This window comes from Corella eumyota, chromosome 1 (genome assembly GCF_963082875.1).
Source record: "Corella eumyota chromosome 1, kaCorEumy4.1, whole genome shotgun sequence".
Classification (NCBI taxonomy): domain Eukaryota; kingdom Metazoa; phylum Chordata; class Ascidiacea; order Phlebobranchia; family Corellidae; genus Corella; species Corella eumyota.
The window spans coordinates 20,330,511-20,470,727 of NC_137490.1; the positions used below are offsets into that span (position 1 = coordinate 20,330,511).

The 140,217-nt window shown below is 29.4% G+C and overlaps 19 protein-coding genes and 1 long non-coding RNA gene across 27 annotated transcripts; 10 read left to right on the plus strand and 10 right to left on the minus strand.

The window, feature by feature from the left end:
• The first annotated feature begins 5,480 nt into the window (after window positions 1–5,480).
• Window positions 5,481–12,763, plus strand: LOC145743090 (P-selectin-like). Its single transcript, XM_082560977.1, has 18 exons — window positions 5,481–5,683; window positions 5,817–5,902; window positions 6,155–6,250; window positions 6,777–6,891; window positions 7,853–7,963; window positions 8,188–8,280; window positions 8,537–8,674; window positions 8,812–8,938; window positions 9,104–9,216; window positions 9,423–9,599; window positions 9,851–10,051; window positions 10,294–10,488; window positions 10,647–10,838; window positions 11,190–11,375; window positions 11,472–11,583; window positions 11,756–11,913; window positions 12,080–12,243; window positions 12,463–12,763. Exons 1-18 carry the CDS (start codon window positions 5,629–5,631, stop codon window positions 12,634–12,636), a joined length of 2,493 nt encoding a protein of 830 aa, XP_082417103.1. The 5' UTR covers window positions 5,481–5,628; the 3' UTR covers window positions 12,637–12,763.
• A 3,047-nt stretch (window positions 12,764–15,810) lies between these two features.
• On the plus strand, window positions 15,811–20,108 carry LOC145743099 (matrilin-1-like). Of its 2 annotated transcripts, none has more exons than XM_082560990.1 (11): window positions 15,811–15,901; window positions 16,061–16,146; window positions 16,410–16,505; window positions 17,061–17,175; window positions 18,040–18,150; window positions 18,370–18,462; window positions 18,554–18,739; window positions 18,888–18,999; window positions 19,167–19,360; window positions 19,532–19,695; window positions 19,914–20,108. In XM_082560990.1, the coding sequence occupies exons 1-11, from the start codon at window positions 15,847–15,849 to the stop codon at window positions 20,085–20,087; spliced, it is 1,386 nt and encodes a 461-aa protein (XP_082417116.1). In that variant the 5' UTR covers window positions 15,811–15,846; the 3' UTR covers window positions 20,088–20,108. The 2 variants fall into 2 exon arrangements, with proteins under 2 accessions (XP_082417116.1, XP_082417125.1); XM_082560999.1 differs by having other exon boundaries at window positions 19,167–19,324.
• A 1,462-nt stretch (window positions 20,109–21,570) lies between these two features.
• On the plus strand, window positions 21,571–26,715 carry LOC145746243 (uncharacterized). The gene is made up of 9 exons (XM_082564480.1): window positions 21,571–21,762; window positions 21,995–22,192; window positions 22,352–22,594; window positions 22,958–23,127; window positions 23,338–23,466; window positions 23,603–23,754; window positions 24,042–24,178; window positions 24,338–25,287; window positions 25,938–26,715. Exons 1-9 carry the CDS (start codon window positions 21,603–21,605, stop codon window positions 26,043–26,045), a joined length of 2,247 nt encoding a protein of 748 aa, XP_082420606.1. The 5' UTR covers window positions 21,571–21,602; the 3' UTR covers window positions 26,046–26,715.
• LOC145746250 (ER membrane protein complex subunit 8/9 homolog) lies at window positions 26,590–27,907 on the minus strand. Its single transcript, XM_082564492.1, has 2 exons — window positions 27,789–27,907; window positions 26,590–27,698 (listed from the first exon to the last, which is right to left on the minus strand). Exon 2 carries the CDS (start codon window positions 27,547–27,549, stop codon window positions 26,950–26,952), a length of 600 nt encoding a protein of 199 aa, XP_082420618.1. The 5' UTR covers window positions 27,550–27,698; window positions 27,789–27,907; the 3' UTR covers window positions 26,590–26,949.
• A 978-nt stretch (window positions 27,908–28,885) lies between these two features.
• LOC145763710 (STAM-binding protein-like) lies at window positions 28,886–34,061 on the plus strand. The gene is made up of 11 exons (XM_082575217.1): window positions 28,886–29,048; window positions 29,280–29,344; window positions 29,469–29,637; window positions 29,734–29,909; window positions 30,057–30,187; window positions 30,303–30,408; window positions 30,706–30,844; window positions 31,569–31,706; window positions 32,052–32,165; window positions 32,555–32,656; window positions 33,214–34,061. The coding sequence occupies exons 1-11, from the start codon at window positions 28,920–28,922 to the stop codon at window positions 33,277–33,279; spliced, it is 1,335 nt and encodes a 444-aa protein (XP_082431343.1). The 5' UTR covers window positions 28,886–28,919; the 3' UTR covers window positions 33,280–34,061.
• LOC145763711 (adenosine kinase-like) lies at window positions 33,530–37,972 on the minus strand. 2 transcript variants are annotated; one of them, XM_082575218.1, is made up of 10 exons: window positions 36,811–37,000; window positions 36,411–36,485; window positions 36,044–36,176; window positions 35,545–35,714; window positions 35,146–35,251; window positions 34,975–35,065; window positions 34,647–34,726; window positions 34,367–34,517; window positions 33,966–34,055; window positions 33,530–33,890 (listed from the first exon to the last, which is right to left on the minus strand). In XM_082575218.1, the coding sequence occupies exons 1-10, from the start codon at window positions 36,990–36,992 to the stop codon at window positions 33,763–33,765; spliced, it is 1,206 nt and encodes a 401-aa protein (XP_082431344.1). In that variant the 5' UTR covers window positions 36,993–37,000; the 3' UTR covers window positions 33,530–33,762. The 2 variants fall into 2 exon arrangements, with proteins under 2 accessions (XP_082431344.1, XP_082431345.1); XM_082575219.1 differs by lacking the exon at window positions 36,811–37,000 and adding an exon at window positions 37,812–37,972 and having other exon boundaries at window positions 33,533–33,890.
• A 1,276-nt stretch (window positions 37,973–39,248) lies between these two features.
• On the plus strand, window positions 39,249–42,499 carry LOC145741914 (spermine synthase-like). Its single transcript, XM_082559604.1, has 11 exons — window positions 39,249–39,300; window positions 39,368–39,497; window positions 39,635–39,725; window positions 39,857–39,918; window positions 39,991–40,166; window positions 40,484–40,588; window positions 40,963–41,105; window positions 41,512–41,640; window positions 41,711–41,821; window positions 42,233–42,345; window positions 42,418–42,499. The coding sequence occupies exons 1-11, from the start codon at window positions 39,249–39,251 to the stop codon at window positions 42,452–42,454; spliced, it is 1,149 nt and encodes a 382-aa protein (XP_082415730.1). The 3' UTR covers window positions 42,455–42,499.
• A 335-nt stretch (window positions 42,500–42,834) lies between these two features.
• LOC145763920 (RCC1 and BTB domain-containing protein 1-like) lies at window positions 42,835–52,083 on the minus strand. Of its 3 annotated transcripts, none has more exons than XM_082575479.1 (13): window positions 51,967–52,083; window positions 47,312–47,514; window positions 46,728–46,878; window positions 46,322–46,518; window positions 45,899–45,991; window positions 45,562–45,702; window positions 45,071–45,193; window positions 44,833–44,916; window positions 44,583–44,684; window positions 44,180–44,331; window positions 43,612–43,763; window positions 43,408–43,538; window positions 42,835–43,225 (listed from the first exon to the last, which is right to left on the minus strand). In XM_082575479.1, exons 2-13 carry the CDS (start codon window positions 47,420–47,422, stop codon window positions 43,085–43,087), a joined length of 1,578 nt encoding a protein of 525 aa, XP_082431605.1. In that variant the 5' UTR covers window positions 47,423–47,514; window positions 51,967–52,083; the 3' UTR covers window positions 42,835–43,084. The 3 variants fall into 3 exon arrangements, with proteins under 3 accessions (XP_082431605.1, XP_082431606.1, XP_082431604.1); XM_082575480.1 differs by lacking the exon at window positions 51,967–52,083 and adding an exon at window positions 49,420–49,525; XM_082575478.1 differs by lacking the exon at window positions 51,967–52,083 and having other exon boundaries at window positions 47,312–47,553.
• Window positions 48,057–50,203, plus strand: LOC145763925 (uracil phosphoribosyltransferase homolog). Its single transcript, XM_082575486.1, has 5 exons — window positions 48,057–48,319; window positions 48,604–48,779; window positions 48,995–49,156; window positions 49,428–49,526; window positions 49,820–50,203. The coding sequence occupies exons 1-5, from the start codon at window positions 48,132–48,134 to the stop codon at window positions 49,924–49,926; spliced, it is 732 nt and encodes a 243-aa protein (XP_082431612.1). The 5' UTR covers window positions 48,057–48,131; the 3' UTR covers window positions 49,927–50,203.
• Window positions 50,693–53,765, plus strand: LOC145763922 (mitochondrial import inner membrane translocase subunit TIM50-like). 2 transcript variants are annotated; one of them, XM_082575481.1, is made up of 10 exons: window positions 50,693–51,368; window positions 51,450–51,481; window positions 51,601–51,622; window positions 51,765–51,823; window positions 51,983–52,102; window positions 52,389–52,496; window positions 52,629–52,775; window positions 52,919–53,075; window positions 53,225–53,316; window positions 53,466–53,765. In XM_082575481.1, the coding sequence occupies exons 1-10, from the start codon at window positions 50,747–50,749 to the stop codon at window positions 53,556–53,558; spliced, it is 1,452 nt and encodes a 483-aa protein (XP_082431607.1). In that variant the 5' UTR covers window positions 50,693–50,746; the 3' UTR covers window positions 53,559–53,765. The 2 variants fall into 2 exon arrangements, with proteins under 2 accessions (XP_082431607.1, XP_082431608.1); XM_082575482.1 differs by having other exon boundaries at window positions 52,629–52,728; window positions 52,917–53,075.
• On the minus strand, window positions 52,926–55,175 carry LOC145763923 (glucoside xylosyltransferase 2-like). The gene is made up of 2 exons (XM_082575483.1): window positions 54,961–55,175; window positions 52,926–54,881 (listed from the first exon to the last, which is right to left on the minus strand). The coding sequence occupies exons 1-2, from the start codon at window positions 55,147–55,149 to the stop codon at window positions 53,886–53,888; spliced, it is 1,185 nt and encodes a 394-aa protein (XP_082431609.1). The 5' UTR covers window positions 55,150–55,175; the 3' UTR covers window positions 52,926–53,885.
• A 981-nt stretch (window positions 55,176–56,156) lies between these two features.
• On the plus strand, window positions 56,157–57,027 carry LOC145763924 (surfeit locus protein 1-like). The gene has a single exon (XM_082575485.1). The coding sequence runs from the start codon at window positions 56,171–56,173 to the stop codon at window positions 56,993–56,995; it is 825 nt and encodes a 274-aa protein (XP_082431611.1). The 5' UTR covers window positions 56,157–56,170; the 3' UTR covers window positions 56,996–57,027.
• A 143-nt stretch (window positions 57,028–57,170) lies between these two features.
• LOC145761777 (mitochondrial chaperone BCS1-like) lies at window positions 57,171–58,539 on the minus strand. The gene has a single exon (XM_082574606.1). It carries the CDS (start codon window positions 58,523–58,525, stop codon window positions 57,260–57,262), a length of 1,266 nt encoding a protein of 421 aa, XP_082430732.1. The 5' UTR covers window positions 58,526–58,539; the 3' UTR covers window positions 57,171–57,259.
• A 970-nt stretch (window positions 58,540–59,509) lies between these two features.
• On the minus strand, window positions 59,510–64,262 carry LOC145741920 (polyunsaturated fatty acid 5-lipoxygenase-like). Its single transcript, XM_082559618.1, has 13 exons — window positions 64,203–64,262; window positions 63,252–63,432; window positions 62,924–63,052; window positions 62,458–62,688; window positions 62,215–62,311; window positions 61,984–62,140; window positions 61,370–61,609; window positions 61,016–61,205; window positions 60,465–60,580; window positions 60,269–60,388; window positions 60,036–60,170; window positions 59,782–59,880; window positions 59,510–59,689 (listed from the first exon to the last, which is right to left on the minus strand). Exons 1-13 carry the CDS (start codon window positions 64,260–64,262, stop codon window positions 59,510–59,512), a joined length of 1,935 nt encoding a protein of 644 aa, XP_082415744.1.
• A 742-nt stretch (window positions 64,263–65,004) lies between these two features.
• LOC145741929 (glutamyl aminopeptidase-like) lies at window positions 65,005–75,665 on the minus strand. Its single transcript, XM_082559629.1, has 23 exons — window positions 75,615–75,665; window positions 75,327–75,420; window positions 75,045–75,173; window positions 74,069–74,199; window positions 73,351–73,534; window positions 73,008–73,104; window positions 72,605–72,746; window positions 72,177–72,311; window positions 71,685–71,811; window positions 71,214–71,368; window positions 70,612–70,725; window positions 70,332–70,466; window positions 69,776–69,907; window positions 69,597–69,707; window positions 69,257–69,416; window positions 68,775–68,955; window positions 68,315–68,462; window positions 67,725–67,801; window positions 67,403–67,510; window positions 66,778–66,945; window positions 65,886–66,026; window positions 65,596–65,677; window positions 65,005–65,154 (listed from the first exon to the last, which is right to left on the minus strand). The coding sequence occupies exons 1-23, from the start codon at window positions 75,663–75,665 to the stop codon at window positions 65,005–65,007; spliced, it is 2,952 nt and encodes a 983-aa protein (XP_082415755.1).
• A 3,997-nt stretch (window positions 75,666–79,662) lies between these two features.
• On the plus strand, window positions 79,663–85,509 carry LOC145741938 (uncharacterized). The gene is made up of 2 exons (XM_082559640.1): window positions 79,663–81,089; window positions 81,438–85,509. Exons 1-2 carry the CDS (start codon window positions 79,663–79,665, stop codon window positions 85,507–85,509), a joined length of 5,499 nt encoding a protein of 1,832 aa, XP_082415766.1.
• Window positions 85,510–86,764: 1,255 nt separating this feature from the next.
• On the minus strand, window positions 86,765–88,645 carry LOC145763558 (uncharacterized). Its single transcript, XM_082575027.1, has 4 exons — window positions 88,532–88,645; window positions 87,813–87,879; window positions 87,577–87,696; window positions 86,765–87,408 (listed from the first exon to the last, which is right to left on the minus strand). The coding sequence occupies exons 1-4, from the start codon at window positions 88,562–88,564 to the stop codon at window positions 86,891–86,893; spliced, it is 738 nt and encodes a 245-aa protein (XP_082431153.1). The 5' UTR covers window positions 88,565–88,645; the 3' UTR covers window positions 86,765–86,890.
• Window positions 88,646–89,336: 691 nt separating this feature from the next.
• Window positions 89,337–91,818, minus strand: LOC145762477 (uncharacterized). 2 transcript variants are annotated; one of them, XM_082574654.1, is made up of 5 exons: window positions 91,674–91,818; window positions 91,464–91,482; window positions 91,138–91,263; window positions 90,952–91,026; window positions 89,337–90,567 (listed from the first exon to the last, which is right to left on the minus strand). In XM_082574654.1, the coding sequence occupies exons 1-5, from the start codon at window positions 91,704–91,706 to the stop codon at window positions 90,044–90,046; spliced, it is 777 nt and encodes a 258-aa protein (XP_082430780.1). In that variant the 5' UTR covers window positions 91,707–91,818; the 3' UTR covers window positions 89,337–90,043. The 2 variants fall into 2 exon arrangements, with proteins under 2 accessions (XP_082430780.1, XP_082430779.1); XM_082574653.1 differs by having other exon boundaries at window positions 90,949–91,026.
• Window positions 91,819–109,110: 17,292 nt separating this feature from the next.
• LOC145763545 (uncharacterized) lies at window positions 109,111–110,751 on the minus strand. The gene is made up of 4 exons (XM_082575014.1): window positions 110,629–110,751; window positions 110,187–110,253; window positions 109,958–110,077; window positions 109,111–109,797 (listed from the first exon to the last, which is right to left on the minus strand). The coding sequence occupies exons 1-4, from the start codon at window positions 110,659–110,661 to the stop codon at window positions 109,274–109,276; spliced, it is 744 nt and encodes a 247-aa protein (XP_082431140.1). The 5' UTR covers window positions 110,662–110,751; the 3' UTR covers window positions 109,111–109,273.
• An 8,045-nt stretch (window positions 110,752–118,796) lies between these two features.
• On the plus strand, window positions 118,797–119,999 carry LOC145763467 (uncharacterized). 2 transcript variants are annotated; one of them, XR_014288424.1, is made up of 2 exons: window positions 118,797–119,352; window positions 119,421–119,999. It is a non-coding gene; the product is annotated as an uncharacterized LOC145763467 (long non-coding RNA). The 2 variants fall into 2 exon arrangements; XR_014288423.1 differs by having other exon boundaries at window positions 118,797–119,348.
• Window positions 120,000–140,217: the final 20,218 nt, after the last annotated feature.

Here is a 140,217-nt window from a genome sequence, read left to right on the forward strand (position 1 = left end):
TTTAAATTAATAAAAATTAACTGAATACCTATAAAATATTTTCCTAAATAACAAATCTATATTTAACTTCTTTAAATATGTAATCATTCTAACTTAATTTTTAAAAACATGCCTCTAAAACAAAAATTACTAATATTTATAATAGTTATTAAAATTAATAATTAATAAATATACGTTATTAATATTTATAACAATTTCTTTAACCATATTAATTATCAGTTTTAAGTGTACTATATTTGATGTCATTAAAAATTACTTTAGTTACTTGAATATTACCTTATATCAATAAAATGTTGCAATGTACTCTAAATAAGTGAAAGCTTTAGATATCAGAATTATTAAACAAAATAATAATTTTTTAAAATGTAAAAAATGGCTTTACACGCGGTTTTCACGTGACCAAGCTTATGTAAATAACTATGACGTCAAAAAATATAATATCGGGTTCAGATAAAAACTTACCTTTGTTAAACAACAGCTCAATGTAAACTAAATCACGTTTTAGACACCATTATCCATAAACTTCTTTAACTTTTCTTTATCTTACTTCGTTATAGTTTTATTTGCCCTAATCAGTTGATAGTATCCATTTTGCTACAAAGTATATTAAATACAGTTCCATCAACTTTTTTCAATATTAAAGTTATACGTTTTAGCTTATTTATAAATTTAAGGTTCATTATAAAAACCCTATAAAAATCATATATTATTAATTTTCTAGCCTATCCTTGCAATTTACAAAACCTACAACATGTATTATATTTAAAACTTCCGTTAACTTTGTGAACAAAGATTTCTTTATATAAAACTCCTATGTATCCTGGACAACGATTACTTTTAAATGAACAAGTGTCCGAATTGAGCCTTTTTCTTACAACACTTTGATGATTGAGGCAAGATACGCAAGCGTCCATTTGCCTTAAAACCAAAAATATGTAAACAACACCGAATTTAACTTTATTGAAACTGATAATGTTTATTAGAGTACAAAAAAGCGTAAAATGACATTTTTTGTTGTTATGGTAAAATTAAAATATTTTTTATAATTTATTTAGAAATAATAAATACTATATTTTGAACGTTTATTACAATATTCGTTAAAAGTATATCAAGTTTCAAATCTTTTAAAACTAATATGTTAAAAAAAAAATTATAAATTTTAATGAATATATTTAAGCAAAACTTTGTAAAGCCGGACTTAAGAGCAAATAATGTTGGATAAGGTCGGCTCGAACATAAAACCTTTTGGCTCGTAGTGCGGTGTGATTGTAAACCTTAACGCTCTATCCCCACCACGCGGAACTAAATTATAAATTATATTTCTACTTTTGCCAATTTTTAACAAAATACAAATTTTGTAAATTAAATACAAAAAAACATTTTTTAGTCCAGTAGTGTGGTATACTGGTCATAGCAGCAGACTACAAGCCATAAAATAAACAAAAAAAATGGCAAAAATTATTTAATAATTGTAGTGCACAACATATCATCAAAGCATGCGGTTGAAAAACGTTTTTGAATCAAGCCGCACAAGCCAATGCCGCACTATTCGCCTTAGAGCTAGGCTTTTACGAATGGCTCGAACACATAACAATATCACACCCCTCCCAATTATAATACAAAAAAGTCTCCCCTTAAAATGATTTAAAAAAATAAACAATTTCAAGTTTGATGCAATACTATTCCTACTCATCGGGATTCGGCGTTAACCGATAGCTTCCTTCACCTAATTGTAAGCACAAACTTACCCAACAAAAAAACAAAAATGTTGCCCTAATATAAAAAAAGCAGGTTAGTAAAGCTTACGGTCGGAAATTGTTTAGCTAAAGTCACATCAAGGCCATTTTACCTGCCCTTCACCCAGGATTTTACAATAACGTCACCCAAATCTAATTTCTACATTGTTTAAATACCTCATAATTTTAAAGGTCACATGGAAAACAATTTGGCTGGTGGTAAAAAAATGTGTTATTCAACTACATACATGGTTAATTGGTGCTCAAGTTTGACCTTTTTGGCTTGCTAAAGTTTGACCTAATTAGTGCTTAAGTTCCAAAAATACAATGCCTATTTAAAAGTTTTAATTAAACGCAAAATTTTTATTTCACTTACCATTTAACTTTCGACATTTGACATAAAGTCATGTCGTTTTCTTTTAATTATACTCATGTAACAAGATAGTTAAAGATGTGACATTAACGTGATAATTAGGTTAAAATTATTCGAATATTTTACAGATTAAGATTTTATTAACTATATTGTTTTTTACAAATTTTTAACAAAACCGAAAGCTCTTAATAGACGTGTATACAACCTTACCATTAAGGTTAACCGTATATATGTTTAAACCTTTACTACTATTTTGTTATAAGAAATATAAAATAAACATGAAATTTAGAAAGAAAACATTTGTAGGGTCGTATTGCAGACGCTTGTTTACACAATTCAATGCTTACGTTTAAAGTCGGTTTAATTTCGTGTTTATATAAACTACATCGCGTTTTGAAGCGGTATAATCGATGACTTAAACAATTTACACGTAGACATGTAAATGTGCCCTTGACAACGATTAGAGGTCAATTCTAATTGCAAAAAATAAACAACGCAAATACTGTCATATGCATGCCTTAAGCCCAGGATATAAATATAATCGGTGTTAAGCAACGTTACGTTGCATAAAAGGGCCAAAAAATAATATGCTATATAATATAGTCCTTAAATATGTATTTTTGATTTAATTAATATTTTAAAATAAAGACTTTTAATTACTGATTATTTCTTGATAAATTGCAGCTTTAATTATAGCTTGTAAATTTTAAATTAAAGGTTATTAGTATTTATCATTATATCATGTATGCATTGCCAAACATTTATTATATCCCAAATATGTAAATCGTGATAGATTCTTATTTATTAAACTAATAACTTCGTTTTTATTATAAATTATTTCATTAACCTATACCCATAATACAAAACGTGATAGAATAATAATTTTATTACAGACAAATACGGATTTTCATTATTTAATTAAATCACTTATTAATTCGGGTATTTTTGGCAACAATTTTACCAAACAGCAACTAAATATGAAAGTAGCTAAACTAAATATAAGCTTAGTTACTAATCTTAAGTTAACTATATCCTTAAGGCCATATATTATGGGTTACGCCCAAGAAAAAAATACGTTATTGGACACATTTATAAATTCAAATCACTTTAATTACAGAAATGTACAAAGTTAAATTTATTCAATTATATTATTTTTAGTTGTTCTATTTCGATAAGTATATTAATACAATTTTCTTTAATTCTGTTGGTGTAATTTATTTAAACGCCGTATGTATTAACTAAAATTTTAAATAAAAATATTAAAATCTTATAATTTGGAAAGTTAAAAAAATGGTTTTATAAATATTCTTAATTAAGTTTTAAAAATTGAACTACAGTTTCATAAACAGCATAATTCTGTTTTAAACAAAGAAATATATCGTTTAGATAATTTTTTAATAAGTGTCTTAAAAAACGGTGTGCTTTTTTATACAGTACATCTAACTGTATTCGTAAAAATGAGACGGTTTGCGAGATTTGTATTGTAAATATGATTTGATTTATTTCAATGCATTAACACTGCAGTTTTTTCCCACGTTTTACCATTAACTTATTACAAAACAACGTTCATTAAATAAGGATTAAAAAATAAATTAACGCTAGAATGTCCAAATATTTGGTTAAAAAAACTAGCCTTAGCACGGATTAGTAGATTTTCATAATGATAACAATGTTGCTGTAAATAAGAAAATAATTTTCGTGTATAAATTTTAATTAAGTAATTGATTTAAGAGTGGTACCTACTAGAGTACTGGTACCTAGGTATACCCAGAACCTAATATTTTGTTTAATTTGTGTCTGTAAATATAAAAGCGAGCCTACAAACTGGTCAAACATGATTTTTTCGTTAAAATAATTTTTAATTGCATAAATAAAAATGCAATGTCTATTGATTATGAAAATAAAACAAAATAATTAATTACTCGACCTTTAATGTTTCTATAATAAACTTTTGGCACAAGTTTGTTGTATAATTAAGGAAAAATTAGGTAATTAATATAAAGAACAATGATATATGTCTGTAAAGTGTTTAATAGTTACTCAGAAAAGGTTAAAAAATTTAACATTTTTTGACATATAAGTCTGATTCGAAACGAAATTAAAAAAACATGTTGTCGTAACGTGCCTTAACATATCGTTTACTAATAAACGTTTTTTTATTAATAAAATTATATCTAAATCATGGCTATTGTAGCGTTAATGTAATATATTTAAAAACGTTTTTAAGCATAAAGATCGCGCGGAAAATTTTACGTTTTTTGCTTTTAAAACTTTTCATTAAGTTTGTCATGAAATTTAGTTTCTGTGAAATAGAAATAAAAATTATTTACCTGGCATGAAATAATTTTAAAAATTTAAATAGCTTTTAACCATTCATCGACAAGTTAATATTAAGACAACAAAATATACTTAATCAAATGTTAAACCGATTAACCTTTTAAAATGCACTTAAACGAACTTAATCATTTTAACAAAAATATTTTAAGGTATTGAAATTTAATTTATTAAAAATAATTAGTTGACGCAAATCGTAAGTTTGGGAAATAAACGATTAATTTTTTTCACCGGTAAAAAAATGGTTTCGCAAAAAATTCTGACCATTAATTTTTATTTTAATCTTGGTAACCAATTAGTCTTTATTCGATGTTTGTTGTCTGAAAACAACTGCTAACGTCAGTCTACGTAAATCTGGTTACACAAATTTAAAATTAGAATTACACCAATTGATTATATCTAAAATGTGATCTAAATACGTAATTCATCTCCAAATGCGTAAAATGTGGTCAGCTTACATAAAAGATTGGTTATTCACCTGTTTGTTGCTATCTTTACCATTGTTTTAAACTAAAAACGAACGACAAAATATTGTATTAATATAGATCAAAACTGAGAAATTTTAATCTTTTAAATTGAGTAACAATTTAAAATTACATAAAAATTATTACTCACAAAATAACGACTAGACTATTCATTGTCATAGTGTTAGTGTCGTGAACATATGAATGATTTTCCACTTATTTTAGGACAATTAAGAAGAAAAACTGATATAAATAAATCGAATATTTACAATTTTAATACAACAGGATTAAATAATTTGAAATGACCTTATTTTGAAAGACATATTCGTGTAATTATCATTGTTATACTTTACGTGTTTGAAACATAGGTTAAAAACAATATTCGCATGTTTAGAGTTAGATAAATATTTACAAGTCAAATTGGTGCTACGTTATGATTTAACATAAGTCTTTAACACGTGGTTTCGGGGCGGGCAGTGTTAAGTCGATCCAAATACCCGAGCAATTATTTTACCAGGTCACATGACACGCCTTTTTTAAATCGTCAGTTCGTTTTTGATTGGTCAATTTTTTTTTCTTTTTTTCTTAGTTTTTAGACATTGTTTTTGATTGGAAGACGTGGCAAGAGTATTGGGTATATAAGACCGGTCATTTAGGCTATTTAGACATATCAGGTTTTTTGAACCTTTACTACTTTAATAGCTAAGTTGGAAACTCAAGAATGAAGTTCGCATTTGCTTTACTGGTTTTGGTGTCGTTGGGTTTATCAAGCGAAGGTAAATACTTTTTTTTCTTTAAATATTCGAATAGCAAAAAGATATGTTTTTTTTTAATTATTACAATAAATTTTAATTTTATTTTTAGACAAAAAAATTTTAACTAATATTTTTTATTATTTTTTTTTGATAGCTCTAAGATGTTGGACTTGCGAAAACCAAAGATCAAACGACGATTGTCTAGCTAACGGTGAAGTTCGACAATGCCAAGAAAATGAGGTATTTCCTTTATAATTTTAATTTTAAATCAAACCAAAATTTAAAAAAAAATATGTATAAATGTATAATAATTAATTGTAAGATAGGGCATTGCCAGTTTTAATTATTACAATTAAATATAAGTTAGTAAAAGAGTAACAAAAAAGAAATACTAAAAAAAAAAAACAATTTATTTTAATTCATGATTTCTTGATTTCCCTGTATCCTGAAGTTTAATAAGAAAGGTTGTAATAAACTTTCACAATATTACAGCAAGCTTGCCACAACGAAGTAAGAACTGACAACATTGGAATGCGAATCACCAAAAGATGTAAACAAGCACTTGCCTGCGAGAACAACTTTATTCAGGTAATTTTTAAATTTTTTTTTTTTTTTTTTTAAATTTTTTTCACCAATTACCATTTTTTGAATAATTTTCAAGTATTTTTCGTTTTTAAAATCAGCTGGTATTCCAAAAAGAAATATAGCTGCTATTTCGCGGTTTAAACGTCTTAACCACATGATACTATAACCTTCTATAGCGGTTATGTTTGTTTATAATTTAACCGATTCTTGATTATCCGATATCACCGCAACGTAAACAAATAGCAGAATTCGAAAGCTCACAACTTGGATACCTTTAAAATTTAAATTTGCTGTTTTTAGACGCATAATAAAACCCTAGGTTGTATTTTAATAAATCGTATATCATATTAGGTCTTTTAATCGTAATTTTTAAGTTTATTATTACTATTAAACGTAAAATAAATCACATATTAATACCTAAAATATTTGATAAATAATCTGGTGACGAAACTTCGCATGGTCAATGACTACGAAAATTAATGTTTTTAGCCAAATTTTAAAATAGACTTTTAAAACTACATTTTTATAGAACCCAAGAGCGGCCTGGTTTCCAACCCAATGTAACCCCAAAGTGCCACACACAGTTTGCCGATGCTGCTGCAACTTTGATGAATGTAATCGACCATCCCTCTTCTGCTTGGACAGTAAGTTTACATTAATTACATGCTAACCTACGCTTATAAAAAGCCCTGTGGGTTTTTAAATGTTTGCAAAGCCACTGGAGCTATGTTAGATCCCATGGTTAAGCACCATGTTTAAAAATAACCCTTAAAACTTAGGGTAAGTGATTGTTAAAAAAATTAGTAAAATATAGCCCGATAAAAGAAGTACATTTTTTTATTTGTACGTCATTGCCCTTGTTTAGTAATTTACGTTTCACTAGGTTTTGTGCATGTTTTAGGCATGTTAAACGCGGTGTAAAAAGCCTTAATATTGTAAATTAATCCTTAAAGTGTTGTACCCAGCCGTTAAACCAAAAAAATTTGTAACATTTGTCAAAACAGTTGACCTGTTGGTCTGGTTTCAAACGTTACAATTTAAGTCGTTAGGTTAAGCACGTACATGTAAATTATAACACATTTCATTTCCTATAATTAGGCTTTAACATGCCGGGCACATAAGATGGATTAAATATTTTAGCGCAATTAAGGTTTTGCTTTTCATTTCACGGAAATACGCCCGCGCAAAGAACTGTAAGGTGTGTCTGAAATTAACACTTATACCGCTTACATTAACATCTCATTATAACGCTTTATTTCCATATATAAATTAATTCTGCTGGGTCGTGACAGACTGTGTAGGCGAGCAAGTAATTAACGAACTCAATTTTGAAATTTGTTTTTAATGGGCCATATTAGGATCGTTAGCCTAAGTTAACTTTTAACTGTTGGTACGGGCAAGTTAAACCCATTTTGAACTAATAATAACCAATCCAGTACAAAATTAACTTGTTGACTAATTTTTAACTAGTCCTTGTACCTTTAATGGCAATTTTATCTACAGATTCGGTTATAAACTTATTTAGTCAGATTTTGGCTAACCTAGCCTTAGTATATCTAAATTTTCAAAATTAAAACTTTTACTTGAAACTTTATTTTGTTTTAGATATTCCAGATTGCGAACCAATAGGTATCCCAGCGAACGGAGGACGAGATTGTGATTTCGACCGAGTTTTCACTGAGCCTGGGAGCGTTTGCACTTTCCGATGTAACGCAGGTAAATACTTGCACAATTTTTTGTCGATTGGACTTACAGTTTTTTGATGTTGTTTGCTGTAGATAATAGTGAATATCTAGTGACTTTAGGCACACATTAACCTGTTATTAAAGTCGTTATTGATATTAAATAACCATCTCAAACGATTTTTTACACTTGTTTAATAGCGTTTAATGCTTATGCCTTTTATATGTTCTGTAACAAAAGTTTTCATTTTTTTAAAGGTTATGAACTTGTCGGGTCACCTGTAAGCACGTGCGTTTTATCTGAGGACAACAGCACAGCAGCTTTCAGCAACCCAGTCCCAACTTGCAGACGTAAGTTTAATCTAACTAACAAAATGAAACAGGCTTTATTATACCAGGTTTAAAATTTAATATAAAAATCAAAATAGATTCGGTATTTTAATATCATTTAGGCTTTAACAAAGTCTTTTTAAGTAGGGTAACATATAGCATAACATGGTTATACGCACATTTATAAGTGCCATTATCTTAACATATTGCCCTTTAAAGCAATTTAAAAGGTATTAAGTAAAATACTATCGTTTAATTTTTCTTATGATTTTAACAGCAACAACTTGCGATCCTCGCCAACGAAACCCAGTTAACGGCCGAGTTGATTGCTCAAACGGAAACATAATTGGAAGCCAATGTGAATTTACTTGTGGTCCTGGATTTTTCTTAAGAGGAGCCGATGTAGTCACTTGCAGTAAGTAAAGGGTTTCAACTTTTTAAATATCCCTATGTGGGACTATATGTTTAAAGAAGCGTTGTTTTTAGGCAAAAAACACATTTTTGCTAGCAAACATACACATAAAAATTAAAATAATTTATTTTAATTTTTAGCTGAAGATAGACTGTGGTCAGCAGCGCCACCAACCTGTGTTCGAATTCGATGCCCACCACCACACGTTGCGCCAGCTAACGGTGATGTCGATTGCTCCAACTCGAATTTCCTTAGCAGCCGATGCTCGTAAGTTAATACAATTTATCACCCCTTTTTAAGTTTAGAAATCGCAATGGTATTAAACAAACGCAATATAAATAAAAATACTTAGGCCATCACATATCGTTAACTTTTTAAATAACAACTGCCTTTAGAAATAGTTTATTTTTCAAAGCACCTTTGTAATTTTAGATTCACTTGTGATGTTGGTTTTAACTTGGTTGGATCACCATTGTCAGTCTGTAATGATGATAACGATGGCGACGCACAAGGAGAATGGACTACCCCAGCACCAACTTGCCAACGTAAGTTTTATTAAAACATTAACCTAATCTTTAAAGTAAATCCAAATCTTTAGACCATTAAAAGACATGTAAGCTTGTAGTCGTATTTTATAGGTATTTACGTATAGCAAACCTCAACTAAGTCTTTTTTAAGAGCCTCTCATCATAATTCATTCCACAGCACTAGACAAAAAACTCTTAACATTCACATATTTATTCTTCTATAGGAGTCACTTGCCCTGAACGAGTCGGACCACTTGATGGAGATGTCATCTGCACAGACGGAGTTTTCTTTGCCAGTGTTTGCACTTACACTTGCGACACAGGATTCGGTCTTGTTGGATCTATTCGATCTCGATGCCGAGCTGATGGAACTTGGTCTACCGATGTACCAACTTGTCAACGTTAGTAAAGTCATATTAATATTTAATTAGACTTAAGAATAACCAAAGACTTCTCCTGTTAATTATTTATGCCTTTTATACTGTTTTTTTATCATTTAAAATATGAAACTAATTATTAATGCCTGTTGAAACATAAAACCGTTTGAAATTGAATAAAATAGCTTTGATTGTTTGCAAAAACTAAGCTAAAGCTTTGTTTAAATGGTAATATAATAAAATATTAATTAAAATGTTTTTTATTTTTTTATCAGGAATCACATGTCTACCAGTCTTGGGTGATCCTGAATTCGGTGTAGTTTCCTGTACTGACGACAACTTTTACCAAAGTAATTGCGATTATATTTGTGACGCTGGATTCGCTCTTGTTGGGTCTGATAGATTGACTTGTGATGATGACTTCAACGGAGACCTATTGGGATTCTGGGTTAACTTTCCACCTCCAGTTTGCCAAAGTAAGTTGTCTGAACACAAATAATTATTCCTTTTATGTTGTTTTAAAGTTGGTTCTTCAAATTGTTACTAAATAGCAAAAATTTGCCTTTGAAATAGTAAAAGTGTAAAAAAAAACTTCTACAAGTGTTTAAATTTTTTACTGTATTATTTCTCATAAATTTAAAAAGGTGACTTAATTGCTTGGCTATTTTGTATTAAATAAAATTCCATTTTGGCTTCTTCTAACATTTTGTCGTCACAGGAATTCGATGCTTGCCCGACTACACTAGCTTCACCAACGGAAACGTGGTATGCACAGACTCTAACTTCGTCAGCAGCGATTGTTCTTTCAGTTGTACAAACCGATATTTCTTGGCTGGTGCTGAGACACTCACCTGTCTTCAAAACGGAAATGATGTCATCGGAGTGTGGAGCCAACCCGCTCCAGTCTGTGAACGTAAGTTAAAGCAACATCAAGTTTGTTTCATTGGACATTGTAGTTTAGTTAACGCCTTGAAACCTTAAATTACACAAAAAAATCACCTTTAGTCAAGCCCACAACTTCTACATTTTATTTTAGCATAATAAATAACCAATTCTATCATAAATTTACAGTTAAGATGTGTGACGACCCACCGCCAGCACCTGAAAACGGATTCCTGGTATGCACTGACGGTAATTTACTCGGATCTCAATGCGAATACGGATGTGTAGATTTCCACACCAGAACTGGACCACTTTACAGCAACTGTATTGAGTTGGGCGATGGTACCTTGTTGTGGGATAACCCAGCTCCAGTTTGTATTCGTAAGTGAAACAAAAGCCTTCTAATAACTTATTGAAGTTAAGGCCACATGCTAAAGTCGAGTTTATGGGACAATATATATGTCCAATTTTAGAGGCCTTGGGACTATGTACATGTTCATATAAGTTTAAAGTTGCGACGATATTACGACAAATAAAAAGCAACATGTAGAGCAGGCTATCGACTATTCCCAATTAACCTTTTAATTAACAACCAAATTAACCTATACCAATGCGCAAAAATATTCACAAAATACGAACAATAAATATTTTTTAATCCTGTGTAGAAATTAACAACAAATTAATTAACAATTAAAAAAACAGTTCCAAAGTTAACGACAACTCTTTTTACAGCTAACGAATGTGACATGCAAGGCCCACTTGAGCACGGACAAATCACTTGCTCAGACGGAAACTTTGCCACCTCAGAATGTGTATTTGAATGTCTCGATGAAGGGTATTCTCTTTTCCCCCCAGAAATCACTGACAACGTTTGTCTTAACGACACAACCTGGACCTTGCCAGAACCTTGTTGTACAAGTAAGAAACTAATTTTAATTTAATTTAAGTAGTAAAAAAATTTAAGCAAATATCCAAAAAACACAAATCTAATAATTATGTTTATTATTTCTATAGGACCATGTCCCCCATTTGCCGAGTTTGATGCCGTTTTTATTCTTGATTCTTCATCTTCTGTGGGACAAGAGAATTGGGACACCATGAAAGAATTCGTGAGAATCATCTTGTCGTAAGTTAAACTTTTACAACCTCAAGCTTACTGATACAAAGCATAAGATATATTTGCATTACCATACATAGAAAATATAGAAATGAAAGTATTTAAAAGTTGATTTTTATATAAAGCGTGATATAGGCGGCTATTTGCAGTGTCTAATTGAATATTTGTTTTTTTATTACAGGAGCTTCAACCTTGGAAACGATCTCGCTCGATTAGCTGTGTTCAGATACAACGGAGAAGTTGATACCGCTACCCAGATTCTGTTAGACGAATTCCCTAATTCAGGCGACATGGATGCTCTTCTTGCAGCATTTGATGCAATCCCATATGATGGATCAGGTACAAACACAAATGTTTTATTTATTCACAATCTAGTATACACTAATGCAGTAATGTACAAACTGGCTTAAATTGATTATTTATACCTGAAAAAATGCTTGGGTAAATTTGAGACAAAATTATGTAAATTTTGCCCAATTTTTTATTAAGATTTATTTTATTACAGGAACAAGAACTGGCCAGGCACTTGAGCATGCCCTTAATGTTGTTCTGAGACCAGAAAATGGTAACAGACCTGATGTCGATGACGTTGTTTTGGTGATTACTGATGGTCGATCTCAAGATGAAGTCGATGTTATATCTGAAGAATTGAGAGCTGCTGGAGTCATTGTAAGTCTAATTTGCTAACTTTTTTAGTTTTTGATGCCCCAAACGGCAAAATACTAAATAGGATTTACCATAATATTGCATTACAATATACCTTTATTTTTTATTAAGAAAGAGTCTGCTAATAGCGTGTTTAAGCTATCCATAAATGTCGGTATAAGAGCGCATAGTGTGGAAATTAGTTTGGCTGACCAGTATATTTATTTCCAACTTTTTTTACAGACCTACGCTCTTGGAATTGTACCACCAAGCGGCCAACTCGACCCTGCCCAGTTGCTTCAAATAGCTGGTGATGAACAAAACCTCATTATTGCTGAAGATGGTTTCAGTAACCTTGATGAAGAATTCTCAGCAACTCTCAGCTCCCAGATTTGCGGAGAACCTTGTGATACTTAAACCAACAACTTTTTTATTCTTATAGATAAATTTGTTTTAAGCGCTTAACCTTGACTGCCAAAACCGAATAGTGTGTTTAAATGTATTTTTGTCGATTATTATATATTATGTTTATATGTAACATGTGTTGTTAAAAATATAACGAATATAATGGGAATTTAAAAGTCTTTTTGATATATAATCCGATTAGGCAGCAGTAAGTATAAGTAACCATAAAAGTATTGACGTTTGGTATATCAGTATTTTCTATTCTTTTAGGTTAAACAAAAGACTGGCTTAAAGGCCCACTTAAAGTTGCTTGTCTTTTTTTAGTATGTCCTGTCTGCTTATGTTTTTTTATTTTAAATGTTTTTATGTGTTACGAGAACAAGTGACAGCGGAAATAAATGCAATGAAATTGAATATAATTAACATACAACCAAAATCTCAATTACGTGGTAACTAACTGACAAGCTGACTAAAAAATAGAATAACAGTCTGACTGTCTGACATACCACAAGCAGTTAGAATTCAGAATCTAACAATTTAATCGCTTTGACTGTATTACCCTTTTTATTTACTTAAATTTTACTTAGCACACATTAACACTGCATAAAATCTTACTCACCATTGTTTTATTTAGGCTTTTTAAGAGTAGGTTAAAAATATATTAGGAAAAGATGTTGTATGGGTCAGGAGAGTATGCTGGCCAGAGAGGTAACCAGACACTTCGGCCTCCGGACACTTCGGCCAAAATTTTTTTTTCAAAACAGCGGGGATTTTGCATTTTAATTACCGCGAGAAATTTTATTTTCGCGTAGTTTTATACAGTTTTTTAGACAGTATTTGAAACAAACTAAGCAGTAAATTAATATTTTTTTTTAATAATAATGTGCAAGAACATGTAATCTTTCTTTTGGCGTGTCAAATTTTTTAATTTTACAAACTAAAACCTATAAAAAACTAAAATTAAAAGCGCGCGCTTTTAGGTGACACAAAACGATGCATAATTATATCTCGTATTTTGCCAAATAGTGCCGCCTTTTCAAACAATATTTGAAGAAAATAGTGTGTTAATTTTTTATTTTTTAAACTGAGAATTATGCATAAATATGTTATCTTTCTTTTCCTGTGTCAATTTTTTAATTTTACAAACTAAAACCTATAAAAAACTAATTTTGAAAGCGCGCGCTTTTAGGTGACACAAGACGATGCATTATGATATCACGTGTTTTGCGAACTAGGGCCGTCTTTCTAAACAATATTTGAAGAAAATAGATCATTAATTAATCATTTTTTACACTGAGAAATGTGCATAAATATGTTATTAGTTATTGCCCGTGTTAATGTATATAAATTTATATACTAAAACACAAAGAATAAAACGTTTAAAGAGTTGCCAGAAGATTTGTCCTGCAAAAAAACGGCGGGAAGTCGGCGATGAAATTCCGGTGTATAAAGTCAGCGTAGGACCATATTTTACCGATATTCAAAATAAAATTTTGCATAAAGTACAGTATATATAAAAGTTTTTATTAGTTGTTACGTTAATGACATATGTTAGTTTTTAGAATATTATTTTTTTTTTAATTTTTGTTTCAAAAACCTTTTTTTAAAACCAACTAAAGACGGGTGTTTTTGGCCTGCAAAATTTTACGACTAATCGCTTTCGGCCTGCAAAATTTTTCTTTAAACTTTTATATATACTGTACTTTATGCAAAATTTTATTTTAAATATCGGTAAAATATGGTCCTACGCTGACTTTATACACGGAAATTTCATCGCCGACTTCCCGCCGTTTTTTTGCAGGACAAATCTTCTGGCAACTCTTTAAACGTTTTATTCTTTGTGTTTTAGTATATAAATTTATATACATTAACACGGGCAATAACTAATAACATATTTATGCACATTTCTCAGTGTAAAAAATGATTAATTAATGATCTATTTTCTTCAAATATTGTTTGAAAAGGCGGCACTATTTGGCAAAATACGAGATATAATAATGCATCGTTTTGTGTCACCTAAAAGCGCGCGCTTTTAATTTTAGTTTTTTATAGGTTTTAGTTTGTAAAATTAAAAAATTTGACACGCCAAAAGAAAGATTACATGTTTTTGCACATTATTATTAAAAAAAAATATTAATTTACTGCTTATTTTGTTTCAAATACTGTCTCAAAAACTGTATAAAACTACGCGAAAATAAAATTTCTCGCGGTAATTAAAATGCAAAATCCCCGCTGTTTTGAAAAAAAAATTTTGGCCGAAGTGTCCGGGGGCCGAAGTGTCTGGCATTCGGCCAGAGAAACTTTTCATCATCACCGGTTTCTCGAGTAAGACCCAAAGCAACTGGGATCGCTGATAAGCACAGAGGGGTGGGAATGTATTCTTGCTTAATTCAACCACAAATATCAAGTTTTGGCCGAACAAGTAAGATTATTTGATTTGAAAATAGTAAAAATTTAAGTGCTCGGGGTTCAAATGTGAAGGGTCCAAGTGCAAGGGGTTTAAGTGTGAGGGGTTTAAGTGTAAGGGGTTCAAATCTAAGGGATTCAAATGTAAAGGGTTCAAGTGTAAGGGGTTCAAGTGTAAGGGGTTCAAATGTAAGGGGTTCAAATGTAAGGGGTTCAAATGTAAGGGGTTCATATGTAAGCGGTTCAAGTGTGAGGGGTTGAAGTGCACGGGGTTCAAATATGAAGGGTTTAAGTTTAAGGGGTTCAAGTGTAAGGGGTTTAGATAAATGGGGTTCAAATGTCTGGCCACCCAAAATAACGACTAGACTATTCATTCATTATTAAAGTGTGTGTCGTGGACATATGAATGATTTTCCACTTATTTTAGGACAATTAAGAAGAAAAACTGATATAAATAAATCGAATATTTACAATTTTAATATAACAGAAAAAAAAATTAATATGACCTAATTTTTAAAAGACATTTTCGTGTAATTATCATTGTTATATTCTACGTGTTTAAAACACAGGTTAAAAACAATATTCGCATGTTTAGAGTTAAGTAAATATTTATAAGTCAAATTGGTGCTACTTTAGGTGTTTACATAAGTCTTTAACACGTGGTTTTGTGGCGGGCAGTGTTAAGTCGATCCAAATGTTTTTGATTGGAAGACGTGGCAAGAAAATTCGGTATATAAGACTGGTCATTTAGGCTATTTAGACATATCAGGTTTTTTGAACCTTTTCTACTTTAATAGCTAAGTTGGAAACTCAAGAATGAAGTTCGCATTTGCTTTACTAGTTTTGGTGTCGTTGGGTTTATCAGGCGAAGGTAACAATTTTTTTTTTAAATTGGAGTAGCAAAAATTTATGTTTTTTAAAATTATTTTTATATGGTTGGTTTTAATAAAAATTATTACGATAAATTTTGATTTTGTTGTTAGACAAAAAAAATGTTAATTATTTTTTTATTATTTTATTTTTTTAATAGCTCTAAGATGTTGGACTTGCGAGAACCAAAGATCAAACGACGACTGTTTAGCTAACGGTGAAGTTCGACAATGCCAAGAAAACGAGGTATTTTCTTCAATTTAATATAATTTGAATTTTAAATCAAACCAAAATTTAAAAAAAAATATATATATAGATGCAAAATAATTCATTGTAAGATAGGGCATTGCCAGTTTAAATTATTACAATTAAATATAAGTTAGTAAAAGAGTAACAAAAAATAAATACTAAAAAAAACAAACAATTTATTTTAATTCATGATTTCTTGATTTCCCTGTATCCTGAAGTTTAATAAGAAAAGTTGTAAATAAACTTTAACGATATTACAGCAAGCTTGCCACAACGAAGTAAGAACTGACAACATTGGGATCCGAATTACTAAGAGATGTAAACAAGCACTTGCCTGCGAGAACAACTTTATTCAGGTAACTTTTAAAATTATTTTAAAAAATAAAAATTCAAATTGTTTTCACCAATTACCATTTTTTTAATAATATTTCAAACATTTTTTCGTTTTAAAATCAGCTGGTATTCTTAAAAGAAATATAGCTGCTATTTCGCGGTTTAAACATTTTAACCACATGATACTATAACCTTCTATAGCGGTTATGTTTGTTTATAATTTAACCGATTCTTGATTATCCGATATCACCAGAACGTAAACAAATAACAAAATTTGAAAGATTACAATTTAAATACCTTTAATTTTTAAAGATTTTTAGACGCATCATTTTTAAGATACAATAAAACCCTATGTTGTATTTTAATAAATCGTATATCATATTAGGTATTTTAATCGTAATTTTTAAGTTTATTATTAGTATTAAACGTAAAATAAATCACATATTAATACCTAAAATATTTAATGAATAATCTAGTGACGAAACTTCGCATGGTCAATGACTACGAAAATTAATGTTTTTAGCCAAATTTTTAAATAGACTTTAAGAAGATAAACTTTCAAAACTACATTTTTATAGAACCCAAGAGCGGCCTGGTTTCCAACCCAATGTAACCCCAAAGTGCCACACACAGTTTGCCGATGCTGCTGCAACTTTGATGAATGTAATCGACAATCCCTCTTCTGCTTGGACAGTAAGTTTACATTTATTACACGCTAACCTACGCCTTATACAAAGCCCTGTGGGTTTTTAAATGTTTGCAAAGCCGCTAGAGCTATGTTAGACCCCATGGTAAAGCACCATGTTTAAAAATAACCTTCATTTTTAGGGGTGAGCGGGTGTTTAAAAAATTAGTAAAATATTCCCCGATTTTAGATGTACATTTTTTTATTTGTACGCCATTGCCCTTGAAAAAAGCCGATGTAAAAAGCCTTAATATTGTACGCGATGTGAAAAGCCTTAATATTGTAAATTAATCCTTAAAGTGTTTTTTTTACCCAGCCGTTAAACCAAAAAAATTTGTAACATTTGTCCAAACAGTTGACCTGTTGGTCTGGATTAGACGTTACAATTTAAGTCGTTAGGTTAAGCACGTATGTGTAAATTATAACACATTTCATCTCCCATAATTAGGCTTTAACATGCCGGGTACATAAGATTTGAGTGCAATTAAGGTTTTACTTTTCATTAAAGGAAATACGCCCGCGCAAAGATTTGTAAGGTGTGAAATTAACACTTACGTACTGTGTAGGCAAGCAAGTAATTAATAAACTTAATTTCGAAACTTGTTTTTAATGGACCATATTAGGATCGTTTGCCTAAGTTTATTTTAAAATGTTGGTACGGGCAAGTTTAACCTATTTTGAACTAATAATAACCGATCCAGTGCAAAATTAACTTATTAATTAATTTTTAACTAGGGCTTATACCTTCAATAACAATTTACTTTATAGATTAGGTAATGAACTTATACAGTCCTTGGCTAACCTAGCCTTAGTAAATCTAAATTTGGTTAAATTTTAATTAAAACTTTTAACTAAAACTTTATTTGTTTTAGATATTCCAGATTGCGAACCAATAGGTATCCCAGAGAACGGAGGACGAGATTGTGATTTTGACCGAGTTTTCAACGAGCCTGGGAGCGTTTGCACTTTCCGATGTAACGCAGGTAAATACTTGTACAATTTTTTGTCCATTGGACTTACAGTTTTTTGATGTTATTTGCTGTAAATGATAATAAATATCTAGTGACTTTGAATACACACTAAGCTGTTATTAAAGTCGTTATTAATATTAAATAACCATTTCAAACGGATCTTTTACACTTGTTTAGTTGCGTTTAATGCCTTTTATATGTTCTGTAACAGAAGTTTTCACTTTTTTAAAGGTTATGAACTTGTCGGGTCACCGGTAAGTACTTGCGTTTTGTCTGAGGATAACAGCACAGCAGCTTTCAGCAACCCAGTCCCAACTTGCAGACGTAAGTTTAACCTAACTAACTAAATTAAAACAGGATTTATTCTGCCAGGTTTATAATTAATTTTTAACAACAAAAAAATGTTTTTTTACAGGCAACGAATGCGACATGCAAGGTCCCCTTGAGCACGGACAAATCACCTGCTCAAACGGAAACCTTGCCACCTCAGAATGTGTATTCCAATGTATCGATGAAGGTTATTCTCTTTATCCCCCAGGAATTACTGAAAATGTTTGTCTTAACGACACAACCTGGACCCTGCCAGAACCTTGTTGTACAAGTAAGTAAACTTGCTATAAATGATTTTTTTAAGTATTTAGGTAGTGTAAAATCTTAGCGAGCATCAAAATAAACATGTATAACATTGAATAGTTTATTCTATGTTTTGAATTTAACAAATTCAACAATTATGTTTGTTATTTCTATAGGACCATGTCCCCCATTTGCCGAGTTTGATGCCGTTTTTATTCTTGATTCTTCCTCTTCTGTCGGACAAGGGAATTGGGTCACCATGAAAAGATTCGTGAGGACTATCTTGTCGTAAGTTAAACTTTAATTTCTTAGACTAACTTCTACAAAGCTTACGATATTTTGCAATACCTTACATAGAAAATATAGCAAAAAAAGGATTAAAGAGTTTATTTTTATATATGGCATTTGATTAAGCGGCTATTTGTGTTTATTCCAATTTCTGTTTATTATTACAGGAGCTTCAACCTTGGAGACAATCTCGCCCGATTAGCTGTGTTCAGATATAACGGAGAAATTGATACCGCTACCCAGATTCTGTTGGACGAATTCCCTAATCCAGGCGACATGGGAAAACTTCTTGAAAAATTTGATGAAATCCCATATAATGGAGAAGGTACAAACATAAAAGGGGGATTTATTAGGCAATCTGGTATATGCTAAGTAGAAAATATAACATTTAATGCTATTCAAAATGACTGATTGTAGGCCTAATGTACAAACTGGTTGCATTGATTGCTGTACCTTGAAAAATGCTTGATTATAATTTGAGGCAAAACATGTAAATTTTGCTTAAGTTTATAGAGATTTAATTTTATTATAGACACAAATACTGGTCAAGCACTCGAGCATGCCCTAAATGTTGTTCTGAGACCAGAAAATGGTAACAGACCTGATGTCGATGACGTTGTTTTGGTGATCACTGATGGTCGATCTCAAGATGAAGTCGATGTTATATCTGAAGAATTAAGAGCTGCTGGTGTCATTGTAAGTCTAATTTGCTAACTTTTTTAGTTTTTGATGCCCCAAAGGGCAAAATACTAAATAGGATTTACCATAATATTGCATTACAATATACTCTTATTCTTTATTAAGAAAGAGTCTGCTAATGGCGTGTTTAAGTTATCCATAAATGTCGGTATAAGAGCGCATAGTGTGGAAATTAGTTCGGCTGACCGGTATACTTATTTTCCCCTTTTTTACAGACCTACGCTCTTGGAATTGTACCACCAAGCGGCCAACTCAACCGTACCCAGTTGCTTCAAATAGCCGGAGATGAACAAAACCTCATTATTGCTGAAGACGGTTTTAGTAACCTCGATGAAGAATTCTCAGCAATTCTCAGCTCCCGGATTTGTGGAGAACCTTGTGATACTTAAACCAACAACTATTTTAATCTTATAGACAAATTTGTTTTAAGCGCTTAACCTTGACTGCCAAAACCGAATAGTGTGTTTTGTATTTCTGTCGATTATTGAATATTATGTTTATATGTAACATGTGTTGTTAAAAATATACCGATTATAATGGGAATTTAAAAGTGTTTTTAATATATAATCCGATTAGGCAGAATAGATAAGCATTAAAACTATACTATTATAACAATCGATGGTAAACTAAAGATTGTATAAAATTATACATTTATCAAGTTAGTTTAAAACCAAATTAGATTTTTTTTTTAAATAAAAAACAAAAATTAAAAAAGTGTTTACCGTAGTAAATAACATTCTGTGTTTTGTTACCGTGGAAACTTGAAGCTTTGTTAAAATTGTTCCGTTGGCGTTTTTTTAACTTTTTAATGGCATCATGTCGTGTTTATTTAATATTAAATCGCGCTAAGCGGTAGGTATAAGTAAGCATAAAAGTATAGACGTTTGTTAATCAGTATTTTTGTACTTTAAAATGATCCGGTATAAACAAAAGACTGGCTTAGAAGCAACTTAGATTTGTATGTCTTTTAGTGTTTAGTATACGTCCAATGTGGGTTGTATTAAAACCAGACACCCGACACTTGTTAGACACCTTTTCAGACACCTCTAAAATTCACTTTATCGTTGTTATTTTTTAATAAAAATGATTTTTCTGACTTTAGGACTATTGTTTCAGCTTGCTTCAACAATTTTTTTTTGTTTTAAAGTGTTGAAATTTGGGGCAAACTTTTTAAAATTTAGGGGTGCCGGAATTTGCGGCAATTTCATCCTCATCAGACACCTCTAAAAACCAACTAAATAAACATATATTTTAACAATAACTTCTAAAATAACATAAGAATGCTTAAATTAACTTGCCCCAGTCGTTTTTATTAAAAAATAATGGTTATAAAATGGTTTTTAAAGGTGTCTGAAATTGGCAATAACGACCATAGTTAAAATTTCTTCATCCTCAGACACCTCCAAAAACCAATTAAACAGTTATAAATTTTAATAAAAACTGCCTTAACAACATGAGAACGCTTAAACTAACTTGCCCCAGTCGTTTTTATTGAAAAATAATGGTTATAAAATGGTTTTTAAAGGTGTCTGGAAAAGTGTCGGGTGTCTGGTTTTAGTACATCCCGCCCAATGTCCTGTCTGTTTTTGTTTGTTTTTTTTTAAATGTTTTATTGTGTTACGAAGCAAAGTGACAGTAGAAATAAATGTACTGAAATTAAATATAATTTAATAATAACAAAAATCTCAATTACATGGTAACTAAAGAATAGAATAACAGTCTGACTGTCTGACGTACCGCAAGGAGTTAGAATTCTGACAATCTGACAATTTAACCGCCTCGACAGTCTAACCCTTTTTATATTCCCCTCTTTTACCTAGCACACAATAACATTGCATAAAATCTTACTCAACATTATTTCACTTAGGCTTTTCAAGAGCAGGTTAAAAATATATTAAGACAATATGTTGTATGGGTCAGGAGAATACGATGGTCAGAGAAACTTTTCATCATCACCGGTTCCTCGAGTAAGACCCGAAGCAACTGGGATTGCCGATAAACACAGAGGGGTGGGCATGTATTCTTGTCTCAATCAACCACAAATATCAAGTTTTGGCCGAACAAGTAAGAATATTTGATTTAAAAATAGTTGAAAAATACCAGAACATAATTCAAAAATTTTAACCTTATGCTTTATAATAACTTTGTTGCTTCAGTTAATAAATATCTGGTTTATAATTGCACCTTACCCTGGACCTTTAAACAACAGCTTTACTTTTTTCTATGTCCAATATTTACATTTTAACTAAAGGTAGGAAATATAATTCAAATCATAATCTAACTTTATTCATTGCAGATCAAACAGCAAACACAGAAATAAGACAAGTCAAAAAGAAGTCCCCAATATTGGTCGATCCAATTTATAATGATGGAAAATATTCAAATAGGAGCGCAAGACCAGTGCCGAGGGTTCGACCCGAAGCGGAAGAAGTTGCGGAAAAATCAAAGGGATGCATGGGAATGTTGTTCTCCAACTATGGAAAACCTGATCCATGTAAACAAAATTTTCTTTTAAGCATTGTTTAAATAAAATGCCAGTATTCTATACTACTTAAAATATGCTAATTGTTGTTTAATTTGTGTAAAATACTTTTAATTGGTATAGGATTTTGTCTACAATATTACATTTAAAAAAACAATGTGTAATGTTTAGATGCCTATGCAAATTCAAGAGACGAAAATATAAACCCCAAAGATGGCCCACTCCGCCAAGCCGGCGTCAGGAGTCCAATCTTGGTTGACCCTGTGTATCAACCTGGAAATTACTCTGGGAGGACTCCTCGGCCTGCTCCTAGAGTCCGGCCTGAGGCGGAGGAGATTGCAAATAGGTCGAAGGGAGTGGTTGGAAATTTATTTGTAACTCCTGAGAGGAGATATAATGAAATACCAAAACAAAGTAAATATTTTGACTTAAATTTTTTGTTTTTTTATTCGTTATTACTTTTAATTTTCAATAAATTCAATCAAGTCCCTCAAGAAAGGTTGTGTGCATTGTTTAAATGGATGCGTTTGTAACTGTACCCCTGTTTACTATACAGTTAAGTTTGGCAATTTCTGTACTTTTGACATGCATTAAACACATTGTACACAGCCTTCTAAAGGGATCCATTTAATACAGTATAAAAATAAAAAAAATCATCTATGTCATTTTATAAAGCTTGCCATTAAGTTAATAAAAACTTTAAAAAATGTAATTAACAATAATTGGAGCTACTAGATATGTTTTGCTTATTTTAAAATAATTAAATCCTTTATATAGAAAAGCCGGAAACAAATCACACGGCTGAAAATGTAAAAAGAATGAGAAAAATACAACGAGAATCAAAGGCAAGAGAACGAGAAAAAAATACAAGAAACACTCCTGTTAAGGCTCTATGGAAGTCAACACAATACGACAGTGTACAATCAAGAGTAAAAGATTATATGCAGGTCAAACTTTTTGTCAAAGTAGCACAAATTACTTGATTTTTGGTGCAATACCCATACCTTTAACGTGTTTGTAATCTGAAGTTTTATCAAAAAAAAATAAATGGCAAAACTTATTTTAAATTGTATGTCAATAAGACTTTGTAGGTCATGTCTTTTTTACAATTTTAAATACTATTATCGAGTCTAAATTATGATGTTTGATTGAATCAGGATCCCCCAAAAGCCCCAAGAGATCAACCAGAGAGGCCTCACTCAGCACCAGCTCGATCGAATCGAGTGACGGAAGAAAATAAAAATGAAACCGTGTTTCAACCAAAAAAATCAATGACACCTAGACAGGTGAACTAGTTTTAAAGACAAATATAAAACAAAACTTAAGCTTGAATAATTCCAATTTAACTTTTATATTATGGACATTGAATTTAGGTTTGCGTACAATATACACAAATTAATTTGAACTGCTTGATTTTGTTAGCCCAAGAACTTTATTGCACGAAATGCAAAAGTAGCAAGATCTTACGAGCTGGGAAGATCAAAATCACAAATGGCAGTGGAGGATGCAAATTCAAGATACCAGGAAGGTCTAAAGAAATATCAAATGAACATTAGAGGAAAAACACCGTCATAGTAAGAAAGTTTTTATATTGTTCAATAGTGTAGTACAGTAGGGGCATTGGACTACAAGCCAAAATGCTTCGGGTTTAAGTTGCACCATTGCCACACTATTCGTCCCTAAGTCCAGTGTTTACGGATAACTCCAAAATCATGTCACAACTGCACACTCTACCCCCAAAAAAATATAAAACCTATCACCCGAAGGTGATATGATAAAAAAATACTAATAAAAAAACATTTTCTAAACTAGCACGGGATCAATGTGACTAATTTCTTTAAAATTTCGTTTTTTTATTTAGTTTACAATCAAGACAAAAACAGTGGGACCGTGATGAGAGAACGCGAATAAGAAATATGCCGGATCCAACAGTACCTGAAGGTCACACCGTTCTTCCCGATCAGGAAAGAAGGGAAACCTTAAATACTTTGCAAACAAGTAAGTGCCTATTAAACTCCATAAAATAACAAGCATTTTGATGTTTAAAGGGTGATTTTATGTGGTTTTATGGATTTGGCAACAAGAATGGTGTATTTGTATGTGCTTTTGTACCTTTTTTTGCAATTTTGGACTTGCTTTAATTCTAACAAATTATAGGTTTAAGCCTGACCAGACTTGATAAGGTCATATTTAAGCAAACTGCATTAGAACAGCATGCCGGCTTACCTTTAACACCAAGCTCACACTACTACAATAAAAACATCTCTACATACCAAATTAATCGGGAAAAAATAAACTCAAACAAACTTCAAAAACTAAAGGAATCGTATCGACCATATAACGAAATGTACTATAACGATGATGACTATTATGATAGAGAACTTGAAGTACCACAAGAAGAGTTCTATGATAAAGAAGAACCAATTCAAACATCTTATATTTACCCACATCCACCTCAAAGGCAGAATTTCCATGTATCAGAAGAAATCACTACAACCAAGTATAACTCTTACTATGAAAAAGTTAATGATCCAATATCATCAAGTGACAGAGAATATTACAAGGTAAATCAACCTTTGGAGTCCTATTATAATAACCATGAAAACATGCAAGCAGAAAGCAATGATTACCCTATCATAAACATTCATGCGAATGACGGTAGCCCAGTATATGTTTATGCTCCTGGCAATGTGACCAACATTAAAAATCTGAGTATGCAACCAAAAAACAATTATAATGATGAATATATTTACAGTTCTGAGGCCAACAATCAACCAAATGATAGATACATACAACTATATGAGGACAATCAAAGTTTAAGAAAGCCTGACAAAGTAGATAGGTATACTGACACCAATTTTAGAGAAGATGATTACGAAAAAAAATCACCGTACAAATACAACTTTCAACCGCATCGTCCATATGAAGAAAAAACAAATGAAGAAAGCGAATTGTTTCCAAACAAAAGTGTGAGATTTCAAAGCCCTGTTGAAAAACAAAGTTTGGCACCCCAACATTTCGACAGAGAGACAAATCTAACCCCACAGCTGGGCCAAAATAAAATGAAGACAAGTTATCGCGATGCATTTGAAACTAACCAGACTGAGGTTTGAACAAAGAGGGTCAAGGAAAAAATAAAACTGTGCTGAAACGATTTGTTTTAATATTTTTTACATTCATCTTTAAGTGAGGTTTTGAGAAAAAAATCCAAATATTTTTTGTAATTAATATTTGTCAAATCGTTTTGGTACATTTTAGTTTTCTCCAAAGCCTTGCTTGAGCATGAAATGTAGAAAGAATGTAAAATAATGACAATACATCTGCATGCAGATATCCAGATTAAACAACAAAGATATTTTCGGGATCAAAATAACAATCGTCTATCTTTAATAAATGCACAATAGTAAAATACTGAATGTAATATTGCTATTAAATATTCTAAAATTAAATATTAACTAACCCACTAAATTATTAATTTTGGTTAATGCATGTTAGTGTTACCAAATATAAAATTTATTTTATATTGAAAAAGATATTTTTTTGTGATTTTCTTTTCATTTTTAAGTCAACAATTCATAATCAATCTATAACCCAATTAAGGTACAGTCTCCAATTATTAGATATCACTCTGAGTGTACAGAATTTTAGTAACCTAGTAAAAAAATTCCTTTAACAGTTTTATTTCTTTTCTATTTCATAACTGTAGTTAGAACACTGAAATTGCACAAATATTAACTAAATACTCCAATGTTTTTAGGCCAAAATGAATTACTGGAACAACACCGCCTCCTCCCAGTACGCTCAGCCGACTCTCTGGGAGTACGAAACAGGAAGAACGATCTCGAACGGAGGATCATGGAGGTAGACGAAGCAATCAAAGTTTTCTCCCGAAATCGAGTCTTTGTGAAAGTTGATGAATGAGAAAAAATTATAAAAAGGAATTTTTATCAGATTCAAGTTTATTAGCAGTAGTCATCTTACAAGATAATAATTGGTAAAGAGGTGAATGACAAAAAAAGACTTTAAAGTATTTTTCATTGTATATATGTTTAAACATTTTTTTAATTAGTAATTTTTTTTTGTACCAAATTGTTAAAGCGTCAATATTGTATTTTTATCCTCAACTTATAGTAACATGGCATTTTAAAAATAGTCAAATTATACCCGCACTGTGTTAGTTACAAATTGTTGTGTAGTTTTGTGTATTGAAAAAAAAAAATAATTTTATTTTAGCTGTTTTTATGTACTGTTAGTTTTAGTTGTATAAACTGCAATTTTTTTATTTATATCATAAATAAAACAAATTTTTGAATAAACTTGACTACGGTTAACCACAATATACGGTTAACCACAACTATTTAAATCATTTTTTCATATATGCAGTGTATTCACTGATGTAGTGTCTTATTTTATTGGAATTATAGAAAATTAAGCACAAAAGTATTGTCATTATAGTATTCTGTTTTGTATTTAAATAATAAATTAAAACATGCAATGAAAAATTATTGTTGAGCAAATAAAAAATCTTGATATTATCAAAATGATTTTCTTACTTATCTGATATTTGGTTTCATTTTTAAATTATTTTAAACAAAATTTATGGCCTTTAAAATTAAAAATCTATCAACAAAGTAAATTTGAAAGTTTCTTAAAAACTACGTATATACAATGTATGTGTTAAACATTGCATTATGTTAAAGAAAAGGCATATCATTTTGCCATAAACATTTTTTAAATTATTTTTTAATAAGGTTGAATAAAAATGAGTATCATTTCATTACGATTAATTTGTTAATAGGGTGATTAAGCCAGTGAAGAGAAATGTCATCTAAGTGATTGTCAAAATCGATCAGGTCCCTGTACACTTTACGGTCTAACAAATGCTGAAGCGTCCCAGAACTATCCTCCTCGAACTCAATAGTCCCTTTATGTTCCACCCATTTTCCATCAGAAGATCCCTTTTCATAAAAATGAAGGGATTCCCTTAACGGGACGTTAAGATTATCTAAAATCACCAATCGACTATCTCCAAAATTTTCTTGTAATTTATCGGCTATTTTTGACGCAAAATTAAAAGGCTCAACCGAGGCTTTCAAATATTCTGAAGCCTCGTAATACCCCGCTACATACAGTTGATTAGAATCACAATGTGAATCAACATGAGTTAGGGCTATCTCTAGCATGGGAGTAAGATAAAGGCATTGATGAAATAATGGTATTGCATCAACTATTGTCATTGTTTTGTCTTCTTTGAATCGTTGTTTGCATCCTAACAGCAAACCATTTACTGCACAATGTGGATATTTGGCTAAGTGAAGCTGGACTTTACTAAAAGCCCGACTTGAAACTTCAATTTTTTTGCAAGACATGTTAAGAGCTTATAATAATTTATCTAGGTAAGTATAAGTATAGTAATAAATATATATTAAATATTCTGTAGAATGTAGATCAATTTTCGGGACCTAAATTTGATGTTTTTTTTTACAGCTAGATCAACTAAGACTGTAAGACGATCTTTCTAAAAAAATTAAAAATATTAGCTGAATTTTAAATGAAAAACAGAGTTAAACACAAAATTTTATGTTTTCTTGTTATTGTATTTACTTACCGAACTTTAAAAATATTAAAAAGTATTCCGTTTAGACTTGAAATCTCGTAAAATAACGTTTAGAATCTTAATTAATGTTTTTGAATCTATTTTAACAACTTTCGAAATTTTAAGTCAAGACTCGGGATTTAAACTTTTACACCACTAGAAGGAAATTTAAAAAAATATTAATAAAATTTAAAAACTTTCTTTTTTTATTCCAGAAATTATATATTTTTTAAATTTTTTTTTAAAAAAATATTTGATTCCACATTATTTATAGAAAGCTATTAATTTATTTATTTTAACTTACAACTAACAATACGGTCTGACGATGGTGTTAAAGTCGATTTCAACCAATGAACATGTGGCTCAAAATGTTAGAAAGAAAATAAAAATTTTAAAAAAAAAAACGCTTAAAACATTTAAATAATTCATTTATATAAAGAACTAATTTAAAAATTTGATTTGGTATTTACACAGATTTCACAAAATCGTGGTCAATTATTTCAGTGATTCTGCAACATGCTTGATTGATAATTTCAAGATTACATGCATTTTAACAACATTTAAAACCTCTAAATTAGACCTACATTTTGCCTATACCAAAACAAATTAATCTATACTAATAAAAAGTTTTGTAATATGTTAATACCTTAATGTAATAAAAAGTACTTTAAACACACAACAAGCCGTAAATTTTGAATTGTTTTACAAGAAAAAGCAAAAACTCAAAAAATACCAACATTAAAAAACTAAAAAATGTTTTTTTAAACTAAAAACTAATTAAACATTTTAAATATTTATTATCATTCAAAAAATTATTTGCGGAAACATCTAACATACAAGTCCTCGAACAGGGAACTCCCCTGAATCACCTGATTATTATTTATACCCTACGTCATAATCACGTGACACGAAATTTCGTGTTATTGTTTTAGATGGGTGTTTGCCTTACATAGCAAAAGCATAAATAATTTATCTACTGTGTTGAAATGCTCGACGTTTACAAACAGACTAATAACCTGCTAACAGACTGTTTAAGCTATATTAGTATACAGCAAGCAGACTTGCCAAAAATTAATTATAAACTAATATAAAAGCGTAATAAACTTATATTTAAACTTTAAGTTAGAAATAATTAAACAAAAAATGACTGCAGCAGTACTCGAACCCAACGAACGACTTCGTATTTTGTTTGCAAAGGGTGAACAAGTTGACGTCAACAAAAATATTCCGATAAGAAGATATTACAGATCATGCCAAGAATTAATAAGAATGGTAAATACAGTTTTTTATATCCTAAACCTTAATGTGAAAATGGTTACATTACAGCCTATACACAGAGTAAAATTTATAACCCCAATCCTATTCCGAGCTCAGCTAAAGTTTGTACCATTTCTGCTACCCTACTTAACAACATTAAAGCAGTGGGAATTAAACCATTGACTTTATGCTGTGGAGCTTTGTATATTAAATTTAAATATTAAAAACTAATATATTGTTTTACAGGCTAATGTTTATTTTGAAGAAAGGAATTATGAAAATTCGTATGTACTGTATGCTAAATTCTTAATGTAAGTTTGTATTGCAATTTATTCCTAATCCTTAAACATAACAAAAAGCAAGCAATGTGTAAGATTATTCATTTGTATATCAAAGCTGCTGTTGCTAATTTCTCTAATATTTCTTTTTTTGCAGATTGTCCCTGGAAAAATTACAAACACATCCTGAATTTAGCACTGTTACAGTTGAGCAAAAACGAGCGAATAAAAAAGCTTTGAAACAAGCCTTCGAACGAGCTGAAAAACTTAAACCAGTATTAAGAAAAAAATATGAAGAATCCTATAAAATATATCAAGATGAACAAGTAGGTTTTAATAACTATTTATTTTCTTACCTAATGATTACAGCATACAACTTTGTCCACAAAAGTAATACTACAATTTCTAATATTTGTTTAAAGGCAAGATTATTGAAAATTGCAAAAGAGAATGAAGAAAAAAGGAAGAAAGAAGAAGAGAGAAAACTTCGAGAAAGAGAAGATGCAAAGAAGAGAATGGAAACGGAACAATTTGAAGCATTCTTAGCTGAGCAAAAAAGAAAAGATTTGGAGAAAGAAAGACTAGAAATAGAAGCAGAGTAAGTCTAACTGTAAAAATTTGCAGTATATATATGTAATGGTTTATAATAAGTAGACTATAAATATCAGCCACCAAAGGGCAGTGTTTTATTCTAACTACCATAAGAGTAGCATATAATGATGTTCCTATTTTTTTCGTCTTTTAGGTTTGGAGAAAAACTTGTAATAGACAACAATGGGCCCCTGCTACCCCCTGATTTTGCCCCACCCCCTAATATTCCACCCAGCTCCCCAAATCAATCAGTCACCCCAACAGTACCCCCTATAAGTATGCCAGGTAAACATATTTTTAAATTAATAGCCTATAGAAAATAACAAATGCCATATTTTTAACAATACTAAAAAAAGAAAAACAGTTATATATTAACTAGTAAAATATTAATTTTATTTAGCTAAACCTGCATTTGACCGAAACTTAAAACCAATCAATCTGACTGATACTTATGAACCTCCATCAAAACCAGAGCAAAATAGTAAAGACACTATTGCATTTGCTGCGTAAGTATTGCTAACTCAACTGAAAAATGATCTACATATAAGGTGTTATATAAAAATCATAACTAAAGGTAACTTGTTATAACTAATATGTAACTGAACAATATATACATATTTATGCCCAAGTTAGAGGCCTGCAAAATAAATAAAACTGCCAGTTGTGGTGCATGGGTAAATCATTGCTGACAAATATTAGTTAAGAGTTTTTTTTTGCAATCATATTAGGACAATAAATACCTCACCGTAGGTGGGGCTATTGACTAGTTCAACTAATATAAAAAATGCTACTTTTATATTTAGTTCCCTTACCCAATCTAAAAATCAATATGGTTTGCGAACAATTTTATCACCAGTTGATCTTCCTTCAAAATTTATGAAAATAGTTCATGGAAATACTTCAAATAATATTGAAACCTGTGGAGTTTTGTTTGGAAAATTGGTGAGAAAAAATATTTTTTTAAACTTTTTTGATTTACTTTCCGATTGTCGGTACCATGTTATAAAGTACCTCCTTTGATGTTTTTTTTTTTTTGTATATATATCTTTATCCTCGATGTGGGAAAGTCGAATGCACGACTTAAACATAGAGTAACATCAGTTACTCCGACCCAGTCTCGAGTTGCCTGTGGCAGTTTGGAATATTATAGAGACTATAATTGTCCGGTAATTATGCTGCTGATTAAGTGCTGGCTCAGCAGGAGTTCATACCATTTATAACACCTTACTCAAGGGCACTACAGCATGAAATCAGTGGGGATTGACCTCATGTGTGGTGTAGCAAGAGTTCTTACCACTACACCACGCTGCCGGTACTACACCACGCTGCCGGTACTACACCACGCTGCCGGTACTACACCACGCTGCCAAAAATAATGTTCTATTGTTTTCACTTAGTAATTTCCCTAAGCATTATGTGTTCATTCTTTAATAATCATATTCAAAAAGTTTTTAGTCAGTGTAAACATGCCATTGGGTAATCATAAATTGCATAATCAACCCAATATAAATTAAAGTGAATAGCCAATGAAACCAACCTTATGTTTAAAATACCCTTCAACTATAATATTGGGTCTATATAGCTCTTGCTATGAATAGACTGTCAAAGTAGTTATTAAACATCAAGGATAAATGAATATTAAAAATGAGTTACAAATTGTTCACAGGCAAATGAAGTGTTTGTGATCACCCATGTATTGTTACCTCATCAGAGTGGTTCATCTGATAGTTGTACAACCACGAGAGAGGAAGATATGTGGGAGTTTCAGGATGTTTATGATGGGATTTGTCTGGGTTGGATCCATGTAAGATAAAATATTCTATGTCAAATTAACCCTGAACAACTAGGCTTAAAATAACTAACTTAATAACACCTTTTACTTGTTTAATTATTTTAATAAAACAATCTAGCGAAGATTAAACTATTATAGGGCAGGTTAAAATGACTAAATACCAAGATAAAAACCTCAAACTTTAAGTTATAAAAAAATAAATTTCTCGCTGTAAATGCAATATAGTCTGCTAAATAAATTCATATTACTAAGCTTAAGTGAATAACATTAAATATAATTCTGATTAAACCAACTGATCTATGTTCTACTAACATAAATAACTTCAGAAATTTTTTTTAAACACCTTGTTTTTTAAAGACACATCCTTCTCAAACTGCATTTTTATCGAGTGTAGATCTGCATTGTCACTATCCTTACCAATGTTTAATGCCTGAATCTGTTGCGATTGTTTGCTCGGGAAAATATGACGAGGTAAATAAATAATTATTTTTCAATCTCTAATATACTGAACCGACAGGGTGGTGTAGTGGTAAGAACACTTGCTACACCACCATGAGGTCGTGGGTTCAATCCCCACTGATCTTATGCTGTAGCGCCCATGAGTAAGGCGCTATAAACGGTACGAACTCCTGCTAAGCCATCACTCAATCAGCAGTATAATTATCGGGCAATTATAATCTAAAATATCCCAAACTGCCACAGGCAACTCGAGACTGGGTCGGAGTAACTAATGTTACTCTATGTTTAAGTCGCGCATTCGACTTTCCCACATTGAGGATAAAGATATATACAAAAAAAAACATATATACAACAAATGTTTTTCATTCTTGTTTAAATTAACAACTTTTTATAACTTTTAGATTGGTTATTTTATGTTAACTCCACATCATGGGATGGATGTGATCGGAAAATGTAGAAAGCCGGGATTTCATCCACATCAGAAGAACCCACCTTTATTCGAAGTAAGTTTTATTTAAATTTATATTTATTTTTTTAAATTGTAAACATTCGGTTAAAAGGCGAATTGTTTGGCATTGGAGCGGTCCCTTTGAGCTCTTTGCCATGGCAAGTATACTGCTTATATACAAATTTATAATATATTTTTATAAATATTGTCCAATTAATGTAACTTCAAAAAAAAACTATCAATTGTGGTGCCCGGCAAATTTTTGTTGCAACCCCATTTTGACAAGTTATTTAATTGTAACCAGCCGAATTAGTAAAATGCAGTCCACCAAAACACGACAGGTTACAAATATGTAATTTAAACAATATAAGGTCTGGTGACCAAGCCAAAAAAAAAAGTTAAAATATTTGGTAACTGTGTCACTTTTTAAATCTTGAAATATTTTTTGTAAGTTTACCCACCTCATCACTTCATTATTCACTGTACTGTCAATGATGCATAAAAAATTAATAAAAAAGGTAGTTTTTAGGATGATGTGTACTAAAAAGTGTAAGTGCCTTAAGTCTGAAGGTATTATGAGTAAAACTAAACCAAATTTTCTTAAACTTTTAGTCATGTGATCATGTGAAAACAACCACAGCTGGATCTGTTGAAATTATCGATTGGAGAAGAAAATAAATTTAAACCAATCAGAAAGTTGTTGTTGTGCATGTTATGTCAGCATTTATGTATTCAAGATTGGGTTAAAAGTCAAAAATAACCCCAAAATCAATAACCTTTTTCAAGTTTTAGTTTTAAAATAAATTGTAAAAATCCTACTCAGCAATATCTTAAAACTAAATAAATACACATTACAAACACCAAGTGCTTGCTTAAATGGCTTATCCACAAAAGTTAAACAACAGATAATATTACGCAACTCTCTCAATATTTGCAACTGCTGCACTTTTTCTCATAAATTTATTTTACATTTCCTATACAATTGCAATGATATTTCACGTAAACCCGATTTAACGAATAAAATTTTAATTTAAAGAACAAAATATTTTGTGTTTTTCTTACTTAAAATATAAGTCTTGTTTTGCATAGAATTTCTCTTTAAAATCCAATTATTTTGCTTTTTCTTGTGGACTGAATATTGCGTTTATATAAAACTTATATTTATTTTTTGTATAAACATTCTTTGGGAAATGTACAACCCGATCTTTGTATAATAAGATTAGCGGCCCAATGGCCTCCATCAACACATTCTTCAGTGGGTTTATTTTGCACCAATTGAGAAAGGAAACCTAAAAATACCAGATGACATTAATTTTAAACTAAAAAAATAAAATTTTTGTTTTCTTATAAATAAGTTAACTTGCCTCCAACAAAAGCATCTCCAGCACCATTAGTATCAACAATTTGTGAAGTTTCCAAAGGTGTTACTGAGTAAAACTTAACATCATGGGGTCCTGCAAAAAAACATGTCACAAAAAAGTTTTAAAAAAATTGCATGTGGTAAAATAAATTTAGAACAACCAAAATGGGGTTTAATTTCTTTATTAATTGGTGCAAAATAAAGCCACAGAAGAAAGCGTTAACAGAGGTCACTAGGCCCCAAATTTTATGATTATAGCAATTTATATTTTAAGTATATAATAAACATAACATTTAAATATTAACAAAAAGGCAATAAATTTACTTTAAAATCTTAACTTTATAAGTAATTATAAAAACGTTTACATTAGCACATAAAAAATTTAAGCAGTAGAAAAATAGTTACCATTAGCAATACATGTGGGTCCACTGCCCTGTGTAATAACCACCATACGAGGTCTTGTGCTGTTGATTTTAGGTAAACCTGCAATCTTTTTTGCTATTTCATCAATCTCTTTCGTTTCAAATTTTTGGCACTCAGAAAAAGTTGCAGCTTCCTAAAAAACACCAAAATTTTTTCATATTTGCAAATTATTTAGTTTTAAAAAAAAGGTATACTTACTTGACAAAGTTTGTAAAAAAATCAGAAGACTTTCTAAAATATTTTACAGCTAATTCACACTTACAGTTTCGTTTCCGAATATGATGTCACAATATGGCATTATTTCCATCAAGGGTTTCATGAAAAATTGGGATATAAAAGGAGCTTCAAAAGTAAACAAAAATGTTAAGAAATTTAAGACGAAGAATAAATTAAAGTCCTGTATGTAACTTGGTCATGAACGCTTAGTTAATCATTAATATATTATAGAAATGATTTTTTTTATACAAAAGTAATATATAAACACACTAAATAATTATTAAAAACCATCAAAATTCAAAAATTGAAAAAATAAGTTTTATTAATATATGTTTTTTAACATTTCGTTTTTTTTGACATTTTGTTATTATTACCTGATAAATTAACAGCTAAACATTTTCCAGCTTGGGCAGCATGTCTTGCTATTTCTTGAGCACTTTCAGCAGAGGCAGTTAGAAAAAATCCCTAAAAAATAAAAGTTTGTTAGTTAAATCAAGCAAAACTTATTTAACTAAAAACACATTGTAGCATTAAAGTATACTCACAGCGATATATAAGTATTCTGCTTGTTTGACTAAATTCCAGTTTTCCTCCATTTTTAAATGATCCAATTTATATTCATTTGCTGCAGCTAAGTTGGCACACATTGACCTGTTAACAATAAATTTTTAATCTTGCTAAATATATAAAAACGTACATATGTATGAACAATGCCCAATGTCTTTAATTAAAGAAAAAACTACAGTTTATAATAGGTAAGTGAACATTTATTATGACTTTATTACAATCAATGTAAGGGCAGCTAGCCCCATGGTTTAAAAATGCAGTTTGTAGGGCAAGAGCTTAACTAATTTTATAATTAAATAATCTTTTATATAACAAATTTTTTATTATGGCATTTGTGTGTGGCATTTCAAACACACACAAAAACTTTATGTTTTCACCTGTTTAAGCCACAGACAAGTACAGCACACAGTCCAGTTGGTTCCTTAGTTTGTTTATAATAAGAAGTCCTTACTCCGATCTCCTCTGTTTTCTCTTGTAAGATTTTCCCGTACTTATCCTCACCAATACATCCCATAAATGTTGTTGCTTGTGGCTCACCTAGCATCCACTTAATATATAAAGACAATTAGTTACATACATACGCAACCGGTTGCAAGTAAGACCTAACATTTCCCGACACAAATATTGTATATAACTGCTTTATTACTATAACATAAAAGCAATATGCATTGTGTTTTAGTTCAATTATTTTTTGTACCATTTATTCTTTATTTAAAAGGGCCAATTTCACTGCTTAAACATAGGGTAATATTTGCTATCCTGACCCAGAATTGACCCATGGCACAAAGCAACAAAACATGTGTTCTAACCACTACAACATGCTACTTGTATTAGTATATACATTTATAAAAATTGATAGAAATAAGTATCATTTACCTGAGCAACTTTGATGGAGTTTTGAGTAGAACCTCCTGGGATGTAATCAACCGAAAACATATCGACCATTTCATCGTACATTGGTAAATGCTTCTCTTCGGCTAATATTGCGTCGTTCTCTTTCATTCCATATCTTTAAAATGAAAATAAGTCATTTATGGATGGTAAAACAGGATCATGCTTTGTTTTTTTTTAATAAGTAATTACATAACAAATGATAAATATTGAGCTGAAGTATATACAATTACGGCTAAGATTTAATATAAATTTGTAAGTTTAACATGGTAATTTATTTGTATTTAGAGTTTTTAAAACGTTTTTTTATATGACATTAAGTTTTAAATATGCTACAAAACCTTTTACATACTTTTCCAAATATCCTTTTCCACAGTTTGTACTAATATCTAAAAGAGGGTTTCCAATTCCAAATAAAATTCCTTTTCTAAAAAGAAATAAAGATGTTAGTAACTCCCATAGAATCTTTACATTTTTTTAACAATTTTTAAAGCATTAAATTACACATCAGTAAACAAGGCGCCAGTAAATTGTTTGTTTAAGTGTTGTTTAATATAACTATTTTTGTTTATTATAACTATAGAGATTTCTTTTAAATTTTGTGGGTCAAAAGTATTATTTTTTTAAGGTAAAAAAATACCGTTTTTTCATGAATTTTTTAAGGTCTAAAGTCTTATTATTTAGAGTCAAAAAAAGATCATTTTAAAGTTTGGTTAGTTTAAAATTTTTTATGTTTGTTGCAAATTTCTTACAAATTAATTTCTTTGGGTTTTTTATTATCAATTATTTCTTCTTCCGAACTATCATCACTTCCAAATAAAAAATCACTGTCATCACTACTACTACTCCTTTCTTCATCAGAGGTAAAATTATTTATTTCTTCTTCGTTACAAGATTCTAATTCCTCTTCAGATGAACTTACTATTGAGCCCATTTTTTATGTTATTTATTTATTGCTGTTTTTTAAAAAGTCATTTACAAATGAAAGGAAATGTTTTATGCAAAATAAAAGTAATATCAGTAAGTTTTTATCTAAAAGACCTATTCAATCTGCATTTCAAATTCTAATAATTTTAGTCCAATTTAAGCTAAAAATTTTAACACAACTTTCTTTGTACAGCTTTCTATAATTGGTACACTTAATTTTTAGTTCACAACCACCTTTTTTACTAATTATTACCCCTTTATTTTTTCTTTAAGTTTAATTTTAATATTAAAATAAAACTAACACTGACTGCTTAAATATATCACACGTTATTAATAAAGGCTCTCAATTTTTTGTTCTTTGACTAAATTGCCACTAAGAAATTAGAAATGTCCTGAGGCTATATATCAACTCAGGACTTAACTTTTTTCACCTTTGTCAAACCAGTTGCACTAGGACTGATCAGTTTATGGTTCGCAATATACAACAACATGTGTTTGAAATAAGTGTGTTAAAATAAATGCAAAGTTTATTAATGAAAATATTTAACATTATTGGTAGTTATTTTTAAAAAAAATGCCTATAACTTTTAAATTTAACTTAGTTGTTACCAAAAATACCAGTTTTTGCAAAATTACCTGTTTTTTATATAGCCTATAGAATATTAAAATTTTAATTTCTTTTAAATATTTATCTATGTTTATTGGCTTGTTTAATAATAAAAGAGTACAAGTAATTGTATATACAATTTTAGAAGTATATATATAATATATATATAAAAAAAAAATTGTTGTCTTATAAATTGTAATAAAAAAACAAATAACTTACTTTACAGTTGACATGATGATGTTGATTCAGTAAATTTACCCAAGTGCACAATAAAATAACCAATTTTATTAAATTTCTGCAATTCAAAAGCGTTTGTTTTAAAAATTTCACACTAATAGTTAAACAATAAACAAAATGATTCTTTATATCAAGTTTTAAGTGTATTTAAATTTTAAAAAGCATGTTTAGTTTGGCTTGAAGTTGTTTTAACAATAGCCCCATATTTCAAATATGTTTGTTTATCCCCAATATAAAGCAGACTTCACAGGTTTAACATTGTGAAACATTTGTTGCCCTGACCCAGAGCCAGTTTTCAGTTAATTTTTTTAGCAAAAAAGCAGTGGGAGTTGATCACAGGACCACGGTATGTCTTCTGATGAGTGATGACCACTATACTACGCGCCGAAACTGGGGTTAAGACAACTTTTCGTACAGACGTAATTAACTAAAACTTTTTATATAATAAAAACTAATAACAAAATTTTTTTAAACTATCTTAAGTTTATGTCTTACTTAACCATACAACAAAGAATTAAATAAAACAGCTTGCCTACATTTTGCAACGGGCTAAAAAGACTTAGGTCATTACATAACCCAACTACATAAACGCACGTGCTAACCACTCGAATTGTACATAACACATGAGGACTTTATCTCTCTCGAATTTCAATTTTATACTTCGTTCTTTTTTCTTTTTTTAATGTGCATGATTAATTGTGACCCTCTCGTCTAAAATATAAATTTAATTTTGCTCTGATTTCTATGTAAAATTGTTAAGTACAAAATATAAATATTATTAAGAAACAAAGATAGTTGATGTTCATTAAAAAGATCAGCAACATAATAAAATATCTAAAAAATAAAAATGTATTTAATGTAATTAGATAAATTCTATAAAAAGATCCCCGCAAGAAAAGTATCACTGAAAATTAGCACAACTAACATTTTTGTATTAGATCAAATTAATAAAAACGTAAAGCCAATTGTTATCTTATTTTAACAAGTTTTTATACTATGTTTCTTAAAATGACACCTTTTTACTATATTTTTTTGGTTAACATAAACTGAAAAAGAATTAACAAGATTTAAATAAAAGTTATTTGCAAATTAAATAAAAAATTGCAAAAAGGTAGAACTTTTAAATTTCGCGCAAACGCAGTATCTGTAAATATGATTAATTGCCGACCACGATTACTAACGTTATATCATCCTTCCTTCCGCGCACATATACAGCAGTTCGTTAAGCAAGGATTAATTTTGTGTTTATCATTGTTTAAGTGATGATACATATGCTGGCAATGTTTAAAAAGTGTAAGACTTTTTAAAATATTAAAAAATAAGTGTTTGAAAGAGGCCATTAATATAAAAGATTTAAAGAAGTTTAAAATATATTATAAATATCAAATAAGAGTATAGTTAAGTTTAACAAAATAAAAAATGTGCACATTCACAACCTTGTTTGAAATTAAACTAAAAGAAAGCACCACTGGTAAGTTAACTTAACAACTAAATTTTTTTTTAAATTAACAAACAGTATTATTTCTTTTTAAATATAGACCAACCTAAATTAGAAGTTGCTGCAGTTACAAAATGTTTGTCTGAGTTTAATTTTATCTTCCCAACTTTAAAAGGTTCTATCAAATTTCCGTTTATAGAACTTTATAAAAACATCTTACAACCTTCAAGGTAAGTTTTTAAACAATTGTAAATTAAAGGCATGTATAGTTTCCTCTATAACTCTAACGTTAATTTCCTTTAAAATTCAAGTGACATTGCGCTTATGTATATAGACATATGCTTATTATATTCATGTTTTTTTTCAGAGCAATTCTTCTATCGTGCTATCGAAATAACTTAATTACTTTAGACTTGAATGAATTTACAGATTTTGAAAACGAAGGACAACATCGAAAAGTAAAAATAAGAAAAACTGATAATTTGTAATTTATAAAGAATTTTACTGAAACTATTTTGCATTATATTATGTCAGAAGGTATTTTTTTAAATTTTTGAGATGTTAAGCAAGTTTTTTTCATTTTTTACAGTTTGCCCAAGAACTTCAAGACAAGTTAAAGAAATACCTTCCAAACAGTAAACACATAAAAAGGTAAAATACAATCATATAATCTCAACTTGAACGCATTTCATAATATATACTTAAATTCCTTACTTTTTTAAGAATTTCGCCAATTAAACGAGGTAGAAAAATTTGGAATTATTCGGAATATAGTGACGGTCGATTATGCGAAGAATCGTACACTGAAATATTATTTGATCAACAAAGTAAATATCAACAAGTAACGATTGCAAGATGTGAAGATTACGGCAATACCTTGATATTAGACGATCTAGAAAGTAAGCAACAAGTATTTCATTTAACAAAATCTTTGGTATTTAAATTTGCTAGATAATAGCATATGCTATATCAAATTAAATTTTAATCGTATTGATAAGATATTATTTTAAAACTACATAAACATAGCAAACGAAAACATATGAGTCAATATAGTGATACTATCAACAAAAAACATTATGACTTTATTATTTCTGCTGACTATTTTATATGATATAATAAAAAAGCACAAGTTAATTACGTTGAAATTATTGCATTTTGTGCTATATTAAGACAACTAGTAATTTTTTTTAATTAATTTGATATTTTTACTTCATAGACTTATCCGAAGGCGAAAATTCATACACTGTAGCTTTATGTGGTTTAGATGAAAAGATTGAATATAAAGGGAAAACTATTTTAATATTAGGGGGCGGGGATGGAGGTAATCTATATTTAAAACAACAAGTTAAAATTGGGTCTTTAAAATATTTATACAAAACTTTACCAAACAAACAAACTCTGTTTTCATACCTTAACATATACGAACCCTGTATACTAATACCAGTATTACTTATTTTAAAACATAAAGTTCTTAAAGGTATTTAGTAACTTCTCTTAAGGCAAAATAGCGTACCTAAAACGGCTATTTATAGTTCATACTAATTAAACATATGCACGGCATAGTAAAATATAAAATACTACATTAAAACAGAGTAACGTATCGGACATACTTAATATTTTCGAGAATAAACCTAAAAACCAAGTCTCTGTAACTGTTTACTAATTCTCCGGCCTAATTAATAAAAATTTTTGAAGGTGCTTTATATGAGTTACGAAAACGCCAACCTAGTATGATTACAATGGTCGAAATAGACGAAGTAGTTATGCAGGCATGTCGGAAGCATTTGAGAGGTTGCTGCGGAGATTCATTAGATTCTTACAACGGTGATAATTATGAGGTAAACAATGTGATTTTTATTATTTAATCCAGAAAAAGGCGGATAACTTTTTTAAGTTCCAAATACATGAAGTCCTGGCTTCGATCCCCATTGTTCTCATGTTATAGCACTCTTGTTTAAGGCGCTATAAATGATATAAACTTCTGTAGTGAGTCAATGCCTAAACAGCAGCTTATGATTATTAGACAACTATATTTAATAATATCCCAAACTTCAAAAGTCAACTCAATACTGTGTCGGGGTAACGAATGTTTTTTTCATGTTTCGACCATCAAAGATAAATAAATACGAAAAAATAATAATGAAAAATATATAAAAATGACCCAAGTATATATTACATTATTTTTTTTTATGATATATTTCTTGTAAGGTTTTTGTGTTAGCAAGCAACTTTATTTTTGTCTAGATAATAGTTGGAGATTGTTTAATTTATCTCGACAAATACATTAAAGAGGGACGAACGTTTGATTACGTCATCAGTGACATTACAGACGTTCCAATCGAAGTGACGTCACAAGAACCAAAATCAACCAAAGTAAATTCACAAAAAAAATTGTCAAAAAAGTTTTAAATTTTCAGGATTTTAAAAATTATCATTTTTTTAGGTTTCTCAAAAACATTTTCATGACGTGGGTGAGGGGGATTGGATATTTTTCGACCAAGTTTATAATTCTTGTTTAAAAATAGTAAAAGATGGCGGATTAATAATGACACATGTAAGATGTTGATATTTATTGCATTTTAACTTTAATTTAAAGATAACTAGTTTGGACTTTTAATATTTATAAAAAATACAAAAGTTATTTAATTATTATAACAAAATCTCATGCTGTAGCACCCTTGAGTAAGGCGCTATAAACTTCTGCTGAGCCAGCATTTAATCAGCAGCATAATTACTGGGCAAATATAATCTATAATATCCGAAACTGCGACAGGCAAATCAAGACTGGTTTGGGGTAACTGATGTTACTCTATGTTTAAGTTGCGCATTTAACTTTCCCACATCGAGGATAAAATAATATACAAAAAAAATAATACCCATAGAATATGACTATATATGTAAAAAAGTTATTAAAGTAAAATGTAAAAATTACATTTTCTAATTTCTGACATTTTTTTATTTAAAGGTTACAGCTGCGAAGAATGAACGCGGAATAGAACGCTTTAAGAAAAAAGTCGGAAGTTTTCAAAATGTTGAAATCAAAATGCGAACCGAATATATTCCGTCATTTTGCGAAGGGTAAATCCATTTTTTATTTTATTTAAAAAAAATTTGCAAGCAAGGACAATAACTTAAATTTTTTGTTTTTAGATGGACATTTTGTAAAATAAAAAAAGAGAAAATATAAAGAAGAATTTTTTTATTTTTAGTTATAAATATAGCCTACATATACAACACCATAATACATTATTTGTCTATTTATTGTTTGTGTGTATATTTTATTATAAATTTATTTACGAAATTTAATTATGAATTAGAAAAGCAAGAAAACGCAGTAAAATTACAACATGATGCTATTCCTTTATCCTTTTTTTAAATGAAAACTTAAGTTTTAAAATTAACAAATTTATAAATAAAACAAACAACGATGGGTAATATTTACATATTGCCTATTTACAAAACTTCAAAAAATACAAAACTTTACTTAAATCAATTAAAAAATTATAATTATAGGCAAATTTTTTGCTATTAAATTACAGCTAAAAAAAAAAACTAACACAACGGCAAAGAAAAACAGAAAAACATATTTTATTTACTAAATAAAGTGGCAACATTTCACAATGGCATTAACCTATATCTAATTGCGGTTTTTAACTAAAAAAAATTAACACTAAATTAAAAATTAGCCTAAAAATGCAACATAAAATAGAAGTCGAAATAACAGAAAAGAAAAAAATCAAATTTTAAATTAATAAAATTTGTACATAAACCAACAACTAACATGTTCTAATGCATTATTATATTAGAATATTGTAACTTATCTTTTAAATGCCCCCTTTTTTGAGGCCTCCAAAATAAAGTTAAGCAGAGTTTCTTTGTCTAACAATTTAAAGTTTTCAGTCTGGGTGACCTTGGTTGTGTGGTTAAGACAAAATTGGAAACAAAATTCTTGCAGAGACTAAAAAAAGTAAATCAATTTTATAAAAGCATTTTTTATTTAAAAAATAATATTTTAATGTTGAATTACGAATTTTGTCATAACCTTAACAAACTACTAATAATAAGGCTAATGGTAAGCTCTTTACTACAAAAAATTATCAGAAAAAAACTTAAATTTTATTTTTGGTAAAAAATGTTTACCTCGGCATTGTATTTAATTGCTGCAGCATAAAGTAGAGCAGCATTATTTTCACAAATCCCTTCCTTAATTAACTTTTGACACTGGAATTTCAATCCAATCTCACAATAAGAAGTAGCAAGATCCAGCAAACCTAAGATAAAAATATTAACAAATAAAAATTTTTTTTTTTAAATGTCGTTAGGAATGGACAGCGGTTTACTAACCTATAGCATCTTCAGGTGGCAGTTCAACATGGTCAGTATATAACCACTGAAGAAAAGAATAAATAACAGGGTAACTATAACCATTTATCTCAATCACATCTTGGTGGTTTTCATTCCAATGAGTTTGAAACATTCTGCGAAAATAATCACACCTAGAAAAAAATGGTTACATTTTATAACTATACCAAACAAAAAACTAAAGTTAATTCTACCTTACTTTATAAAATATGGCCATAACGTCTTTAAAATTAAAAAAAGAAAAAAATTCAAATTTAAATAAAGGGAAATCTTCGTTTAATAAGACTTAGTGGATAAATATATGTATGTCCAATTTGTTGACTTTTGATATATGGCGGACAAATACTAGTTGGGAGTTGCAATCATATTACAACAATAAGATGCCAATCTTAGGGTGGACTATCGACTAGTATTAACAAAAATATTAAAAAAAATTTAATCTTAAAATAGACCAGCAAGTTAAGAAAACAAAAAAAAACAATACAACTTTTATAAACCTTAACATTTAAATGCTATATTTATTGAAGTTATAGAAAATATAATAAAATACCTTATTTTTAACAAAGCTTTATGAACGTGAATAAATTTTCCATCAACACTTATTCTTAAATCAGTGGTTGATTCATCATTAAATGAAGTGGCAATACTTTGTGATAAAGACGGTTCTGCTTCATTACAAACTACCATTGGTTTCCAACATACCTGAAATATCCCAAAAAAATTGGTTAAATTTTTAATTTAAATTGTCGCAAAAATAAAATTGGAAAAAAAATTATTTAAAAAATTACATTTTTAAAGATGAATTCCTACATAAAAAAAATGAAAAAAACATTAACTGTTATATTGATATTCACACAATTATAAACAAACATTAACATTTTAACTTCTATTATAATGAAAAAATTTGAAATTTTAATATACATAAATAATAGTTATGATTAGTTAATACTTACTGGGGGTGCACTAAAGTAAGCAAACACTTGATCTAAACTGTTAAAAGGAGTTAGTTCTGGTATTGTAGCAGCTTGTTGCTTTAATTGTCCCCACATCCAAACCTGTGAACAATTTAATAAATATTTGAAACTGAAAATTAAACAATTATTTCGTGACAAAAAATTTTTAAAAGCCTACTGTGTAGGTGATGGGTTACGAAATTGTAAATTAAAATTGGTTTTATTGATATGACAATTTTTTGGTAAAAACCTGTCCGTTTTGATTTTGTGCAGCAGAGCAATGTGAATAATGCGATGCACCAATTTTAACAATTCTGCCAATATCTCCGACCACCTAAAAAAAAAAAATCTAAATAAAAAAATTACAATATTATCAAAATTTTGATTTTTGCTAAAAATAAAAAAAAAACTTACTGTAAAAATGCATAGGCGAAAATAACTTAAAATTTTTATAAAAAATAAAAAGATTAGGTAACATGATAACATACCTGCAAAGGTGTAACAGTGTTGATTTTGTACCCAGAACCAAGTTGTCCATAACTATTAGCTCCCCATCCAAATACATTTCCATCATCTGTTAAAGCTAGCGAGTGAGCATACCCACATTCAACCTAAAATTTAACAGATAAAATATGGTATTAAAAATGTACTAAAGACTCTTTTTTAACAGACATCAATTTTTAAATATTTAAGTGTATTGTAAGATTAATTTAGGTTTTTAAAAATTTAAAAACAGATAAAATATTATTAATTTTCAGTTAGGTATTATTTTGCAAACTACCACATATGTAAACTACCAAATATTGGTATTCACCTAATGTAAACTACCAAATATCGGTATTCACCTAATGTAAACTACCAAATATCGGTATTCACCTAATGTAAACAACCAAATTTGGTATTCACCTAATATAAACTACCAAATATAAGAATTTTTAAGAGCGACGAATATTTTACCAACTACTTTTTTTTTATTAACCTGGGTAATAACAACTCCTTGTAGACCAGCTATTCTGCATGGGTTAGTTTGATTGACGTTATTTCCCACCCCAAGTTGTCCATTTCCATTATAACCCCATGAAAATACTTCGCCACAATCTGTAACTGCCATCGAAGTTGTCTAAAAATATAAATTTTACAATAAACACCAATAAAACACTTGTGCACAATAATTTTTTTAAAAACTGTATTTAAATAATTTATGACTGCATTTAATAAAGCCTGATTTTTTTTAACGCGAAAATATTTATTTGTGAATTAGGAATATTAATTTAAGTTAAAGTGCTAAGAAAAAAATTACAAAGTAGTTTTATTACCTGTCCACAACTAATATAAACAATTTTCCTGGAGCCAATACAAGCTGTCACTTTTCTTGGTAAGCCCTGGTTTGCAGTTGACCCAGATCCAATCTTAAACATATTACAATTTGTTATGAAAAAGTAAAAAAATTGTAAACTGACAAATGATAACTTTACTGTTTTTTAAAAGAAAAAAATTAAACAGAAATGCCATGCTATTTTGATATTAAATATTGCTATAGTATTTAAATAGTTAAGTCAAAGTGTTAAAGAATTTAAACACATCACAACCCAATTGGCCTAATTAGTAATTACTATTAACAACTACCACAAAGGACTTTTCATTATAACCCTAACAACAATTGTCAAGATTTCATCAATGAAAATATCCTAACAAAAACTAAACAAATTGTCAATTTTTAACATAATTTAAATATTTACCTGTCCACAATTATTATATCCCCATGCCATCACTGAGCCATCTGCTGTTAATAACATTGAATGATGACTTCCACACGCAATTTGAATAACTTTTTGTGATATATTTCGTAGCAATATGGAAGGTTTTAAACTTGGAGCAGTTCCACCGTTCCCTAACTGCATGTAACTGTTGTGGCCCCAAGTGTATATTTCACCATCTAAATTAGAAAAATACAAATAAAAAGACTTGTTGTATTAATTTAAATACAGCTAAAACTTTTTATGAATTTAAAAATAGCTAACAACTTATTTTATTAATTTAAATACAGCTAACAAACACTGCATTTATATTATATTAAAAAATCTAGATTTTAACAGAACTTTTAGTTAAATTAAACCATATTGTAATAAAAAGTTTATAACAAACCTTTAGTTAAAACAAGTACATGAGGTCCACCTCCCGAACAAATTTCAATAATTTCTTTGCCGTCAAAATAATCGATACAACGAGGATTGAGTGCATTGTTATTATCCCCTACACCAAGACAACCGCTCGTGTTTGCTCCCATTCCATATACCTATTATAAACACACATATAATAAAATTAAAATAGAGCTTAGTGAAAGATATTTTTAATTTATAGGCCCACAAAATAACGAAAAACTGTTATTTGTCATGGGCGGGTAAATTATCAGGGATAAGTTTTAATTGAAAATTACAAAAATATAAATTCTGACTGAAGGCCTGTCTACTGACTAGTACAAACAATTATATCTAAAACTTAATGCAATAAATATGCAAAAAGTGAAAATTTTATGACCAACTATGAACAAAAAATGTCAATGAAAAATTGCATTAGTGCACATTGTCCACTATTTTCCCAAAACACACCAAGCCTTTTTGGTAAAACTGCACAAATTAGGCACCAATGTAAAACATGTGTATACAACATTAGTAATAAATATCTAACAAAATTGATTTGCAAAACAACTTGAAAATAATTTTACCAACCTTACGATCTGTCGTAGTAAATATCATTTCAGACCCAGATTGCCCAAATGCATAAACAAGATTAATTTTCTTCTTTAAAGGGTTTGGTACTAGATGTAAAAGTGGCCACATTTCTACATCACGAAACGATTTTGGTATTTCTGTTTTTGATTTTCTTGAACGAGATTTCGATGTTTCTGCATTATCTCCAATTGGTACTTGTTCTGACATTATATAAAGTATTATAATTTTTCAAAAATTGCCTACTTCTAAAAGTTAAGATATTTTATTGAGTAAGATTTATTAAACTTATTGTATTAAATTCTTTTTCTAAAAAACTTTTAGAGCATTGTGAAAAAATAAGACAGAAAACATTCAAAATATGGCCTTAGATGACCTTTTAACTGAATAAACGTTTTAAAAGCAAGGAGAATTGGTTTTTAAAACTTCAATACAAAATTTTTACTTCCTCGTTTTGTTTAAGAAATTTTAAAATTTACGAGACTGCAAATCAATTGTTTGTATAATGCAAGTTTTTATAAAGCTCATTAACTTAATGTCCTTTCTGTCTAATAGATGACATCACTTTTCCTATAACTTTTATTTTAAGTTTAATTTAACCACAAAGTATTTCGGAGACGTAACGTTAGCTTGTTTACTTATGGAAAAGTGATAGAGATACCACGTGATCAATTATCACTCAACCGATAAAAAGGAAAAAAAGAACTTCTCTTCCAGATTGTAAACACACAAACAAACCTAAAAAGAGAATATAAATTTTGTTAATTTCCGACGATAAAAAACGTGTCTGTGGTTTCCTATCTATAGTGTCAAGAGTAGAATGCCTACGGCCGTACATCAAGTTAGTAGTAGGCCAAGTAACTCTGGTTTAGATATGACACATCACGAGAACGGGAGTGGGGAGCCTTTTGAAGACGACAATATATTTTACGAAGAACATCCTTCACAACTGAAGCTTTTAAAAGTGAACGATCAGATTAGAAGATTGCAAACTATAATTCGTGACAAGTAAAATAAATTGTTTTGTTTAAAGGCTTTAAATAAATTGTGTTCTTGATTTTGTTAAGAGTCTGGTAAATTAATTAAAGAACAATGTACATTTGCAACTTGAACTTATATGTACAATAAATAATGGCCTAATGTACTTTGAAAAAACTGATAATTAATGTAAATTTGTAAAATGTAAACCTTAAGATTTATTTTTTCTCTTTCTGTTTGTGTATAATTTATTTGGTTTTTATTTTTCTTGTAATTAAAACAATGTGTATTATAATCACTTTTATTTTTTTTAGAAATTCGACTAGAAGTGAATTCGTGTTTAGTGCAGATCGATTAATTCGTTTAATTATCGAGGAAGGTTTAAATTTACTTCCTTATTCTGAGCACACTGTTACCACGCCAAGTGGGGATGAATATGAAGGAATCAAATTTAATAAAGGAAATTGTGGAGTCAGCATTATTAGAAGTGGTAATAAAAATTAAAAGTAGTTATATTTACTGTCACCTTAATGGGCCAAAAATGTAATTTAAAATGCTTAATTTTCCAATAAATAATTCTTTTTTTATTATCTGAAAAATAAAACTAAAGTTTTTTTTATTATTCTATTATTAATTTAGTCAATGTTTTTACAATTTTGAAGGGCCTTATACCCATTAAACCGATAGTTTTGTTGTTTTTTTCAGGAGAAGCAATGGAACAAGGATTAAGAGATTGTTGCCGTTCAATCAGAATCGGTAAAATTTTAATACAAAGCGAAGACGAAACTAACCAAGCTAAAGTTTTTTATGCAAAATTGCCCAAAGATATTTCAAGACGAACAGTATTACTTATGTACCCCATTTTATGCAAGTATTTTTTTAATTTTTTATTAGAAACTAGGCTATTTATAATTTTAAAATTGCAATTGATTGGGTGATACATTTTATATTACTTGGTTGGGTGATACATTTTATAATTGATTGGGTGATACATTTTATATTAATTGATTTATAAAATGTGGGTGATACATTTTATATTAATTGATTGGGTGATACATTTTATATTACTTGTATATGGTAATAACAAGTTTATAATTTTATAATGGATTGGGTAGTAACATCTATTTTACCTTAACAGCTTCTGGAAATACAGCTTTAAAGGCGATTGAGGTTTTGGAAGAGAACAGAGTTGTAGAAAAAAATATTATTTTGGTGACCTTGTTTTGTACCCCAGAAGGTTAAAAATTTTGCATGTTTTGATAAACCTACAACAATTATTTTGAAAATCAGCTGTTATCTTACAAAAATGATATATACATACTATTTAAAAAAAAGATTTTGAAAGACTTTTTAACATTTAGATAAAATCTACAACAATTATTTAAAAAATCAGCAATCATTCAAAAAAGTCTACATTAAATCAATAGCCTATATCATTTAAAGATATATTATAAAAAACTTAAAATTTTTTTAAATTAAAGTTAAATAACTAAATAAATATTAGCATTTAATAAAAATATCTTTTTTTAGGTTGCAATGCAATAACACAGAAATATCCATCAGTAACTATTTTATCGACTGAACTAAATCCTATAGCACCTGTTCACTTTGGACAAAAGTATTTCGGAACAGATTAAAAGTTGTAACGTTTTGTTTGCATATTTGGTTGTTGTGCTTTTGCTTTTTATGATTATGAACTGCAAAGTTTTATTAAATCAAATATTTGAATGTTTTTTTGTGAAATTAGAGTGTTTTGTGGTACAAATATTGTTTTAGTACTAAATTATTGTTAGCAATTTTTTTTTGTTTTTTTTTTATGTGAAAATATGGCTGTAATACTTGCATTACTTTTATATAAAAGTTAACTTGATAATGAATTATAAACATCCTTGTAAAAATCCACTCTTTTTTTAAATCATCAACTTTTTTAAAAACTTTTTACTCTTTTTATAAAGAAATTGTATTTGTAAATTTTTACTAGTAATAAACACTTTTGGCTTTTAATATAACAAACACTTATTACTAGTCGGACTTAAAGTATAGTAAGGTTAGTTTTAAGTGTATTTTACAATGTAAAATGTTAGACATAAGTTGCACAGGCAATATTAATTATTTAATTTACTAGAAACTAGACTAATGTAGAGGAAATAAGGGCCGTGAGCATGTAAAAATTTACCTAAAAAATGCAAAAAATAATTATTTGCACATATCAGCCTTAAAATAGATAAAAACCCGATTAAAATTGACGTGTTAATTATATATTAATTACCAAATCGTTGAGGATAAACTAAAAAAAAAGTTACGCATGATTCGGATTCAAATAGGTAAAAACATGACGTCACTCTCATGTAAAACGTGCGCAATAACAAACTAAACAAAAATTAAGTTAAACTTAGATGTTTCAGTAATTATATGGGTTAACACCGTATTTTAACTTAAGTCTTTCTAGATATTAAAATGTCTGTTAGGTATATGCTAACAAAAAGCGTGTGGAAAAAATGTGCTGTTAAATCAATTTCTGTTACCGAACAAAAGGATTTATCAACGTTTACTTCAAATCAGACGCACGAAAGTTACTTAAAAAGTTCTTTAACGTCTTTGAATCCAGAAAATTCTATTCTGAGATCGTATTCCAATACTTCAAACCCCATACAAACCAACTTAAGTTCATTTAAAAACAATCTTACATTGCACAACGTTGTAAACTTTAATTCTTTATCGAAAAACGTCAATTTAAGTTGTTTTTCATTAAGTAATACAACAACGCAAAAACGAAATTATTCAGATAAAAAATCAACCACTGATTCATCTGAAACCATAAAAAGTAATACCACAGATCAACAAAAAACATCAATTTTGTCATCTGTATTCACGCAAGATGAAGCATCGCAAGCTAACAGTGAAACCAAAGACTCTAGTAATAAATCTGATAAAAAATCAGAAGATTCAAAAAATGAAGATTCGGATAAAAAAGAAAAGGATGACCGAGAATCAGCATTTTTAAGGAGTCAACGGTATGCAAAATGGGTGTTACTCGGTAGTTTTGGGATTTTAACTCCAATGTTTATCATTAATAATGGTGAGCTAACTGTATTTACAATAGGCTACATTTCTTTTTAATTTTTTATAATTTATCTAAATTTTTGTTTGTTTTTTTTAGGACAACCAAAACATGATGAAATGGGGGAAGTTGTAAGTAATTTTTTTGAATTATATATATATATATATACTAAAGTTTAATAAATGCAGTTTCAATTTTTGTTATTTATGTTACATTAAATAACCCTAACATAAAATACTTATATTTTTAGATACCAGATGAATACTCACAATGTAAGAACCAATCTTTTAAAATATTTAATTTATAATTTTATAAAACTATCTAAGCACATTTTTTACTATATATATATATATATATATATATATAAAATTAATTTATCTGGTTTGGGTTTGTAAAATTAATTTTAATATTTAGATCCACTGGTATCAAGTTATATTAGAAGGGCGTGGGGAGAACTTAATTTGCTTAAACGGGTAAAATTATATTTTTGTTTTTTTTTAATATATTAGTGGTAAAAATTAATTTTTTCAAAATAATTGTGTAGGTAACAACTAAACATATATATAGACAAGCTTAAATAATTAGCCTCCATTTGTTAACATTTAATTTTAATTACCTTTGTTTACATGTAGGAAATAGTTGAACCCTCCTTCCAGAAACTTCTACCGGATCCCTTACAAGAACCTTATTACCAACCTCCATACACACTTGTTATAGAACTCATGGATGTCTTGTTAAGACCTGTTTATGATGTAAGTTATTTATAAGATACAAAAGCAAAAACATTACCAACAGTTGTTTTGTTACCCATACCCAGCCACAAGTTAATTTCGGTAGTTTGGTGAATTTTAAATATAATTGTCAGAAAATAAATTTGCCAATCGGTTTTTGGTTAAGCAAGAATTTGCTTAACAAGAAAACCACCACCTTAATTATGGGAACTAAAACTATTAAAGCAGTGGGAACCGACAACAACTCCCACTGTTTTAAAACCACTACATTTTGCTATTAGTTAAATATTTCATGTTTTATTTTTAGTCTGTAACAGGGTGGAGGTTTAAAAAGCGACCCGGGATTGAATATTTTCTGTCACAAATTGGACCTCCTCATTATGAGATTGTTATTTTTACAAGAGAGACTGGAATGGTAAAAAATAAGTTTAATAAAATATCTAAAAAAAATAATACATGTGCTATGCTATTAAGTTAATCTGAAATTTTTAGCATTTTCGAGTTTATTAAAATTAACCCTGAAAATTTTTTTGTTTTGTTTCTGTAGACTGCATACCCACTGATAGAATCAATGGATTCTAAGGGATATATAATGTATCGATTATTTCGGGACGCAGCACGTTATAAATCAGGTTTTTCACTCGGTAATCCATTAGATGGAAAAATGCCAAAACTAGACCCATATTATCAAAAGGTGATTGTCATATTTTTGTAAAAACCCTAGAAGGACAAAAATGAAAAATTTTGTATAACAAAGTTTGGGTAACCATTCAATTTATGGTGTGGGGGTTATTTTTGTGTTTAGTTTTTATTTTTTTAACTTACCTATTTTTACAGGATTTGACTTTCTTAAATCGTGATCTCAGCAAAGTAGTGATGGTAGATTGTGATAAACGAGCTTTTGAAAAACAACCAAGTAACGGACTCTATCTTGAAAAATGGGATGGTTCTTCAAATGATTCAACTTTATATGACCTCGCCAACTTTCTACAAAGTAAAAATTAATGTTTTATCTACTTAGTTATATGCTAAATTTTTAATGATGCCAATGTTTTGAAAAAGCTTAATATTATTAATATCTTACCTTATAATTGTTAAATTAATCTTAATTTTTAATGAGTGACCATTATATTAATTTTAAAGTGGTTGCAACCAGCGAAGTTGGTGATGTTCGGCCGGTGTTAAAACATTATTCCAATTACGAAGATCCTCTAGAAGCGTTTAAGCAAGCACAGGTAACATACCATCATTACAATATCAACAACATAAAAAAATATAAGTTATAAAATTTAATCCTACAAACACTACAAGCTGTATTTGTTATATCTTTAGCTTTCGACAGGTAATAGATTATTGGCAACTTAATAATTTTTTTTTATTTTAGGACGTTTCTTTGCAAAGTCAAGTTAGGCCTACTCCAAAGTCAAGTATGTTTGGAGCTGGTAGCACCATTTCCACACTTATAAAACGAAGATAAAATAATCAATGCTCAAAAATTATGAACTGTTAATTAAACTGTATAATAACATTCAAATTGTGTTTCACTAAATGAAGTAAAAAATACTAAAATATTAAACAAATTGTAATGAATTGTAAAATTAATATATTTAATGTTAATATAGTTAGTTATACTTTGTTTGGTTTTACTATTTAAACGGTTGTTTGATAACAATGTTGCAAATAAAATTACAGTTACATAATAATTGGCATTAATTAAAAAAATAGGCATTGAAGAAAATAATATATGAATATAGCATAGTACAAAAATATAAAAACAGTGCAAAAAATAAGTGTTAGAGTTATGTTAATCAATGGTGTTTGTAATTGCTTTCCAGTTGTAGTATAAACAATGATTGTAAGGTAAGGGAAAAGTATGTAACTCTTTCGTTTGATGCTTTAGAAAATATTGAAATCTCGTAAGGTTGAATTCATAATTCACACCGTCAATTTTTTCTGCTATATTCTTATACACATAATCAGTGTAGGTAGATTTATGTGAGTTTATTAACAGATTAGCTGTATCACAATGCATATGTCTACCTTCGCACAATTCTAAATTAAAATTCCATGAACACGGCAGTTGATTAAACTTGTCAGAATTAAATATCGCCAAAATATTTAGAATATCGACATCGGGTTTACGAATTACACTTTGAAATAGATTAAATATTGTGACGATCATATTTATATCCCATGCCATGGTGGTAGTTTGGTATTGACCAACATTGATTGGAAGCAAAGTTTGGTTAAATGCATTTTTTGCAACAGGGACAACAAAACTTGCTTCTTGTAAACGAAAAATATCGAACAACACAATTGATGTTCCAAATGTATTATCTAGATTTGAATAACTATCAGTGCTAAAGCACATTGGCTCTTTAGTAAGAAATGGCAATGATATAACATTACTATCTCTGTATTCTAACATATTTTGCCAAACTCTATCTACTGATGTAATAAAAATAGATCCAGTTTTTACATATAGGACAGGCTCAATGCCTTTTGAAAAAGTGGGTAAAAATACATAGGAAAAATCACACGATTTCCATTGTATATGCTTAAGGGAACTTATATCAAAATTTTGTTTAACAATTGATTCAGGATTCCAAGCAGGATGAAACTGAAACGAAATTCTGTGTAGTATTTTGTAAGTCCATTTACTTACTTCGTTAACAAGGGATTGAAACACATCGTCAGTAGAATAAATATGAAAATGAATAACGAGTTTGGAAAATAGAGCTGCTGATTTTATTGTGCGCATAGTATTTTGTACTTCATTAATAATAGAAATATTTCTATCCTAAAAGTAAAAAAATATTCTAATATGCTATATTTATATTTAATATTTTAACTTTACCAAATAAAATAATTTTATTTACCTTATTTTGGGTGAAATCATCTAGACAAGAGAAGATAACAATATTAACTTCTTTAAGAAAATGTCTTCTTGATTCTGCTGCATTATGAAATATATAATTCTGATTATTCAAGTCTTTTATTGACTTTGGAAAGTGGTCATCTACAGAACCCTCAAAAAAATAATTCCAACCATATAAAATTGCAGTCATTGTTGAAACTAACGATAAAACCCAAATTGTCATCCATTTTAGAGATATTACTTTTCTGCGATCTAAATCCACAATTGTATTAACAAATTCAGTAACATATTCCATTTTTGAAACTAAAATCTATAAAATGTCAATAAATTGCTTAAATAATACTTTAATTTTTTTTTATATTTATTTTTCCTTGATGTAGGAGGGTCAACTTTAGGACCTAAACATAGAGTAACATCAGTAACCTTGTCCCAGTCTCAAGTTGCCTTTGGCAATTTGGGATATTATCGATTAGAATTGCTTAATAATTATAAGATGCTAATTAAGTGCTGGTTATAAGATGCTGATTAAGAGCAGGAGTTCATTCCGTTTATAGCGTTTTTCTCAAGGGTGCTACAGCATGAGAGAAGTGGGAATCGAACTCGGGACTTGTCGTTTAGCAAATCTAATTGTTCTGACCAGTGACCATTACACCACGCTGCCGGTAATTTCAAGGTAACCCATAAAGAATTTACGTTATTACTTAACTTATACTAACTATAACATTACTTTGAAACTTAGTCAAATTAAACATTTTCCCTTTTTAAAAGATAGGCAGCACAATTTTAAGTTAAAACACTTTTTTATTCTTGCAACACTTCGCACTTAAGATTTTAAAAGTTTACCACACTTTGTTTGTTTACGTTTTTTTCATCCCAAAACTTTTTTCTTTTCTACTTCTCTCCTATTTTAAAAAGCTTGGTCATACTGTTCAAGGCGTAATAAACAAAACTAATTTTTAACTCAAAAATTAATTTATTGTAAAATATGTGAATGTATATTTAATAACAGCTAGTTTTTGTTACTACTAAACGATAACTATGTTGATATACACTCATAAGTTTTATTTGGCGTTTTTTTTGTTACATTAAATTCGGCTTTTTAAAAAATAGAACATCTGACCATAAATATAAATAAGCTGATGTAAAATTGTTAAGAAACTTAAAGGAATAAAATATTTATGTTACGTTTTTAGAAACTTTTAGTTATTAAAATGATGTTTTCTAAAAGTGCATTAAATTGTTTAAACCCGAGATTTTTTTCTCGTTCTTGGATTATTAAAAAGAATTTTACGACAGAAAGCAATAATTCAAACTTAGCTGGAAAATATGTGATGCTAATATTCCCTTTAAGTGGATTTGGTCTCGGTACATGGCAAATGAGAAGAAAACAATGGAAGTTAAATTTAATTAAAGAACTGGAAATGAAAACACATAGCGAGCCAATGGATTTTCCTGAAAATTTAAATGATTTGGAAAATTTAGAGTACCGACCTTTAACAGTAACTGGTACTTTTGACCATTCAAAAGAAATATTTGTAGAACCTCGAACTTTAATTGATCCAAGTAACAAAAAATCAATTGATTCCGGCTCTCTAATGTCAATTAAAACCAAAAATGTTGGCTTACATGTTATAACGCCCTTTCACGTAAAGGACAGGGACTTAACTATACTTATTAATCGTGGGTATGTCCCAAAAGCAAAAAAATACCCACAACTAAGACAACAAGGTCAAATTGAAGGTGAAACCGTGATTACTGGTCTTCTTCGCCACAACGAAAAGCGACCTCCGCTATCCCCTAAAAATAATCCATCCAGGAATCACTGGTTGTACAAAGATTTAGACCAAATGTCAGCAATTGCGGACACAAGTCCAATATTACTTGATGCTGTGGCTGAATCAACAGGACCTAAAGATGGTCCAATAGGAGGACAAACTCGAGTAACTTTAAGAGATGAACATCTTCAGTATATGATAACCTGGTATAGTTTGTCACTAATTACTGGTGTTATGTGGTATCAAAGATATTTCAAATAATGCCAGTCTTGTATTTTATGCTAATAAAAATTAATAAAAAAGATTTTTCCATTTAATAAGTAGAGTTTTGCCTATAGTAAGGGTTGTAAGTTGGGTTTCACACAGTAAAACTAAAATTTATAATAACTTACTTTTTTATGATAATATATCAACAAAGTTTAAATTTACTACCGAACCTTTTTTTACATTTTTAACATAAATCTTCTTGAAAATTTTGTTATAATATAACAAACAAAAATAAACAATTTAATTTTGTGAATAAATCTAAGAAACATATTTTTGTATATCATAAGCATTACTTATTACAGTTTTTGCATCGAATCTATGCAACATAAAATAAGCCTGGACTTGGGCCATGCTTATGTTTTGCATATTTTTACTCACACATTCAGAAAATTGAACTGCATCGTTTTCAGACTCATTAGGAAAGAAGTGTTTAAACGAGTTTTTTAGTTGATCTATATTAGCGTATGTTATTTCTTCTTTTAGGTCTACTCGACCTGGTCTTAGTAAAGCAGCATCTAACCGTTCAACATAGTTAGTTGTCATAAATACAATTCTTCCATCTGATGATACAACCCCATCTAAAGCATTTAAAAGTCCGCTAAACGTCACCATATTCATACCTTGATAGCGAGAGTCATTTTTCATCTCGCTGCGATCTACAAAAGCAGCATCGATGTCTTCTAACAAAATTATGCTCTGGGGTGGAACTGAAACCATAAAATGTAGGAGTCTGTCATCAGAGAGAGACCAATCGCCGACATTCAAAATACAAATGCTGTATTCCAGCTCTCCTGCTAGGGCGGTAATAAAACTGGTCTTACCACATCCTGGTGGACCATACAATAAGTAACCACGGCGATGGGGAATTCCCCTGTCAATATACCATTGCTGCGAAACCATGAATTGTTTAACGTCCTGCAGAATTTTATCTGATTGACCATTTGGTAATTGAACTGATTTTAAAGGTCGGCGGCGCTGGGCATTGCCAAACTGCCGCCACTCTGTACCAACAGGTTTAAAAATTAAGGTCATGCCTTCTCGCATTTGTAAAGCATTTTGTCTGGCTTCTAGTAGAATACTTTCAAAAAGTAATTTGTTTCTTCCAATTGTGGTAAGTGTCACAGTTTCAAATGGTACATGTTGATTCTGGTCAATCATCTGCTTTTCTCTTACCCTATCTACTTTTATTGGTAAACTTTTATACCAAATATAATGAGAACCGGGGCTGGGAGAAAAATTAAAACCGGTTGCGATTTTTCCGCTGTGGAGTTTTTGAAAAGCAGTCTGTACGCTCAGATGACAACTCATGTCTGGTCTTCTTGCAATCCATTCTAGAACCCACTTGTAGCTGTGATCAGATACCGGAATCTCCAGTGTGGTCATTAAATATCGGCGAAAAAATTGGTTCGCAACAACTGAACCTTTCTTTAAAGTTGCTGCAGCAAAGCCAACTGCAAATAAACCAAACCCTGCTCCGAAATAGGGGTTATCACCCAACGTTAATAATGCCTCTGGGAGGGGCATGTTTTATTATTTTATTTAAAAATCTAAATTGATTTAAAATATTTTAATTATGGATTTAAATAATTTTTAAGTATTGGTCAGATTTGTCAAAGTAGCAAATAACTAACAAACCTTTTTTATAAAGCAAACAACTTTTAAAAAGGTGTTTTACAATTTTCTGTAGCTGATTTTATTTAGCTCTATTCTTGAAGTAGACAGAAAGACTTTATGGCCTGCTAGGCATAAGTTGACATTTGTTACTTTCACTGCATCTTCAGATCTTGGGTTGCCTTAGCAGTTTAAAAAATATTTAATCATATTGCGTGCAGAAGTCATACTGTTTATGGTTTCCTGTTTAAGGGTGTTATTTGCTTTATGATATGAAAGCAAGCAGCATTGACTAAGTCCGGATAGTACAACAGTACGTGATAAAATTAACTGTTCTAAATACTTCATGCAGACATGACGCCACCAATTAATGATTTGTTAACAAAAAGTATTGCAGGTTATGAAATAAATGCCCACTTATCATATTGCAAGGTTTTGGTATCAAATCTGTACCTGGAAAATATTATTTAAATGAGAAAATCTCTGTTTAAAAATTATAATTTTTATACTTAAAAGTATTAAACAAACTGACGAGCAAAATGCCATTACCTTAAGGTGTATAAACATTTTGTGATAAAATAATTTAAACATGTTGTATACACCAACATCTATAACAAACTAAAAAATTCACTTACCTTAAACATAAATTAAGACTGGCAGACTGAATACACCTTTTCTTATTATAACTTAAATTTGGTAAAAATTATTGTTTTGCTCTCCGCGTGCGTTTCATGTATTTTTGTGGTAAACGCAATCAAATTATTTCTTTAAAACGTTTATCCTCTCACGTTATATTTTATTTTTTTAGTAACCGATTCAACAAAAATAAAATTTAATATTAACACCAGGAAGTATTTAAAACTTGATAATAAAAATCACAACCCAAGTATGTGAATTTTAAATAGTAACGCTCTTTGAAACACAATCTGGCATTAAATAAACATAGGGCACTTCTAAATTTTTGTTTCTCTCGACAATTTCGGCCCTAATTTGAACTAGATCTTTAGTAAACTCTTTTTGTAATTCTAAAACATCGTGTTCACAGAAAAGCCTTTCTGAAAACATGCCCAAAGCATTCTGAAAAACATAAATATTGCAAAATAAGAAACATATCGACATTTTCTTTAGCATATTTAATTTGGTAAACCTAAAATAAAGTAAGTCAATACCTTATGGTTCGTAGAAATCGATAACGAAGCTGAAATTGCAATGGCATTAATTGACTCTTTCAAGTTTGGTAAACTTTCGAATATAAGTTCTCTAGATCCCTTTAAAACAAATAATAAAGTAAGAATGTAAATACCATTGTAATCAAATTATACATTTTAAGGTGATTTAATTAAAACAAACATAAAAGACAAAAGCAAAAAATGTTTAAGAGTAATTAAATATAAAAAAATTGTCTAAAGTTGTTTTTATTAACCTCGCCCTTTTTATGAGGCGGCTTTTTCATACATAGCGGGCTGTTGGGAACAAATCTGTAGTTGTCGAGTTGACCATGGTTAACAGCAGCATATTGGACCGAACTTGTAAAAATCAAGGACGTACAAATCTCGATCTAAAAATGTTTGTTAATTTAAACAAATATTTTATTTAATATTAAAATACTTTTTTTGGAATAGTTGTATTATAACTAAGTAGTTTTAATAATTGTACCAATTTATTTAAAGAAATAATAACTTCAGGCATTCCTTTGCGGTTTTCATCCTCCCAACCAAAGCCCTCTTGCGCCACCTCACGGCACCAAGTTTGTAATTCAAAATCATTTTCAACGCACTGAAAAATAATACTTGAAAAGTTTAGATTACCGTAAAAATAACAATAAAAAATTGTTTATTTTTAAAAGATTTACTTTATCAGATTTGTAATAATGTTTTAAAACTCCTGTCACATATTTTTCCAAAGCGTTCCAAATTTTTAAGGCATCTTCTCTGTAGTAATACTTTTTCAAGCAAGGGCTGTCGGTTTCTGTTTAATATAAATTATTTTAAATTACTCTTTCAAATTACAAAATGTTTACCTAGTTTTAATATAATAACTCCTTACCTAATTTGTGTAGTAATTTGGGCAAGACTAAATCTTCAATATTAAACTCTTTGAAGGTTTTACTAACTAAGTCTTCGGCAACTGCAATAAAAACAGTTTTAACTTTATTTTGTTTAAAACACAATACGAACAAACTTTAAATAAAAAATAAAAACAATGGTTTAAGTAAATTTGTTTCAGTTTATACAAAACTAAATAAAGATTCTCTAAAGGCAAAGCTATTTAAATTGTATGCGGTGTTAAGGTCTGTGTCATATATTGTTAGTGGACACATCTTAAGACTTTTTTGCCTAACACAACAAAAAAAAAACTTAAAAAATATAGTCGTTAACTTATTGCTACTAATTTACCACTTACCAATTGAAAAGTTGGTGCCATGATTATCACTTTCGATTAGAAACCTTCGTACACTGTCGTTTGAAGTAATCACTTCTCGTAGATAGGGTCGTAAGAGTTTATATAAAGGGTGGGAACGGGGTAAGCATCGAAACAGAGAGTTAGCGAAAGGAACGCATATAGCATTGGCAAGACAGAAATTTGTAGCCCACTAAGTAAAAGTAAAAAAATTAAATAACCAGTTAAGTTAAAAGGTATAACGCACGATTTTGATTGTATAAAGCAATACAAGCTACTAATAATTTTATAGTTCATTGAATTCTACCCTTTTGGCTGTATATTTATTTATTTAATATTCAAAATAAAGTTACAAACCATTTGTATATTTGACAGTGCACATCTAAAATGTATTTTAGCTAACAGCCAATCATATTCTGAGTCGTTTGGAGTAAACAAATAATCTCTATCACCAGGAACTAATTGGATTGCAATGGGTACAAAGTCATCTTTGTTATTCATGTAAAATAAACCAACTGCATTAGCGCAATGTTTTCCATCGTTTCTTTTTAGGCCTTTTAAAAGCTCGTAAAAGTTGCAAATAAAGATTTTGCCGCCCTAAAATGTATATATTTATTTTTTATGTAAAAAGGTTGACTTCATGACGAGGTAAGATAGATTCGCATTGGTTTTCCTGACCCAGTCTCGAGCTGCCTTTGGTTTGAATTTTATAGATTATGATTGCCTGATAATTACGCCACTGAAACTTAAGGACGCTACAACGAGAGAGCAGTGAGAATCAAACCAAGTATCTCATGCATTAGAGCTAAAAGGTCTAACAAATGCATCAAGTTGCCTGTGCAGCGCCTATATAATCGTAGATTGTATTGTTTCTCTACATAATAATCGTAGATTATATTGTTTCTCTACATAACAAAGTCTCTACATAATAAAATACTTTTAAAAATTGCTTAAACCAAAGTGCGTATTACCTTTAATTCGTCGTCAAGACATTTTCCTATGTCCAACAATTTAACTACGTCATCATTAGTGACGTCAAAGTAAGACGGGACTTCACGACATTGAGAAAAGTTGGTTGGAGTTATTGTGTTTAATATTTGTCGACCAAATATTACATCGCTCTCCCAACTAAATATTTTTAAAAAAAATTGTTTCTGCAAATTGAAAAATATATATTTAAAAACTAAAGTAATTTTTTTTACTCTTTTATGTAGTTGGGTGTTAGTTTATGTTTGTCTTCTTTGTAATGTTCACTCAAATTCATGTAATCGGAAAAATCGTTTAACGGGTTGTTAAAATCTAAAAAAGACAAAAATGTTTATTTTTAATATTTTTTTGTTAAATTTCGTTAAAAAAATTAAGCTCAATATTTTAAATATGTACTATAATACTAAACTATAATTAAATTTGTAAAATTTTGTATTCTTTTTTTTATTCAAACTCACTTTTAAATTGCTCCACCACTTGTGTATACGTAGCATTTAACTTATTGTAGAGGATTTCTTGAAGATTTTCCGTGTTACGACCAAATAGTTGAACAAAATCCTCGGAATAACGTGGAAAACCTGGTAACATTGATACCTTCGGTTTCCATATAAATTGTTCTCTGTTTTTGGCGATTTCTAATTTTCTTGTAGTTTTTAAAACTTGGTGAGTGACATTTTGTGGCAAACATGCTAAAAATTGTTTTAAATGCGAATATTTTTTAGAAGATAACTAAATATGAAGGATAAGAGATCAGGGGTTTAAATCCTGTCATTAGCTTGTCGTAGTGTTATTGAAAAAAGTGTAAACTTAGATAATTTAAAGCTAATAATTGCTACGCGGGTACTGTTATAATATATATATCAGGCATAGACAATATATTTAACCTTAAACAGATTAATAAAAATCGAAATTTAAATAAAATACCTTTTCCACAGGGCACTGAAATTTGGTCCGTAACCCAATCATAGATAGGAAATATAGCTGGGTTGTTGTGATATGATATTATGACGTAATCAGCATACCACTCGTCTTTTAAATGACAGAAATGTAATTCTAAAAACATGAAAAAACAGCAAAATAAAAAGTAAATTTTTTTTTAATAACACTTGTTAAAATTAATTGACATTTTTTGAATAATAAAAAACTAATTTTGCTTTGAATTTTAATTATCTTATATTTTATATAACTTTGTTATTTTTACATACTTAAGTTTTTAACTATATTTTAACCATATTAATCAATTTTAACCTACTTATATTAAGTAGTATCGGTGCCCCAACGTCCTTTGTAACAATTGTAAACTCATCTGCTTTCCCCAAATACTGAGACAAGTTTAGGTGTCGAAGTTTAACCCAATGTGTGTGTTCCTGTTCTCCAACCAATTGAATGTAAATCGATTTCACAGTTCCCGATTCAGAAAAAATTGACGAAGTCTAGAAAACATGAATATTAATTTATAAAGGAATTAGAACATACGCTTTAGCTTCTTGGGCTAATTGTATTATTTCTAACACGTTTAGACATATTTGGTTACCGATGACTTGACAAATTTTTAAACGCGCCAAAGGCAAATTTTTAAAATTAACAGCATAGCCATAATTTGTTAAAATCTTTTAAATACGGCCTACCTAATTAAAAATACTTAAAAAGTGAAAAATGTTTTATATAAAATGGCTTAATATTGCTTTTTATGTTAAGTTTGTTTTCTGCAAAAAAAATTAAAAAAAAAGTACAACAAACGGGTCAGAGAGGACAAAATAAGAATATTTTCCTAGGTCTGCCAGCATATGATCTTACGATGATGACGTCGTGCGTCACGTGACTCGCGAGCGTTGGGACTTTCCCTATTCACAATATTTACCTTCAAATCCCGATATCTCAAAAACTACTTGACCAATTTTTAAAATAATGGTATCCTCGTGCAAGTTGGAAAAATTCCAACATAATTAAAAAAGAAACTCTACGACCGAACCATTTCTTTAAATACAACTGGTGTTTTTAAATTGCAATAAAAAGTAAAAAAAATGCATATTAAATAAAAATATGCGTATTAAATATATTAACATAAATAAGTAAAACTACTTGAACTTAGTAAAACTACAGACTTAAACAACTAGTTCAAATAAAGCATAAAACAAAAGATCCAGTCAATGTCATAGGAAAATATAAAATAACTTAAAGTGTAACAAATTATACAACTAACCTGAACCACTATTCCATACAATGCTTCTCCTTCACCTGGCTTCGAATCAGAGTGGCCCATTTTTAATTTAGTTTTACTTGTTAAAATTACAATTCTTTCAGCTTATCAAAGCAAAACACAAATGTTGTCATAATTTAGAAACTGTTTGTGTACAAGTTGTTAAAAACTTCAAAATATAATCTTAAATATTAAGTTCAGTATATAATCTAAATAACTTTCTACAGAGGAGTTACTTTGGTTAAAAGCTATATAGATATAATAAATCAATCTTATGCTTTAGCAGGAAGTTCTGATAGGTATTCCTGATATGACGACACAAATTTTTGTTTATATTCCCGTTTTTAGCGAAAGAGTTTACATTAAGTCTTTTGTAAAGGGTATTAAATAAAATATAGCATTATTAAAATAAATAATTTACAAATATTTTTCAACTAGATTTAGTTATTCAGATTGACAAATAACAATTTTTGTTCTTGGTTTATTTTTTGTTAAAGAAAGCAAGGTTGAATTGTTGTTATAATATACTACAAATTAATATTACCAGCTACTCTCAACTATTTTAATATGACGTCACAAATGCGTGACGTAATTAAAATAACCGCACCATAAAACTTAATAAAAGCTTTTCCGCGGGGTCCAGGGTTCGATACCCTGTCAAAGCCAACTAACTTACTCAAAGTATTTACAAAATTTGAAATTGATTTAAAATTATCTAGAAAAATTATTTTTGTGCTCATTTATAAAAGTAAATTAGAAAACAAATTTAAAATTATATCACGTGATTAGTAACGTAATTATGACGTCACGGTGCAAGGTTGTCAGTCAGCCACTGCTGGATCGGAGCTTGGTTTTCTGCCATCCACTCTATGTTAGTTTTAATCGAATTTACAGCTGATACTCTTCCGCTTGCTCCAGCTCCTGATTCGGGATAGCGAGCGAAAAATGATTCAACCTTTCAAATAAATAGGAATATTAATCAAGAGAAATTGCGGCTTTAAACGTTTGTTTATGAATCAGTAAATATTTCTGATTGAGTGATAGAACAACGAAACTGGTGACACAGTTTTATTTAAAATTTAAAACAATTTATTCCAGTATAATTTTATAAATTATACATAATACAAACTTAAAAATGTTCAATCTCTACTGCTCTCAGGCTGAAGCAATGTTAAAAAGTAGGCACTATAAACGGTTTAAACCGCGCCACCACTTAATTAGCAGCATAATTACCGGGCGAATATAATAAATAATATCCCAAACTACCAAAGGCAATTCGAGACTGGGTTTGGATAATTGATGTTACTCTTAATGTAAGTCTTGAAGTCAAACTTTCCACGTCGAAAAAAAATTAATATATAAAATTTTAACTTATTTTATTAATAATTTAACCAACCTCCCATAGTTGAAGTTCTGTGTTGTAATCATCAACAACATTTGGAACCAATCTTCCCAAGTTTCTGTCAGTTATACCAAACCTAAAAGTTAAAGTTACCAAGTTATAAGCGAACATTTTGTGCAAAGTAAAAGAAAAATAACTTGAAATAATACTTTACAGTAAAAAGACATTTTAAGCAAAGATTGCCTTATCAGCCAAAGCTAAAAATGTATACGAATTTACATAAAACTTAACATTCATTTTAAAAAATATACTACATTATATACAATTTGTAATATTTTTCTTACCTTTCAACCATGTATTCCCAGTTTGCTTGGATCCAAATCCAGGCCATTTTATTTCCAGTAATTGTATAAGAAACATAAGTGACACAGGTGAAAAAATCCTGGGTTCTAACCACGTTTTCATCCTTACATAACTCAAGTGTTCTGGAAAGTAATTTATAAATAATTAAGTATATTTATTTTTTTTGTTAAATCATTAAAATTTTTAATAGATTTTTAAAGAAAATCAGTTAAAATTATATACGTCACAAAGCCGATCTGTCAATCAAAATCACATACGTCACAAAACCCACCTGTCAATCAAAATTACATATATCAAAAAACCTAGCTGTCAATAAAATTAACATACATCACAGAATCTACCTGTCAATCAAAATCACATACGTCACAAAACCCACCTGTCAATTAAAATCACATACGTAACAAAACCTACCTGTTAATCAAAACCACATACGTCACAAAACCCACCTGTCAATCAAAATCGCATACGTAACAAAACCTACCTGTCAATCAAAATTACATACACAGAACCAACCTGTCAATCAAAATCACATATACAGAATCTACCTGTCAATTACAATCACATACGTCACAAAACCTACCTGTTAACCAAAACCACATATGTCACAAAACCCACCTGTCAATCAAAATCGCATACGTAACAAAACCCACCTATCAATCAAAATCACATACGTCACAAAACCCACCTGTCAATCACAATCACATACGTCACATAACCTACCTATCAATCATAGTCGCATACGTAACAAAACCTACCTGTCAATCAAAATCACATACGTCACAGAACCTACCTGTCAATCATAGTCGCATACGTTACATAACCAACCTATTTAACCAACCTGTCAATCAAAATCGCATACGTCACAGAACTTACTTGTCAATCAAAGTAACATCCTCGGTCGAAGTAAGTCCTCGAAGAAGATTGGTTTGCTCGGAGGCAACGGTTTCAACACTATATCTTTTCACCATTGTATTCCATTCATCTGCTCCACTACCAGCCACCCCGTATCTGTACACTAGTTGACGTGTATCGGGATACAAACTAAATTTTAAAGAAATGAGTTACTTGTTTGGTAGTGTGGTGTATCAGTCATGCCATCGGGTAACAAGTTGAAAGGTTTGGAGTTCGAGCCGCACCAATGCCACACAAAAAGTCTTCGAGTGTAGCGTTTACGAATAGCTAAAATACGTGACAACAGCAAACTCTTCTTTAATGGTATTAAAAATATTGTTACTTGTTCACTAAAAATAGTTACTGCTAAAATTACACATTGGGGCAAATTAAAGTTGAACAACCTAAATGTTACTGTTTTTTAGCATTTGTGTAAAACATCTTTTTGGTAATTTATACGACCCCTTTTTAACTTTTAACACGACCCTTCTTAAGCATTTTGTACAACCCCCTTTTAGCATTTTATACAGCATATCTAGCATTTAAATCGGTCCTTTTTTAGCAATATTTTGAAAAAATATTTATTTGTAAAATGTTTATTACTAACTAGTAAGAAGGGTCTGCAATCCAATTACCAAACTCCTCAGTTGCGGTGTTTAAAGCATCCATATCACCATAACGTAAAGATAATCCCAATACCAAAGGTCTATTCAATCTAAAAAAAAACGCGAATTAATTGAAATATTTGCTAAGTAAAAAAATTAAAATTAATTTTAAAAGTAAAAATTAAAAAAATAAAATAAATTTTAATTTACTGTCAAGTTGCTTTAAATTAGCTAAACAAGTATGCTTACTTATGTTAATAACACAATTTCGTATATACTTTGGCCACTAGGTTCCTAAGTTTTTTGAATTTTTACTAAACTTACTTTTCTGCATGGCTTCCCATGGATGCATCCCAGCCTAGTTCGTCAGCTGTCGGTTTCACCTTTGCTAAATAGTACTCCTAAACAAGCACAAAAATATTAACGAAGTAAAGTTTTATATGCTTGGAAAAAACAAAATTATTTTTTTTGTATATAATTTTATTCTCGATGTGGAAAAGTCGAATGCGCGACTTAAACATAGAGTTACAAAAGTTACTCCAACCCAGTCTCGAGTTGCCTGTGGCGGGATATTATAGATTATAATAGCCCGGTAATTATGCTGCTGATTAAGTGCTGGCTCAGCAGGAGTTCATACCGTTAATAGCCCCTTACTCAAGGGTGCTACAGCATGAGAGCAGTGGGGATTAAACCCACGACCTCATGGTGGTGTAGCAAGTGTTCTTACCACTACAACATGCTGCAGGTCTTTTGAAATTCCATTTAAATTTCAAATTTGCGTTAAATAAGGAAATTAAAAAATATTTCATAAACATATTATAAATAGAATGATAAATTTAGCTAAATAAGACTATTGCAAAAAAGGCTTAATAATAACGATTTTATACAATATTAAAAACTAAAAAAGGTCATACTTTAAAGTCTTGATAAATTGGAGTATTTTGAAGCATAATTCTGATGTAAGAACTTCCAGCAGAGAAAGCACTCCAGACATAGTAACTTCTTTCGTTTTCTAAATACCTTGTTAAGTCCAACGCTTGTGTGTATTCCAAACGCTGAGCTCTAAAAAGGTAAATGCAGCTCTAAAAACGGATTACTGACGTATTACGGAAAATCGTTTAAAGACCATATGTCTTATAACGCTACTTTATTGTTAAAGGGGCATTTTTATTAATTATCTTTACTCTACTTTTTCCAGGTAGAATGCCTTGCAGAAATAAATAGACGATTTTAAAATTAAGTTTTTCGAAAATACGACCTTTAGTCAAAACAGTTTTGGTAATATAAGCTGATACCCTTAAAAACGATTTTTAAAATGTTTATATATTTTTATAAACATTTTTAAAAAGCAAATAAAAATTTTAGTTTACTTACGAAGCTAAGTTGAATCCATCATCAATGTAATTAGAACGATCTAATTGGTCAATAACATCGTGACTGTTTAACAATGTATCAGCTATTATTGTCCACATTGTGTCGTCATAGTCAACTCTGTAATACTGAGGCTGCCTCGGGTTTAATTTTAACCAATAATCAGGGGCGATCCCAGGAAATACTTGAATACCTTTTAAAACAACGAGTCGAGGATAAATTGGTTTTAAATATATTTACATTTTTTATTACACATAATTTGGTAGCCTGGTGTGCCGACCATAGTATCCAATTGCGAGTCAAAAGGTTTTGGGTTCAAGCCGCACCAATGCCACACTTTTCGCCATTGAGCCTGGCGTTTACAAATAGCTTAAACACGTCACAACAACACATCCCTTTTTAATTAAATAGAAAGCCTATTTATTTAAAATAATATAAAACCTGTTACTGAATACATTTAAACCAATTATGTTTAGAATATGTACCTGCTGTATCTTCAATTAGCAATGTTTCATTTCCTGCTTCTGCCGTATTATTAACACTTGCATTATTCGCTTTCCAATTAACAAATACGTTCCAATCGTAACCATAAACAGATGGAGGTCTAAGGTCCAAATCTGCGTAGGGATCAGTAAGAAAATGGTCCTAAAATATTTTTGGTACTTGTCAGTAAACGATAAACAAATTTCTTTGATATTCTAAGCCTAATAAAAACTCAAGACTGCTTTCTTTGTACGTAAAATTAATTTAGCGTGCGGCCGATCAAAATTCAATATAAAATTAATTTAAAACTAAAATTTATATTCAGAAAAGAAAATAAGTTACTTGAACAACGGTTGTATCAGGTGATACAATTAACACAGGAAAGCCCATTTGGTTTATCCATGGATCCATTAAAGTTGCGATGTCGATAGCTACACCTACTTCATCTAAGTACTATAAAAAAATGTTCCTAAAATTTTTGGTTTAACCGTTTTTTAACCCAAAGTTTAAATTCTAAATACCTCTTGTACATCAGCCCATAAATCTTTCTCATCAGCATTACTAAACTTTCTGTTTTTCAAATATCTTCGAACACCGCCCATAAAGTGTTCACGTCCGAGAATATCTTGCATAATATTCAACACTGCTGCTCCCTTTAATAATGTATTTAAATATTTAATTAACGATTTAGTCTTTTTAAAAAAATCAATTTCAAAGTCTTAAGTATATAAATATATAAACAATTTTATTTAATTTTTTTTTAGTTTTTTATATATTTATTCTCGATGTGGGGAGATCGACTTTACAGCCTAAACATAGAGTAACATCAGTTCTCCCGACCCAGTCTCAAGTTACCCTTGGAAGTTAGGGATATTATAGATTATAATTGACCGATTATTAAGCCATTGATTAAATATTGGTTCAACAAAACTTAATGCTGTTTAAAGCGCCTTACTTGGGGGTGCTACTGTATGGAAGCAGTGAGGATCGAACCAAAGACCTCATGTAGTGAAGCCAAGTGGTTTGACCACTAATCAAGAATGCCGTTATCTTAAAATAAGAACATTATTAATTTACCTTGGAATAAGATAGGGTATCAAACACTGACGTAATCTGACTTGGGCTTGTGACGTCAACACGAACAGGATGTGACGTCACTGATTGATCAACACGCATGGCACGTTGAATTTCACCGATTGGAAATTGATCAAACTAAATAAAATTATAAAAAACAAAATTAAATTCAGAAAAAATGCTGTGAAACTAAAAAGGTTTGGTTATAAAACTTTAAATAAGCAATCTTGAAGTTTAAACAATTTGATTAAATAAATAACATATAAAAAATATTCCAATTTACAATATCCCAGTTTGGTTCCGCTATACTTTGTCCCTCATATTCAAAGAAAGAAGCGAATCCCTCATTTAACCACAAGTTATCCCACCACTTCATTGTAACTACGTTCCCAAACCACTAAAAAAATATTTTTTATATTTTAATATTAAAAAAAAAATTGTGTTTTGTGACAAATAATGAAGAACTAATTGTTCTTGCATTTATTATTAACTTTTTAGAATCTTTTCAACTTAAATATGAAAGCCTTGCAAAAATTCAAAAGATTAGTAGGAACTTATTTTAGAAATTAACATTAAACATCACCAAAAGTTAAGTTGCTACTAATCTTACTAACTAAATGTAACCGTTAAACAAGTGAAATGGCCTCAAAATTGAAGCAAATTTAATAATATTTAAATCTAGAATCGTTTAACCCTAGAAAAAAACAAGTCAAAAAATCAATTACATTAACATTTTTCTACTTTTTTTGTGTAAAACCTTCATAATTATGCCAACTTGCAGAACTTGAAATTAGATTTAAATTCAATCAAAGAATTAAAAATGACCTTTAGCAAGGTTCGAACCTATAACCTATCGACCTCGATTTATGTTAAAAACAAGCTTACCTGATGTACAAGTTCGTGAGCTATAACAGCCGCCACTCTTTGTTTATTTGAAGTCGAACTTTCCTTTGGATCCCATAATAAATTAACTTCCCTGTAAGTTATAAGCCCCCAATTTTCCATTGCCCCCGTTCCAAAATCAGGAATCGAAATCATGTCTTAAAAAAACGTAAAATATTAAGGTTTGTACTTACAGTGTGATGCGAGTAACAACAGTAACCCTAACCCAGTCCCGAGTTGCCTGTGGCAGTTTGGAATATTATAGAGTATAATTGCCTGATAATTAAGCTGCTGATTAAGTGCTGGCTTAGCAGGAGTTCATACCGTCTATAGCACTTTACTTAAGGGCGCTACAGCATTAGGTTTACTGGGATTCGAACCAAGGACCTCATGTAGTGTAGGAATTCTTTTTTTTTATTCTATTTTCTCCAAAATGTAATTCTTATTTCTCTAAAAAAAATTCTATTAACGTACCACATTTGGGCAGAGAGTAATCCATATCAAAAAAATCTTCAAAATAATCGAAAATACCTTTCATAACCTCTAAAGAATAATTAGCTTGACCAGAAGATAGTTGATGGGGAGGAATGTAAACACGAAGCTGGGTATTAAAAATATAATTTGAAATTAGGTATAAATAAAAAATAAGAATATAAGTTCAAGTTTTTTTTGCAACAAAATTACAACAAACATATAAAAATAAAAAACAATGTTAAATTTTTTAATTTAAATTCAAACTGTTATTGGTGTTTTTTTAAGTTAATAATTTTAGACAAATATTTATTTTAAAATTTAATGTTTATAATATCGTTTTTTTTTAATTATCACCAACTTTGAACAAGAATTTAATTTTTTAATTTCATTATTTTAAAATTTACAAAAAAATTATTTACGATGGCTTTATTCAATTAATATATAAACGATTTTAAAAAAAGTTACTGGTAGTATTTTAAACATATATATTACCGGTATGTTATTCTTGGCACTGAAAGCTTCAATGAAAACAAAATCACTAATTGCAAAACAACCTAGATAAGTGGACATTGGAACTGATTCCTTAAAGGAAGTTTCTTTCAAGCCATCTGTTCTGTCAGTAATCGTCTAGAAATAAAAATTAAAAATATACCAAAAAGCAATGTATATATTAATGTATAGACTATTTAATTTAATACCTAATAATATTATTAATAATTCAATTTAAGTTTTTATATTTTTAAAAAGCTTTTATTAACTAAAAAATTAAAAATAATCCTTTTTTTGGTCGATATTAAATTGTCTGCGCACCACAAACAGCAGTTTTTTATATTTTTAACCCCCACATATCGAACACACATAATCTTCCGGTATATTCCACTATATCTTAATTACTCTCAAATTTTCTTATTTTCACTCACATCGATGTCCATGTTAGATAGAGCATGATGACGGTCCTCATGAACCAGTGTGGTTGTATATTTGATCTTTAACGCTGGTTCGTCAAAGCAAGGATAAGCTTTCCTAGCGTCAGTGGGTTCCATATCTGACCCAACCATCGCTCTGTTTATAATGTCATAATAAAAAAAATTAATTTGCTCTCTGTGACGTCATCATGAGATTTTTTAAAGTAAAACAAGTTTTTAAAGGAAAAATTTTTAGATTGAAATTAACGAAAAAAATAAAATTTATAAGTTTTTAGGCTGCTAATTTTGATTAAGGTAATTTGCAATTCTTTAACAAATTCAGACTTATAAATTAATGTTTAACAAGCAATTTAAAATATCGCTACATAAATATATCGAAAATTTGAACAATATTTACTTTTGTTCTCCGGTCGAAGTATCAGTGTAAACAGCTTTGTACAAACCAACTATTCTACCTAGAAGAGGTCCCTCGAATTCCAGTGTCAACAAATAATGATTATCTGTGACATCATAAACCAAATACTTAATGACTTGTTTTTAGCTTACCATAAAATATGTAGTATTTGCATATTAGAATGATTTTTAACATTTAAATTAAAATAATCTTGTTTATATATAATAAAATCGTTTAAAAATCGTATTTATTTGTTTTATATTTTTTAAGTCCTAAACTTAGTTTTAAAAAAGCTAAATTTAATAACGGTTAAATTTGATAATAATTTTGTTAAAATAATACGAAAATTGCCTACCGGTAGTTGGCGCTAACATGTCCATAGATTCAACGACGTAATACTCGTACTCAGGATACCGAAAATGTCGTGTTATTTCAACTTCGCTTGAACTACCATCAGATTCAACTGACTCAAGTTTCACACTTGTTATTATCAAGTTCGCGTCGATGTGAACTAGAATGTGCTCCGTTTCCTGTGACGTTATAATATAAATATTGTTAAAAAAAACTGATTTTAAATTAATTTTTTTATATAAAATAATTTGCAAAAAATTATTATTCAGAATAATTTCAATTTTTTTTAAAGACAAGAAAAAATAATCATTAATGATTTATATTAAAGCATCTTCTTTAAATTAAATAATATTATCTCATTTTAAAATAGGTTTTACTAACACTAGCATATTTATCGCAGCAATAAAACAATTTTACCAAAAAAAAATTAACGCATTGTTTTCGGACAGTGAACTTTGTTAGTAAACAAACGCTTGCAATGCTGACGTCACAGAGCATTATGACGTAGTTATGTTAAGACATTATGCAATTACAACAAAGTAAAATATGATATTGTAACGTAGTTAAACTATCCGTAAACGAGTACTATTGGTGCGGCTTGAACCCGAAACCTTTCGGCTTGTAATCCAATACAACCGGACTAAATTAGACTAAAATGCAATATGTAATCACTTTATAACGAATAGAACGCTATTTGTGATGTAATAACTTACCTCTGTGACGTTAACACTCATAGCATTAAGGCCGGTATATCGGTCTGTTGTCATATTAGGATGAAGTGTTAAGGCGTAATGGTAAGGAATAACATTGGCAGGCAGACGATAATTTTTCCATGGTCCAACGCCTGTAAAAGTAAAGATATTTTCTTACCTTATATTGTAACGTTATCTGGTATATTTTGTTTGATTTATAAGAAGCTTAAACATTGTTGTAACTAAAAACATCAGTGGGTAGTGGGCACAGTTAACCGAAAAAGTAACTTCGTTAAATAGTGATTTGTTACGTTGATTAATAAAATTAAATGCAATGTAACTAAAGTTATTGGTAAGCGAAAAATTTAAATAAAACAAACTCAAAAACGACCTTTTTTTAAAAACACAATTGTTTGTACCTTCAGAAATTATAAAAAAACAAACATAAGTTTAAAAAAAGTTTTTAAAAATGGCCTAATGCCCAAACTACAGCGGCAAGGTAGTGGATACATACAATGTGACTAAAAATTTAAAAAACGATATAATAATAAAATAAACTAAATGTTTCTTTGAAATCGTTTTAAATCAATTTTAATCACCCTTAAAACCCCTAGTTTAAGATGGGCAATAAATTATATTTCACAAAACTTAGGTAAACACATAGAAATAATAAGTTTGGTTATTCTATTCTTAATACCGCGGTACTTAATCCTTGAAAACATTAATTTAGGAACTATTAAGTATTATGTCATGGTGTGTTCAACTTAAATTCGTATTCTAATCCTTACAGGAAATTTCATGTTAATGATTAAATATCTTTTATCGATTGGGGTAATTCGTTGACAAAGTAAACAACAAACAAACACATCTGGTAAAAACTATAGCTTTTTTTAAACCAAAATAACATTTTTTTTTAAATAAAATTAATATTAGGAAAAACCAAGAAAAAAATCGTTAATTTTTTAAAAACAATGTTTAATGACGTCATAACACTTACCTGGGTCTACTGAACCAGTAGTGGTGTCATCCGGTGTTTTAGTTGTGGTTTCGTTTGAGCCAACAGTGGTTGACTTTACTGGTGTCGTAGTGGTGTCTGGTGCCTTGCCTGTCGTCGTGGGTTCTGACACTAAAAATTGGTTATTTTTTTTAAAACACCAATCCGTCAAAAAAGTTTAACCAAATAATATCCAAAAAAATTAATTATTTTATTATATTTACTGCTAAAGTTGCTAAAATTCGTAATAACCATTAAAATACTATTTTCTATATGACGTCACACCTATAATTGTTTCTTGCTGCGACAACCCAACTCCAAGTCCTATGGCTAGTCCTCCACCAATCAGAAGCGAGCACGTCACCCATATTTTCCATGCCTAAAAATTTTTTTAATAAATAATTATTTGAATTCAATGAAATTTGTAAGAAAAATTAAAACGAAATATATAACAAAAAAATTAAGGAAAATTAAAAATATTAAAATAAAAAAAAAAATTAACATATTATTTTTCATTTAAATAAAGGTTAAGTTAAAAAGTTTAATAAATTTATTTAAAAATAATTTATTTACTGCACAGCCTTTCTTTTCTACTGGATCCTCCATTCCAAAAGATTCTTTCATTTTTAGGTTTTCTTAAATATTCTCTAAAAATGAATAAAATCCAATATAAGATACTGTTCTATATTTTTCAAAATGCAAAATAATCTATACGGCCCTAGCACTTGCATCAGCAGAATATTAAAAACTTATTGACTAATACTGACGCAATTTAACTTTATCGCCTAATAAACTATAAAAAAGGCTTAAATAATGATAGTAACATTTAAGTTTTATGACCATTGCCTAATTTATAGCATTTTTAAATAAATATTTTACAGGATTATAGCCAAATCGTTTAGTAATTTAAAAATGTTCTTAATTTTGAAATAGATATTAATATTATTTTTTATAAAATAACCGTTTTTTTTATAATCTTGTTCGTATTATATTAAAAATTATCTATTATTTAATGAATACGTAAAAAAAATACTAAAAAGTAAAATAAAATATAAAAACTAAATCTCAGTATTTAAAATGTTTACAAAAATAATTTAATTAAACTAACTTGACAGAATTTTAATTAAAATTAACTTTTAAAACAGATTTTAAACAATATTTTGTAATTAAATTTTTAAATCAACTAAATGCTTAACGAAAATTTTCGTTTATCTCGATTATCGCAAACAAAAATTACCTCCCAAAATTGAAAAAATGTTTGCTTTATAATCCATGCCGCTGCCTGTCACGGTGACGTCACAAACGAATGATAATGGTGTTTGTTCCTAGCTGATAAAACAATTCCTGACATGTTTTTGAGGTTTAGGGTTTGCCATGTTTACCTCCTTTGTTTACCTACATGCATGTGTGTACTAAGTTAGAATACACGAATCATGTTTAATTTCCCGCTCTGCAAAATTCAAGAGTTTTAAAAGTTTTTGAAATTAAAATTTTAAAGTCCTATATTGGCAATAATTTTTTACTTAAAACTTGATAAAGTTGGTGTCACTGAACACAAAAATGGTTTAAACTTTAAATAATTTTATTTACTTTTTAAGTTATACAACTTTATAAAAAAAATTAATTAAAAAAAAGAAAAGGGAGCCCTGTTTGTGATGACATAAAAAATACTAGCTAGTATACATTCACTACGCTACTTAGTAATTTCTACGTCACACGAAAAAATATAGTGGACTGGTTTTTAAAGTTCGATGCATTTTGGGATTTAGTGCCAGCCATACTAACGTGCTATATATATATCACAAACAAAATTACAAAACTCTTTTACATAGCACTTTAAAATAATGTGTATAAATATATACATAATATATTTTAGAAACTGTAAAATTGAGAAATTTTGCTAAAACCATTTAATATAAAAATTCACAGGCTATAACTAAATATTTGCTTTAAATAACTACTTTGTTAAATTTAAAAATCTTGTGTCTTACTGTAAACTAACTTAAAAGTAGAGCATTTACTGAAGCTGTGTTTATTGTTGTGTACGAATCGCGAAATTCCAACAAATTTCCCTTATGGACCGTGACGTCATAATTAAGGCGCGTTTTGTAGAATTCCTTTGAATTGCTGTGAGCGACGACAATTTTTGCAAAAAAATATTCTCAAACAAAAATGTTTTTATTTAAAAAACAGTTTCCATGCGAATTTTAAAAAAAAAACATTTGTAAAAATGTAAGCATTAAAAAACATTTTTTGTAATTAGGTAAAAAATTAAATTAGGAAAAATCTATTATATTTAGACAAAGTATTTTAACTTTTTGACAAATAAATTTAAAACTTGAATAAATGCAAAATTAAATGTTTATATTAAACATATCAAAATAATTAAAAACAATTTTAACATTATAAACTTTTTGAATTAGACAAATATATTACAAATACACGTTAATCAATAATTAACAAATATATATTTATATTTAGTTATTTAAATGAATTTGATTGGTTACACTATTTTTAATTATTATTACTCTTTTTTATACGCCGGGCTTAAGGGCGATTAGTGTGGCATTGGTGCGGCTCGAACCCGAAACCTTTTAGCTCGTAGTTTGCTTTTATGACCTATATACCACACTAACGCGTAAATGCCATTAAAATTCAATGTTAGGATTGTTTATAAAGTTATGCCATCTACCAATATTAGTGCCATAACTTATCCACATTACTCGCTCTCCTAGTTCTTCCTCGGTGTTTCTTTTGCACTCCCATAGATCATCAAGTACAGTTGTAGAATATCCATAAACATGACCGCTTGGTTTTGATACACCCAACGTTATATTATGCTCGACCCCAGGCATTTGTGGAACTCTGAAAGAAACTATTACTGCATGGTCAAGAACCGAATCAGATATTTCAACGGAGTCACTTGGAAGAGGTAAATTTAATCTTGCGTTGATACAAGACCAATATATATTTATTTAGAGTCATTAAAATGATACATAAAAATTAAGATACCAGTCAAGACATATATATACTATGGTGAATATTAAAGGTGGGCACTAAACCGTTAATGCGTTAATCGTTAATTAACGAAGTTAAATTTTTCGATAAAATTTAACTTTTAAGTTAACTTTAAAAATCGTTAACGGACCTGTTAACTTTCGTTAAATTGTGCTTCCGTTAAGTTAAATCCGTTAATTTAATATTTTTACAAGTTTACCATGGTAATATAAAAGTATATATGTTTTATTTTGCCGTTTATTGGGTTTAATCGTTTCAATTTTAAAGGATGTATTGACTGACGTATAAACGATGTATTGACGACGATGTATTGAAATTTTAAACGATGCAGTTTTGAAAACGTCATTTAAACTTACGTTCGTGTAGTTAAAATATCAACTAAGATAAAAACTGCTGTTTTTTTTAATAGGGTCGTTTCTTTGTTTGTTTTATTTAAATTTTAACGTTAACGTTTATCGATAACTACCGTTACATTCTGTTTAAATTAACTTATTAACGTTAACGAAGTTAATATACTATGTAACGAATTACCACTTAACGAAGTTACTTTCTCGGTTAACTGTGCCCACCTTTGCTATGGTGAATATTAACTTACAACCAACGACTTGGCATGCCCTGGCATGCATAAAATATATGTAATGTGTACAGTTCTAGTTTTTTTTACCTCCAGTAACAGCGTCGTGCTGTAGCGACTAAGCCACTTGGTTTTTACACATATGGTTTGGTTCGATTTCCACTGCATCCATGTCGTGTAAATGTAAATATATATTTGGCATGTATGTAAATATAAGTATTGTGTAAATGTGTAATAAGTGGCGTGGTCAGAGCACTGTACTTCACTATATGGAGTCATGGGTTCGATCCCCACCGCGTTTATGCTATTGCGCCGTTGAATAACAGTGTTAAGTCCATTTATATGAAAACTGATTTATATTTTCTCATTAATTTTAAATACAATTTCACACTCGGTTGGACACCATTAGCCGCTATTGTGCGCTTCTTTTGGATCGCCTTATCGCCTGGTCATTTCAAGTTTTTCCCTTTTTTCCAGCGTTCTTAGTCACGTGATTTGTGTTTCGCCTTTTTTGTCTTTATTTGTATCGTAACTTGGAATAATTTTGGAATTCTACTTTTAGTACGTCATATATTTAGAATACGATTCGCCCTGTTCTAACATTTCATAAATGGTCTTTAGTTAGTTTTTGTTAAAAGTAATATTGATTTGTAAGTGTTAAGCCAGTATTGTTTTTGTTAATTGTTTTTCTTGTGTACTGAATATTGAATACATTGTAGAGTATTTCAATTGTTGTATCAGTCGAGTTAGACAGTTGCAATTCTGGGCCCATTATCGGTATTATTTTTATATTAACTGAGATCAATCTGTGATCAAGGGGCGTATTTTATTCTCCGATCAACCTATTGTTGGTCACGTGGGGTATAGTTAGACAAACCCTACATTTATTTATGAATTGTATGACATTTGGTCATATCATTGAGTTATTAGAGATAGTTAGATTTGTAGATTGTTTGACTTAAGATCAAGTTTGGATTTATAAATTGGGATATATAATTTGGAAAGGATTTTTTGGATTTACATATAAGAATGAATCTGGAACCAAGTACCAGCGGTCAAGCTTCGACATCGAAGCCCGTCGAAGAACCCAGTGTCGATCCGAAGTCTGCCCGAAAAAATGCTTTGGCAAATTTTACTCGAATTGAAAACCAGCTCCTTAAAGAAATCAATGCTCAAAAGGAGGCAAAGCTGGTCACTGGATGCAAAGCAGTTTTCGACACCGCCTACGATAAATGTTTATCGGCGTGCAACGAATTCTTGGCTGTTCAAGCTGAAGTTGAAAAGCCAAAGGCACAGGCCAAAATTGATGAAGTTAAAAGCCGATATGCGACAATGAACGAAAGGTATCAAAGTTTTCTATCTTTGTGTGTAACCTCTGCTTCACCAACACATGGAGCTCCCTCAGTAATTGGGTCCCGCCATTCTGGATCTGTTAGCTCGCAAAGAAGCAGAGGTAGCGTCGAGGCGCTTAAAGTTCAAGCCGAACAAGTTCAAAAGGAAGCTGGATTAAGTCTTCGGCAGCTTGAAATTCAAAAGCAACAAGAAGAAGAAGAGGCAGAAGAAGAAGTCCGCGAAGCTGAAGCTAGGGCTCGTCGGAAAAAGCGCACTGCGGCCCTTAAAAGCATGGGCGCACAAATTGAGCTTGAAAAGGAAGTAACCAGGGCTCAATCCAAAGTTCTTGAAGCCGAAGCCGAGTTAGAGGGTAGCGTTTTTGGGTCTGACGGATTCGTAGAAAGGCCATCAATTTCACTTCGACAATTCGCTTCACCAGCTGCTTTGGGGATTGATCAAGCTATTAACAACTTATCACCCAAACGGAGTGACCCGACCCCTATCTTAGTTCCCCAAACGGGGCCGGTGTATGATTCCACGCCTATTGTCAAAGAAACCCAGCAAAGTGTGCCCCGTAGCCAATATTTGCCAAGCTACTTAGCGCAAGACGCCACCTTGCCAAGAATTACGATTGACAATTTTAATGGCGACATTTTAGAATATGATTCTTTCATCATGCAGTTTGATGAATTTATAGATTGTAAAATATCGGATGACGGCGCCAAATTGCAGTTTTTGTTGAAGTATTGCACTGGCGAGGCGTTTGAGGCAATTAAAGGTTGCAAAGTTATTCGTAACCGAACAGAGGCTTACAGAGAAGCGAGATCACGACTTGATGAAAAGTTTCGTGCGAGTGATCTTATCATGGAGGCGGCAATGGAAACCATACTTATTGGGCCTCCCATTTCTGAGTCAGATTCCGATGCTTGGAATAAATTGGCAGACAGCATGTACTACTGCAGCTGTACCTTAAATGCGGGAGGCTATGAGTCCGAATTAAACAGCCGTGAGACAATAAGCAAAATCTATCGACGATTGCCCGAACAAGTGCGGCGTGATTTTATAAAAATTTCAAAAGATAGAGAAAGAACCGGTAGGAAAACAACCTTCGATGATTTGTTACAGTTCGTAAGGGAGTTGGCCCGATCATCAAGGCATTACTACCAGCGCATTCATTTTGAGCAATGCGATAAAAAATTTTCCGACATGAAAGGGAGGCGATTTCAATCGAAATCAAATCGGCCTGCCAGCAAGAGCTTTAACGTGAAGGAGAAAAGTTCGGCGCCATTATCATTTGTATGCTGTCCTTTGTGTAGGAATGGACACCAGCTGTGGCGTTGCGAAATCTTTAAAATGAAAACGTCGATCGATCGATATAATTTCGTGAAAAATAAAAGGTTGCGTTTCAATTGCTTAAGAGAAGGCCACATGAATAACAATTGTCCGACAACAATGGCCTGCTAAACATGTAGCAAAAAACATCACACTTTGCTTCATTACAACAAACCACAACCGAATGAAAACTTAAACGCACCTACAAATAATGAGAACGCCGAAGAAAGAGCTGTCACCGCCTGCGGTACACAGAAAAGTAAAAATGTGAAACGGTTCAAGGTGCTTCCAGTAAAGGTTTGGGGCAGTGACCCAAACAAAATCGTCCAAACTTATGCATTTTTGGACGACGGTTCCGACACAAGTATGTGTACTAAAACGTTAGCCAATCAATTGGGGCTTAACAAAATCGACCGCCATGTACAGCTATTTACAGCAAATTCACTTACCGAATATGATACCATTGTTGGAGGTATGCATATTCAAGGCATTAATGAAATCGAGTCATTTAATGTAGACGAGCTTATTGTTTTAAACGACCTGGTTGATGTAAGTGAAAGTATACCCACTAAAGATGTAGCAAACCGCTACGCGCATCTTAATGATCTCACGTTTCCGAGACTTAAGAACGCAAAAATTGAATTGCTTCTTGGTAACAATGTACATGAAGCCTTTAGGTTGAAGGAGCAACGTGTGGGTAAACCTGGTCAGCCATTTGGCCTGCATACAGCGCTTGGCTGGACATTATTTGGTTCTGACTACTCTAAAAGGTCAGATAACAATGCACGAAAAATCAATTTTCTACATAGCCTAGATGGCATTGATGCTTCTTGTAGAATATTGGTCAACTCGTTTAATCAAGACTTTAAGGATTTAAACGACGTTCAACGCCATGAGGCCTCAATAGAGGATAAAAGGGCTTTGGGAATAATGAAATCGACCGTTAAAAAGGTTGACGGTCATTACCAAATTGGATTACCGTGGAAGGACGATCTTGCAAGACCGTCGAATAATCGGAAAATGGCTGAACGAAGGCTTCAGTACTTAAAGAAGAAATTGCAAGCTAACCCTGAACTTTTTTCCAGGTATAGGGATAAGGTTACTGAATATGTAAATAGTGGCCATGCCACAATGATTTTAGATGGTGAAATTAGGAATTTAAGTAACTTTAAATATTATATACCTCACCATTTTACAGGGCCTAAATTTCGTATTGTTTTTGATTGTGCTGCTAAACATTTAGGCCTATCTCTTAATGACTATTTGTTACAGGGGCCTGATTTAACTAATAATCTGGTTGGCGTGCTTTTGCGCTTTCGCCAGGAAAAAATCGCTTTAGTTGCAGATATAAAGGGCATGTTTCACCAGGTGTTCGTTGATACCAATGATCGGGATGCCTTTAGGTTCTTGTGGTGGCCAGAAAACGACCTGTCGCGAACTCCGGTTGATTACCGCATGAACGTTCATATTTTTGGCGCGACGTCATCGCCGAGTTGCGCTGCATTTGCATTACGTAAGACAGCTGACGACAACCTGACTGGTGCGAACGAACAAACCCTGAGTACTGTAAGGCAAAATTTTTATGTTGATGATATGTTAAAATCGTGTAGTAGTGTAAATGAAGCCTTGCATTTGTTACGTGATATTCAACCGCTTCTTAAAAGCGGCGGCTTCCATTTAACTAAGTTTATTAGTAATGACAAAACTATACTTGCTTCTGTTCCTTCTGCAGAGTTGGCATCGTCAACGTTAAATCTTGATTTACATGAGTTGCCAACTGAACGTGCGTTAGGTGTTTATTGGGACACCGCCCTTGATTGTTTTAAGGTGAAGGTAAACGTTAAATTAAAACCTTCCACTAGACGTGGTATTCTTTCTATGGTAAGTCAGGTCTATGACCCATTGGGCTTTGCCCAACCATTCATTTTACCTGCACGTAAATTACTGCAGGAAGCATGCAATTCACAAGTAGGTTGGGACGATCTGTTACCCAACAGTCATATCACTAAATGGAATGCATGGTTACGTAATCTAACCCTTTTGGAGCGTATAAGCGTTCCCAGATGCCTTAAGTCTTCTTTAAGCATGTTAAAAAGTATTCAGCTGCACACGTTTTGTGATGCAAGCAGTATTGGCTATGGAGCCGTTAGTTATCTTCGTATTGTTGATTTGCATGATGTGATTTTATGTTCTTTTGTTATGGGCAAGTCTCGCGTTTCACCTTTGAAACCTGTAAGCACGCCGAGACTTGAGCTTACGGCAGCTGTTATTGCCGTAAAACTAAGCACGCTAATTCAGCAAGAGCTTGAGTATAAGCTGGGCGACATTTTCTACTGGACGGATTCGACGACGGTGCTTCAATACATTCTTAATACATCAACACGATTCCACACTTTCGTTGCCAATAGATTGGAATTTATTCACGGTCTTTCTAAGCCGTGTCAATGGAGACACGTTGACACCAAACGTAACCCGGCTGACATAGCATCTCGAGGTCTTATGCCAGACAAAGTAGATAAGGCCGAAATTTGGTTTAATGGCCCGCAGTTTTTGGGTCAAGTTGTTAATGAATGGCCCGCTCGCCCACAAGTTTTGCCCCCGCTTGCCAACGACGATCCTGAGTTGAAACAAGAACCAGCAAAGTGCAATTTCACAAAAGAAATTAGCAGCACTGGCATTGAGCACCTTTTTTCTCGCTATTCATCTTTTTTCCGATTACAACGCTGCGTGGCATGGCTTCTTCGTTATAAGCAATACCTGAGGTGGAAGGCTGAAACTCGAAATTTAGCAGCAAGTTCAACTTCGTTTAACACCAATTTTCTTAGTCGTCAGGAGATAGATGCTGCCACTACCGCTATTGTACATGCTGTTCAGCACGACGTTTTTCCCGAGGTTATTAAGTTGCTTTCTAACCATGAGAACTTTCAGTCGCCTGTAGTAATGAGTAAAGGAGAACTTCGCAATTCCAAAGTTCTCAACTCGTTGCAAAAGTTGTCACCCATTTTGGTCAATAATGTAATCTATGTTGGAGGAAGATTACAAAAGTCTTTGGTTGATAGGAATGCAAAGCATCAAATGATCTTGCCTTCAAACCACCCTGTCACTGCCCTCATTATTTCGTCTCATCACATACGTCAAGGTCATTCCGGAACCTTGCATGTGGTAGCCTCTATCCGGGAAAGTTTTTGGATTTTGCGTGGCCAGGCAGCTGTTCGAAAGGTACTACGAAACTGCAGACAATGTAGACGATGGAACGCGAAAATCGGTGAACAAATGATGGCCGCATTACCCTCATCAAGGGTTACTGCCAACAGGCCACCATTCACCTGTGTTGGTGTCGATTATATGGGCCCCATACCTGTCAAGCTGGGACGGAGCCAAGTTAAGCGATATGCTTGTGTTTTTACTTGTATGGCCACCAGAGCAGTCCATATTGAGGTTGCACAGTCGCTTGAAACAAGTGCCTTTATAGATGCATACAGAAGGTTCATTTCAAGAGGGCCAACACCGAAACAAATTTTTAGTGACAACGGCACTAATTTCGTCGGTGCCGAACGTGAATTGCGTATGGGTATAAGGAAATGGAATAAAAAACAAATGCATGATGCTATGTTGCAGAATGAAATAGATTGGAGATTTAATCCCCCTGCTGCAAGCCATCAAGGCGGAGTATGGGAGCGTATAATAAGAACAGTTCGAAAAATTATACGTTCAATCACCGGTGAACGAGTTCTTGACGACTACGGTCTCATGACGTTGCTCACTGAAGTTGAAAGGATCTTAAATAACCGACCTTTAACCCCTATTAGTGATGATCCGCGAGACTTGGAAACGCTTTCTCCAAGTATGGTTTTAAAAGGAGCAATCGATATGTCATTGCCCCCTGGAGAATTTATAAAAGCGGATGGTTATAAAAAGTCATGGCGCCTGACCCAACTAGTCGTCGATCAATTCTGGACGCGATGGATAAAAGAATATTTGCCGCTTTTGCAATTGCGACAAAAATGGCTTCGGCCCGTGAGAAATTTTGCTGTTGGTGACGTAGTGTTGATTGTGGATGACACAATTAAAAGAGGATACTGGCCGAAGGGAATTATAGAACAATGTGAAAGTGACTGTAACGGACTTGTACGACGCGTGCGTGTAAAAACCGCCACAACGGTCCTTTGGCGGGATATTAGAAAGCTGTGCCTTCTCGAAGCGCAGCAATGACTTATAACGCGTTTTTCTTTCATTCATTATTGCATGTATCGTTATCATTTCACCTCATGTCACTCGTGTGAACTTTCGTATTTTCTTACCCTTTGATGTGTACGATTATCGTATATTGTTATAATGTAATATTTTCTTTTTTGACGATTATCTCACGTCATACTGTTTGCTGCATGCTCACAGTGTATATTGGTTTCGTTTTTGATATAATGTACTTTGTTTATTGTGAAATGACTTCGTATATTTTGTTGTGTACTCGGTCATTTGGGGCCGGAATGTTAAGTCCATTTATATGAAAACTGATTTATATTTTCTCATTAATTTTAAATACAATTTCACACTCGGTTGGACACCATTAGCCGCTATTGTGCGCTTCTTTTGGATCGCCTTATCGCCTGGTCATTTCAAGTTTTTCCCTTTTTTCCAGCGTTCTTAGTCACGTGATTTGTGTTTCGCCTTTTTTGTCTTTATTTGTATCGTAACTTGGAATAATTTTGGAATTCTACTTTTAGTACGTCATATATTTAGAATACGATTCGCCCTGTTCTAACATTTCATAAATGGTCTTTAGTTAGTTTTTGTTAAAAGTAATATTGATTTGTAAGTGTTAAGCCAGTATTGTTTTTGTTAATTGTTTTTCTTGTGTACTGAATATTGAATACATTGTAGAGTATTTCAATTGTTGTATCAGTCGAGTTAGACAGTTGCAAATCTGGGCCCATTATCGGTATTATTTTTATATTAACTGAGATCAATCTGTGATCAAGGGGCGTATTTTATTCTCCGATCAACCTATTGTTGGTCACGTGGGGTATAGTTAGACAAACCCTACATACAGGTATGAACTTCTGCTGAGCCAACCCTTAATCAGCAGCTTTATCGTCGGGCAGATATTATTTATAATATTTTAAACTGACAAAGCCAACTTGAAACTGAAGATTGGGTCAGGGTAACTGGTGTTACTCCATGTTTAGGTTGTAAAGTCGACCTTCCCACATAAAAGAAATAAATGTAAAAAATGAATAACAAAAAGTCTTACAACAAATCTTAGTTACATTATGTTGTGTTTAAAAAACAACAACTCAACTAATGTAATACAGTCTACTTTATGGTATAAAGATTAAAACATTGGGCTTTTAACCTCTATAAATCAAGCCAATAAATCTGCCATGTTTTCTAATAAATACACATAGATATTAAGCGATAATTACAATTTAATTTTCACCATCCACATTTACGGTATATAAATAAAATACATGATTTAAAAGCAATTTACAATAAAAAATAAAGCAAAAATTATGATTATTAGGTAACACACACCAGCAGGTTATAATAGTACTATTGCAAAAACAAACACCACTCTCAAAAAATGTAACTACAATTACGGATTGTTAATGTAGTTAAGCCATCTTTGTTCATTAGTGCCATAACTTATCCACAAAACTTGCACCTTAAGATTTTTCTCAATATAGTTTTTGCACTTTTGAAGATCCTCGTCATCTTCAGAAACTAAGTAGCCATAGACATGGCCACTTGGTTTCGTTACACCTAATTCAATATCACCAAATTGCTGAAAATCACTTTTTGGCCTTTGAGGAATCCTAAAACAAACTACTTCAGCCACATTTAAAATGGGGTGCGGTGTTGGGACTTGTACTTCTCGATTCTGCGATATTGAATATGCTTTAAGGTGATAACTGAGGATATTTTTGTAGTCATCCCCCAGCTTTGACCAATTAATAACTCCTTCAATTTTACCAGAACGATTGATAGGATTGGTTCGTATTTCCCAAGTATTACCCTTAAAATCCGAACATATCTCAACATTGCCATGTTCATATTGGGCACCTTTGCCATGCACAGCAGCAGTAAACTTTAGAGGAGGAAACTCGCTCAATTCTAAGAATATTTTGTAGATTTAAATTTTATATTCAGTTTTAAGTAAAGAAAGTCTTATTTTCTTAAAACAGATATTGTTTGAGAAACACTATCGTATATTTAATGTTGTTTACTGACAAAGTAAACATCTTATGTTAAACTTGGTCAACTTATGTTAGCTATTTTTACTTGCAGCATTTTCATATTTGTCACCAAGATGTTGTATAGTCGAATTAGTAATGTTGTATTGATTCTCAACCTTAGTTACTTCAACAGTTGTTTGCAAAGTTAAGTTCAAGGTAATTCGACCTACAAAAAAGTTTATAAATTGACAAACACGAATTTACAATATAATTTAAAATTTAATTATTATTTCTATAGCTAGGTTCCTAGTTTTGGTCAATGTAAAAGACAAATTAAAATACCCTTGGAACCGGCCACGAGTTTCATTAAATCCGCAAAATTTGAAGAATTCACATTAATTGGCTCCACCTTAACAAAGTTATAATGTTACCAAACAAAATATGACGATCCTACTAATTAGATGGTTAGGGCAGGGTTTAATTAAAAGCGTATTTGGTGTTAATCAAATGACAGTAAAACAGTCAACGCGTCCTGCAAACCAGTCTGGAAAGTAGGGCAGCGTGCACGCACGAGATTTTTTTGGTAAAAAAGATGCACGCCCGAAATTAACGTTTTATATATGTATATTTAAGGCAGATTTAAGTAAAGCACGCCAACATAAATCACGCGTGCACGCGTAGACCAAAAATCGTAGTACGCGTGCACGCGCGGTCACGCCATTTTTTAGGCTTGCACGCATGAGATCTCGTCGAAAACTGCCCTACTTTCGAGACTGGTACATATTCCTGTGTGGTAAATAGTCGCTCCTTGTGTGGTCCTGTGTGGTAATTTGTTAAACCCAAATATGATTTAAATTTTAGTTTGTGAGTTTGTAGATAAATAAATCTGTAAATAGCAGGCTAAGTAACATTCAGACAATATAGCTTTACTCTAGCAGTTTAGTTACTAATCACCTAGTCCCCGTGTTTAAATTGGATTTTTTTTAAAGAATGAACATTACATAAATAAGCAATTTATAAATTGATAATTAGAAGGATCTGAGGATTTAAATTTATATTACCCAATTTATTTCATTTCCATTCTGGTCTCCCATTCTTGTTGGATTTTATATTCACTTTAGTTAATTTATTCAAAATTTTTTCACTTAAATTTATATTAACACATTGAAAATGCTTTAAAATAAAAAATGCAGAATAATTTAGGTATTAAAAAAATGTAAAAATTTTATGTAAACGATCTGACGATAGTTGTACCTCTTTTAATTAACAAAATACTTACTAATTTAATTATTTTGATAATTAAAAAATTTTTACACACTTACATGCATTGGTAACTTGTAGTTTGGTGGTAATTTATTACTTTTATACACGAACAGATGAATGTATCAAGCTGACAGTTGTATATTAATAATAAAAAAAAACAAGAAAAGTTTCTATTTTCCCGCCATAAAAAAACACAACAGAAACTATAACTTATTTCCGACCCAACTTCTTAATATTTATTTATCCCCGATAAAATTTTATCATACTCATTATATAACATTGTAAAATGTATGGTCAATGTAACATCTATAAGCTCAGTAGGGTAGTCAATAGTTTGTAGAAATTATGTTTTGTAAACTATATCTTACTAATAATCAGTGGTAATTTTGTTTGTCAATTTTTATTTTTAAGTTTAATTTTGTATTAAACAATCTTCATAGCCGTATAGATAAATTAGCTATCTTGTACCCAAATAAAAAAGACATGATCTGTTATAATTGCAACAATATAAATTTTATTAACCAAGACATTAAATATATAAATACAAATCAACTATTTTTACGATAAACAAAACGATAACATAAATACAAAAAAATTAAAATATTAGGGAATTCATTTTTTTTTTTAATTTTTGGTTGTAAAAATCCTAAATATAATGAAAAAAAGGTACTTACAAAAATTAAGACAATAATAATATAAAATATACAGATACAAAGCTTATATTTTCACAAATTACTGTTACCAAGTAATTAAAACAGTGTAGCGGTCTCCGTCGACCCAATCGGAAGGTTTTATTAAAGTTAAAGACAGTTAATTGTTTTTCTTAACTAGCTAATTGCTCGTCTGCTGGTTAGGAATTCTTAAGTTAACCACGCAGGTGAATTCACTGTATAATTATATTATACGGCAATTTCTTCAAATCAAATTCAAATTTCCTTAACGGTAGGGCAAAAATTAAAATTCCAAAATTCAAAATACAACTACTTTGTAGAAAGGCATAAGAAAACTAATTAAAAGGAAAAACAAACAATCGAATCCCATGCCGAAAGCAAACCTCAGATTTTAAAAACAAGTTTAAGATTAAAAGACATATCAAAATAGGAGTTAATATAAGGTTTTGATGAAATCAAGAAACGATAACAAAAATAATTCCCACCAAATGTGAAATAGTTAAATTTAATTGTGAAAGGTTAGCTTATGCACAATTAGCTACAACAGTATTAAAATATCTAAACTAAAATGGGTTATGCTACTTATCGAATGCATTTTAATTACGTAGAGAATTACTTATAAATATTGATTTGCAAAGTTTATTCTTTCTCTGGATTGTTAATGTAGTTATGCCATCTACCGATATTAGTGCCATAACTTATCCACATTACTCGCATCCCCAGTTTTTCCTCAATATCCTGTTTAAACCACCGTATATCCTTATCCTTTTTAATTTTTAAGTAGCCATAGACATGACCACTTGGTTTCATTTCGCCTAATACTATATCTTCCCTAGAAATGTCGTTGTTTGGCATTTTTGAAACCCTAAAACAAACTATTTCAGCCTCTTTCAAAACGGGGTGGGGTTTTGGAACAAAGACATCTTCAGGTGCTATTGACCGAGCTTTAATACTTCTCTGTAGAATATTAACGTAGTCATCACCTAGCTCTAACCCAGAAATAACTCCAGTGATTTCACCGTCTTGTTGAACTGGATTGGTTCGTATTTCCCAAACATGATCACCATTAAAATCTGAACATATCTCAACATTGCCGAACTCATATTGTGCGTATTTGCCAAACACAGTAGCAGTAAACTCTTGTGGTTGAGAATCACTTATATCTATAATAATTTTATATAAAACATTGGTAGATTTTAAATTAATTAAAAAGCATGATACATAGGGATTTTATATTAAGATTATTCGTGTTTATTATTACTAGGTTATTAGACCTAATTTTACAAAAAAACAAAAAACAAATGAACTTACATTAAACTAAATTAAATATTAAATACAAACATCATTTACTTAAAGAGTATACAATTTTATTGAACTTAATTACTAAAAAAACACAAATTAATTTATTTTTAAATCATTCTTTACTATTTTGATATCAAAAAACAATCGATCAAAATTTTAGAACCTTTAATAAATGTTTTTAAAGTAATAAAAAAATAAATTTTTGTAAGTTAATATAAAAAAATAACTTTAAACATAATTACCACCTGCAGCATGCATAATATCATTTTCTTTCCCTTCTCTAGTTGCTTTAACAAAATCTGCAGCTTGGGTGGACTGCTCTTTAAAAATTAATGTTCAAATTTAAAAACATCTTTTTATGTTGTTTACCTAAGTGGCCAAATAAACTATCATGTGAGGAAAATCATGAGTTTTATTAAAGCTTATTTTACCAGCTGAATTTCCAGTATAGATGCCAAGATTTTCTATATTGCAATTATTAAAGTTGTATTGATTCTGGACCTCGGTTTCATTTTGAACAATAGTTAATTGTACATGGATGTTTGTTAAAAACGGAGCTACAAAAAAATAAAATTCTAACATAATATTTTTCAACAAATTTGAATTTACAAAGTATGTATATTATACAATTTTTTTTTATAGTTGATTTTTAGTTTCAGTTATTGTGTAAAACACATTAAAACTTAAATACAATGAAATATATAAATGAATTAATATATAACTACTGACATAAGAATAAATTTATATTTTTACTTACCATTTTTAGATACCACGATCTAAACAAAATTGTAATGTTATTTGGCAATTCATATATATATAGAAAAATAGCAGAAAAAATTGTTTACAAAAGTATTTTAAACATAGTGTTTAAATTGGCATCTCTTATAAAATTAACACCATATAAACGACCTTAGGTAAATAAGGAACTTATAAATCAGTAATTAAAATAGTTTTATTTTTACATTACCACATTTATTTGATTTTCATTCTGATCTTCCATTCTTAACAAGATTTTATGTTAACTATACTTTAATTTATTAAATTTTTTTAATTAAATTTATATTAACAAATTGAAAATAGTTGACAGCTTAGAATAAAATAAATGTAATATAACAAGTTCCTTAAAAAATGCAAAAATAAAATATGTTATGTGAACGATCTGACGATCTTCGATCTAGCCACTAACACTGTTTGTTAAAACTAATTTACGCATTTTAATAATTTCTAAAATATCAAACACCTTTAGACATTTTAAAAAGGGAACTAATCACTTTTCTCCATTAGTATGCGCATATCTTGAGCCAATTTCAGGATATAGCCGAGTTTATTTTTAGAAAAACCACAAAATGTTTATATTTTGCCGCCATTAAAAGAATAGCAACCATAACTCATTTCCGACTCCTTTTTTTTATTTATTTATCCCCAAAATAGTTCCAGCATATTTTATACATAACACTGTAAAATTTGTAGTAATTTTTATATTTATAAATCTTGTAAGCTGGTCAATAATTTGTCACTAAAACTTGTTGTCCTGATTTAGCAATAACAGGTGTGTGTTTTGTTGTCGACTTTGGTACGAAAAGACGTTATATTATGATCGACCTCAGGCATTTGTGGAACTCTGAAGCAAACTATTACTGCGCGATCAAGAACCGAGTCAGATATTTCAACGAAGTCACTTGGAAGAAGTGAATCTAATCTTTCTTGCGTTGATACAAGACCTAAGAAGTGCCGTGTAATCATCACATGCTTGTAATCCAGAAACAACACCTTCGATTTGACCATCCCCCATACCTAGTGGATGTTTTGGATTGGTTCTTATTTCCCAAACTTTACCCTTAAAATTCGAACATAACTCAACATTGCCAAACTCATATTGTGCATCTTTGCCAAATACAGTAGCAGTAAATCCTTGTTCTAAAGCATTATTCATCTCAGCAGTTTAAAAACCTATTTCGATTTATACTAAAATATTTTAACTTATTTAACCGAACTAATTTAATTCTTTAATCACTACCTACGTTAACGTTAAAACTTTGTAAGTGAATTTATTTTAATCGTCATATATCGTTCTAGGTTTACTTAGTCTAACGGTAAAATGCTACAAATTGAAACAAGTGTGTTTTATTAAATATTTATTCAGAGTCTTTATTAAAAAGATACATAAAATTACGATACCAGTCAAGACATATATAAACTATGGTAAATATTAACTTACAACCAATGACTTGGCATGCCCTGGCATGTATCAAATATGTGTAATGTGTACAGTTCTGTGCTTTTTACTTTAAACAGTAGCGTGCTGTAGCGACTAAGTTGTTTGGATTTTATACATACGGTTTGGGTTCGATCCCCACTGCATCCATGTCGTAAGGCAAAAGTTTACAATGGCCTATGCATTACAAAGACATGTATGGAAATATAAGTATTGTGTAATAACTCGCGTGGTCAGAGCACTGTACTTTACTATATGGGGTCACGGGTTCGATCCCCACCGCGTTTATGCTATTGCGCCGTTGAATATAAAGGTATGAACTTCTGCTGAGCCAACCCTTAATCAGCAGCTTTATCGTCAGGCAGATATAATCTTTAATATTTTAAACTGACAAAGCCAACTTGAAACTGAAGATTGGGTCAGGGTAACTGATGTTACTCCATGTTTAGGTTGAAAAGTCGACCTTCCCACATAAAAGAAATAAATGTAAAAAATGAATAACAAAAAGTCTTACAACTAATCCTAGTTACATTATGTTGTGTTTGAAAAACAACAACTCAACTAATGTAATACAGTCTACTTTATGGTATAAAGAGTAAAACATTGGGCTTTTAACCTCTATAAATCAAGCCAATAAATCTGCTATGTTTTCTAATAAATACACACATAGATATTAAGCGATAATTACAATTTAATTTTCACCATCCACATTTGCAGTATATAAATAAAATACATGATTTAAAAGCAATTTAGAATAAAAAATGAAGCAACAATTAAGATTAATAGGTAATACACAGCAGAACATTTAATGATATGGCAAAAAAAGCACAATTAAATAAATGTAATTATGATAGTGGATTGTTAATGTAGTTATCCCATCTACCCTCATTAGTGCCATAACTTATCCACAGGACTTCCAGCTTAAGTTTTTTCCCAATATTGCTTTTGCACTTCCATAAATCATCGATCACATCTGTTAAGTAGTAGCCATAAACATGACCACTCTTTATTTTCGGTACACCCAATACTATGCTTTCAAGGCTTTGTAGAACATTGCTTCGCGGCATTTTGGGAATTCTGAAACAAATGATTTTAGCGTGATCCAAAATTGGGATGGACTTTACATCTGCGTTGATGAGAGTTTTGAGAAGGGTCTTGTGATCGGTTCGTGACTTGGACTCAGAAATAACCCCTTTAATTTCATTGTTTTGTTTAATAGGATCAGTTCGTATTTCCCAAGCATTACCCTTGAAATCCGAACATATCTCAACGTTGCCGTACTCATATTGTGCATCTTTGTCGTATACAGTAGCAGTAAACTCTTGTGGTTGAGAATCACTTATATCTATGATGATTTTATATAAAACATTGGTAGCTTTTAAATTAATAAAAAGCATGATACGTAGGAATTTTATATTAAGATTATTTGTGCTTATTATTAAAATAAAAATATTAATTTTTTTTTTAAATTGTTGTTTTTGTTATTAAGGCTATACTATGTTATTAGACCTATTTTTACAAATAAACATAAAACAATTGAACTTACATTAAACTAAATATAATATTAAATACAAACTCCATTTACTTACGGGTATAAAATTTTATTGAACTTAATTACTAAAAAAACACAAATTAATTTATTTTTAAATCATTGTTTACTATTTTGATATTAAAAATAACAAATGATCAACATTTTAGAACCTTTAATAAATGTTTTTAAAGTAATAAAAAAATAAATTTTGTAAGTTAATATTAAAAAATAACTTTAAACATAATTACCACCTGCAGCATGCATAATATCATTTTCTTTCCTTTCTCTAGTTGCTTTAACAAAATCTGCAGCTTGGGTGGACTGCTCTTTAAAAATTAATGTTCAAATTTAAAAACATCTTTTTATGTTGTTTACCTAAGTGGCTAAATAAACTATCATGTGAGGAAAATCATGAGTTTTATTAAAGCTTATTTTACCAGCTAAATTTTCAGTATAGATGCCAAGATTTTCTATATTGCAATTATTAAAGTTGTATTGATTCTGAACCTTGGTTTCATTTTGAACAATAGTTAAGGGTACATGGATGTTTCTTAAAAACGGAGCTACAAAAAAAATAAAATTCTAACATAATATTTTTCAACAAATTTGAATTTACAAAGTATGTATATTATACAATTTTTTTTTTATAGTTGATTTCTAGTTTTAGTTATTGTGTAAAACACATTAAAACTTAAATACAATGAAATATATAGATGAATTAATATATACCTATACTGACTTAAGAATAAATCTATATTTTTACTTACAATTTTCAGATATCACGATCTAAACAAAATTATAATGTTATTTAGCAATTCATATATAGATAGAAAAATGGCAGAAAAAATTGTTTACAAGGGTATTTTAAACATAGTGTTTAAATTGGCATCTCTTATGAAATTAACACCATATAAACGACCTTAGGTGAATAAGGAATTTATAAATCAGTAATTAAGATAGTTTTATATTCACATTACCACATTTATTTGATTTCCATTTTGATTTTCCATTCTTAACAAGATTATATGTTTACTATACTTTAATTTAATAAATTAAATTTATATTAACAAATTGAAAATACTTAGCAGCTTAGAATAAAATAAATGCAATATAACAAAGTTCCTTAAAAATGCAAAAATAAAATATTTTATGTGAACGATCTTAAGAGCTAGCACTGTTTAGCTGTTTGTTTAAACTAGTTCTTTGTATATATATTTATCTTCGATGTGGAAAAGTCGAATGCGCGACCTAAACATTGAGTAACATCAGTTACTTCGATCCAGTCTCGAGTTGCCTGTGGCAGTTTGGAATGTTATAGATAATAATTGTTTGATAATTATGCTGCTGATTAAGTGCTGGCTCATCAGAAGTTCATACCGTTTATAGCGCCTTACTCAAGGGCTCTACAACATGAGATCAGTGAGGATTAAACCCACGACCTCATGTGTGGTGTACCAAGTGTTTTTACTACTACACCACGCTGCCGCTCAGTAGTTTACGCATTTTGGTAATTTCTAAAATATCAAACACCTTTAGACATTTTAAAAAGGTAACTAATCACTTTTCTCCATTAGTATGCGCATATCTTGAGCCAATTTCAGGATATAGCCGAGTTTATTTTTAGAAAAACCACAAAATGTTTACATTTTGCCGCCATTAAAAGAATAGCAACCATAACTTATTTCCGACTTCCTTTTTTATTTATTTATCCCTGAAATAGTTTCAGCATATTTTATACATATTACTGTAAAATTTGTAGTAATTTTTATATTTGTAAATCTTGTAAGCTGGTCAATAATTTGTATATATTTTTTAATTAAAAATTCGATTTTTACACTAAATTTCCACTAAAAATTTTATGATTTAGCAATAACAGGTGTGTGTTTTGTTGTCAATCTTGGTAAAGAAAGGCTGATCTTTATTAACCTGTTTAATCTTGTTATAGGTTTCAGTACCTCATTGCAAAACCTATTTTATTCTTTTTAGGATACACCAATTTATGGTTCAAAAATTATATACGCAAGTCTAACATGGCAAGCTCCATAATTTTGTTCTTATCTAAAAAAACATGATTTGACTACTCCTTACAGGTTAGTTTTTTGGGAGTTAGATTGTATTGAACAAGATCCATAAACTGTAAAGACAAATAAGCTATCTGGTACCCAAATAAAAAAGACATGATTTGATATAATTGCAACAATATAAATTTTATTAACCCACACATCAAATATATAAATACAAATCAACTATTTTTACGATAAACAAAACGATAACATAAAATCAAAAAAAATTAAAGTATTAGGGAATTCATTTTTTTTTAATTTTTGGTTGTAAAAATCGCAAATAAAATGAAAAAAATTGTTACTTACAAAAATTAAGACAATAATAATATAAAATATACAAATACAAAGCTTATATTTTTACAAATTACTGTAAATAAAAAATTTAAAACAATATTAAAATATCTAAACTAAAATGGGTTATGCTACTTATCGAATGCATTTTAATTACGTAGAGAATTACTTATAAATATTGATTTGCAAAGTTTATTCATTCTCTGGATTGTTAATGTAGTAGGACCATCTACCGATATTAGTGCCATAACTTATCCACATTACTCGCATCCCCAGTTTTTCCTCAATATACTGTTTAAACCACCGTAAACGCTTTTTCTTTTTAATTTTTAAGTAGCCATAGACATGACCACTTGGTTTCTTTTCGCCTAATACTATATCTTCCCTAGAAATGTCGTTGTTTGGCATTTTTGGAACCCTAAAACAAACTATTTCAGCCTCTTTCAAAACGGGGTGGAGTTTTGGAACAAAGACATCTTCAGGTGCTATTGACTGAGCTTTAATACTTCTTTGTAGAATATTCACGTAGTCATCACCTAGCTCTAACCCAGAAATAACTCCAGTGATTTCACCGTCTTGTTTGACAGGATTGGTTCGTATTTCCCAAGCATGATCACCATCAAAATCTGAACATATCTCAACATTGCCAAACTCATATTGTGCATATTTGCCAAACACAGTAGCAGTAAAACCCTGCGGTGGAAGATCACACGTTTCTGTCATTGTATTTTACTAAATATTTTTTAGCTGAATGTTTTATTTTAAGCGTTTTTAACTTTCTATTTCAAAAATATAGTAATTCAGTAATAATATGATAGGGTAAATAAAATTTTAAAATTTTAACTAAAAAAAATAATCTAAGATGTAAAACATCGTTTAATTCGCCCATTATTGCCCCACTTGCCTTTCTAACTGAATATTTTTATTAAAACAGGTTTACCAGGCAACTGATATAAAAGGTAAAATGGCACAATACAAAACTTTATCGTTTTATTGCTTATTTGTTTAAAGTCTTTATTAAAAAATACAATTAAGTTTCTGATATGCTACCAGTCACGACATACAATGTTAAATATTAACTGAACAAAAGGTTTGCCCGCCCTGACATGCATTTAAAAAATGTATTGTGTACAAGTATGTGTATTAAAATTATAGCTTAAAAAATTTTACTAATTCACTCTTTTAAAATTCTTTAAACATGGCTTAACTACATAAGCTTTTAAGCTCGATGTCAACTACGTTAATATTATGACACATTTAAGTAATGCAATTAGTGCACTTTTAAAACAAGTTAAAGTATTTTGCAAAATAATATTTATTTTTATTTAAAATTTTTATTAAATAAAAAAGCGACAAATATTTAGATAACAACTAGGAAAATTTAATTATAGTAATAATTTTTTTTTATTTTAAAGGTTTTTTCAAAATATAGTAGCGATTTGTGCAATACTTTCGATAAATCTTTGCAATTAAAAACAGTTTAAAATCTGTTTGGTCAAAATAAAAAATATTTTTTATTGTAAAACTCTTTAAAATTTAAGATTTCCTTTTTCATCTAAAATGTTAAAAATCTAAAATGTTAAAAAATTTCATTTTAAACAACTTTTTATTTGTAGCTATAATAGTGGTATAGTAAATCCAACAATACAATAAAAATATTTTATATAGGCAATAACTACAACAATAAATCTATGTAAAAGTTTATAAAATTTTTGTAAAAGAAATTAAAATTGTACAATCAAAATTTATTAAAGAATTAAAATAACATAAATTTATCAAACTAATCGTAAGGTTACTAATTGAAATTACTAATTACATTTATTTTTCTACATATGGGTTTGCAATAATTATTCTATTCGTTTATATAGGTATGCCATCTATCAATATCAGTGCCATAACTTATCCACATTACTTGCTTTCCAAGTTCTTTCTCGATATAGCTTTTGCACTCCCATAAATTCTTGTTGCCTTCTATTTCTAAGAAGCCATAAACATGACCACTTGGTTTTCTTATGCCTAATTTTATATAATCTCTCACTTCCATTTCGGGATGAGGCATTGGTGGAATGCGGCGCTCTGGCATTTGTGGAATCCTAAAACAAACTATTTCAGCGTGATCCAAAACGGTGTGCAGTTCTGGAAAATAAACCTCATTACAAGGTTCAATTAGACTTGGCCTAATGCAGTGTTTTAAAATGTCCTTGTAGTCATCTCTTCTTCTTCCCGTAACCCCATCTTCTTCCCGTAACCCCATAATAACTCCTTCGATTTTATAATCTTGATTTATGGGATTGGTTCGAATTTCCCAAAAGTAACCATCAAGATCCGAACATAACTCTATATTGCCAAATTCATATTGAGCATATTTGCTTCTAGGTACGGTAGCAGTAAAACGCTGACTCATTTTTATGAATAAATATTTCAGATTTTGTTTTAAACTATTGCTTAAAGCGTAAAACGGTTTCTATTCAATGTAAAGGCAAGTAAAAAAATAGTTGTGTAAAAAATTTACTAGTATTTAGCTAATAAAGTTAGTTTATAAAATAAAACCTAAAATAAACATTAACTTTTTTTGTTTTTTTTTATGACAAACCTACTTACAAAACTTATAAAAACGTAACATAATTTTACTTTTTGTAAACTGAATAAAATACTGAATTAAACCTTCTTTTATACCGAATAAAACCTATTCATCTTTTTCAGGAATAATTATTTAAATTTTTACTGTGTATTTTATATTGTTGTTTTATATTAAACCGTTAAAAAAATGCTTCAAGTTGAGACAAGCTTTTTTATTAAATTTAATTAAAAAAAATTACAATAAAAATTTAATATCAATCAAAAAAGTGACAATATTAAATACTGCCATTCAAACGACAACTTTGGAATACAAAGGCATCTTATATTCAACTCTTTTAATTCATACAGTGGCGTGGTTTAGCTTTTAATCTTTACCACATATAAAGTAATAGGTTATCCCCCTAGGTTTATACCAAAGTTTTTCTAACAAATTTAAACAATATTTGACAGGTAATTATTTAGCTAACTTTGTTGAAAGGTATTTAATAAAAAGATCCAAATCCAAATTAAACAAGCTGACATAACGGTTAAATTTTGGGTATGATATAGATATTAATGATTTTTCCCTTTTTTGATTAATTGAAAAGTTTTTTTTAATAAAATAAGTCCAAAAATATTGACGATTGATGAATAGATGTCATTTAAATATTAAGTCTGCCAAACAAAACAGCTTTTTAACACAAAAAAGCAGTATAATACAAATTGTCTTCATTTATCTAAAGTTAACCCAACTATAGGTACAATATAAATCTACTTTAGGTTTCAGTTTTAAATGTTTAAAGACTTTTAATGACGAAAAATAAAAAAAAACTTATTCTGATGGGATTTTTTGAGCAAATAAAGTAAGCAAAAAAGTTGTAGAAAATCCATAACGTGGTGTAAAAGTTTTAGTTTTGGAAACTTCCACATTCTGCTAAAAAACGCTGTAATGTAAAAAAGTGTTTTTAAAGCCCTCCTTATTGTTATTTTATTAAATCTATTTGTAAAATACAAACTTCATGAACAGTAAAAATAAATTGGCGATTTAGTTTTCATAAAAAAACATATATAAAAAACACAATTTGTTCTAATAGCAATATATATATATATATATATATATATAATTTTTTAGTTAACTCACACATGCGGATACTAATCTAATTTGTTTAAACAATAAACGGCGTGAAAACAATATTACAATAAAATTTAAAAATCTAAGTTTTAAAAATACATTTTTTTATATTTTTTTAATAATATTAAAAACAATACCATTTAAGTTAAAAAGATTTTTCATTGTAATTTTAATAGGTGCAAAAATGAAATACAAAAAGATAAAAGTTACGAAAATTTGACTTTAAACTTTTTTTGACTTTAAAAATTCACAGATTTTGACCGGACTAAATTAAATATTTAAAAAAATGTCAAAAAGTTTATTTACCAACTATTTTACAACCCATTGTTTATAAATAATTCACCAAAATTTATTGTATATAACTAAACTAAAGTGGGATTATTTTACTATTTAAATACATCTTATATTACTACTACAATTACTTTTAATGACTTGCAATATTTACTTTTTGTTTAATTATTTTATAAAAGTCTTCCATCTGTTCTCATTAGTGCCATAACTTATCCACATTACTCGCTCTTCAAGTTCTCCTTCAATATAGCCTTTGCACGCCCACAAATCACATCCTACAGTTTTTAAGTAGCCATAAACATGACCGCTTGTATCTTTTGGTCCCCCTATTACTATGTCATCTGGTCCAGAGCACTGTGGCATTTTTAGAATCCTAAAACAAACTATTTTAGCCTGTTTTAAAATCGGGGGTGTTGTTGGAACAAAATTCGATTTTTACACTAAATTTCCACTAAAAATATTATGATTTAGCAATAACAGGTGTGTGTTTTGTTGTCAATCTTGGTACAGAAAGCCTGATCTTTATTAACCTGTTTAATCTTGTTATAGGTTTCAGTACCTCATTGCAAAACCTATTTTATTCTTTTTAGGATACACCAATTTATGGTTCAAAAATTTCATACGCAAGTCTAACATGGCAAGCTCCATAATTTTGTTCTTATCTAAAAAAACATGATTTGACTACTCCTTACAGGTTAGTTTTTTGGGAGTTAGATTGTATTGAACAAGATCCATAAACTGTAAAGACAAATAAGCTATCTGGTACCCAAATAAAAAAGACATGATTTGATATAATTGCAACAATATAAATTTTATTAACCCACACATCAAATATATAAATACAAATCAACTATTTTACGATAAACAAAACGATAACGTAAAATCAAAAAAAAATTAAAGTATTAGGGAATTCATTTTTTTTTTAATTTTTGGTTGTAAAAATCCCAAATATAAAATATTGATTTGCAAAGTTTATTCTTTCTCTGGATTGTTAATGTAGTTATGCCATCTACCGATATTAGTGCCATAACTTATCCACATTACTCGCATCCCCAGTTTTTCCTCAATATCCTGTTCAAACCACCGTATATCCTTATCCTTTTTAATTTTTATGTAGCCATAGACATGACCACTTGGTTTCTTTTCGCCTAATACTATATCTTCCTTAGAAATGTCGTTGTTTGGCATTCTTCAAACCCTAAAACAAACTATTTCAGCCTCTTCCAAAACGGGGTGGGGTTTTGGAACAAAGACATCATTTGCAGGTGCTATTGACCGAGCTTTAATACTTTTCTGTAGAATATTAACGTAGTCATCATCTAGCTCTAACCCAGAAATAACTCCAGTGATTTCACCGTCTTGAACTGGATTGGTTCGTATTTCCCAAGCATGATCAACATCAAAATCTGAACATATCTCAACATTGCCAAACTCATATTGTGCATATTTGCCAAACACAGTAGCAGTAAAACCCTGCGGTTTCAGATCGCATGTTTCAGTCATTGTATTTCACTAAAGATTTTTTAGCTAAATGTTTTATTTTAAGCGTTTTTAACTTTCTATTAAAAAAATATAGTAATTCGGTAATAATATGATACGGTAAATAAAATCATAAAATTTTGACTAAAAAAAATAATCTAAGATGTAAAACTTCGTTTAATTCGCCCATTATTGTTTATAATTGAATATTTTTATTAAAACAGGTCTACTAGTTTTTATGTTCGTTAAAACAAGTTTTTATTTGCGTTTTATTCCACAGTTTTAAAACAACTTTTTTTATTTGACTTTCAGTGGCTTCTGACTTTACAGAACTATCTAGACATATTACGTAGTTTTTTATTAAAGCAACATTCTCTTGAACTGACGGAAATTCGTTGATGTTCATCGTTTCAATAAAATTAATTACTGACGACAAGACATTAGGTATTACTTGATTTTCCATATGTTCTTTTTCTAAGCTATTGAGTCAACATTATATTAATTTCATGTTTATGTTCTGGGATCAAATTTTTTAGCCTTTTGTTCTTGGAATTTTCTATTAAAATAATTCATTCTAATTTCTGAAATTGTTTACTGTATATGCGTACAACGTGTTTAAATTTGTGTATTGACGTTTAACAGTGCTTTCCAAACAGGAAATGCAAGTGATTATATTTTAGGTTTTAGCACAGCATGAGCTAATAACACGTTTTTTTACACAGCATAGCATGAGCTAATAACACAGCATGAGCTAATAACAAAAAATAGCATGAGCTTAGCACAGCATGAGCTAATAACAGCTAATAACACGTTAGAGAAAACACTTGTTATAGATAGAGAAAACATAGAGAAACAAACACCTGTTATTGCGACTAGTCTTAATTGTATTTAGCAGTTTTTAAATGTCATTTTTAAATAAAAAAATGCACAATTTATAAAATTTTAAACAATATTGTTTATTTATTTTGATTAATTACTTATACGTTGTTTATTAATCAAAAAATAACTTGCCAAAAGTGCAAACAACGGGAACGCGGAATTTGAGGAAATAGAAAATGAAGAAACGGAAAATGAAGGAACCGCAAAATGAAGGAACAGAAAATGAAAGAACCGGAAAATGAAGGAACGGAAAATGAAGGAACTGGAAAATGAAGGAACGGAAAATAAAGATAAGAAACGTTTGTAGCTTTTAAATTAATTAAAAAGCATGATACATAGGAATTTTATATTAATATTATTTAGGACGGGTTAAAGTTTTATTAAAAAAATGTTATTAAACCAAATTTTACAAATGAACATAAAACAATTAAACTTACGTTAAACTAAATTTAATATTAAATACAAACTTCATTTACTTAAAGGCTGTATAATTTTATTCAATTTAATTACTAATAAAAACAAATTAACTTATTTTTAAATCATTCTTCACTATTTTGATATCAAAAAAACAATCGATCAAAATTTTAGAACCGTTTAATAACTAAAAAAGTGTTTTTAAAATAATGAAAAAATTAATTTCTGTAAGTTGATAATAAAAATTAACACATTTACCACCTGCAGCATGCATAATATCATTTTCTTTCCTGTTTCTAGTTGCTTTGACAAAATCTGCAGCTTGGGTGGACTGCTCTTTAAAAATTAATGTTCAAATTTAAAAACATTTTTTTAGGTTGTTTACCTAAGTGACCAAATAAACTATCATGTGAGGAAAATCATGAGTTTTATTTAAGCTTATTTTACCAGCTGAATTTTCAGTATAGTTGCCAAGATTTTCTATATTGCAATTATTAAAGTTGTATTGATTCTAAGTGTGCATGGATGTTTGTTAAAAACGGAGCTACAAAAAAAATAAAATTCTAACTTAATATTTTTCAACAAATTTGAATTTACAAAGTATATATATATACAATTTTTTTTTATAGTTGATTTCTAGTTTTAGTTATTGTGTAAAACACATTAAAACTTAAATACAATGAAATATATACATAAATTAATATATACCTACTGACTTAAGAATAAATCTATATTTTTACTTACAATTTTCAGATACCACGTTCTAAACAAAATTATAATGTTATTTGCCAGTTCATATATAGATAGAAAAATGGCAGAAAAAGTTGTTTACAAGGGTATTTTAAACATATTGTTTAAATTGGCATCTCTTATGAAATTAACACCATATAAACGACCTTAGGTAAATAAGGAATTTATAAATCAGTAATTAAGATAGTTTTATATTCACATTACCACATTTATTTGATTTCCATTTTGATTTTCCATTCTTATTCAGATTATATGTTTACTATACTTTAATTTATTAAATTAAATTTATATTAACGAATTGAAAATACTTAGCAGCTTAGAATAAAATAAATGCAATATAACAAAGTTCCTTAAAAATGCAAAAATAAAATATTTTATGTGAACGATCTGAAGAGCTAGCACTGTTTAGCTGTTTGTTTAAACTAGTTCTTTGTATATATATTTATCTTCGATGTGGAAAAGTCGAATGCGCGACCTAAACATAGAGTAACATCAGTTACTTCGATCCAGTCTCGAGTTGCCTGTGGCAGTTTGGAATGTTATAGATAATAATTGTTTGATAATTATGCTGCTGATTAAGTGCTGGCTCATCAGAAGTTCATACCGTTTATAGCGCCTTACTCAAGGGCTCTACAACATGAGATCAGTGAGGATTAAACCCACGACCTCATGTGTGGTGTACCAAGTGTTTTTACTACTACACCACGCTGCCGCTCAGTAGTTCACGTATTTTGGTAATTTCTAAAATATCAAACACCTTTAGACATTTTAAAAAGGAAACTAATCACTTTTCTCCATTAGTATGCGCATATCTTGAGCTAATTTCAGGATATAGCCAAGTTTATTTTTAGAAAAACCACAAAATGTTTACATTTTGCCGCCATTAAAAGAATAGCAACCATAACTTATTTCCGACTCCCTTTTTTATATATTTATCCCCGAAATAGTTTCAGCATATTTTATACATATTACTGTAAAATTTGTAGTAATTTTTATATTTGTAAATCTTGTAAGCTGGTCAATAATTTGTATATATTTTTTAATTAAAAATTCGATTTTTACACTAAATTTCCACTAAAAATTTTATGATTTAGCAATAACAGGTGTGTGTTTTGTTGTCAATCTTGGTACAGAAAGCCTGATCTTTATTAACCTGTTTAATCTTGTTATAGGTTTCAGTACCTCATTGCAAAACCTATTTTATTCTTTTTAGGATACACCAATTTATGGTTCAAAAATTATATACGCAAGTCTAACATGGCAAGCTCCATAATTTTGTTCTTATCTAAAAAAACATGATTTGACTACTCCTTACAGGTTAGTTTTTTGGGAGTTAGATTGTATTGAACAAGATTCATAAACTGTTAAGACAAACAAGCTATCTTGTACCCAAATAAAAAAGACATAATTTGTTATAATTGCAACAATATAAATTTTATTAACCCACACATCAAATATATAAATACAAATCAACTATTTTACGATAAACAAAACGATAACGTAAAATCAAAAAAAAATTAAAGTATTAGGGAATTCATTTTTTTTTAATTTTTGGTTGTAAAAATCCCAAATATAAAATATTGATTTGCAAAGTTTATTCTTTCTCTGGATTGTTAATGTAGTTATGCCATCTACCGATATTAGTGCCATAACTTATCCACATTACTCGCATTCCCAGTTTTTCCTCAATATCCTGTTTAAACCACCGTATATCCTTATCCTTTTTACTTTTTATGTAGCCATAGACATGACCACTTGGTTTCTTTTCGCCTAATACTATATCTTCCTTAGAAATGTCGTTGTTTGGCATTCTTCAAACCCTAAAACAAACTATTTCAGCCTCTTCCAAAACGGGGTGGGGTTTTGGAACAAAGACATCTTCAAGTGCTATTGACTGAGCTTCAATACTTCTTTGTAGAATATTAACGTAGTCATCACCTAGCTTTAACCCAGAAATAACTCCAGTGATTTCACCGTTTTGAACTGGATTGGTTCGTATTTCCCAAGCATGATCACAATTAAAATCTGAACATATCTCAACATTGCCAAACTCATATTGTGCATATTTGCCAAACACAGTAGCAGTAAAACCCTGCGGTTTCAGATCGCATGTTTCAGTCATTGTATTTCACTAAATATTTTTTAGGTAAATGTTTTATTTTAAGCGTTTTTAACTTTCTATTTCAAAAATATAATAATTCGGTAATAATATGATACGGTAAATAAAATTGTAAAATTTTGACTAAAAAAATAATTTAAGATGTAAAACTTTGTTTAATTCGCCCATTATTGTTTATAACTGAATATTTTTATTAAAACAGGTCTACTAGTTTTTATGTTCGTTAAAACAAGTTTTTATTTGCGTTTTATTCCACAGTTTTAAAACAACTTTTTTTATTTGACTTTCAGTGGCTTCCGACTTTACAGAACTTTTTAAATTTGTTAGGTAGTTTTTTATTAAAGCAACATCCTCTTGAACTGACGGAAATCCGTTGATGTTCATCGTTTCAATAAAACTAATTACTGACGACAAGACATTAGGTATTACTTGATTTTCCATATGTTCTTTTTCTAAGCTATTGAGTCAACATTATATTAATTTCATGTTTATGTCCTGGGATCAACTTTTTTAGCCTTTTGTTCTTGAAATTTTCTATTAAAATAATTCATTCTAATTTCTGAAATTGTTTTCTGTATATGCGTACAACGTGTTTAAACGTGTGTATTGACGTTTAACAGTGCTTTCCAAACAGGAAATGCAAGTGATTATATTTTAGCCATAGGTGGGCACAGTTAATCAAAAAAGCAACTTCGTTAAATGGTTATTCGTTACACAATACAGTAACTTCGCTAATATTTTTTTGTTAAATTAAACCAAGTGTAACGGAAGTTATCGTTGAACGTTAACGTTAAAATTTAATTAAAACAAACAAGGAAATTACCTTTTTTATAAAAAAAATAGTTTTTTTCTTAATCGATGTTTTAACTAGACGAAAATGGTTTGGAAGAAGTTTTTAAAACTGGGATAGGCCTAATGCCGAAATAACAGTGGCCGGATAGTAATTACTTACATCGTTTAAAAATTGCAACGTTTAAACCCGATAAACGGCGATATTAAACATATATATTCCTTATATTACCATGGATTTACTTGTAAAATATTGAGTTAACGGGCTTAATTTAACGGAAGTACAATTTAACGAAAGTTAACAGGTCCGATAACGATTTTTAAAATTAACTTAAAAGTTAACTTTTAACAAAAAATTCAACTTCGTTATTTAACGTTTAACGCATTAACGATTTGGTGCCCACCTTTGATTTTAGCACAGCATGAGCATAGAGAAAACACTTGTTATAGATAGAGAAAACATAGAGAATCACCTGTTATTGCGACTAGTCTTAATTGTATTTAGCACTTTTTAAAAGTCATTTTTAAATAAAAATACACAATTTATAAAATTTTAAACAATATTGTTTATTTATCTTGATGAATTACTTATACGTTGTTTATTAATCAAAAAATAACTTGCCAAAAGTGCAAACAACGGGGACGCGGAATTTGAGGGAAAATGAAGGAACGGAAAATGAAGGAACCGGAAAATGAAGGAACAGAAAATAAAAGAACCGGAAAATGAAGGAACGGAAAAAGAAGGAACTGGAAAATGAAGGAACGGAAAATAAAGATAAGAAACGTTTGTAGCTTTTAAATTAATTAAAAAGCATGATACATAGGAATTTTATATTAATATTATTTAGGACAAGTTAAAGTTTTATTAAAAAAATGTTATTAAACCAAATTTTACTAATGAACATAAAACAATTAAACTTACGTTAAACTAAATTTAATATTAAATACAAACTTTATTTACTTAAAGGCTGTATAATTTTATTCAATTTAATTAATAATAAAAACAAATTAATTTATTTTTAAATCATTCTTCACTATTTTGATATCAAAAAACAATCGATCAAAATTTTAGAACCGTTTAATAACTAAAAAAGTGTTTTTAAAATAATGAAAAAATAAATTTTTGTAAGTTGATAATAAAAAATAACACATTTACCACCTGTAGCATGCATAATATCATTTTCTTTCCTGTTTCTAGTTGCTTTGACAAAATCTGCAGCTTGGGTGGACTGCTCTTTAAAAATTAATGTTCAAATTTAAAAACGTCTTTTTAGGTTGTTTACCTAAGTGGCCAAATAAACTATCATGTGAGAAAAATCATGAGTTTTATTTAAGCTTATTCTACCAGGTGAATTTTCAGTATAGATGCCAAGATTTTCTATATTGCAATTATTAAAGTTGTATTGATTCTAAGTGTGCATGGATGTTTGTTAAAAACGGAGCTACAAAAAAAATAAAATTCTAACTTAATATTTTTCAACAAATTTGAATTTACTAAGTATATATATATACAATTTTTTTTTATAGTTGATTTCTAGTTTTAGTTATTGTGTAAAACACATTAAAACTTAAATACATAAAATAGAATATATACATGAATTAATATATACCTACTGACTTAAGAATAAATTTATATTTTTATTTACAATTTTCAGATACCACGATCTAAACAAAATCATAATGTTATTTAGCAATTCATATATATATAGAATCAATTGTCATTTTTCTTTTAATTGTCATTTTTCGTTCTAGGTTTACTTAGTCTAACGGTAAAATGCTAAAAACATGTTTGTTTTATTAAATAAAAAGTTAAAACATGTTTGTTTTATTAAATATTTATTTAGAGTCATTAAAATGTTTTCTAATAAATACACACATAGATATTAAGCGATAATTACAATTTAATTTTCACCATCCACATTTGCAGTATATAAATAAAATACATGATTTAAAAGCAATTTAGAATAAAAAATAAAGCAAGAATTATGATTATTAGGTAACACACACCAGAACATTTAATTGTATGGCAAAAAAAGCACAATTAGATAAATGTAATTATGATAGTGGATTGTTAATGTATTTATACCATCTACCCATATTAGTGCCATAACTTATCCACAAGACTTGCATCCCAAGACTTCTCTCAATATACTTTTTGCAAAGCAACAAATTCCTTTTGTCTTGGATATCCAAGTAGCCACAAACTTGGCCACTAGGTTTGCTTACACCTAATACAATATCATCACACTGCTGAAAAACACTTTTTGGCATTTGGGGAACCCTAAAACAAACTACTTCAGCCACATTTAAAATGGGGTGCGGTGTTGGAACTTGTACATCTCGATTCTGCGATACTGAATATGCTTTAATATGCAAATTGAGGATATTTTTGTAGTCATCAGCTAGCTGTAACCAATTAATAACTCCTTCAATTTCACCAAAACGATTGATAGAATTGGTTCGTATTTCCCAAGTATTACCCTTAAAATCCGAACATATCTCAACATTGCCATGTTCATATTGGGCACCTTTGCCATTCACAGTAGCAGTAAACTTTAGAGGAGGAAACTCACTCAATTCTAAGAATATTTTGTAGATTTAATTTTTATATTTAGTTTTAAATAAAAAAAGTCTTATTTTCTTAAAACAGATATTGTTTGAGAAACATATTTAATGTTGTTTACTGACAAAGTAAACATCTTATGTTAAACTTGGTCAACTTATGTTAGCTATTTTTACTTGCAGCATTTTCATATTTGTCACCAAGATGTTGTATAGTCGAATTAGTAATGTTGTATTGATTCTCAACCTTAGTTACTTCAACAGTTGTTTGCAAAGTTAAGTTCAAGGTAATTTGACCTAGAAAAAAGTTTATAAATTGACAAACACGAATTTACAACATAATTCAATTATTATTTCTATCGCTAGGTTCCTAGTTTTGGTTAATGTTAAAAACAAAAACAAATACCCTTAGAACTGGCCACAGCTTTCAATAAATCAGCAAAATTTGAAGAGTTCACATTAATTGGTTCTGCCTAAACAAAGTTATAATGTTATCAAACAAAATATGACGGTCCTACTAATTAGATGGTTAGGGCAGGGTTTAATTAAAAGTGTATTTGGTGTTTATTAAATGACAGAAAAAATAGTCAACGCATCCTGTGTGGTAAATAAGCACTCCTGTGTGGTCCTGTGTGGTAATTTGTTGAACCCAAATATGATTTAAATTTTAGTTTGGGAGTAGCAGGCTAAGTAACATTCAGACAATATAGCTTTACCCTAGCAGTTTAGTTACTAGTCAGCTAGTCCCCGTGTTTAAATTGGAATTTTTTTTAAAGAATAAACATTACATAAATAGGCAATTTATAAATTGATAATTAGAAGGATCTGAGAATTAAAATTTATATTACCCAATTTATTTCATTTCCATTCTGGTCTCCCATTCTTGATGGATTTTATATTAACTTTACTTAGTTTAATTAAAATATTTCACTTAGATTTATATTAACACATTGAAAATGCTTAGCAGCTTAAAATAAAAAATGCAGAATAATTAAGTTATTAAAAAAATGTAAAAATTTTATGTAAACAATAGTTGTACCTCTTTTAATTAACAAAATACTTACTAATTTAATTATTTAGGTAAATAAAGAAAATTTAACACACTTATATGCATTGGTAACTTGTACAGTTTGGTAGTAATTTATTATTTTTATACACGAACAGACGAATGTATCAAGCTGACAGTTGTAGATTAATAATAAAAAAAACAAGAAAAGTTTCTATTTTCCCGCCATAAAAAAACGCAACAGAAACTATAACTTATTTCCGACCCAACTTCTTAATATTTATTTATCCCCGATAAAATTTTATCATACCCATTACATAACATTGTAAAATGTATAGTCAATGTAACATCTATAAGCTCAGTAAGTTAGTCAATAGTTTGTAGAAATTATGTTTTGTAAACTATATCTTACTAATAATCGGTGGTAATTTTGTTTGTTAATTTTTATTTTTAAGTTTAGTTTTGTATTAAACAATCTTCATAGCCGTATAGATAAATTAGCTATCTTGTACCCAAATAAAAAAGACATGATCTATTATAATGGCAACAATATAAATTTTATTAACCCACACATTAAATATAAAGTATTAGGAAATTCTTTTTTTTTTAATTTTTGGTTGTAAAAATCCCAAATATAATGAAAAAAAATGTTACTTACAAAAATTAAGACAAAAAAATATAAAATATACAGATACAAAGCTTATATTTTTACAAATTACTGTTACCAAATAATTTAAAACAGTATTAAAATATCTAAACTAAAATGGGTTGGTTATGTTACTTATCAAATGCATTTTAGTTACGTAGAGAATTACTTATAAATATTGATTTGCAAAGTTTATTCTTTTTCTGGATTGTTAATGTATCTTGACCATCTACCAGCACTAGTGCCATAACTTATCCACAATACTTGCATCCCCAGTGTTTTCTCAATATCCTGTTTAAACCACCGTAAAACCTTATCCTTTTTAATTTTTAAGTAGCCATAGACATGACCACTTGGTTTCTTTTCGCCTAATACTATATCTTCCTTAGAAATGTCGTTGTTTGGCATTCTTCGAACCCTAAAACAAACTATTTCAGCCTCTTCCAAAACGGGGTGGGGTTTTGGAACAAAAACATCTTCAAGTGCTATTGACTGAGCTTTAATACTTCTTTGTAGAATATTCACGTAGTCATCACCTTGCTCTAACCCAGAAATAACTCCAGTGATTCCATCGTCTTGTTGAACAGGATTGGTTCGTATTTCCCAAGCATGATCACCATTAAAATCACAACATATTTCAACATTGCCATATTGATATTGTGCATCTTTGCCACGTACAGTAGCGGTAAAACCCCGTGTTTTCAGATCGCTTGTTTCAGTCATTGTATATTACTAAAGATTTTTTAGCTAAATGTTTTATTTTAAGCGTTTTTAACTTTCTAATTCAAAAATATAGTAATTCGGTAATAATATGATACGGTAAATAAAATCATAAAATTTTGACTAAAAAAAATAATCTAAGATGTAAAACTTCGTTTAATTCGCCCATTATTATTTATAATTGAATATTTTTATTAAAACAGGTCTACTAGTTTTTATGTTCGTTAAAACAAGTTTTTATTTGCGTTTTATTCCACAGTTTTAAAACAACTTTTTTTATTTGACTTTCAGTGGCTTCTGACTTTACAGAACTTTTTAAATTTGTTAGGTAGTTTTTTATTAAAGCAACATTCTCTTGAACTGACGGAAATTCGTTGATGTTCATCGTTTCAATAAAATTAATTACTGACGACAAGACATTAGGTATTACTTGATTTTCCATATGTTCTTTTTCTAAGCTATTGAGTCAACATTATATTAATTTCATGTTTATGTCCTGGGATCAACTTTTTTAGCCTTTTGTTATTGAAATTTTCTATTAAAATAATTCATTCTAATTTCTGAAATTGTTTACTGTATATGCGTACAACGTGTTTAAATTTGTGTATTGACGTTTAACAGTGCTTTCCAAACAGGAAATGCAAGTGATTATATTTTAGGTTTTAGCACAGCATGAGCTAATAACACGTTTTTTTACACAGCATAGCATGAGCTAATAACACAGCATGAGCTAATAACAAAAAATAGCATGAGCTTAGCACAGCATGAGCTAATAACAGCTAATAACACGTTAGAGAAAACACTTGTTATAGATAGAGAAAACATAGAGAAACAAACACCTGTTATTGCGACTAGTCTTAATTGTATTTAGCAGTTTTTAAATGTCATTTTTAAATAAAAAAATGCACAATTTATAAAATTTTAAACAATATTGTTTATTTATTTTGATTAATTACTTATACGTTGTTTATTAATCAAAAAATAACTTGCCAAAAGTGCAAACAACGGGGACGCGAAATTTGAGGAAATAGAAAATGAAGAAACGGAAAATGAAGGAACCGGAAAATGAAGGAACAGAAAATGAAAGAACCGGAAAATGAAGGAACGGAAAATGAAGGAACTGGAAAATGAAAGAACGGAAAATAAATATAAGAAACGTTTGTAGCTTTTAAATTAATTAAAAAGCATGACACATAGGAATTTTATATTAATATTATTTAGGACGGGTTAAAGTTTTATTAAAAAAATGTTATTAAACCAAATTTTACAAAATGAACATAAAACAATTAAACTTACGTTAAACTAAATTTAATATTAAATACAAACTTCATTTACTTAAAGGCTGTATAATTTTATTCAATTTAATTACTAATAAAAACAAATTAACTTATTTTTAAATCATTCTTCACTATTTTGATATCAAAAAAACAATCGATCAAAATTTTAGAACCGTTTAATAACTAAAAAAGTGTTTTTAAAATAATGAAAAAATTAATTTCTGTAAGTTGATAATAAAAAATAACACATTTACCACCTGCAGCATGCATAATATCATTTTCTTTCCTTTTTTAGCTTTAACAAAATCTGCAGCTTGGGTGGACTGCTCTTTAAAAATTAATGTTCAAATTTAAAAACATCTTTTTATGTTGTTTACCTAAGTGGCTAAATTAACTATCATGTGAGGAAAATCATGAGTTTTATTTAAGCTTATTTTACCAGCTAAATTTCCAGTATAGATGCCAAGATTTTCTATATTGCAATTATTAAAGTTGTATTGATTCTAAGTGTGCATGGATGTTTGTTAAAAACGGAGCTACAAAAAAAAAATTCTAACATAATATTTTTCAACAAAGTTGAATTTACAAAGTATATTTTGACTAGTTTTTTGGGTTTTGACTAGTTTTTGGGGAATTAGATTGTATTGAACAAGATCCATAAACTGTAAAGACAAATAAGCTATCTGGTACCCAAATAAAAAAGACATAATTTGTTATAATTGCAACAATATAAATTTTATTAACCCACACATCAAATATATAAATACAAATCAACTATTTTACGATAAACAAAACGATAACGTAAAATCAAAAAAATTAAAATATTAAGTAATCAAATACTAAGCTTAGATTTTTACAAATTACTGTAACCAAATAACTTATAAACAGTATTAAGATATTTAAACTAAAATGGGTTATTTTATTTTTAAATATTTGCTTAAAATAAATAATTTCTTTCCGGATCAATGTAGTTTGACCACCTAAGTACATCAGTACCATAACTTATCCACATTACTTGCACCAGAAGTTTTTCTTCAATATACTTTTTGCACTTTTTCAATTCTTCATTGCCTTTACCATTTAAGTAGCCATAAACATGACCCTTTGAATTTCTTACACCTAACTCTATATCATCGCCTTTAATATTGCCGCCCTTTGGCATCCTTTGAATCCTAAAACAAACTATTTCAGCCTTGTTTAAAACCTGGTGCGGTGTTGGAACTGGTTCGGTGCAAGGTGATATTTCTGTTGCTGTAATACTAGATGCAAGAATATTTATGTAATTATCATCTGGTCGTAACCCCAAAATAACTCCAGTGATCTGATTTGTTTGTCGGTCAATGGGATTGGTTCGAATTTCCCAAATATTGCCTTTAAAATCCGAACATAACTCGATATTGCCAAACTCATATTGTGCATGTTTGGTTCTTCTTACGGTAGCAGTAAACCCTTGTGACGAAAGATCACTCATTTCTATAATTATATTTTACTATGAATGTTATAGTTAATTTTTTGTTTAAAACGACTATATCTCCTACTAAAAAAATGATTTTGTAACAATATATTACGGTAAATAAAATAAAGTTTTACTCTAAAAAAAATAAACTGAATTAAATCTAAGATTTAAAATTCCGATTATATTTAGCCTATTACTGCCCGACTTATCTTTATAACAAATACTTTTAATTTTCTTGAATACAAATATACCAGGCAACTAGTATAAAAGGTATAATGGCACAATACAAAACTTTATCGTTTTATTGCTTATTTATTTAAAGTCGTTATTAAAAAATACAATTAAGTTTCTGATATGCTACCAGTCACGACATACAATGTTAAATATTAACTGAACAAAAGGTTTGCCCGCCCTGACATGCATTTAAAAAATGTATTGTGTACAAGTATGTGTATTAAAATTATAGCTTAAAAAATTTTACTAATTCACTCTTTTAAAATTCTTTAAACATGGCTTAACTACATAAGGTCTTAAGTTTGGTGGCAACTACGTTTATACCTATAAGGCCTTTAAGTAATGCAATCAGTGCATTTTTAACAAAAGTGAAATATTTTGCAAAATATTATTTATTTTTATTTAAAATTATTATTAATTAAAAAAGCGACAAATACCTAAATAACAACTAATAAAATTTAATTATTGTATTAATTTTTTTTTATTTTAAAGGTTTTGTCAAAATAAAGTAGCAATTTATGCAATACTTTCGATTAATCTTCGCAATTAAAAACAGTTTAAAATCTGTTTGGTCAAAATAAAAAATATTTTTTATTGTAAAACTCTTTAAAATTTAAGATTTCCTTCTTTCCATCTAAAATTTTAAAAAATTTCATTTTAAACAACTTTTTATTTGTAGCTATAATAGTGGTATAGTAAATCCAACAATACAATAAAATTTTTTTATATAAGCAATAACTACAACAATAAATCTATGTAAAAGTTTATAAAATTTTTGTAAAAGAAATTAAAATTGTACAATCAAAATTTATTAAAGAATTAGAATTAACATAAATTTATCAAACTAATTGAAATTACTAATTACATTTATTTTTCTACATATGGGTTTGCAATAATTATTCTATGTTCCGATTGTTTATATAGGTATGCCATCTATCAATATCAGTGCCATAACTTATCCACATTACTTGCTTTCCAAGTTCTTCCTTGATTTTTCTTTTGCACCCCCATAAATTCTTGTTGCCTTCTATTCCTAAATAGCCATAAACATGACCACTTGGTTTTTCTATGCCTAATTTTATATAATCTCTCACTACAATTTCGGGATGAGGCATTTGTGGAATCCTAAAACAATATATTTCAGCGTGATCCAAAACGGTGTGCAGTTCTGGAACATTTTCACGATGACTCATTGATCTTGCCTTAATGTGGTGTTCGAGAATTCCCATGTAGTCATCTTCTTCCCGTAACCCCATAATAACTCCTTCGATTTTATAATTTTGATTTATGGGATTGGTTCTTATTTCCCAAAAGTAACCACTACGAAAATCCGAACATAACTCTATATTGCCAAATTTATATTGAGCATATTTGGTTCTAGGTACGAAAGCAGTAAACCCCTGACTCATTTTTATGAATAATTATTTTAGATTTTGTTTTAAACTATTGCTTAAAGCGTAAAACGGTTTCTATTCAATAAAAAGGCAAGTAAAAAATAATTGTGTAAATTTTGTTTAGCTAATAAAGTTAGATTATAAAATAAAACCAAAAATAAACAATAATTTTTTTTGTTTTTTTTATGACAAACCTACTTACAAAACTTACAAAAACGTAACATAATTTTACTTTTTGTAATCTGAATAAAACACTGAATTAAACCTTTTTTAATTCTTTTTTGATTATGCAACCCGTTGAACTCATTTCAACTCGCACTAGGGTCAAATGTAGGGTCAAATGTTTTGACCCTAGCATTTGACCCTACATTTGACCCTAGTGCGAGTTGAAATGAGTTTAACGGGTTGCATAATCAAAAGAGAATTATTTGTGATGAAATACGTGCTGATTCCTTAGAGAAACAATAAACTCAAATGGCACGGGCAGCGGCGATAATTAACAATACATTTCTCTTCGTTAAATCACCTGCCCAAACGCCAAAAAAACAGAATAGTTTTGAACGCACGAACAGATGGTAATCAATATTCAACAAAAAAAAACATTAAGCAGCGCTTTACGGCGCTAAAAATAACAAACCAAGAAAAGGATTAAACCCAAAGCACCCCTCGACTCATTAAAAACTCGTACGTCAATCACCACTCGTCAGGCACAACAACATTTCGGATATATAAACCCACAAATATCCCAAAACAGATATAGTGAAGGAAATTAAAATATGGTCAGAAGGCTGCGGCGACAAAGGGTAAAAATTGATATCTGAGAAGCTTGAGATGCAGTAGAAAATTACTGATCTAGGTTACTTAGGCTGCGTTTCTACATAGACGAGGCAACTAGGTTTTGTACCTTGTGGCAAAACCTGTTGCGTTTACACTTATTCAAAAACATCGTTCACACTTAGTGGTTTTCGCCACGAGGAACGAAGTTTTTAACATGTGTGAACGATTAAATTTCGTGCCAGGTTTCACAACGTGTAAAAAAGTGGTTTTCAAAATCAATTGTAAAGCACGGATAAACTGTCTGTTTATACTGTCGTTTTAACTGCTGAATTTTCTTCTGACAAGCAATATAATCCCTGTTTGGTATGCTTTCAGCGACAATTTTAAACACTTCTTTATGACTTTTGGCACTGGAAATCATTTCCATATAATTCCCCTACTATTAGCCATGTTGAAAGTTGATGAGCCAAACATTACAATAAAATATTAAAACTAGATTTATTTGATAAATAAAATATGGTTCGAAATTATTTGATTATTTTTAACATAAATTTTTATAAATAAATAAAGATATGTATAAACATTAACTAGAAATATTACATACCTTTGATTTTTAATAAACAAACAAGCATTTATATATATTATACAAACAAAAACTAATATTTAACCCAGTTTTAAGTGGTAATATTAGGATACAAATTATAGTAAATTTTAAATTTCTAAAATTGATTTTTGATTTTTATTAAATAAACAAGCATTTAAATATGATAAGTAAATGAAAGTTATTTTTCAAATAAGTTTTTTTAACTACTTATATTATAAAATACATCATACCACATTTTTAATGCTTAATATCAAACTTTAATTTTTAATGAACAAACCAGCATTCAATTGTAACAAACAAACAATAATTTATTTTTAATTCATTTTTGAATTATAAATATTATATGATATAACCAACCAAAATTTAAAAACCTAATAACAATCTTTAAATTTGAATAAACAAACACCTATTAATTAGTAATTAGTGACAAAAACTAAAATTTTAATTCATTTTTGAGTTACTAATATCATAATATATAACTTACCAAGATTTAAAAAATTAAAAACAATCTTTAAATTTGAATAAACAAACACCTATTAATTAGTAATTAGTAATAAAAATTAAAATTTTAATTCATTTTTGAGTTACTAATATTATGATATATAACTGACCAAAATTTAACAACATACCTCTTTCTACAGTGGCTACATAAACAACAACGCGTGATTAAAAAAGTTTTTTCGTTTACACTTACAACTGGTATGTTTTCGTAACTTAAGCGTTCACACTGGGATTTCATATCCTAAACCAGGCATGAAAACCTCTTATTTTACGCGTTGTGAAACCAGGTGCGAAACCTCACTTAGTCGTTCACACTTGACTTAATTTTCGTTCCTCGTGCCGAAAACCTAGCTCTGTACCTATGTGGAAACGCAGCCTTAGTATACCGGTCTTTACCCGGACGTCGACCCGCAGCCATGACATAATATGGCACAGTTATCGTATAATGTTAGCTGTATCAACGTATTTATTAACAAGTTTAACGCCTTTTATAGTGTTATGCTACCTTCACTGTTAATGTCTAAAGTTAGATGTATTATGTAGTTTTATTTAGCGTTTTTCACGTTTGTTTGATGTTTTAGTATAATCCGTCACCTCAAGAGTTATTGATGATCTGACAACAGATAAACAATTTAGTTTATAATAATGATAGACATAAGTTTGTTAGTAATAAACTATTATAATTGAATAACTGATCACAAATCCTACACTAGAAAGAATAAAAACAATAATAAAAATAATAAGTATAATGACAATAACAATATGTTTCGAAATCTAAGATTTCGAACCATAATTATGACAATTAAAAAAAATTCACTTACAAAGTTTTAACGTTATGGTTATATGATCATTGGGCAGACGTGCGATTTGTTTCTCCTCCTACAAGAGAATAAAAGAAAATAACAATGAAAAAGAGAGTTGCGTATCATTGGTGATATGATCATTGCGTTAACGTAGGTAAGACATCGTAGAAATGTTCCAGAACTGCACACCGTTTCGGTTCACGCTAAAATTGTTTGTTTTAGAATTCTACGAATGCCTGATCCCGAAATTGAAGTGAGAGATGATATAAAATTAGGCGTAAGAAAACCAAGTCGTCATGTTTATGGCTATTTAGGAAAAGAAGGCAACCATGATTTATGGGAGTATAAAAGAAAAATCGAGGAAAAACTTGGAAAGCGAGTAATGTGGATAAGTTATGGCACTGATATTGATAGATGGCATACCTATATAAACGAATAGAATAATTATTGCAAACCCATATGTAGAAAAATAAATGTAATTAGTAATTTCAATTATATTTAAATGGCAACCTTACAATTAGTTTGATAAATTTTGATTTTACAGTTTTAATTTCTTTTACAAAAATTTTATAAACTTTTACATAAATTTATTGTTGTAGTTATTGCCTCTATAAATATTTTTATTGTATTGTTGGATTTACTATATCACTCTTAAAGCTAGAAATAAAAAGTTGTTTAAAAGTAAATATTTTAACATTTTAAATTGTTAAGGGTTTTATAATAAAAAATATTTTTTATTTTGCCCAAACAGATTTTTAACTGTTTTTAATTGCAAAAATTTATCGAAAGTATTGCATAAATCGCTACTTTATTGTGACAAAACCTTTTAAATAAAAAGAATTATTACAATAATTAAATTTTCCTAGTTGTTATTTCAGTATTTGTCGCTTTTTTATTTAATAAAAATTTAAATAAAAATGAATATTATTTTACCTTATTTTTAACTTGGTTAAAAAATGCACTGATTGCATTATTCGAATGCCTTATAATATTAACGTAGTTGCCACCAAACTTAAGACCTTATGTAGTTAAGCCATGTTTAAAGAATTTTAAAAGAGTGAATTAGTAAAATTTTCTTAAGCTATAATTTAAATACACATACTTGTACACAATACATTTTTTAATGCATGCCAGGGCGGGCAAACCTATTGTTCAGTTAATATTTAACATTGTTGTATTTTTTAATAACGATTTTAAATAAATAAGCAATAAAACGATAAAGTTTTGTATTGTGCCATTTTACCTTTTATATCAGTTGCCTGGTAAAACTGTTTTAATAAAAATATTCAGTTATAGAGGCAAGTGGGGCAATAATGGGCGAATTAAACGATGTTTTACATCTTAGATTATTTTTTTTAGTTAAAATTTGACAATTTTATTTACCGTATCATATTATTACCGAATTACTATATTTTTGAAATAGAAAAGTTAAAAACCCTTAAAATAAAACATTTAGCTGAAAAATCTTTAGTAATATACAATGACTGAAACATGCGATCTGAAACCGCAGGGTTTTACCGCTACTGTACGTGGCAAAGATGCACAATATGAATTTGGCAATGTTGAAATATGTTCTGATTTTAATGGTGATCATGCTTGGGAAATAAAAACCAATCCTATCGAACCATATGGTAATAAGTGTGGTAAAATTGAAAAAGTTATTTCTGGTTTAAAGCAGGGTGATAATTACATAAATGTTCTAAAGACAAATATTAAGGCAAATTCAATATCACGTAATCAAGAAGTAGAGGTTCCAATACCGCACCCCGTTTTAGAAGAGGCTGAAATAGTTTGTTTCAGAATTCCAGAAATTCCCAACAGCGATATTACAGTGAGAGATGATATTGTTTTAGGTGTAGAAAAACCAAGTGGTCATTTCCATTCTGGTCTCCCATTCTTGATGGATTTTATATTAACTTTCAGACTTTACTTTAATTTTTTTAATTAAAGTATTTCACTTAGATTTATATTAACACATTGAAAATGCTTAGCAGCTTAAAATAAAAAATGCAGAATAATTTAGTTTTTAAAAAAATGTAAAAATTTTATGTAAACGATAGTTGTACCTCTTTTAATTAACAAAATACTTACTAATTTAATTAGTTAGGTAATTTAAAAAATTTTACACACATATATGCATTGGTAACTTGTAGAGTTTGGTAGTAATTTATTATTTTTATACACGAACAGACGAATGTATCAAGCTGACAGTTGTAGATTAATAATAAAAACAGAAAAAGTTTCCATTTTTCCGCCATAAAAAAACACAACAGAAACTATAACTTATTTCCGACCCAACTTCTTAATATTTATTTATCCCCGATAAAATTTTATCATACTCATTACATAACATTGTAAAATGTATGGTCAATGTAACATCTATAAGCTCAGTAGGTTAGTCAATAGTTTGTAGAAATTATGTTTTGTAAACTATATCTTACTAATAATCGGTGGTAATTTTGTTTGTTAATTTTTATTTTTAAGTTTAACTTTGTATTAAACAATCTTCATAGCCGTATAGATAAATTAGCTATTTTGTACCCAAATAAAAAAGACATGATCTATTATAATGGCAACAATATAAATTTTATTAACCCACAGATTAAATATAAAGTATTAGGAAATTCATTTTTTTTTTAATTTTTGGTTGTAAAAATCCCAAATATGATGAAAAAAAATGTTACTTACAAAAATTAAGACAAAAAAATATAAAATATACAGATACAAAGCTTATATTTTTACAAATTACTGTTACCAAATAATTTAAAACAGTATTAAAATATCTAAACTAAAATGGGTTGGTTATGTTACTTATCAAATGCATTTTAGTTACGTAGAGAATTACTTATAAATATTGATTTGCAAAGTTTAATCATTCTCTGGATTGTTAATGTAGTAGGACCATCTAACCTCATTAGTGCCATTACTCGCATCCCCAGTTTTTCCTCAATATACTGTTTAAACCACCGTATATCCTTATCCTTTTTAATTTTTAAGTAGCCATAGACATGACCACTTTGCTTCTTTTCGCCTAATACTATATCTTCCCTAGAAATGTCGTTGTTTGGCATTTTTGGAACCCTAAAACAAACTATTTCAGCCTCTTCCAAAACGGGGTGGGGTTTTGGAACAAAGACATCTTCAGGTGCTATTGACTGAGCTTTAATACTTCTCTGTAGAATATTCACGTAGTTATCACCCTGCTTCAAACCAGAAATTACTCCTTTAATTTTACCACACTTATTACCACAAGGTTCGATAGGATTGGTTTTTATTTTCCAAGCATGATCACCATTAAAATCAGAACATATTTCAACATTGCCATATTGATATTGTGCATCTTTGCCACGTACAGTAGCGGTAAAACCCTGTGTTTTTAGATCGCTTGTTTCAGTCATTGTATTTCACTAAATAATTTTTAGCTAAATGTTTTATTTTAAGCGTTTTTAACTTTCTATTTAAAAAATATAGTAATTCAGTAATAATATGATAGGGTAAATAAAATTTTAAAATTTTAACTAAAAAAAATAATCTAAGATGTAAAACATCGTTTAATTCGCCCATTATTGCCCTACTTGCCTCTATAACTGAATATTTTTATTAAAACAGGTTTACCAGGCAACTGATATAAAAGGTAAAATGGCACAATACAAAACTTTTTCGTTTATTGCTTATTTGTTTAAAGTCGTTATTAAAAAATACAATTAAGTTTCTGATATGCTACCAGTCACGACATACAATGTTAAATATTAACTGAACAAAAGATTTGTCCGCTCTGACATGTATATAATGTATTGTGTACAAATATGTGTATTTAAATTAAAGCTTAAAAAATTTTACTAATTCACTCTTTTAAAATTCTTTAAACATGGCTTAACTAAATAAGGTCTTAAGCTCGATGTCAACTACGTTAATATTATGACACATTTAAGTAATGCAATCAGTGCACTTTTAAACCAAGTTAAAGTATTTTGCAAAATAATATTTATTTTTATTTAAAATTTTTATTAATTAAAAAAGCGACGAATACTTAAATAACAACTAATAAAATTTAATTATTGTATTAATTCTTTTTATTTAAAAGGTTTTGTCAAAATATATAGTGGCGATTTGTGCAATATCTTGAAATCTTTGTAATTAAAGAAAAGTTAAAAATCTGTTTGGGCAAAATAAATTTTTTATTTATTGTACAACCCTTCAAATTTAAATTTTTTCTTCTTACCATCTAAAATGTTAAAATATTTACCTTAAACAACTTACTATAACCTTTAAACAAATAACGACGACATTAAATCTATGTAATAGTTAAATAAATTTTTTAAAAAGGGAATTAAAAGTTAATGAATAATTAAAATATATACAAATTTATTAACCCAATCAAACGTAATTATAGGTACATTACTATAGAAATACAGCTCAAACTAATAATAAAATTATTTCTAAATGTTGGCTTGCAATTTTATTTTTGTTTTATTGGTTTATGTAATTATACCATCTACCCTCATTAGTGCCATAACTAATCCACATAACGTCCTTTTGAAGTATTTTTTCAAGGTAGTCTTTGCACGCCCATAACCCATCGAGATTAGTTTTTAAGTAACCATAAACAGGTTTTCTTGGGTTTGGTTTACCTAACCTTATCCCTTTTCGTGGAATGCGGGGATCTGGCATTTCTGGAATCCTAAAACAAATTATTTCAGCTTCGCTTAAAACTTGATGCGGTGCTGGAACATGTACCTCATTGCAAGGTTCAATTAGACTTGGCCTAATGCAGTGTTTTAGAATGTCCTTGTAGTCATCTCTTCTTCTTCCCGTAACCCCATCTTCTTCCCGTAACCCCATAATAACTCCTTCGATTTTATAATCTTGAATAATGGGATTGGTTCTTATTTCCCAAACATGATCACTATATAAATCCGAACATAACTCTTTATTGCCAAATTCATATTGAGCATATTTGGTTCTAGGTACGAAAGCAGTAAACCCCTTACTCATTTTTATGAATAAATATTTAAGATTTTGTTTTAAACTATTGCTTAAAGCGTAAAACGGTTTTTATTTAATAAAAAGGCAAGTAAAAAAATAGTTGTGTAAAAAATTTCTTCGTGTTAGAAAGTTAGATTATAAAATAAAATCAAAAATAAACATTAATTTTTTTTGTTTTTTTCCGGACAAACCTAATTACAAAACTCATGAAAACGTAACATAATTTTACTTTTTGTAAACTGAATAAAACACTGAATTGAACCTTCTTCTATACCGAAAATAAACCTATTCATCTTTTTCAGGAATAAATATTCAAAATTTTTACTGTGTATTTTATATTGTTGTTTTATATTAAACCGTTAAAAAAATGCTTCAAGTTGAGACAAGTTTTTTATTAAATTTATTTTTAAAAAATTACAATAAAAATTCAATATCAATCAAAAAAAGTGACAATATTAAATACTGCCATTCAAACGACAACTTTGGAATACAAAGGCATCTTATATTCAACTCTTTTAATTCATACAGTGGCGTGGTTTAGCGATTAATCTTTACCACATATAAAGTAATAGGTTATCCCCCTAGGTTTATACCAAAGTTTTTCTAACAAATTTAAACAATATTTGACAGGTAATTATTTAGTTAACCTCGTTAAAAGGTATTTAATAAAAAGATCCAAATCCAAATTAAACAAGCTGACATAACGGTTAAATTTTGGTATGATATAGATATTAATGATTTTTCCCTTTATTTTAAAAAAATTTTTTAATAAAAGAAGTCTAAAAATATTGACGATTGATGAATAGATGTCAATTAAATATTAAGTCTGCCAAACAAAACAGCTTTTTAACACAAAAAAGCAGTATAATACAAATTGTCTTTATTTATCTAATGTCAACCCAACTATAGGTACAATATAAATCTACTTTAGGTTTCAGTTTTAAATGTTTAAAGACTTTTAATGACGAAAAATAAAAAAAACTTATTCTGATGGGATTTTTTGAGCAAATAAAGTAAGCAAAAAAGTTGTAGAAAATCCATAACGTGGTGTAAAAGTTTTAGTTTTGGAAACTTCCACATTCTGCTAAAAAACGCTGTAATGTAAAAAAGTGTTTTTAAAGCCCTCCTTATTGTTATTTTATTAAATCTATTTGTAAAATACAAACTTCATGAACAGTAAAAATAAATTGGCGATTTAGTTTTCATAAAAAAACATATATAAAAAACACAATTTGTTCTAATAGCAATATATATATATATATATAATTTTTTAGTTAACTCACACATGCGGATACTAATCTAATTTGTTTAAACAATAAACGGCGTGAAAACAATATTATAATAAAATTTAAAAATCTAAGTTTTAAAAATACATTTTTTTATATTTTTTTAATAATATTAAAAACAATACCATTTAAGTTAAAAAGATTTTTCATTGTAATTTTAATAGGTGCAAAAATGAAATACAAAAAGATAAAAGTTACGAAAATTTGACTTTAAACTTTTTTTGACTTTAAAAATTCACAGATTTTGACCGGACTAAATTAAATATTTAAAAAAATGTCAAAAAGTTTATTTACCAACTATTTTACAACCCATTGTTTATAAATAATTCACCAAAATTTATTGTATATAACTAAACTAAAGTGGGATTATTTTACTATTTAAATACATCTTATATTACTACTACAATTACTTTTAATGACTTGCAATATTTACTTTTTGTTTAATTATTTTATAAAAGTCTTCCATCTGTTCTCATTAGTGCCATAACTTATCCACATTACTCGCTCTTCAAGTTCTCCTTCAATATAGCCTTTGCACGCCCACAAATCACATCCTACAGTTTTTAAGTAGCCATAAACATGACCGCTTGTATCTTTTGGTCCCCCTATTACTATGTCATCTGGTCCAGAGCACTGTGGCATTTTTAGAATCCTAAAACAAACTATTTTAGCCTGTTTTAAAATCGGGGGTGTTGTTGGAACAAAATTCGATTTTTACACTAAATTTCCACTAAAAATATTATGATTTAGCAATAACAGGTGTGTGTTTTGTTGTCAATCTTGGTACAGAAAGCCTGATCTTTATTAACCTGTTTAATCTTGTTATAGGTTTCAGTACCTCATTGCAAAACCTATTTTATTCTTTTTAGGATACACCAATTTATGGTTCAAAAATTTCATACGCAAGTCTAACATGGCAAGCTCCATAATTTTGTTCTTATCTAAAAAAACATGATTTGACTACTCCTTACAGGTTAGTTTTTTGGGAGTTAGATTGTATTGAACAAGATCCATAAACTGTAAAGACAAATAAGCTATCTGGTACCCAAATAAAAAAGACATGATTTGATATAATTGCAACAATATAAATTTTATTAACCCACACATCAAATATATAAATACAAATCAACTATTTTACGATAAACAAAACGATAACATAAAATCAAAAAAAAATTAAAGTATTAGGGAATTCATTTTTTTTTAAATTTTTGGTTGTAAAAATCCCAAATATAAAATATTGATTTGCAAAGTTTATTCTTTCTCTGGATTGTTAATGTAGTTATGCCATCTACCGATATTAGTGCCATAACTTATCCACATTACTCGCATTCCCAGTTTTTCCTCAATATCCTGTTTAAACCACCGTATATCCTTATCCTTTTTAATTTTTAAGTAGCCATAGACATGACCACTTGGTTTCTTTTCGCCTAATACTATATCTTTCTTAGAAATGTCGTTGTTTGGCATTCTTCGAACCCTAAAACAAACTATTTCAGCCTCTTCCAAAACGGGGTGGGGTTTTGGAACAAAGACATCATTTGCAGGTGCTATTGACTTAGCTTTAATACTTCTCTGTAGAATATTCACGTAGTCATCACCTTGCTCTAACCCAGAAATAACTCCAGTGATTTCACCGTTTTGAACTGGATTGGTTCGTATTTCCCAAGCATGATCACAATTAAAATCTGAACATATCTCAACATTGCCAAACTCATATTGTGCATATTTGCCAAACACAGTAGCAGTAAAACCTTGCGGTGGAGGATGACACGTTTCAGTCATTATATTTTACTAAAGATTTTTTAGCTGAATGTTTTAATTTAAGCGTTTTTAACTTTCTATTTCAAAAATATAATAATTCGGTAATAATATAATTAGTACGGTAAATAAAATTATAAAATTTCAACTAAAAAAATAATCTAAGATGTAAAACTTCGTTTTATTCGCCTGCCTTACCTACGTTAACGTTAAAACTTTGTAAGTGAATTTATTTTAATTGTCATATTTCGTTCTAGGTTTACTTAGTCTAACGGTAAAATGCTACAAATTGAAACAAGTGTGTTTTATTAAATATTTATTTAAAGTCTTTATTAAAAAGATACATAAAATTACGATACCAGTCAAGACATATATAAACTATGGTAAATATTAACTTACAACCAATGACTTGGCATGCACTGGCATGTATCAAATATATGTAATGTGTACAGTTCTGTGCTTTTTACTTTAAACAGTAGCGTGCTGTAGCGACTAAGTTATTTGGATTTTATACATACGGTTTGGGTTCGATCCCCACTGCATTCATGTCGTAAGGCAAAAGTTTACAATAGCCTATGCATTACAAAGACATGTATGGAAATATAAGTATTGTGCAATAACTCGCGTGGTCAGAGCACTGTACTTTACTATATGGGGTCATGGGTACGATCTCCACCGCGTTTATGCTATTGCGCCGTTGAATATAAAGGTATGAACTTCTGCTGAGCCAACCCTTAATCAGCAGCTTTATCGTCGGGCAGATATCATTTATAATATTTTAAACTGACAAAGCCAACTTGAAACTGAAGATTGGGTCAGGGTAACTGGTGTTACTCCATGTTTAGGTTGTAAAGTCGACCTTCCCACATAAAAGAAATAAATGTAAAAAATGAATAACAAAAAGTCTTACAACAAATCTTAGTTACATTATGTTGTGTTTAAAAAACAACAACTCAACTAATGTAATACAGTCTACTTTATGGTATAAGGAGTGAAACATTGGGCTTTTAACCTCTATAAATCAAGCCAATAAATCTGCCATGTTTTTTAATAAATACACACATAGATATTAAGCGATAATTACAATTTAATTTTCACCATTTACATTTACAGTATATAAATAAAATACATGATTTAAAAGCAATTTACAATAAAAAATAAAGCAAGAATTATGATTATTAGGTAACACACACCAGCACGTTATAATAGTACTATTGCAAAAACATACACCACTCCCAAAAAATGTAACTACAATTACGGATTGTTAATGTAGTTAAGCCATCTTTGTTCATTAGTACCATAACTTATCCACAAAACTTGCACCTTAAGATTTTTCTCAATATAGTTTTTGCACTTTTGAAGATCTTCGTCATCTTCAGAAACTAAGTAGCCATAGACATGGCCACTTAGTTTCGTTACACCTAAAACTATATCATCAAACAGCTGAAAATCACTTTTTGGCCTTTGAGGAATCCTAAAACAAACTACTTCAGCCACATTTAAAATGGGGTGCGGTGTTGGAACTTGTACATCTTGATTCTGCGATATTGAATATGCTTTAAGGTGATAACTGAGAATATTTTTGTAGTCATCCCCCAGCTTTGACCAATTAATAACTCCTTCAATTTTACCAGAACGATTGATAGGATTGGTTCGTATTTCCCAAGTATTACCCTTAAAATCCGAACATATCTCAACATTGCCATGTTCATATTGGGCACCTTTACCATGCACAGTAGCAGTAAACTTTAGAGGAGGAAACTCGCTCAATTCTAAGAATATTTTGTAGATTTAAAAATCTACAAAATTTTTGGAAAAATTTTTGGAAAAAGCATTTTTGGAACCCTAAAACAAACTATTTCAGCCTCTTCCAAAACGGGGTGTGGTATTGGAACAAATACTTCTTCAAGTGCTATTGACTGAGCTTTAATATTTCTCTGTAGAATATTCATGCAAACATCACCCTGCTTCAAACCAGAAATTACTCCTTTAATTTTACCACGCTTATTACCATATGGTTCGATAGGATTGGTTTTTATTTTCCAAGCATGATCACCATTAAAATCAGAACATATTTCAACATTGCCATATTGATATTGTGCATCTTTGCCAAACACAGTAGCAGTAAAACCCTGCGGTGGAAGATCACACGTTTCTGTCATTGTATTTCACTAAATATTTTTTAGCTAAAGGTTTTATTTTAAGCGTTTTTAACTTTCTATTTTAAAAATATAGTAGTTCGGTAATAATATGATACGGTGAATAAAATCATATAACTTTAACTAAAAAAGTAAACTGAATTAAATATAATATGTAAAATTCCGTTTATATTTTGCCTAAGACCGCCTGACTTACCTTTATAACTAAATATTTTTAATTTTTATTAATACAATACCAGGCAACTGGTATAAAAGTAAAATGGCACAATACAAACATTTTTGTTTAACTATATATGTATTTAGAGTGTTATTAAAACAAAATACAGCTACCAGTCATGACATGCAATGTTAAATATTAACTAAACAAAAGGTTTGCCCGCCCTGACATGTATAAAAATATATCTATTTGGTACAAATATGTGTATTAAAATTATAAGTTTTTTCGGTGTCGGGATAAAACTTAACATTTTTAATTTTTTTTTAACATGGCTTTATTACACAAGGTCTTAAGTTCGATGCCAACTACGATAATATTATAAGACATTTAAGGATTCACGTTAACTGTCCGTACTCAGACAAAACTGATAAACACCACGTACCTCCCAAATTTACTCGTAGCTTGTACGCAACTCTCTTACGCGGGCCAGTCTGCTAATTAACAACAAACTTAGATGGGGTTAGGGTAAGGGTATATATATTTAAAGACTAAGATGATGTCTGCAAAACAACCGTCGGTGTTCAGTAAAGTCGCAAACTTAAAACAATAGGTCTTGTCTGACGACTAATGTTTATTATTTATTGTTTCTTGTTTATTCGCATAGGCTACATTGCGAGAGAGCTATCTCGTAAATATGACGTAACTCCTAAATTCACTGGTTTTGAGAACGTAACTTTTTTTTTGTTGAGTTACGGGCAGTTAACGTGAACCAAAATTTTTATTAAATAAAAAAGCGACAAATACTGAAATAACAACTAATAAAATTTAATTATTGTATTAATTCTTTTTTATTTAAAAGGTTTTGTCAAAATATAGTAGCGATTTGTGCAATACTTTCGATAAATTTTTGCAATTAAAAACAGTTTAAAATCTGTTTGGCCAAAATAAAAAATATTTTTGAATATAAAACCCTTTACAATTTAAAATGTTAAAATATTTACTTTTAAACATCTTTTTATCTCTAGCTCTAATAGTGGTATAGTAAATCCAACAATACAATAAAAAAATTTTATATAAGCAATAACTACAACAATAAATCTATGTAAAAGTTTATAGAATTTTTGTAAAAGAAATAAATTAAAATTGTACAATCAAAATTTATTAAAGAATTAAAATTAACATAAATTTATCAAACTAATTGTAAGGTTACTATTTAAATATAATTGAAATTACTAATTACATTTATTTTTCTACATATGGGTTTGCAATAATTAATTTATGTTCGGATTGTTTATATAGTTACGCCATCTATCAATATCAGTGCCATAACTTATCCACATTACTGGCTGTCCAAGTTTATTCTCGATATAGCTTTTGTACTCCCATAAATCATCGTTGCCTTCTATTCCTAAATAGCCATAAACATGACCACTTCTTGGTTTTCTTACGCCTAATTTTATATAATCTCTCACTTCCATTTGGGGATGAGGCACTGGTGGAATGCGGGGATCTGGCATTTGTGGAATCCTAAAACAAACTATTTCAGCGTGATCCAAAACGGTGTGCAGTTCTGGAACATTTTCACGATGACTCATTGATCTTGCCTTAATGTGGTGTTCGAGAATTCCCATGTAGTCATCTTCTTCCCGTAACCCCATAATAACTCCTTCGATTTTATAATCTTGATTAATGGGATTGGTTCGAATTTCCCAAAAGTAACCACTACGATCCGAACATAACTCAACATTGCCAAACTCATATTGTGCATCTTTGCCAAATACAGTAGCAGTAAACCCCTGACTCATTTTTATGAATAATTATTTTAGATTTTGTTTTAAACTATTGCTTAAAGCGTAAAACGGTTTCTATTCAATAAAAAGGCTATTCAAATTAAAAGTAAAAAAAAAATTGAAAAGTAAAAAATAAAAATAGTTGTGTAAAAAATTTACTAGTATTTAGCTAATAAAGTTAGATTATAAAATAAAACCAAAAATAAACATTAATTTTTTTTGTTTTTTTTATGACAAACCTACTTACAAAACTTATAAAAACGTAACATAATTTTATTTTTTGTAAACTGAATAAAATACTGAATTAAACCTTCTTTTATACCGAATAAAACCTATTCATCTTTTTCAGGAATAATTATTTAAATTTTTACTGTGTATTTTATATTGTTGTTTTATATTAAACCGTTGAAAAATGCTTCAAGTTGAGACGAGCTTTTTTATTAAATTTAATTAAAAAAAAATTACAATAAAAATTTAATATCAATCAAAAAAAGTGACAATATTAAATACTGCCATTCAAACGACAACTTTGGAATACAAAGGCATCTTTTATTCAACTCTTTTAATTCATAGAGTAGCGTGGTTAACGATTAATCTTTACCACATATAAAGTAATAGGTTATCCCCCTAAGTCTGTACTAAAGTTTTTTTCTAACAAATTTAAACAATATTTGACAGGTAATTATTTAGTTAACCTTGTTGAAAGGTATTTAATAAAAAGACCCAAATCCAAATTAAACAAGCTGACATAACGGTTAAATTTTGGTATGATATAGATATTAATGATTTTTCCCTTTATTTTAAAAATTTTTTTTAATAAAAGAAGTCTAAAAATATTGACGATTGATGAATAGATGTCAATTAAATATTAAGGCTGCCAAACAAACAGCTTTTTAAAAAAGAAGTATAATGCGAATTGTCTTAATTTAAATAATGTTAACCCAACTATAGGCACAACGTTAATCCATCTTAAATTTAGTTTTAAATGTTTAAAGACTTTTGTTGACGACAAAAAAAAACTTATTTTGATGAGATTTTTTAAGCAAATAAAGTAAACAAAAAAGTTGTAGAAAATCCATAACGTGGTGTAAAAGTTTTAGTTTTGGAAACTTCCACATTCTGCTAAAAAACGCTGTAATGTAAAAAAGTGTTTTCAAAGCCCTCTTTATTGTTATTTTATTAAATCTATTTGTAAAATACAAACTTTTCAGTACCTCATTGCAAGACCTATTTTATTCTTTTTAGGATACACCAATTTATGGTTCAAAAATTTCATACACAAGTCTAACATAGCAAGCTCCATATTTCGTTCTTATCTAAAAAAACATGATTTGACTACTCCTTACAGGTTAGTTTTTTGGGAGTTAGATTGTATTGAACAAGATTCATAAACTGTTAAGACAAACAAGCTATCTTGTACCCAAATAAAAAAGACATAATTTGTTATAATTGCAACAATATAAATTTTATTAACCCACACATCAAATATATAAATACAAATCAACTATTTTACGATAAACAAAACGATAACATAAAATCAAAAAAAATTAAAGTATTAGGAAAATCATTTTTTTTAAAATTTTTGGTTGTAAAAATCCCAAATATAATAAAAAAAGTGTTACTTACAAAAATTAAGACATGAAAAATAAAAAATATACAGATACAAAGCTTATATTTTCACAAATTACTGTAAATAAATAATTTAAAACAATATTAAAATATCTAAACTAAAAAGGGTTGGTTATGCTACTTATAAAATGCATTTTAATTACGTAGAGAATTACTTATAAATATTAATTTGCAAAGTTTATTCTTTCTATGGATTGTTAATGTATCTTGACCATCTATCGACATTAGTGCCATAACTTATCCACAATACTTGCGCCTCAAGTTTTTCCTCAATATACTGTTTAAACCACGGTAAAACCTTATCCCTTTTAATTTTTAAGTAGCCATAGACATGATCACTTTTCTTCTTTTCGCCTAATACTATATCTTCCCAAGAATTGTCGTTGTTTGGCATTTTTGGAACCCTAAAACAAACTATTTCAGCCACTTTCAAAACGGGGTGGGGTTTTGGAACAACTACTTTTTCAGGTGCTATTGACTGAGCTTTAATACTTCTCTGTAGAATATTCACGTAGTTATCACCTAGCTTTAACCCAGAAATAACTCCTTTAATTTTACCACACTTATTACCATATGGTTCGATAGGATTGGTTTTTATTTCCCAAGCATGACAATTTAATTCACAATTAAAATCAGAACATATTTCAACATTGCCATATTGATATTGTGCATCTTTGCCAAACACAGTAGCAGTAAAACCCTGCGGTTTCAGATCGCATGTTTCAGTCATTGTATTTCACTAAAGATTTTTTACCTAAATGTTTTATTTTAAGCGTTTTTAACTTTCAATTTCAAAAATATAGTAGTTCAGTAATAATATGATACGGTAAATAAAATCATATAATTTTAATTAAAAAAGTAAACTGAATTAAATATAAGATGTAAAATTCCGTTTATATTTTGCCTAAGACCGCCTAACTTACCTTTATAACTAAATATTTTTAATTTTTATTAATACAACTATACCAGGCAACTGGTATAAAAGTAAAATGGCACAATACAAACATTTTTGTTTAATTAAATATGTATTTAGAGTGTTATTAAAACAAAATACAGCTACCAGTCATGACATGCAATGTTAAATATTAACTAAACAAAAGGTTTGCCCGCCCTGACATGTATAAAAATATATCTATTTGGTACAAATATGTGTATTAAAATTATAAGTTTTTTCGGTGTCGGGATAAAACTTAACATTTTTAACTTTTTTTTAACATGGCTTTACTACACAAGGTCTTAAGTTCGATGCCAACTACGATAATATTATAAGACATTTAAGGATTCACGTTAACTGTCCGTACTCAGACAAAACTGATAAACACCACGTACCTCCCAAATTTACTCGTAGCTTGTACGCAACTCTCTTACGCGGGCCAGTCTACTAATTAACAACAAACTTAGATGGGGTTGGGGTAAGGGTATATATATTTAAAGACTAAGATGATGTCTGCAAAACAACCGTCGGTGTTCAGTTAAGTCGCAAACTTAAAACAATAGGTCTTGTCTGACGACTAATGTTTATTATTTATTGTTTCTTGTTTATTCGCATAGGCTACATTGCAAGAGAGCTATCTCGTAAATATTACGTAACTCCTAAATTCACTGGTTTTGAGAACGTAACTTTTTTTTTGTTGAGTTACGGGCAGTTAACGTGAACCAAAATTTTTATTAAATAAAAAAGCGACAAATACTGAAATAACAAGTAATAAAATTTAATTATTGTATTAATTCTTTTTTATTTAAAAGGTTTTGTCAAAATATAGTAGCGATTTGTGCAATACTTTCGATAAATCTTTGCAATTAAAAACAGTTTAAAATCTGTTTGGCCAAAATAAAAAATATTTTTTATTATAAAACCCTTTACATTTTAAAATGTTAAAATATTTACTTTTAAACAACTTTTTATTTCTAGCTCTAATAGTGATATAGTAAATCCAACAATACAATAAAAATATTTTATATAAGCAATAACTACAACAATAAATCTATGTAAAAGTTTATAGAATTTTTGTAAAAGAAATTAAAATTGTACAATAAAAATTGGTAAAAGAATTAAAATTAACATAAATTTATCAAACTAATTGTAAGGTTACCATTTAAATATAATTGAAATTACTAATACATTTATTTTTTTACACATGGGTTTGCAATAATTATTCTATGTTCCGATTGTTTATATAGGTATGCCATCTATCAATATCAGTGCCATAACTTATCCACATTACTCGCTCTCCTAGTTCTTCCTTGATTTTTCTTTTGCACTCCCTTAAATTCTCGTTGCCTTCTATTCCTAAATAGCCATAAACATGACCACTTGGTTTTTCTACGCCTAATTTTATATAATCTCTCACTTCAATTTCGGGATGAGGCATTTGTGGAATCCTAAAACAATATATTTCAGCGTGATCCAAAACGGTGTGCAGTTCTGGAACATTTTCACGATGACTTATTAATCTTGCCTTAATGTGGTGTCCGAGAATTCCCATGTAGTCATCTTCTTCCCGTAACCCCATAATAACTCCTTCGATTTTATAATCTTGAATTATGGGATTGGTTCTTATTTCCCAAAAGTAACCACTACGATCCGAACATAACTCTATATTGCCATATTCATATTGAGCATATTTGCTTTCAGGTACGGTAGCAGTAAACCCCTGACTCATTTTTATGAATAATTATTTTAGATTTTGTTTTAAACTATTGCTTAAAGCGTAAAACGGTTTCTATTCAATGAAAAGGCAAGTAAAAAAATAATTGTGTAAATTTACTAGTATTTAGCTAAGAAAGTTAGATTATAAAATAAAACCAAAAATAAACATTAATTTTTTTTGGTTTTTTATGACAAAGCTACTTACAAAACTCATGAAAACGTAACATAATTTTACTTTTTGTAATCTGAATAAAACACTGAATTAAACATTTTTTAATTCTTTTTTGATTATGCAACCCGTTGAACTCATTTCAACTCGCACTAGGGTCAAATGTATAGCATTTGACCCTACATTTGACCCTAGTGCGAGTTGAAATGAGTTCAACGGGTTGCATAATCAAAAGAGAATTATTTGTGATGAAATACGTGCTGATTCCTTAGAGAAACAATAAACTCAAATGGCACGGGCAGCGGCGATAATTAACAATACATTTCTCTTCGTTAAATCACCTGCCCAAACGCCAAAAAAACAGAATAGTTTTAAACGCACGAACAGATGGTAATCAATATTCAACAAAAAAAAACATTAAGCAGCGCTTTACGGCGCTAAAAATAACAAACCAAGAAAAGGATTAAACCCAAAGCACCCCTCGACTCATTAAAAACTCGTACGTCAATCACCACTCGTCAGGCACAACAACATTTCGGATATATAAACCCACAAATATCCCAAAACAGATATAGTGAAGGAAATTAAAATATGGTCAGAAGGCTGCGGCGACAAAGGGTAAAAATTGATATCTGAGAAACTTGAGATGCAGTGGAATAATTACTGATCTAGGTTACTTAGGCTGCGTTTCTACATAGACGCGGCAACTAGGTTTCGTACCTTGTGGCAAAACCTGTTGCGTTTACACTTATTCGAAAACATCGTTCACACTTAGTGGTTTTCGCCACGAGGAACGAAGTTTTTAACATGTGTGAACGATTAAATTTGGTTTTCGTGCCAGGTTTCACAACGTGTAAAAAAGTGGTTTTCAAAATCAATTGTAAAGCACGGATAAACTGTCTGTTTATACTGTCGTTTTAACTGCTGAATTTTCTTCTGACAAGCAATATAATCCCTGTTTGGTATGCTTTCAGCGACAATTTTAAACACTTCTTTATGACTTTTGGCACTGGAAATCATTTCCATATAGCTCCCCTACTATCAGCCATGTTAAAAGTTGATGAGCCAAACATTACAATAAAATATTAAAACTAGATTTATTTGATAAATAAAATATGGTTCGAAATTATTTGATTATTTTTAACATAAATTTTTATAAATAAATAAAGATATGTATAAACATTAACTAAAAATATTACATACCTTTGATTTTTAATAAACAAACAAGCATTTATATATATTATACAAACAAAAACTAATATTTAACCCAGTTTTAAGTGGTAATATTAGGATACAAATTATAGTAAATTTTAAATTTCTAAAATTGATTTTTGATTTTTATTAAATAAACAAGCATTTAAATATGATAAGTAAATGAAAGTTATTTTTCAAATAAGTTTTTTTAACTACTTATATTATAAAATACATCATACCACATTTTTAATGCTTAATATCAAACTTTAATTTTTAATAAACAAACCAGCATTCAATTGTAACAAACAAACAATAATTTTTTTTTAATTCATTTTTGAATTATAAATATTATATGATATAACCAACCAAAATTTAAAAACCTAATAACAATCTTTAAATTTGAATAAACAAACACCTATTAATTAGTAATTAGTGACAAAAACTAAAATTTTAATTCATTTTTGAGTTACTAATATCATAATATATAACTTACCAAAATTTAAAAACCTAATAACAAACTTTAAATTTTAATAAACAAACACTTATTAGTTAGTACATAGTGATAAAAATTAAAATTCTATTTTATTTTTAAGTTACTAATATCATGATATACAATTGACCAAGATTTAAAAAATTAAAAACAATCTTTAAATTTGAATAAACAAACACCTATTAATTAGTAATTAGTAATAAAAATTAAAATTTTAATTCATTTTTGAGTTACTAATATTATGATATATAACTGACCAAAATTTAACAACATACCTCTTTCTACAGTGGCTACATAAACAACAACGCGTGATTAAAAAAGTTTTTTCGTTTACACTTACAACTGGTATGTTTTCGTAACTTAAGCGTTCACACTGGGATTTCATATCCTAAACCAGGCATGAAAACCTCTTATTTTACGCGTTGTGAAACCAGGTGCGAAACCTCACTTAGTCGTTCACACTTGACTTAATTTTCGTTCCTCGTGCCGAAAACCTAGCTCTGTACCTATGTGGAAACGCAGCCTTAGTATACCGGTCTTTACCCGGACGTCGACCCGCAGCCATGACATAATATGGCACAGTTATCGTATAATGTTAGCTGTATCAACGTATTTATTAACAAGTTTAACGCCTTTTATAGTGTTATGCTACCTTCACTGTTAATGTCTAAAGTTAGATGTATTATGTAGTTTTATTTAGCGTTTTTCACGTTTGTTTGATGTTTTAGTATAATCCGTCACCTCAAGAGTTATTGATGATCTGACAACAGATAAACAATTTAGTTTATAATAATGATAGACATAAGTTTGTTAGTAATAAACTATTATAATTGAATAACTGATCACAAATCCTACACTAGAAAGAATAAAAACAATAATAAAAATAATGAGTATAATGACAATAACAATATGTTTCGAAATCTAAGATTTCGAATCATAATTATGACAATTAAAAAAAAATTCACTTACAAAAATTTAACGTTATGGTTATATGATCATTGGGCAGACGTGCGATTTGTTTCTCCTCCTACAAGAGAATAAAAGAGAATAACAATGAAAAAGAGAGTTGCGTATCATTGGTGATATGATCATTGCGTTAACGTAGGTAAGACATCGTAGAAATGTTCCAGAACTGCAGTTATATATATATATATATATATTTAAACAAATAGGGTTAAACAATACACAAACTTATACGCAAACTTAAAACAATAATACGTAATAATACGTAATAATATATATATATATATATATATAACTATACATAATAATAGTACGTAATAATAGTAATAGTAATACTAATACGTAATAATATAATAATAGTAATACGTAATAATAATAAATAATAATAGTAATACGTAATAATAGTAGTAATAATAATACGTAATAATACGTAATAATAATACGCAAACTTAAAACAATAGGGTTGTCTGACGACTAATGTTTATTATTTATTGTTTCTTGTTTATTCGCATAGGCTACATTGCGAGAGAGCTATCTCGTAAATATTACGTAACTCCTAAATTCACTGGTTTTGAGAACGTAACTTTTTTTTTGTTGAGTTACGGGCAGTTAACGTGAACCAAAATTTTTATTAAATAAAAAAGCGACAAATACTGAAATAACAAGTAATAAAATTTAATTATTGTATTAATTCTTTTTTATTTAAAAGGTTTTGTCATAATATAGTAGCGATTTGTGCAATACTTTCGATAAATCTTTGCAATTAAAAACAGTTTAAAATCTGTTTGGCCAAAATAAAAAATATTTTTTATTATAAAACCCTTTACATTTTAAAATGTTAAAATATTTACTTTTAAACAACTTTTTATTTCTAGCTCTAATAGTGATATAGTAAATCCAACAATACAATAAAATTTTTTTATATAAGCAATAACTACAACAATAAATCTATGTAAAAGTTTATAAAATTTTTGTAAAAGAAATTAAAATTGTACAATCAAAATTTATTAAAGAATTAGAATTAACATAAATTTATCAAACTAATTGTAAGGTTGCCATTTAAATATAATTGAAATTACTAATTACATTTATTTTTCTACATATGGGTTTGCAATAATTAATTTATGTTCGGATTGTTTATATAGTTACGCCATCTATCAATATCAGTGCCATAACTTATCCACATTACTGGCTGTCCAAGTTTATTCTCGATATAGCTTTTGCACTCCCATAAATCATCGTTGCCTTCTATTCCTAAATAGCCATAAACATGACCACTTCTTGGTTTTCTTACGCCTAATTTTATATAATCTCTCACTTCCATTTGGGGATGAGGCACTGGTAGAATGCGGGGATCTGGCATTTGTGGAATCCTAAAACAAACTATTTCAGCGTGATCCAAAACGGTGTGCAGTTCTGGAACATTTTCACGATGACTCATTGATCTTGCCTTAATGTGGTGTTCGAGAATTCCCATGTAGTCATCTTCTTCCCGTAACCCCATAATAACTCCTTCGATTTGACCATCTCCCGCACCTAGTGGATGCTTGGGATTAGTTCTTATTTCCCAAACATAACCACTACGATCCGAACATAACTCAACATTGCCAAACTCATATTGTGCATCTTTGCCAAACACAGTAGCAGTAAATCCTTGATTCATTTCTATAATTTTTTTTAAATAGAATTTATCTTTCAACTATTGCTTAAAGCGTAAATCGGTTTCTATTCAATGAAAAGGCAAGTAAAAAAATAGCTGTGTAAAAAATTTACTAGTATTTAGCTAAG

Bases quoted from the DNA above. Each gene is read 5' to 3' on its own strand.
- LOC145743090 (XM_082560977.1), top strand. From the start codon at position 5,629: ATGAAGTTCGCATTTGCTTTACTGGTTTTGGTGTCGTTGGGTTTATCA. The intron at 10,052-10,293 runs GTAAGTTGTCTG...TTGTCGTCACAG, and splicing joins TCCACCTCCAGTTTGCCAAA to GAATTCGATGCTTGCCCGAC. The intron at 11,914-12,079 runs GTACAAACACAA...ATTTTATTACAG, and splicing joins AATCCCATATGATGGATCAG to GAACAAGAACTGGCCAGGCA.
- LOC145743099 (XM_082560990.1), top strand. From the start codon at position 15,847: ATGAAGTTCGCATTTGCTTTACTAGTTTTGGTGTCGTTGGGTTTATCA. The intron at 18,463-18,553 runs GTAAGTTTAACC...GTTTTTTTACAG, and splicing joins CCCAGTCCCAACTTGCAGAC to GCAACGAATGCGACATGCAA. The intron at 19,696-19,913 runs GTAAGTCTAATT...CCTTTTTTACAG, and splicing joins TAAGAGCTGCTGGTGTCATT to ACCTACGCTCTTGGAATTGT.
- LOC145746243 (XM_082564480.1), top strand. From the start codon at position 21,603: ATGTTGTATGGGTCAGGAGAATACGATGGTCAGAGAAACTTTTCATCA. The intron at 22,595-22,957 runs GTAAATATTTTG...TCCTTTATATAG, and splicing joins TAATGAAATACCAAAACAAA to AAAAGCCGGAAACAAATCAC. The intron at 25,288-25,937 runs GTTTGAACAAAG...CAATGTTTTTAG, and splicing joins TTGAAACTAACCAGACTGAG to GCCAAAATGAATTACTGGAA.
- LOC145746250 (XM_082564492.1), bottom strand. From the start codon at position 27,549: ATGTCTTGCAAAAAAATTGAAGTTTCAAGTCGGGCTTTTAGTAAAGTC.
- LOC145763710 (XM_082575217.1), top strand. From the start codon at position 28,920: ATGACTGCAGCAGTACTCGAACCCAACGAACGACTTCGTATTTTGTTT. The intron at 29,345-29,468 runs GTAAGTTTGTAT...CTTTTTTTGCAG, and splicing joins CTGTATGCTAAATTCTTAAT to ATTGTCCCTGGAAAAATTAC. The intron at 30,409-30,705 runs GTAAGTATTGCT...TTTTATATTTAG, and splicing joins GACACTATTGCATTTGCTGC to TTCCCTTACCCAATCTAAAA.
- LOC145763711 (XM_082575218.1), bottom strand. From the start codon at position 36,992: ATGGGCTCAATAGTAAGTTCATCTGAAGAGGAATTAGAATCTTGTAAC. The intron at 36,486-36,810 runs GTAAGAAATTTG...ATTTCTTTTTAG, and splicing joins AAACCCAAAGAAATTAATTT to AAAAGGAATTTTATTTGGAA. The intron at 33,891-33,965 runs GCAAGTTAACTT...TGGTATTTTTAG, and splicing joins TGGAGATGCTTTTGTTGGAG to GTTTCCTTTCTCAATTGGTG.
- LOC145741914 (XM_082559604.1), top strand. From the start codon at position 39,249: ATGTGCACATTCACAACCTTGTTTGAAATTAAACTAAAAGAAAGCACC. The intron at 40,167-40,483 runs GTAAGCAACAAG...TTTACTTCATAG, and splicing joins GATATTAGACGATCTAGAAA to ACTTATCCGAAGGCGAAAAT. The intron at 41,641-41,710 runs GTAAATTCACAA...TCATTTTTTTAG, and splicing joins AAGAACCAAAATCAACCAAA to GTTTCTCAAAAACATTTTCA.
- LOC145763920 (XM_082575478.1), bottom strand. From the start codon at position 47,521: ATGTCAGAACAAGTACCAATTGGAGATAATGCAGAAACATCGAAATCT. The intron at 46,879-47,311 runs GTTGGTAAAATT...TGTTTATAATAG, and splicing joins TTACTACGACAGATCGTAAG to GTATATGGAATGGGAGCAAA. The intron at 46,519-46,727 runs GTTTGTTATAAA...TTTCTAATTTAG, and splicing joins TGTACTTGTTTTAACTAAAG to ATGGTGAAATATACACTTGG.
- LOC145763925 (XM_082575486.1), top strand. From the start codon at position 48,132: ATGCCTACGGCCGTACATCAAGTTAGTAGTAGGCCAAGTAACTCTGGT. The intron at 48,320-48,603 runs GTAAAATAAATT...TATTTTTTTTAG, and splicing joins CAAACTATAATTCGTGACAA to AAATTCGACTAGAAGTGAAT. The intron at 48,780-48,994 runs GTAATAAAAATT...TGTTTTTTTCAG, and splicing joins AGTCAGCATTATTAGAAGTG to GAGAAGCAATGGAACAAGGA.
- LOC145763922 (XM_082575481.1), top strand. From the start codon at position 50,747: ATGTCTGTTAGGTATATGCTAACAAAAAGCGTGTGGAAAAAATGTGCT. The intron at 51,482-51,600 runs GTAAGTAATTTT...TTATATTTTTAG, and splicing joins ATGATGAAATGGGGGAAGTT to ATACCAGATGAATACTCACA. The intron at 52,103-52,388 runs GTAAGTTATTTA...TTTTATTTTTAG, and splicing joins TGTTAAGACCTGTTTATGAT to TCTGTAACAGGGTGGAGGTT.
- LOC145763923 (XM_082575483.1), bottom strand. From the start codon at position 55,149: ATGACTGCAATTTTATATGGTTGGAATTATTTTTTTGAGGGTTCTGTA. The intron at 54,882-54,960 runs GTAAATAAAATT...TTTTACTTTTAG, and splicing joins ATGATTTCACCCAAAATAAG to GATAGAAATATTTCTATTAT.
- LOC145763924 (XM_082575485.1), top strand. From the start codon at position 56,171: ATGATGTTTTCTAAAAGTGCATTAAATTGTTTAAACCCGAGATTTTTT.
- LOC145761777 (XM_082574606.1), bottom strand. From the start codon at position 58,525: ATGCCCCTCCCAGAGGCATTATTAACGTTGGGTGATAACCCCTATTTC.
- LOC145741920 (XM_082559618.1), bottom strand. From the start codon at position 64,262: ATGGGCCACTCTGATTCGAAGCCAGGTGAAGGAGAAGCATTGTATGGA. The intron at 62,689-62,923 runs GTATTTTATTTA...AACAATTTTTAG, and splicing joins TTCAGTGCCCTGTGGAAAAG to CATGTTTGCCACAAAATGTC. The intron at 60,171-60,268 runs GTACAATTATTA...AAACATTTTTAG, and splicing joins TTATTTCTTTAAATAAATTG to ATCGAGATTTGTACGTCCTT.
- LOC145741929 (XM_082559629.1), bottom strand. From the start codon at position 75,665: ATGAAAGAATCTTTTGGAATGGAGGATCCAGTAGAAAAGAAAGGCTGT. The intron at 73,105-73,350 runs TTTCGTATTATT...TCACAGATAATC, and splicing joins GCCAACTACCGGTAGGCAAT to ATTATTTGTTGACACTGGAA. The intron at 65,678-65,885 runs GTAAGAAAAATA...TTTAACTTTTAG, and splicing joins TGGGAATACATGGTTGAAAG to GTTTGGTATAACTGACAGAA.
- LOC145741938 (XM_082559640.1), top strand. From the start codon at position 79,663: ATGAATCTGGAACCAAGTACCAGCGGTCAAGCTTCGACATCGAAGCCC. The intron at 81,090-81,437 runs GTTCGTAAGGGA...CTAAACATGTAG, and splicing joins ACCTTCGATGATTTGTTACA to CAAAAAACATCACACTTTGC.
- LOC145763558 (XM_082575027.1), bottom strand. From the start codon at position 88,564: ATGGGAGACCAGAATGGAAATGAAATAAATTGG. The intron at 87,880-88,531 runs GTAATATAAATT...AACTTTGTTAAG, and splicing joins ATGGAAATGAAATAAATTGG to GTGGAGCCAATTAATGTGAA. The intron at 87,697-87,812 runs GTATTTTAATTT...ACTTTTTTGTAG, and splicing joins ACTCGTGGCCGGTTCCAAGG to GTCGAATTACCTTGAACTTA.
- LOC145762477 (XM_082574653.1), bottom strand. From the start codon at position 91,706: ATGGAAGATCAGAATGAAAATCAAATAAATGTG. The intron at 91,027-91,137 runs GTAAAATAAGCT...TAATTTTTAAAG, and splicing joins CTATACTGGAAATTCAGCTG to AGCAGTCCACCCAAGCTGCA. The intron at 90,568-90,948 runs GTAATTATGTTT...AAATTATTATAG, and splicing joins TATTATGCATGCTGCAGGTG to ATATAAGTGATTCTCAACCA.
- LOC145763545 (XM_082575014.1), bottom strand. From the start codon at position 110,661: ATGGGAGACCAGAATGGAAATGAAATAAATTGG. The intron at 110,078-110,186 runs GTATTTGTTTTT...ACTTTTTTCTAG, and splicing joins AGCTGTGGCCAGTTCTAAGG to GTCAAATTACCTTGAACTTA. The intron at 109,798-109,957 runs GTAAAAATAGCT...AAATATTCTTAG, and splicing joins CAAATATGAAAATGCTGCAA to AATTGAGTGAGTTTCCTCCT.